Source organism: Balaenoptera physalus (genome assembly GCF_965194825.1).
Source record: "Balaenoptera physalus genome assembly, contig: HAP1_SCAFFOLD_1961, whole genome shotgun sequence".
Lineage (NCBI taxonomy): Eukaryota > Metazoa > Chordata > Mammalia > Artiodactyla > Balaenopteridae > Balaenoptera > Balaenoptera physalus.
Window position 1 is genome coordinate 1 of NW_028124843.1, and position 101,038 is coordinate 101,038.

Below are 101,038 nucleotides of genomic sequence, written 5' to 3' on the forward strand. Positions count from 1 at the left end.
ATGGCTTTTTGCTCCTATTGACAGTACTAGTACATAAAGTATTTAAATGTCTTTAAATGAATATCAAAATAACATCTATATTATATATTGGTATGAGGTATAAAATGGCTTACAAAAAAAAAGGCATAGTACCTATCTTCACAGAACTTACTGTCAGATATAAATGAAATCCTGTTACTACTTCAGAGTGTTACTTGACCTAATGAGTAAATCTCTAACATCTATCTCTTTCTTTGCGAGGTTACCTTTGCCTTGTTTTTTTGTTTTTGTTTTGTTTTTAATTTATTTATTTTTATTTTTGCCTGTGTAGGGTCTTTGGTGCTGTGCACGGGCTTTCTCTAGTTGCGGCGAGCGGGGGCTACTCTTCGTTGCAGTGCGCGGGCTTCTCATTGCGGTGGCTTCTCTTGTTGCGGAGCATGGGTTCTAGGCATGCGGGCTTCAGTAGTCATGGCTCGCAGGCTCTAAAGCGCAGGCTCAGTAGTTGTGGCGCACAGGCTTAGTTGCTCTGTGGCATGTGGGATCTTCCCGGACCAGGGCTGGAACCCGTGTCCTCTGCATTGGCAGGCGGATTCTTAACCACTGCGCCACGAGGGAAGTCCCTTTGTTTTTGTCTTTAAAAGAATTTTATGAGTTCAATTGTTTACTCATTCTCAACTGAGGAGAAATTATTTGGTCCAAATATCTGCAACGGTTTATGACTTGCCCTTGGCCCCAAACTCTAGTTGGATCTTTCTAGTATCTATAGAATCACAACACACTAATAGACACTATCTATCAGAACAATTCCTAGGCTTTCAGCTAGATCAGCTCTACTGGTCTAAGAAACTATTATTTTCTTCTGTCAACTCCCTCACTCTCAGAATAGATGCAGAACATGATAAATGACAACCTCAAGTATATATAGCCAACAGATCTCTTCTTGTCTAATTGATGCATTCAGTACTTTATTTATACGGACAGTATTTCTCAGGATACAGTGTACCATCCCTGAGTAGTCATTTCCTCTTCCCACTACTGTCCAATTTTTCTCAAAGTTAATGTCTCCAAAGGGAAGAGTTAGGATGTAAATGAATAGAAGTACACAGGAGGCCTCAAAAAATACTGGAACACCTGATTACACTTCTATTGGTACATTCTGTCTTCTGAACTAGGGGGCTGAAAGTGAGACTGAGATAAAAGATTTTCCTACCTACAATCAATTAAGTAAGCTTGTTTTATGTCTCGTAGCCACTAAGTGAGTTTTTAAAATCATAGCCATGCAGGTAGTGAAAATTTCTTCCAGTTCCTGGTTATAGGCTTCATAATCAATCCTAACATATGAGCATTTTGTGGTTCTTTTTTTCAGTGGCATCACAGTGGGAAATCAGGAGCAATTATATCAGGGGCTTTAACTCAGTTACCATTAGATACTAGTTGGGTCCTCTTAAAATTAACAGAAAATCTGCATAAGACCAGGGACAACTACTTTCTTTTTAATTTCTACACCTATAAAGATGTCTATTGACAAATCATGAACAATTTATATCTACACGGAACCAAGTCAACTCCTGTGGACCAATCAATATGTTATCCCAACAATCAAAACCCCGCACCATACCAACTCCGTATCCTTATAATTTTCCACAGAAAATATTTATTCAGTTCCTCCACAGGATGCTATTCATTTTCTAAATCTGCAGTTCTATTGTGGTGATCTCACAGGGATGTTGTGGGATATTTTAAAACTCTAGAGAAACAGTGATATGTAATATCTGGTGTACAGGACAAAAACTAATAGCTAAAGATAGTTTAAAGTTTCAACATTAGATACTGCTACATTCCTTTCAATGCTGCTGTCTGTATCTCTGCAGAGTTGGATTTTTGACAGTTTCTGTAACAAAAGCAATAAATGAGGGTGGTTGTGTCCAATCTCATCTCAAGGTGTGAGAAACTGTGCCCTAATAGCCACACATATCTCGTTAGCAAGTAATTATGCATATTTCTGAACAAAGTAAAATGTTTTCTTTCAAACACAAAACCAAAAATATTTTTGCTTATTAAGCTGTAAGATCAAAACGGTAAGTATTTTTATACCCTAATAACATAATAGCTTAGTATCTGAAAAAATACTTCATGTATTTATATGCTGCTGATGATTTATATCCCCACGATGATGAGAAAAGAAATCACCCAAACACTAAGGTGACTGTGAACAGAGAAAACTTGGAAACCTTTGTCCTAGATGGAGTCCACTAACCCAAACAAGTAACTGTTCATACAATTTTCTTCAAATATTTATCAAATGTTTGAGTGTACACAATACATCTGACCAAATAACTCACCTATCTGAACCAGAGACTGTGTCATGAAAATCTCCATGTTTCACTTAAAGATTAAATAGCACTGAGCTTTCATATGTCATCCAGAATTAAACAGCCAATCCACAAATAAAATTTCAAAAAGTAAAATTTTGAATAATTTCTGCATAATACCTGAGTGTGAGCTCTCAATGGTGGTGTCTGACTTGGAATCCAGAGATGAAGGAATTTGTCTTAATTGGGGAACATAGTACATCTTTGTACTACCAGAAGGCTTATATGGCAACAGTAAAGGCTGGCCTAAGGACATAAAGATCAGAATAATTAATAAGAAAACATTTATTAATTAACTGAACAAATATTAAGTACCTTTAATGTGCCAAGCAGTGGTCAAGATTCTTGGAATGTATCAGTAAACTAGCATTCTAGAAGAGGGAGATAGACAGTAAACAATTAGCATACTAAATAAGTAAATCATCTAGTGTTTTTATAAATTATTAGTGACATAAAAAATTAGAAAATACTGGGACTTCCCTGGTCGTGCAGTGGGTTAAGAATCTGCCTGCCAATGCAGGGGACAGGGGTTCGATACCTGGTCTGGGAAGATCTCACATGCTGTGGAGCAACTAAGCCTGTGCACCACAACTACTGAGCCTGCGTGCCACAACTACCAAAGCCCGCCCGCCCTAGAGCCCGAGCGCCACAACTACTGAGCCCATGTGCCGCAACTACTGAAGCCCACGTGCTCTAGGGCCCTTGTGCTGCGAGTACTGAGCCCTCGTGCTGCAACTACTGAAACCTGTGCGCCTAGAGCCCGCACTCTGCAACAGGAGAAGCCACCACAATAAGAAACCCATGCAGCACAACGAAGAGTAGCCCCTACTCACCACAGCTAGGGAAAGCCCGTGTGCAGCAACAAAGACCCAAAACAGCCACTCCCCCCCCCAAAAAATTAGAAAATGCTGAGGAAGATTAGAAGTATTTGGGAAATTGCAGCAGGATGCAGTTTAAATAGAGTGGTAAGGGTAGGATTCATTGAGAAGACGACTTCTTAGCAATCTATTCCATATTTAGATGGCTCTAACTAAGAAACACTTTATCTTATATTGAACCCAAACCTGGTCGTTGTTAACCCCTACTACTGATCTTTGAAGATTCTCCCTCCAGAGTCATAGAAAGTAAATCTAATTCTCTTCTATGTGGCAGATTTTCAAAATAAGTTTTCCATTATAAAAGTATAAATTCTCAATATTAAAAAAATACACAGAAATAAAAAAGACAAAGTCTTACCACTCAAAGATAACTATTATTAATATTTTAATGTATTTCTACAGGTCTTTCCTCTGTATTGCTTATTTGTTTACATAGTTGTGTATAGTATGTATAATGTGGAATTCAGTTTTTCTACTTTACATTGATAATAAAATATTCATTTTATTTCCTATCTTCACATTTTTTATCATTCTACTACACATTAAGTGTTTTTAACCCTTCTCATAATGTTAAAAATTTAGGCTGGATTAAATTTTCAATAATAAAGAATTCTGTAATAAAGACTTCCTGTTCATAGCATACCCATTCTCCCCTGCTGCCCCATTTCACATAAGTTTCCTGATTTCAGAGTGAAAAATTATGTCATTTATAAAGTTTCGTTTTTTTAAATACTAACTGCTAAAATTCTTTCTAAAATGTCTGTGACATGGTAGTAATTTGATTATTATAGAAGATGAAATCTTTTTCTTCTTCTTATTTTTTTGCTTCATTGGGTCTTCATTGCTGCACGCGGGCTTTCTCTAGTTGCGGTGTGGGGGGCTACTCTTCGTTGTGGTGCGCGAGCTTCTCACTCTTCTCACTGCAGTGGCTTCTCTTGTTGTGGAGCACAGGCTCTAGGCATGCAGGCTTCAGTAGTTGTGGAGCATGGGCTCAGTAGTTGTGGCTCGCGGGCTCTAGAGCACAGGCTCAGTAGTTGTGGAGCACGGGCTTAGTTGCTCTGCGGCATGTGGGATCTTCCCGGACCAGGGCTCGAACCCGTGTCCCCTGCACTGGCAGGTGGATTCTTAACCACTGCGCCACCAGGGCAGTCCCTGAAATCTTTTTCTATACACTTGTTTTTCTTTCATGATGTGGTAGAAACTCTGTCTCTGTAACAGCATTTTGATATTTAGCTGGGTACATACTGCTCATCTGTACACTGTATTTCCCAATCTCCCTTGCAGACATGTATGGACATATGACTGAGTCTGGGCCCATAGGTCAAGGGTGAGAATAATGTCTGCAACTTCCAGGCATCCCATGAAAACACTCCACTGGCTGCTGCTAAAATTTATCCTCCCCATTACTCTTCTTTTCCAGTATTTTCTTTATTATTCTTCCTGAAAAAACTTAAGATCAATTAAACAAGTTCAAAAGAACAATTCCATTAGAATTTTGAGTAGAATTACATTAGAGTTTAAATTCATTTGGGAATAAATGACATCTTTAAATATTCAATTTTCCCATTCAGAAATATCCCATCCCTCCTTTTAGTCTACTGTCCTTTTCTATGCCTACACAAAGGATTAGTATTGCCATCACATGAGCCCTATAAAATTCTTGTTTAGGTTACTCCTCAGTATTCATGGGGTTGTACTGCTCATTCAAATAGAATTTTGTAGATAGCTACCACTTCTCCTGATTAAACACAACAGCTTCTTCAGTTTATCCTTATGGACCATGGTCTTCTCTTGCATCCTGTAATCACCTCTAGATGGACTCCTAGTTGCCCATGTCTAGTTTATAAAAATCAAAATACTCTAGACAGAGTCTGATAGTCCCAGAGTAGAATGAGATCTCCTTCATTCTGGATGCAATAACAACTTATAAACTACTTAGAATTGTGTTACCATCCTTGGCCACTCCATGATTCTGATGATTTGACATGGAATCCATATTACTAGTACCCTGCTTCCAACCAAGGAACTGACTTCATAGTGAAGGAAATGAGACAAAAGGCTGACGACTAAAGGGAGTCACTGTTCTCCTCACAAGCCTGATCACCCACAGCTATGGTAAACTCAAGAACAAAAAAGCGAGTGAACAATTTACTGATAACTGTCATGGCACAAGCTGGGAGGCATCACTTTCTGAGGCTGGAATGCTAGCTTACTGAATACGGCATGTGCTCAGAACCACATGTGGCACTTGCCTATCCCACAGACAGAATGCATGTATTTAGGAACAAAGGCAGAAGCCTTTAAAATCTTTTGCTTTCTATCTCTGTGACTCTGCTTTGTTTGATGGAAGATCTTAGAAATAAGGGAGGGGCACTTCTACCGGGAGACAGGAGCCATCTAGTCATTTTACATTCTTTATGTCACTGAAACAATACAGGGAATAGGATGCCATAGTGTTGACTAAAACTACAATTGACCTTAACTATCAGGGAGAAATAAGGTTACCTTAAAAGAAGAAAGTCAGTAGGAGTATGGCTTACACCTAGGGGACCACTTTACCAAGCCTGGTCATAGAAATTAACAAAAAATTACCTTAAACCTATGCAGGGCTAGCAAAGCCTTAGACTACTTAGGAACACTTGTACCAACCTATCAGGCAAAACCCCAGCCAATGAGAACCTGGCTGAATTCAAGGAGAATGAAGAAATGTATAGAGGCTGGAAGAATTTAAATAACAGGAAAAATAGGTTGTAGCCTCTACTTCTCTTTGGACGTTGCTGTAGTCATTATTGTTAGGATATTGACTTAGTAGTTTTCTTCATCCACCAGTGTATATAAAGCTTGGTGGTGATGGTTAAATTTACCATTTAGTTCAAAGTTTGCAGAAAATGGACAACAACAATTGGGCAGAATTACAATGGACCCAGAGCAAGAATGGTTACCATGTGGAGATGGAGAATTCAGAGGCAAGATAAGTGGCTTTTTGAAATTCTCAACAACTTTATGTTTGGATGCAGAAGTCTTAAAGTTACTTTGGACTGCCTATCTCTGGGGGAAGAAGCGACTATTCAGCAAATAATGGTTGTTCCTGGGAGAGAAAGAAAGGACTGGAGAAGGGTAAAGAAGAAAGTCCAACCATAAAATTTATTTCTTCAAAAAACTTGCAAATGGAACTAAATATAAACATATAGCATATTACTCTTAATTTGTTAATTCAGAGCAGTGGACACATAGTCATAAATTCAACATGCTATTCTGTATACTTTTTTTTTTTTTTTAAAGCAATTCCTTTATTTTTATTATTTATTTATTTATTTTTGGCTGTGTTGGGTCTTCGTTTCTGTGCAAGGGCTTTCTCTAGTTGCGGCAAGCGGGGGCCACTCTTCATCGCGGTGCGCGGGCCTCTCGCTATCGCGGCCTCTCCTGTTGCAGAGCACAAGCTCCAGACACGCAGGCTCAGTATTTGTGGCTCACGGGCCTAGTTGCTCTGCGGCATGTGGGATCTTCCCAGACCAGGGCTCGAACCCGTGTCCCCTGCATTGGCAGGCGGATTCTCAAGCACTGCGCCACCAGGGAAGCCCTATTCTGTATACTTTTAAAATATTTTTTAAAATTTTACTTCTGAATCCACAGAGTTAAAAATATTTTATTATTAAACCAAATAATATTTCTCTTTTAAAGGAGTCCTTTCTACCAAGTACCTGTATGTAAAGGTAAGACCATGAACTGTGGGCTCTCTATAGACTGATCCATTTGATGTCAGAAGAGGTATAAAATACACTTTCACAGTTGGATTTCCTCTCCTGTGCTCTTCCACCAACATGAAAACAGCATAGCCCAGAGTAGCCTGGGTTTCAGTACAAGGCATGTGGAACAGACCCAAACCGTTTTTGCATCCTGATGCCAAACTCCAACGGACTCATAAGCCCATGAGTGAGGAAAGCAAATGTCTGTTGTTATAAAGCACTGAGATTTTCGAGGTTCTTATACAGTATCACGGTGGCAATAGGTAACTGACACATTAAAGGTGTTCTGTGTGATATTGATTAGACTATACATTTGGGGGGCATAATTTTATTTCACAATAAAAGTGTATAAGAAATATAACCATCTCGGGCTGCCCTGATAGCTCAGTGGTTAAGAATCCGCCTGCCAATGCAGGGGACACGGGTGCCAGCCCTGGTCCGGGAAGATCCCACATGCCGCGGAGCAACTAAGCCCATGTGCCACAACTACTGAGCCTGCGCTCTAGAGCCCGCGAGCCACAACTACTGAGCCCATGCACCACAACTACCGAAGCCCACGTGCCTAGAGCCCGTGCTCCACCACAAGAGAAGCCACCGCAATGAGAAGCCCGTGCACCGCAATGAAGAGTAGCCCCCGCTCGCCGCAACTAGAGAAAGGCTGCACGCAGCGATGAAGACCCGACACAGCCAAAATAAAATAAATAAAATAAAAAAAAAAGAAAAGAAATATAACCATTTCAACATATAAATGTATTTATTCAAATTAAATTCAGTGCAATTTAAATGTGGAACTAAGCAATTTTCTTTATACATTTAGGCATATTCCATTTATACCTACAGACAGATAAACTTTTTGCACAAGTAGGAACACTTAAAATCTATTTTGAATAGATTTGTACAAACTGTTGAATACTTTAAAATTAGTAATTGAAAGTTCCCACCCTCATTTGGAGGTAGAATGGGAACTTAACTTTCCAGTTACTGGTCTGAAAAAGAAAATAACTTGCTATAATTTTGAATGTTATATAGTGTAAGCACTATAAAAATATCACTGTCATGATAGCATAGGAACACTCTAAATGTTGTAGACCTTATGGTAGAAATTGCTAGCTGTTCACCAAAACTCATTTCTTTTTCATCCTGGAAAGCACAGCTAAACTATTCCTAGTCAGTGGAAAGTGATGTGGGCCACACCTAGGCCTAGACCATAAAAGCCTCCCAACATGTGCTCCTCCATGCTTTTCGTCCCTTCCAGTTGACTATGATGATGAATCCAAGGTTCCATGTTTTAAAGAAAGCAGAGTCACAGTCAACCTGGGTCCCTGCTCAACGTTTCTTGAGCAAGAAATAGACTGGTATTGTGTTTGCTATCTGTTCACTGTCTCATGCAAAACAATAGTAAAAGAAACAATGCCAAATAATTATCTACCTCCCTAAAATTGAACCTCTATAGTTTTTATGTTTTCATGAACTACTTGCATTCTTATGACAAGTATTATGAGTTGAAAATACGTCAGCCACAAGTAGCATGAGTTTCACATAGGTTGTTAACTTCACTAGAAATTGAAGTAAAAACATAATAAATTATATTCTCTTCATAGCTATGTAAATAAAAGATGTTATCATCATGTACAACCTAATGCTTAAAATTAAAATTAGGTTTTCTAACTAGAAAGACCCAATCAAGAAATTTATTGGTTAATGACACACAAAAGTTGGTAATGTGACCTAAAATTCTCTTACCATCTGTGCCATGAAGAACAGTAATCTGTTGGACTGAAGATGATGAAGCAAACTTGACAGGAACTTTGCCCAACTTCTGTGTACTGAGCTCTGGAATATCATGTCCACGATCTTCAGCATTACCAAAAATCTCAGATGAAAACATGGTTTTTCCTGGACTCTCTGTTGTTATCTGAGTGACTGCATCAGATGATAATTTTCCAGAGACGGGAGAAAACGGGGTCTTAATCTCCTTTGGTGATCTGAACAAAAAAGGGAAAGCACACAGCAGGTCATATCCTTGGCTTATCAAATACTGTAATTTCTTTCCAAATGTGGCTTCAATATTTTTTGGAGACACATCCAACTCCAATGGTTAAGTTATTTCTGCAGTACCCTTTGCTTTTTTACATACTTATTACAGGGTGATCATGCATGAGTTTACTTTTACTTATTTTAAAATCTACTTTTATTTTGGATTTAGAATGCTATTATATAAGGAAAGGGTACTTTTCAGTTGAAGTGGAAAGATATCCATTACAAAATAATTACTGGAAGTCCACTATAAATTAGGGGACTATGCTAAACGCATAGAGTGTACAAAAATAAAAAAGAAGCAGAGCCTTTCCTCAAAGAGTTTATATGTCAGTGGGGGAACCAGAGGTTTTTAAGGTTGTAATTATGTATATAGATGATAAAGAATCCATATTAAAACATAATGGAGTAAATAAATGAGTGTATAAATAAATAAATAATAGGAGGGAGGGAGAAGACAAATCTTGCCAACAGAAGAATTCCATATGTAGGTAACCTCCCCCCCGCCACCCCCCCCCCCCCCGCCGGCATCCATCTCCTCCCCAAGGAGGTGGAGGTGAAGCTTAATCTTCCCCTTAAGTCCAGTCCTGGGCTGGCCTTAATGATTGAATTCCAAAGAGAGTATAAAATGGGAGAAAAAGTAACTTTACAGTGGAGAAACCAAGCAAACACCATGTTATGCAAGTGATGATGTTTCACATCACCAGTGATGTCACGGAGACACTACATACTCTCTGTTATGATGTGATGAGACGGTTACTTCGCTTCTGTGGTATTCTTTGTCAAAACCTATAACTCCAGTCTAATCATGAGAAAAACATCAGCCAAACCCAGACTGAGGACAATTCTACAAAATATCAGACAAATATTCCTCAAGACTGTCAAAATCATAAAAAACAAGGAAGGAATGAGGAACTGTCATAGACCAGAGAAGACTAAGGAGACATGACAACTAACTAAGTGGAATGTGATATACTGGATTGGGTCCTAGAACAGAAAAAGGTCATTAACAGGAAAACTGGTGAAATCCAAAAAAAGTCTTAAGTTTAGTTAATAGTAATGTATAAATGTTGGCTTTTTAATTTTGAAAAATATAGTATGGTAGTATAAGATGTTAGCAATAGGAAAAACTGGGAGAGAGGTAAAGGGAACTCTGTTTGTATCTTTTCTGCAGATTTGAAACTATTTGAAAATAAAAAAGGTCATTTTTAAAAAATGGAGTAATACTGTATTGTATTATATCACAGAAGAAGAAGACCTTTTAAAAGGTCTTTTAAATCTCTACCCTCTATATACTATTCACTAATTAAAAGGACAATTATGAGAAAAGAAAATAGGCCCATCTCCTTTATGTATACAGAAGCAAAAATCATACACAAAATGTTAGACAATCAAATGTAGAGTGTGTGAGTGAGTGAATGTGTGTGTGTGTGTGTGAATTCCTACCAAGTTGTTTTACTCCAGAAATGCAAGGTGAGTTAACATTCAAATATCAATAAATGTCATGCACCACATGAATAAAATAAAGGAGAAAATGTATATGATCATATCAGTATAGTCAGATAAAGCATTTGATAAAATTCAATAATTATGTATGATTAAAAACTCATAGCAAAGGGAAACTACAAAAAACTTTAGAGCCACCATCCTATTTATAGTGAAATGTGGAGAATGTCCACTGTAAGATTAGGAACAAAATAAGAATGCCAACTCTTACCTTTTCTATTCAACCTGTTAGTAAAAGTATTAAATGGCATTAGCAGTAAGGCAGGAAAAAGAAATCAGAAATATAAGGCTAAGAAAGGAAGAAATAATACTGTCACTTTCCATATTTGATATAATTAAGGATACAGAAAATCCAAAACCATCTACAGATAACTTATTAGAATATCAGTTAGTTTTTAGAAGAGTTGCCAGATAAGAGACCAAACATTAAAAAATTCCACTAACATTTTTCTGTGTCTGAAAAGTTATAAAATTAAAAACTAAAAAATATGCCATCTACATTATCATCAAAACATCATATACCTAATAATAAGTGTAATAAAAAATGTAAGAACCCTGAACAGAAAACTATTAATATATCATAGAGAGAAATTAAAGGTGATCTAAATAGGATTTCTACTTTGAGGCAGGATATATAGGCATACCTCACTTTATTGCACTTCACTTTATTGTACCTTGCAGATAATGCTTTTTTTTTTTTTTTTTTTTTTTTTTGTAACAAATTGAAGGTTTGTGGCAACCCTGTGTCAAGCAGCTCTACTGGTGGTGCCATTTTTTCCAACAGCATTTGCTCACTTCGTGTCTCTATGTCATGTTTTGGTAAGTCTCACAATATTTCAAACTTTTTCACTATTATACTTGTTACATGATCTGTGATCAGTGATCTTTGATGTTACTATTGCAAAAAGATTACAGCTTGCTGAAGGCTCAGATGATGGGTAGCATTCTTAAAGTCTGCTTTCAAATTAAGATATGTACTTTTTTTAGACATAATGCTATTGCACACTTAATAGACTACAGTATAGCATAAACATAACTTTTACATGCACTGGGAAACCAAACAACTCGTGTGACTTGCTTTCTTATGATATTCTCCTTATTGTGGTGTCTGGGACCAAAGCCATATCTCCATAATAATATGCCTGCACTAGGTAGGCACAGGCCATCACTCCTGCTGCAACGAGCAAACAAACTTGAATAAAGGATCATCGAGCTAAGGAAGCAATCAAGAAACAATATCAACTAGTATGCTAGAGAGGGACATTTAGAGATTTGGAGCAGGGGTTTGGTGTAGGGAGACATACTCCACTGGAAAAGAGAAATCACCATACCTTTTGATGAACTCATTTGCTGGCATGATGGAGTGAAATCTAGCAGAATGTCAAGCCGATTTCCCCCACAGGACATTTCCTTAGTGTCAGGGTGGTACAGGATGATGGGGGACTGAGCCAAGAAAGCAGAGTGAAATTTCCTGCACAGTCATGGCACGAACAAACCAAATCCCGCTAGATAAAGGGGCCTGTGACAATCATTAGGTCTCCTCTTCAAGACATTTGCCAGTTTTTGAACCTATAGAAAGCAGGAAGCTTAAATACCTAATGCCTGAGGGAGAGAACTTTCCAAAGTGAGGAATCAGAGACCTACCAGACTCACAGTAAAAACCCAGAAGTGCCATCCCCAAGAAGGGGGCTGAGTCAGAAAAAGTGAAATCATCTGCAATGTTTCAGTGTTTATGAGACAAATTTTCATTGAGAAAGTGTAACGGTAACAAATACATAGCTGGTCTCTCCTTACATTTGCCATACTCTGAAGCTGTGAGAACTGAGAGCCTAAAGAGCTGAATTCAAACATCTGAAAGACTGAAGTCAATAACTGACTGTATTTATTGAAGAATCAAAGACCTGTCAGGCTCACAGCAAAAATCCAGGGAGGCCACAAATCAGGAAAAATCATAGGTAGCATGAGACAAGTAAAGCTCCAACCCAGTTCTGACCTAGTAAAATTCCTGAAATGACTGAAATGATCAGCCACTCTGATTAACAGAGAAAGGGGTAAATCTTCTCTGGTTCAAAGTAATAGCATCTTCAGTCTCTATGAATTTTTTATTCACCATGTCCAGCACACAATCAAAAATTATGAAATTCCTGAAGCAGGAAAAAGTGACTAAAAATTAAGACAAAAAAAAAAAAAAAAAAAAAACAAAACAAGAAAAATTGATTTAGAGGGAATTCAGATTCTGGAGTTAGCACAGAACTTTAAAATGACTATATTGAGAGTAAAAGATGGGGATTAATAGATTAAAATATGGAGAATCTCAACAGAAAATTGGAATCAATTTTAAAAAATCAAATACAGATAAATGAAAAATAAGAAAACTGATCCCCAGCAGACCTTAGGGAATACTAGAAGAAATTTTTTTAGGCTGAAGTAAAATGGCCCAACATAGAACAGAGCTGGCCTCTCCGTCCCATATTGAACTCGAGTTGGAAGAGGCGAGTCCGGTCTCAAAACGGAGGTAAAACCGCCGCCCGGTCGCCCCCAGCCCGACTCCGGCCGTCGCCGCCGCCGCCGCCGCCGCCGCCGCCACCGCCGCCGCCGGGGGGGGTGGGGAGGAGGGCCATGATCCAAAGGAACCAGAACAGTTGAGAAAACTGTTTATTGGTGGTCTGAGCTTTGAAACTACAGACGATAGCTTAAGAGAACAGTTTGAGGAATGGGGCACACTTACAGATTGTGTGGTGATAAGAGACCCCCAAACAAAACGTTCCAGGGGCTTTGGTTTTGTGACTTACTCTTGGGTTGAAGAGGTGGATGCAGCAATGTGTGCTCGACCACACAAGGTTGATGGGTGTGTAGTGGAACCAAAGAGAGCTGGTTCTAGAGAGGATCTGTAAAGCCTGGTGCCCATCTAACAGTGAAGAAAATTTTTGTTGGTGGTATTAAAGAAGATACAGAAGAATGTAATTTGAGAGACTACTTTGAAAAGCATGGCGAGATTGAAACCATAGAAGTTATGGAAGACAGGCAGAGTGGAAAAAAGAGAGGATTTGCTTTTGTAACTTTTGATGATCATGATACAGTTGATAAAATTGTTGTTCAGAAATACCACACTATTAATGGGCATAATTGTGAAGTGAAAAAGGCCCTTCCTAAAGAAGAAACGCAATCTGCTGGATCACAAAGAGGTCGTGGAGGTGGATCTGGCAACTTTATGGGTCGTGGAGGAAACTTTGGAGGTGGTGGAGGTAACTTTGGCCGTGGTGGAAACTTGGTGGAAGAGGAGGCTATGGTGGTGGAGGTGGTGGCAGCAGAGGTAGTTATGGAGGAGGTGATGGTGGATAGAACGGATTTGGAGGCGACGGTGGTAACTATGGCGGTGGTCCTGGTTACAGTAGTAGAGGAGGCTATGGTGGTGGTGGACCAGGATATGGAAACCAAGATGGGGGATATGGTGGCGGTGGTGGAGGATATGATGGTTACAATGAAGGAGGAAATTTTGGAGGTAACTATGGTGGTGGTGGGAGCTATAATGATTTTGGAAATTATAGTGGACAACAGCAATCAAATGATGGACCCATGAAGGGAGGCAGTTTTGGTGGAAGAAGCTCGGGAAGTCCCTATGGTGGTGGTTATGGATCTGGTGGTGGAAGTGGTGGATATGGTAGCAGAAGGTTCTCAAAACTCACAAGAAAAGGGCTACAGTTCTTGGCAGGAGAGAGAGCGAGGAGGTGTCAGGAAAGCTGCAGGTTACTTTGAGACAGTCGTCCCGAATGCATTAGAGGAACTGTAAAAATCTGCCACAGAAGGAACGATGATCCATAGTCAGAAAAGTTACTGCAGCTTAAACAGGAAACCCTTCTTGCTCAGGACTGTCCTAGCCACAGTTTGCAAAAAGTGCAGCTATTGATTAATGCAATGGAGTGTCAATTAGATGTACATTCCTGAGGTCTTTTATCTGTTGTAGCTTTGTCTTTTTCTTTTTCTTTTCATTACATCAGGTATATTGCCCTGTAAATTGTGGTAGTGGTACCAGGAATAAAAAATTAAGGAATTTTTAACTTTTCAATATTTGTGTAGTTCAGTTTTTCTACATTTTAGTACAGAAACTTTAACAAAATGCAGCTTTGAAGGTGTTTCCTTGTGAGTTAACAAGAAGATCATTGTTAATTAATATTTTGTATGAATTTTGCTGAAGTTAACTGTAAAGAAACACCTGCTGACTTGCAGTTTAAGGGGATCTATTCTCCCCATTTCCAAACCATGAAATGAATGGGCTCTGACATGTGGAGAGAATAGATATTTGTGTTTGCAATGTGTGTCTTAGATAATAGACTTGGGTATTTAAATTAGCATATTTGTGAATTTAATAGCATTAAGACTTACTTCAAATGAAAAATCTCAAAATTCAAAAAAAAAAAAAAAAAGAACAGAGCTGGGAGCTCGATTGGAGCTGCCTGTGGGGGAGGAGCGCCGCCGCCGCCGCCGAGAGCTGGGAGCTCGATTGGCGCTGCCTGCGTGGGAGGAGCGCCGCCGCGAGCTGGGAGCTCGATTGGCGCTGCCTGCGGGGGAGGAGCGTCGCCGCCGCCGCCGCCGCTCCCGCCGCCGCCGCCGCCGCCGCGAGCTGGGAGCTCAGTTGGCGCTGCCTGCTGGGGAGGAGCGCCGCCGCCGCCGCCGCCGCGAGCTGGGAGCTCGATTTGCGCTGCCTGCGGGGTGGAGCGCCGCCGCCGCGAGCTGGGAGCTCGATTGGCGCTGCCTGCGGGGGAGGAGCGCCGCCGCCGCCGCCGCCGCGAGCTGGGAGCTGGATTGGCGCTGCCTGCGGTGGAGGAGCGCCGCCCCCGCGAGCTGGGAGCTGGATTGGCGCTGCCTGCGGGTGAGGAGCGCCGCCGCCGCCGCCGCGAGCTGGGAGCTCGATTGGCGCTGCCTGCGGGGTAGGAGCGCCGCCGCCGCCGCCGCCGCGAGCTGGGAGCTCAGTTGGCGCTGCCTGCGGGGGAGGAGCGCCGCCGCCGCCGCCGCCGCGAGCTGGGAGCTCGATTGGCGCTGCCTGCGGGGGAGGAGCGCCGCCGCCGCCGCCGCGAGCTGGGAGCTGGATTGGCGCTGCCTGCGGGGGAGGAGCGCCGCCGCCGCCGCGAGCTGGGAGCTCAGTTGGCGCTGCCTGCGGGGGAGGAGCGCCGCCGCCGCCGCCGCCGCGAGCTGGGAGCTCAGTTGGCGCTGCCTGCGGGGGAGGAGCGCCGCCGCCGCCGCCGCCGCGAGCTGGGAGCTGGATTGGCGCTGCCTGCGGGGGAGGAGCGCCGCCGCCGCCGCGAGCTGGGAGCTCAGTTGGCGCTGCCTGCTGGGGAGGAGCGCCGCCGCCGCCGCCGCCGCGAGCTGGGAGCTCGATTTGCGCTGCCTGCGGGGTGGAGCGCCGCCGCCGCGAGCTGGGAGCTCGATTGGCGCTGCCTGCGGGGGAGGAGCGCCGCCGCCGCCGCCGCCGCGAGCTGGGAGCTGGATTGGCGCTGCCTGCGGTGGAGGAGCGCCGCCCCCGCGAGCTGGGAGCTGGATTGGCGCTGCCTGCGGGTGAGGAGGGCCGCCGCCGCCGCCGCGAGCTGGGAGCTCGATTGGCGCTGCCTGCGGGGGAGGAGCGCCGCCGCCGCCGCCGCGAGCTGGGAGCTGGATTGGCGCTGCCTGCGGGGGAGGAGCGCCGCCGCGAGCTGGGAGCTCAGTTGGCGCTGCCTGCGGGGGAGGAGCGCCGCCGCCGCCGCCGCCGCCGCCGCGAGCTGGGAGCTCAGTTGGCGCTGCCTGCGGGGGAGGAGCGCCGCCGCCGCCGCCGCCGCGAGCTGGGAGCTCGATTGGCGCTGCCTGCGGGGGAGGAGCGCCGCCGCCGCCGCCGCGAGCTGGGAGCTCGATTGGCGCTGCCTGCGGGGGAGGAGCGCCGCCGCCGCCGCCGCCGCGAGCTGGGAGCTGGATTGGCGCTGCCTGCGGGGGAGGAGCGCCGCCGCCGCCGCGAGCTGGGAGCTCAGTTGGCGCTGCCTGCTGGGGAGGAGCGCCGCCGCCGCCGCCGCCGCGAGCTGGGAGCTCGATTTGCGCTGCCTGCGGGGTGGAGCGCCGCCGCCGCGAGCTGGGAGCTCGATTGGCGCTGCCTGCGGGGGAGGAGCGCCGCCGCCGCCGCCGCCGCGAGCTGGGAGCTGGATTGGCGCTGCCTGCGGTGGAGGAGCGCCGCCCCCGCGAGCTGGGAGCTGGATTGGCGCTGCCTGCGGGTGAGGAGGGCCGCCGCCGCCGCCGCGAGCTGGGAGCTCGATTGGCGCTGCCTGCGGGGTAGGAGCGCCGCCGCCGCCGCCGCCGCGAGCTGGGAGCTCGATTGGCGCTGCCTGCTGGGGAGGAGCGCCGCCGCCGCCGCCGCCGCGAGCTGGGAGCTCGATTGGCGCTGCCTGCGGGGGAGGAGCGCCGCCGCCGCCGCCGCGAGCTGGGAGCTCGATTGGCGCTGCCTGCGGGGGAGGAGCGCCGCCGCCGCCGCCGCGAGCTGGGAGCTGGATTGGCGCTGCCTGCGGGGGAGGAGCGCCGCCCCCGCGAGCTGTGAGCTGGATTGGCGCTGCCTGCGGGTGAGGAGCGCCGCCGCCGCCGCCGCCGCCGCCGCCGCCGTCGCCGTCGCCGTGAGTGAGGAAGCGCCTCGGTCAGGCCTGCTGAGGGCCCTCGCCGACGCCTGGGCTTACCCGCCGCCCCGCCAGCTCCGCTCGTTTCCCGTCCCCCGCGGCCCGGCGCGGGGCAGGCCTGCCGGGGCCATGGAGGACGAGGTGGTCCGCATTGCCCAGAAGATGGACAAGATGATGCAGAAGAACGCGGTAAGCGCGGCGGGCGGCGCGGGCCGGAGGGAGGCTGGGCGGCGGGCGGGGGTCAGTCGGCCTGAGGGGTTTCCCGGCCCGCGGTGAGCGCGGCGGGTGCCGCGTGACGGCGGCGAGGCCCGCGCTCTGGGGAGGGGTTCCTGGGGAGGGGGGAGCTTCGTGTCCCGCGGCCGCGTCCCGGGCAGGGGTCCTGGGGGGCGTCCTGTCTCGCAGCCGCGTCCCGGGCAGGGGTTCTGGGGGGCGTCCTGTCCCGCAGCTGCGTCCCGGTCAGGGGTTCTGGGGGGCGTCCTGTCCCGCGGCCGCGTCCCGGGGAGGGGGTCCTGGGGGGGTCCCGGGGAGGGCGTCCGGTCCCGCGGCCACCGGCGCTGGGGCCCGCCCTGGGCGCCCGAGGCCCCTCGTGATTAGCGCAGCCCGGTAAACTCCATCGAGGCGTCCTCCTCATTATTTTAAACGTGACGGTGGTAAAGCCTCGCTGGTTTAGCTGAAGAGTGCAGAGAGCCCTCCCTGTTTGAAAAGAATTCGTTGTCTTTCCCGGGCTCATTGGCCAGCAGCGAGAAAACAACATCAAACAGAGGTTTGTGATCAGTTTTAGACATGAAACTGTTCAAGCAAAACGTGAATTTCCTGGATCTTATTTTTGAGGAAGGCTGAACATTCCCTTGATTGTCTCAACTCTCCTGCATGTTTGCTTAGCAATTAAAAAAGGTGAACTATGCCAGCGTACTTGGCAAGTTGCTAAACTTTTTGGAAAAAGTGGATCTTGTTAGGCCGCGGAGTGCGGGGAGCTGTGTTTAAGGCACTGCCGCCGACGAGGCTGTGCTGCCGGCTGGATTTGGACACATGTCGTTGCTGGTCCTCTCAGTGGTTTACGGTTGCTACCGGTGGCGTTTTCTGTTACTGATAACGTGTGCACGTGAACGTGTTCTCTTGTGGTTTGTATGAGGTGCTCCAGTTTTTGCATTTCTGTCCACCTGTGTGGGTCACTCTCAGTCCCTTGCTTCCGAGTCGTCTATATTTTCAGCTAAACTTCTGAAATTCCAAGTCAAACGAATGTGAAGGAGAGAAGGGCTGCTCTGATTTGCACAGCACTTTGGAGTTACAAAGCGTTTGTGCAGAATTCTTTGGCGACTCACGACAGCTGTGTTGCATTCATTTTACAGAATAAGAAACTGAGTCAGACCAAGCAGTTCACCTCCTTAAATGAAGTGTGCGTTGTGGATTAAGCCAGGACCCGAGTTTCCTGCTGGGCAGCATGCAGAAGTAATGTTAAACACCGAATTCTTAAGACTTCAGACTTGGTGTGCGCCTCTTTTCCTTTAACAGGTGCATTGCCCGGCGTGTAATTTCATACCCTGTTAATCTGTCTTTGCAATTTTGGCTTTTTAAAGTACCTCCTGTTTGTTTTCTGTTCCAGACGTTGCCTGTGCCATTTATTTTTTCTGTTGATACAGGCCTTTCATTCCTCACTGCAAGTGATGAGTTCTGTATATTTGATTGGCTGAACGTTTCTGTTATTCTGTTTAAACTGGCAAGTTTTTTTTCTTTGCCTAGAGAACCCTAGACTCCCCTAGTAGAAGCTGGCTCCTAGGGAAAAAGGCCGTTTCTTGGGTAATTTTTTTCTCGAACTCAGGCTATAAAATGTGTACCTTTTAATCATCTAGTGCACTAGGTGTTTTTGTTTGTTTCCTTTCCTTGAAATAGACGTTTCCTAGAAATGAGGAATTCCTTAGTGAGCAAGTATGGAGAAGACCAGTTTGTATTTATCTGCAGTTCTCAAATTATAAACACATAATGCGTCAGCAGGAGAATGAGGATAAGCTCCACAGATAATCCTCAAGTCTCATTTTTCTTTTCAAATCTTATATTTCTAGTAGTACAGAACTTTACCAATATAAAAACTTGCCCCCCCCCCCCAAAAAAAAAGAACAGAACTGCAGGAAAGAGCAAAGAGCACTTAAAGTCTGTGTGTGTGTTTAATATATATATGTACATATACCCAGGTACATACACCTTTATATTTATATGTTGTTTTGTAAATAAATGACAATAATAATGTCTTGTGGAGATGTAGAACAGAAGTATACAACAAAAGCACAAACAGCAGGAGGGGGCAAATGGAATTAAACTGTTAAACCTCCATGGGATGGTTCCATGGAGGAGGCAGAGAGGGGGATGGGATCCTCGAAGAGCTGCTGAAGACCTTGCATTTTTTGCAGATCTCTTTAGAATGCTACTTGTATATTATGCTCTCACTGAGTGCACCTGGCTGAGCTATGGCACATTAGCACGGTAAACATTTGTCAGATTTGCCCTAGTCAGAAAATTTTCTATACCTGCCATCCTGCTTGGCACTTAAAATAGTTTTTTTTTTTTAAGGTCTCTATGATATAGGGATGATGGGTGAAGAAGGTAGGCTGCAGGGTAATAATGTAGTATGTATGATCCCATTTTGATACAGTAAACAGAAAGTATTAAATGCATGCCTGTTTGTATGAGCAGTGAGTTTGCATGGTTATCTCAAGAGGGAGGGAATGGGACGGGTAGAGAAAGAGATTGACCACAGGCTATTGTTTTACTTGTTACAAGAGGCATGTGTTGCCTTCATTTCTGATTAAGCTTTTTGTTTACAGATTATTGTAGGTTTACATGCAGTTGTAAGAAATAATAGTGAGATAGGTCCTGTGTGTCCTTTACCCAGTTTTCCCCCATGGTAACATCTTACAGAACCATAGTATACTGTCACAACCTGGGTATTGCCATTGACACAGTCAAGATACAGAACATTTCCATCCCACAGGATCTCTCCTGATGCCATTTTATAGCCACTGCTGCTCCCCCACTCCCCACCAAATCATAATGATCTGATAGTGCAGTGGATAAAGTTGCACTAAAGTTTTTGTGCAGATGATCAAGGGAAAATAGCCCCTGGGGAAGATGGCCCATCTCCCAGTCCCCCGGCCCTATCTGTCCCTGGCAACCTGTCATTTCAAGAATGTTATGTGGGACTTCCCTGGTGGCGCAGCGGTTAAGAATCTGCCTGCCATTGCAGGGGACATGGGTTTGATCCCTTGTCCGGGAAGATCCCACATGCCGCGGAGCAACTAAGCCCATGCGCCACAATGACTGAGCCTGCGCTCTAGAGCCCGGGAGCCACAACTACTGAGCCCACGTGCCACAACTACTGAAGCGCGCGTGCCTAGAGCCCGTGCTCTGCAACAAGAGAAGCCACCGCAGCGAGAAGCCCGCGCACTGCAACAAAGAGTAGCCCCCGCTCGCCGCAACTAGAGAAAGCCCACACGCAGCAACGAAGACCCAACGCAGCCAAAAATAAAATAAATTAACTAATTAATTAAAAAAAAAGAATGCTATGTGAATAAAATCATATAGTGTGTAACCTTTTTTTTTTTTCTTAATTAAAAAAAAGTTTGTTTTTGGCTGCGCTGCCGGTTATGCGATCTTAGTTCCCCGACCAAGGATTGAACCCAGCCCAGGTAGTGAAAGTGCTGAGTGCTAAACACTGGCCCGCCAGGGAATTCCCAGTATGTAACCTTTTGGATTGGCCTTTTTCAATCAATGTAATTCCCTGGAGAGTCATCCAAATTGCATGAATCAATAGTGCTCCTTTTTTTAAAAAAAAAAAAATATATATATTTATTTATTTATTTGGCTGTGCGGGTATATAGTTGCAGCATGCGGGATCTAGTTCCCTGACCAGGGATGGAACCTGGGCCCCCTGCATTGAGAGTGCAGAGTCTTAACCGCTGGAACACCAGAGAGGTCCCAGTGCCGCTTTCTTTTTAATTGCTGAGTAGTATTCCATGGTTTGGCTATACTTCAGTTTGTTTAATCACTTGCCCATTGAAGAACATCTGAGTTTTTTCCCATTTCTTGACTATTACTGAGAGAGATGCTGTGGACATTTGTGTACCTTTTTTTGTGCGAACATGCGTTCTCTGGGGTAAATGCCGTATGGTAAGTGTTGCTTTTTTTTTTTTTTTTTTTTTTTTGGCTACGCTGTGCCACATGTGGGATCTTGGTTCCCCAATCAGGGATCGAGCCCGTGCCCCCTGCATTGGGAGCTTGGAGTCTTAACCACTGGACTGCCAGGGAAATTCCTGTATTGCTCCCCCTGCCCCACTTGATTGATTGATTGATTGATTGGTTGATTGGCTGTATTGGGTCTTAGTTGCGGCACGCGGGACCTTCGTTAAGGCATGTGGGATCTTTTTTGTCATTGCGGCGCACGGGCTCTTCGTTGCAGCATGAGAGCTTCTCTCTAGTTGTGGCGTGCGGGTTTTCTCTCTCTAGTTGTGGCACGTGGGCTCTGTAGTTGTGGCGTGCAGGCTCCAGAGCGCGTGGGCTCTGTAGTTTGCTGCACGTGGGCTACCTCATTGAGGTGTGCGAGCTCAGTAGTTTGGCGCGAGGGCTTAGTTGCCCCGCGGCGTGTGGGATCTTAGTTCCCCGACCGGGAATCGAACCCACGTCCCCTGCATTGCAGGGCGGATTCTTTACCACTGAACCACCAGGGAAATCCCTGTATTGCTTTTTTAAATTAAAAAAAAAAAAAAAAAAGGAAAAGCAATCAGAGGTAAAACAACTAATTATATGATTGCCTTTCAAAGTACATATTCAAACCCTACATTGTTGGTGTACATAACTTCTTTATGTTGATTTCTGGTGTTTAGCTCTAGTAACAAGACAATAATAATAACGCTGTAGTTTTCCTTGTTTCTTTCAACTGATGATCTGTGTATTTCTTACAAATAATAATTAACACTCACAAGCTACCAGGAGGCAAGTAATGGTTAGTGCTGGTGTGGTTAACTCCTTTATAGATAGGGAGGTTGAGGCATGGATATTGTGGAATTTGCCATGTTGAGGCATGGGTATTGTGGAATTTACCTAAGGTTATAACACTGTGTTCTGACTCAGATTCATTCAGATTTACTCCTTCTCTTTCTGTCTCCTGAATTAATAACTCTTTGTAATTTTGACCTAGGTGTGAGGACACGAAAAGGGTTTTTTCCTGTACCTGAGGTTTAGTGCTTGTTTTATAGAAGCAATATAGTATAGTGGTTAGAGTATGCACTTTAGCATCTGATTTTTTTTTCTTCTTAAGTCTTTAATGAATTTGTTACAATATTGCTTCTGTTTTATGTTTTGCACATGCCGGAAAGGTAATAGGCCTTGGCCCCTGGGCCTGGGCTTCGTCTCTTGTGCTGTCTCCTGTCCCTGTTGCCCCCGCGCGCTGGCCCGTCCGTGCTGTGCCAGGGGATATTGGTCGTCTCCCGGCTCAGTTCACAGTAGCTGAAAGGGACAGTGTGTAATGTTCTGATTTCTGCCCATCGTTTTCAAAGGGAGGCTCTGGCCATTGCTCCTCTGGTAAAATGCAGAGGGAGTGCTTTTTAAGATGGGACTGTCAGTGTTAGGGCCACTCCTTAATTACCAAAACGGAATCCCCTTCAGTTCCTCCAGCTGTGTTGTTTTGGCACAGAAAATGTGAGTAATAGGAATTTGGAACTAAGTTGGAGTGAAAAAACGCACCGGTCCCGCCGAATTTTCCATCGAAACAGTTGATTTGTGTTGTCTCTAGGAATTCTAAAGGGCGTACCGTTGCTTCCTAACCGGTGTCATTTGGGAGATCTACCTCTGTACGTTCAAATGATTAATTTTGAGACTTTGCTCATGTGTGCAGTAAACCCTTTAATTCCCTAAGACCTTCCTTTCCTCCATCTCATACCCCATTAAGCCCGCTTCAGTTTATCTCCTGAATTTCTTTGGAATCTGTCAGCTCTCCCTCAACATTCTAATACTGAACTTGCCTGTCTGTTGCGATTAGGTCCTAACTAGTGTCCATATATCTTGTTTCCTTCCAATCCATTCTTCACACAAGAAACCTTCAAAGCAAGTTGGAACATTGCTCATAAACATCGCTCACAAACATTGTTTTGAGAATAGAAAACACAGTGTTGGCCTTTAAGACTCTGCGTGGTCTAGAATCCTCTCTGCTTCTCTAGCCCCATCTTGTGCCACTTGTGCCCTCACTGTCTATGCTTCAGATACACTGAATTAACCTTAGTTCTCACTCATCTGACAGAAGTCAGTTGAGAAATTATTTTTCACTGTGATTCCTAGCATTAAGGAATTTGATGATCAGGTTTTGTATGAGGACTAAAACTAAACTGGGAAGTGGAAGAATTGAGTTTAAACTGTGTCAGTCAACACGCATGTATTAATGATACCTAAGTATTGAACACGGGACTAGGTTTCATGAGGGATACAGAAGTTCTGGCCATCTCTGGTTTTGGATATCCCTTATTTGTTGAGACCTTTGCGTTGTTTGGTTGCCTTTTGTCTGTTTTCCAGATGGGAAAACAGGAACAAGGGAAGTATAGGTTATTACTAAGTGGGGTTGAACAAGTGGAGCAGCAAACTGCAAAGCAGAAAGAAGAGGGACGTACTATAGAGGGATATGATTTCCATTTTCAAGGCGCCTGCGTCCTGTGCAGGGAGACAGCCTAACATAACATGTGCCTAACAAAAAATATATTGACTTCTTACTAAAATCTCCAGTTCATATAACCAAGGGGTTTATACCTTCTCCTTTAAAAGTGATATTCCTGGGGGGAGGGAGGGGCAAGATGGCAGAAGAGTAAGACGTGGAGATCACCTTCCTTCCCACAGATACAGTAGAAATACATCTACACGTGGAACTGCTCCTACAGAACACCCACTGAACGCTGGCAGAAGACGTCAGACCTCCCAAAAGCTTTATTTTATTTTATTTTATCATCTTTATATCTATATATAAAGTACAGTCTTGAGCTAGTACAGGTAGCCTGAGAGTCTTAGAGGCCTTTAGTTAAAGGAATCTAGCCAGCGAACATAATTCTCATACTAAACTGCCACAAGGAAGAAGTTAACTTACCCTGTATGTCAGGGTCCAAAAAAATTTAAAGATGTGCCTAATGCAAAAATAAGTTATAAAGATTTAGGCCAGTCAAAAACTAACAGCAGTTTCAGGTAGAGGTGCATGCCTAATGTAAACCAGCATAGTTTCCATTTACTGCGTTCTTGTAATCACTGAAATAAAAACTTCTACAAGATTAAAAAAAAAAAATTCACCGATTAAAGTAAGTGTACAATTCACTAGTTCTTAGTATTTTCACAACCAATATTGCTATCTAATTCCAGAACATTTTTGTCACGCCCCCCACAAAGAAATCTTGTATATGTTAGCTGTTACTCCCTATTTTCCCCTCCCCAACATCCCCTGGTATCCACTAATCTACTTTCTGTCTATATGGATTTGCTCATCCTGGACATTTCATAGACATGGAATTATACAATATATGACCTTTTGCTATTGGCTTGAAATATTTCTCCCTTTAATAGTGTCAGTTTTTCGGACTTCCCTGGTGGTACAGTGGTTAAGAATCCGCCTGCCAATGCAGGGGACACGGGCTCGAGCCCTGGTCTGGGAAGATCCCACATGCCGCGGAGCAACTAAGCCCGCACGCCAAAACTACTGAGCCTGCGCTCTAGAGCCCAAGAGCCACAACTACTGAAGCCCATGCACTTAGAGCCCGTGCTCCTCAACAAGAGAAGCCACCGCAACGAGAAGGCCACGCACCACAACAAAGAGTAGCCCCTGCTCGCCACAGCTAGAGAAAACCCGCGCGCAGCAACGAAGACCCAACGCAGCCAAAAATAAAAATACAAATAAATAAATAAATAAATTTATTTATTTATTTAAAAAATAGTGTCAGGCTTTATCATTTTAATTCTGTTAGTTTTTCTTTATGTATTTGGGACTTGCTTATACTGCATTTGTCTTTTAAGTCATATAGGAGAAAAACTGAATTACAAACAAAAATACATTTATACTGTCTTTTGTATTTCCTTATGTAGTGGACATACTCCACTGGAAAAGAGAAATCACCATACCTTTTGATGAACTCATTTGCTGGCATGATGGAGTGAAATCTAGCAGAATGTCAAGCCGATTTCCCCCACAGGACATTTCCTTAGTGTCAGGGTGGTACAGGATGATGGGGGACTGAGCCAAGAAAGCAGAGTGAAATTTCCTGCACAGTCATGGCACGAACAAACCAAATCCCGCTAGATAAAGGGGCCTGTGACAATCATTAGGTCTCCTCTTCAAGACATTTGCCAGTTTTTGAACCTATAGAAAGCAGGAAGCTTAAATACCTAATGCCTGAGGGAGAGAACTTTCCAAAGTGAGGAATCAGAGACCTACCAGACTCACAGTAAAAACCCAGAAGTGCCATCCCCAAGAAGGGGGCTGAGTCAGAAAAAGTGAAATCATCTGCAATGTTTCAGTGTTTATGAGACAAATTTTCATTGAGAAAGTGTAACGGTAACAAATACATAGCTGGTCTCTCCTTACATTTGCCATACTCTGAAGCTGTGAGAACTGAGAGCCTAAAGAGCTGAATTCAAACATCTGAAAGACTGAAGTCAATAACTGACTGTATTTATTGAAGAATCAAAGACCTGTCAGGCTCACAGCAAAAATCCAGGGAGGCCACAAATCAGGAAAAATCATAGGTAGCATGAGACAAGTAAAGCTCCAACCCAGTTCTGACCTAGTAAAATTCCTGAAATGACTGAAATGATCAGCCACTCTGATTAACAGAGAAAGGGGTAAATCTTCTCTGGTTCAAAGTAATAGCATCTTCAGTCTCTATGAATTTTTTATTCACCATGTCCAGCACACAATCAAAAATTATGAAATTCCTGAAGCAGGAAAAAGTGACTAAAAATTAAGACAAAAAAAAAACAAAACAAAACAAGAAAAATTGATTTAGAGGGAATTCAGATTCTGGAGTTAGCACAGAACTTTAAAATGACTATATTGAGAGTAAAAGATGGGGATTAATAGATTAAAATATGGAGAATCTCAACAGAAAATTGGAATCAATTTTAAAAAATCAAATACAGATAAATGAAAAATAAGAAAACTGATCCCCAGCAGACCTTAGGGAATACTAGAAGAAATTTTTTTAGGCTGAAGTAAAATGGCCCAACATAGAACAGAGCTGGCCTCTCCGTCCCATATTGAACTCGAGTTGGAAGAGGCGAGTCCGGTCTCAAAACGGAGGTAAAACCGCCGCCCGGTCGCCCCCAGCCCGACTCCGGCCGTCGCCGTCGCCGCCGCCGCCGTCGCCGCCGCCGCCGCCGCCGGGGGTGGGGTGGGGAGGAGGGCCATGATCCAAAGGAACCAGAACAGTTGAGAAAACTGTTTATTGGTGGTCTGAGCTTTGAAACTACAGACGATAGCTTAAGAGAACATTTTGAGGAATGGGGCACACTTACAGATTGTGTGGTGATAAGAGACCCCCAAACAAAACGTTCCAGGGGCTTTGGTTTTGTGACTTACTCTTGGGTTGAAGAGGTGGATGCAGCAATGTGTGCTCGACCACACAAGGTTGATGGGCGTGTAGTGGAACCAAAGAGAGCTGGTTCTAGAGAGGATCTGTAAAGCCTGGTGCCCATCTAACAGTGAAGAAAATTTTTGTTGGTGGTATTAAAGAAGATACAGAAGAATGTAATTTGAGAGACTACTTTGAAAAGCATGGCGAGATTGAAACCATAGAAGTTATGGAAGACAGGCAGAGTGGAAAAAAGAGAGGATTTGCTTTTGTAACTTTTGATGATCATGATACAGTTGATAAAATTGTTGTTCAGAAATACCACACTATTAATGGGCATAATTGTGAAGTGAAAAAGGCCCTTCCTAAAGAAGAAACGCAATCTGCTGGATCACAAAGAGGTCGTGGAGGTGGATCTGGCAACTTTATGGGTCGTGGAGGAAACTTTGGAGGTGGTGGAGGTAACTTTGGCCGTGGTGGAAACTTGGTGGAAGAGGAGGCTATGGTGGTGGAGGTGGTGGCAGCAGAGGTAGTTATGGAGGAGGTGATGGTGGATAGAACGGATTTGGAGGCGACGGTGGTAACTATGGCGGTGGTCCTGGTTACAGTAGTAGAGGAGGCTATGGTGGTGGTGGACCAGGATATGGAAACCAAGATGGGGGATATGGTGGCGGTGGTGGAGGATATGATGGTTACAATGAAGGAGGAAATTTTGGAGGTAACTATGGTGGTGGTGGGAGCTATAATGATTTTGGAAATTATAGTGGACAACAGCAATCAAATGATGGACCCATGAAGGGAGGCAGTTTTGGTGGAAGAAGCTCGGGAAGTCCCTATGGTGGTGGTTATGGATCTGGTGGTGGAAGTGGTGGATATGGTAGCAGAAGGTTCTCAAAACTCACAAGAAAAGGGCTACAGTTCTTGGCAGGAGAGAGAGCGAGGAGGTGTCAGGAAAGCTGCAGGTTACTTTGAGACAGTCGTCCCGAATGCATTAGAGGAACTGTAAAAATCTGCCACAGAAGGAACGATGATCCATAGTCAGAAAAGTTACTGCAGCTTAAACAGGAAACCCTTCTTGCTCAGGACTGTCCTAGCCACAGTTTGCAAAAAGTGCAGCTATTGATTAATGCAATGGAGTGTCAATTAGATGTACATTCCTGAGGTCTTTTATCTGTTGTAGCTTTGTCTTTTTCTTTTTCTTTTCATTACATCAGGTATATTGCCCTGTAAATTGTGGTAGTGGTACCAGGAATAAAAAATTAAGGAATTTTTAACTTTTCAATATTTGTGTAGTTCAGTTTTTCTACATTTTAGTACAGAAACTTTAACAAAATGCAGCTTTGAAGGTGTTTCCTTGTGAGTTAACAAGAAGATCATTGTTAATTAATATTTTGTATGAATTTTGCTGAAGTTAACTGTAAAGAAACACCTGCTGACTTGCAGTTTAAGGGGATCTATTCTCCCCATTTCCAAACCATGAAATGAATGGGCTCTGACATGTGGAGAGAATAGATATTTGTGTTTGCAATGTGTGTCTTAGATAATAGACTTGGGTATTTAAATTAGCATATTTGTGAATTTAATAGCATTAAGACTTACTTCAAATGAAAAATCTCAAAATTCCAAAAAAAAAAAAAAAAAGAACAGAGCTGGGAGCTCGATTGGAGTTGCCTGTGGGGGAGGAGCGCCGCCGCCGCCGCCGAGAGCTGGGAGCTCGATTGGCGCTGCCTGCGGGGGAGGAGCGCCGCCGCGAGCTGGGAGCTCGATTGGCGCTGCCTGCGGGGGAGGAGCGCCGCCGCGAGCTGGGAGCTCGATTGGCGCTGCCTGCGGGGGAGGAGCGTCGCCGCCGCCGCTGCCGCCGCCGCCGCCGCGAGCTGGGAGCTCGATTGGCGCTGCCTGCGGGGGAGGAGCGCCGCCGCCGCCGCCGCGAGCTGGGAGCTTGATTGGCGCTGCCTGCGGGGGAGGAGCGCCGCCGCCGCCGCCGCCGCCGCCGCGAGCTGGGAGCTGGATTTGCGCTGCCTGCGGGGGAGGAGCGCCGCCGCCGCCGCCGCCAGCTGGGAGCTTGATTGGCGCTGCCTGCGGGGGAGGAGCGCCGCCGCCGCCGCGAGCTGGGAGCTCAGTTGGCGCTGCCTGCTGGGGAGGAGCGCCGCCGCCGCCGCCGCCGCGAGCTGGGAGCTCGATTGGCGCTGCCTGCGGGGTGGAGCGCCGCCGCCGCGAGCTGGGAGCTCGATTGGCGCTGCCTGCGGGGGAGGAGCGCCGCCGCCGCCGCCGCCGCGAGCTGGGAGCTGGATTGGCGCTGCCTGCGGTGGAGGAGCGCCGCCCCCGCGAGCTGGGAGCTGGATTGGCGCTGCCTGCGGGTGAGGAGCGCCGCCGCCGCCGCCGCCGCGAGCTGGGAGCTCGATTGGCGCTGCCTGCGGGGTAGGAGCGCCGCCGCCGCCGCCGCCGCGAGCTGGGAGCTCAGTTGGCGCTGCCTGCTGGGGAGGAGCGCCGCCGCCGCCGCCGCCGCGAGCTGGGAGCTCGATTGGCGCTGCCTGCGGGGGAGGAGCGCCGCCGCCGCCGCCGCGAGCTGGGAGCTCGATTGGCGCTGCCTGCGGGGAGGAGCGCCGCCGCCGCCGCCGCCGCGAGCTGGGAGCTGGATTGGCGCTGCCTGCGGGGGAGGAGCACCGCCGCCGCCGCGAGCTGGGAGCTCAGTTGGCGCTGCCTGCTGGGGAGGAGCGCCGCCGCCGCCGCCGCCGCGAGCTGGGAGCTCGATTGGCGCTGCCTGCGGGGTGGAGCGCCGCCGCCGCGAGCTGGGAGCTCGATTGGCGCTGCCTGCGGGGGAGGAGCGCCGCCGCCGCCGCGAGCTGGGAGCTCAGTTGGCGCTGCCTGCTGGGGAGGAGCGCCGCCGCCGCCGCCGCCGCGAGCTGGGAGCTCGATTGGCGCTGCCTGCGGGGTGGAGCGCCGCCGCCGCGAGCTGGGAGCTCGATTGGCGCTGCCTGCGGGGGAGGAGCGCCGCCGCCGCCGCCGCCGCCGCCGCCGTCGCCGTCGCCGTGAGTGAGGAAGCGCCTCGGTCAGGCCTGCTGAGGGCCCTCGCCGACGCCTGGGCTTACCCGCCGCCCCGCCAGCTCCGCTCGTTTCCCGTCCCCCGCGGCCCGGCGCGGGGCAGGCCTGCCGGGGCCATGGAGGACGAGGTGGTCCGCATTGCCCAGAAGATGGACAAGATGATGCAGAAGAACGCGGTAGGCGCGGCGGGCGGCGCGGGCCGGAGGGAGGCTGGGCGGCGGGCGGGGTTCAGTCGGCCTGAGGGGTTTCCCGGCCCGCGGTGAGCGCGGCGGGTGCCGCGTGACGGCGGCGAGGCCCGCGCTCTGGGGAGGGGTTCCTGGGGAGGGGGGAGCTTCGTGTCCCGCGGCCGCGTCCCGGGCAGGGGTCCTGGGGGGCGTCCTGTCTCGCAGCCGCGTCCCGGGCAGGGGTTCTGGGGGGCGTCCTGTCCCGCAGCTGCGTCCCGGTCAGGGGTTCTGGGGGGCGTCCTGTCCCGCGGCCGCGTCCCGGGGAGGGGGTCCTGGGGGGGTCCCGGGGAGGGCGTCCGGTCCCGCGGCCACCGGCGCTGGGGCCCGCCCTGGGCGCCCGAGGCCCCTCGTGATTAGCGCAGCCCGGTAAACTCCATCGAGGCGTCCTCCTCATTATTTTAAACGTGACGGTGGTAAAGCCTCGCTGGTTTAGCTGAAGAGTGCAGAGAGCCCTCCCTGTTTGAAAGAATTCGTTGTCTTTCCCGGGCTCATTGGCCAGCAGCGAGAAAACAACATCAAACAGAGGTTTGTGATCAGTTTTAGACATGAAACTGTTCAAGCAAAACGTGAATTTCCTGGATCTTATTTTTGAGGAAGGCTGAACATTCCCTTGATTGTCTCAACTCTCCTGCATGTTTGCTTAGCAATTAAAAAAGGTGAACTATGCCAGTGTACTTGGCAAGTTGCTAAACTTTTTGGAAAAAGTGGATCTTGTTAGGCCGCGGAGTGCGGGGAGCTGTGTTTAAGGCACTGCCGCCGACGAGGCTGTGCTGCCGGCTGGATTTGGACACATGTCGTTGCTGGTCCTCTCAGTGGTTTACGGTTGCTACCGGTGGCGTTTTCTGTTACTGATAACGTGTGCACGTGAACGTGTTCTCTTGTGGTTTGTATGAGGTGCTCCAGTTTTTGCATTTCTGTCCACCTGTGTGGGTCACTCTCAGTCCCTTGCTTCCGAGTCGTCTATATTTTCAGCTAAACTTCTGAAATTCCAAGTCAAACGAATGTGAAGGAGAGAAGGGCTGCTCTGATTTGCACAGCACTTTGGAGTTACAAAGCGTTTGTGCAGAATTCTTTGGCGACTCACGACAGCTGTGTTGCATTCATTTTACAGAATAAGAAACTGAGTCAGACCAAGCAGTTCACCTCCTTAAATGAAGTGTGCGTTGTGGATTAAGCCAGGACCCGAGTTTCCTGCTGGGCAGCATGCAGAAGTAATGTTAAACACCGAATTCTTAAGACTTCAGACTTGGTGTGCGCCTCTTTTCCTTTAACAGGTGCATTGCCCGGCGTGTAATTTCATACCCTGTTAATCTGTCTTTGCAATTTTGGCTTTTTAAAGTACCTCCTGTTTGTTTTCTGTTCCAGACGTTGCCTGTGCCATTTATTTTTTCTGTTGATACAGGCCTTTCATTCCTCACTGCAAGTGATGAGTTCTGTATATTTGATTGGCTGAACGTTTCTGTTATTCTGTTTAAACTGGCAAGTTTTTTTTCTTTGCCTAGAGAACCCTAGACTCCCCTAGTAGAAGCTGGCTCCTAGGGAAAAAGGCCGTTTCTTGGGTAATTTTTTTCTCGAACTCAGGCTATAAAATGTGTACCTTTTAATCATCTAGTGCACTAGGTGTTTTTGTTTGTTTCCTTTCCTTGAAATAGACGTTTCCTAGAAATGAGGAATTCCTTAGTGAGCAAGTATGGAGAAGACCAGTTTGTATTTATCTGCAGTTCTCAAATTATAAACACATAATGCGTCAGCAGGAGAATGAGGATAAGCTCCACAGATAATCCTCAAGTCTCATTTTTCTTTTCAAATCTTATATTTCTAGTAGTACAGAACTTTACCAATATAAAAACTTGCCCCCCCCCCCCCAAAAAAAAAGAACAGAACTGCAGGAAAGAGCAAAGAGCACTTAAAGTCTGTGTGTGTGTTTAATATATATATGTACATATACCCAGGTACATACACCTTTATATTTATATGTTGTTTTGTAAATAAATGACAATAATAATGTCTTGTGGAGATGTAGAACAGAAGTATACAACAAAAGCACAAACAGCAGGAGGGGGCAAATGGAGTTAAACTGTTAAACCTCCATGGGATGGTTCCATGGAGGAGGCAGAGAGGGGGATGGGATCCTCGAAGAGCTGCTGAAGACCTTGCATTTTTTGCAGATCTCTTTAGAATGCTACTTGTATATTATGCTCTCACTGAGTGCACCTGGCTGAGCTATGGCACATTAGCACGGTAAACATTTGTCAGATTTGCCCTAGTCAGAAAATTTTCTATACCTGCCATCCTGCTTGGCACTTAAAATAGTTTTTTTTTTTTAAGGTCTCTATGATATAGGGATGATGGGTGAAGAAGGTAGGCTGCAGGGTAATAATGTAGTATGTATGATCCCATTTTGATACAGTAAACAGAAAGTATTAAATGCATGCCTGTTTGTATGGGCAGTGAGTTTGCATGGTTATCTCAAGAGGGAGGGAATGGGACGTGTAGAGAAAGAGATTGACCACAGGCTATTGTTTTACTTGTTACAAGAGGCATGTGTTGCCTTCATTTCTGATTAAGCTTTTTGTTTACAGATTATTGTAGGTTTACATGCAGTTGTAAGAAATAATAGTGAGATAGGTCCTGTGTGTCCTTTACCCAGTTTTCCCCAATGGTAACATCTTACAGAACCATAGTATACTGTCACAACCTGGGTATTGCCATTGACACAGTCAAGATACAGAACATTTCCATCCCACAGGATCTCTCCTGATGCCATTTTATAGCCACTGCTGCTCCCCCACTCCCCACCAAATCATAATGATCTGATAGTGCAGTGGATAAAGTTGCACTAAAGTTTTTGTGCAGATGATCAAGGGAAAATAGCCCCTGGGGAAGATGGCCCATCTCCCAGTCCCCCGGCCCTATCTGTCCCTGGCAACCTGTCATTTCAAGAATGTTATGTGGGACTTCCCTGGTGGCGCAGCGGTTAAGAATCTGCCTGCCATTGCAGGGGACATGGGTTTGATCCCTTGTCCGGGAAGATCCCACATGCCGCGGAGCAACTAAGCCCATGCGCCACAATGACTGAGCCTGCGCTCTAGAGCCCGGGAGCCACAACTACTGAGCCCACGTGCCACAACTACTGAAGCGCGCGTGCCTAGAGCCCGTGCTCTGCAACAAGAGAAGCCACCGCAGCGAGAAGCCCGCGCACTGCAACAAAGAGTAGCCCCCGCTCGCCGCAACTAGAGAAAGCCCACACGCAGCAACGAAGACCCAACGCAGCCAAAAATAAAATAAATTAACTAATTAACTAAAAAAAAGAATGCTATGTGAATAAAATCATATAGTGTGTAACCTTTTTTTTTTTTCTTAATTAAAAAAAAGTTTGTTTTTGGCTGCGCTGCCGGTTATGCGATCTTAGTTCCCCGACCAAGGATTGAACCCAGCCCAGGTAGTGAAAGTGCTGAGTGCTAAACACTGGCCCGCCAGGGAATTCCCAGTATGTAACCTTTTGGATTGGCCTTTTTCAATCAATGTAATTCCCTGGAGAGTCATCCAAATTGCATGAATCAATAGTGCTCCTTTTTTTTAAAAAAAATATATATATATATTTATTTATTTATTTATTTGGCTGTGCGGGTATTTAGTTGCAGCATGCGGGATCTAGTTCCCTGACCAGGGATGGAACCTGGGCCCCCTGCATTGAGAGTGCAAAGTCTTAACCGCTGGAACACCAGAGAGGTCCCAGTGCCGCTTTCTTTTTAATTGCTGAGTGGTATTCCATGGTTTGGCTATACTTCAGTTTGTTTAATCACTTGCCCATTGAAGAACATCTGAGTTTTTTCCCATTTCTTGACTATTACTGAGAGAGATGCTGTGGACATTTGTGTACCTTTTTTTGTGCGAACATGCGTTCTCTGGGGTAAATGCCGTATGGTATGTGTTGCTTTTTTTTTTTTTTTTTTTTTGGCTACGCTGTGCCACATGTGGGATCTTGGTTCCCCAATCAGGGATCGAGCCCGTGCCCCCTGCATTGGGAGCTTGGAGTCTTAACCACTGGACTGCCAGGGAAATTCCTGTATTGCTCCCCCTGCCCCACTTGATTGATTGATTGATTGATTGGTTGATTGGCTGTATTGGGTCTTAGTTGCGGCACGCGGGACCTTCGTTAAGGCATGTGGGATCTTTTTTGTCATTGCGGCGCACGGGCTCTTCGTTGCAGCATGAGAGCTTCTCTCTAGTTGTGGCGTGCGGGTTTTCTCTCTCTAGTTGTGGCGTGCAGTCTCCAGAGCGCGTGGGCTCTGTAGTTTGCTGCACGTGGGCTACCTCATTGAGGTGTGCGAGCTCAGTAGTTTGGCGCGAGGGCTTAGTTGCCCCGCGGCGTGTGGGATCTTAGTTCCCCGACCGGGAATCGAACCCACGTCCCCTGCATTGCAGGGCGGATTCTTTACCACTGAACCACCAGGGAAGTCCCTGTATTGCTTTTTTAAATTAAAAAAAAAAAAAAAAGGAGAAGCAATTAGAGGTACAACAACTAATTATAAGATTGCCTCTCAAAGTACATATTCAAACCCTACATTGTTGGTGTACATAACTTCTTTATGTTGATTTCTGGTGTTTAGCTCTAGTAACAAGGCAATAATAATAACGCTGTAGTTTTCCTTGTTTCTTTCAACTGATGATCTGTGTATTTATTACAAAATAATTTTTTTTTTTTTTTTTACAAGTAATATTAACACTCACAAGCTACCAGGAGGCAAGTAATGGTTAGCGCTGGTGTGGTTAACTCCTTTATAGATAGGGAGGTTGAGGCATGGGTATTGTGGAATTTGCCATGTTTAGGCATGGGTATTGTGGAATGTGCCTAAGGTTATACTATAGCACTGTGTTCTGACTCAGATTCATTCAGATTTATTCCTTCTCTTTCTGTCTCCTGAATTAACTCTTTGTAATTTTGACCTAGGTGTGAGGACACGAAAAGGGTTTTTTCTGTATCTGACGTTTAGTGCTTGTTTTATAGAAGCAATATAGTATAGTTTTTAGAGTATGCACTTTAGCATGTGATTTTTTTTTTTTTCTTAAGTCTTTAATGAATTTGTTACAATATTGCTTCTGTTTTATGTTTTGCACATGCCGGAAAGGTAATAGGCCTTGGCCCCTGGGCCTGGACTTCGTCTCTTGTGCTGTCTCCTGTCCCTGTTGCCGCCGCGCGCTGGCCCGTCCGCGCTGTGTCAGGGCGTATTGGTCGTCTCGCGGCTCAGTTCACAGTAGCTGAAAGGGACAGTGTGTTATGTTCTGATTTCTCCCCATCGTTTTCAAAGGGAGGCTCTGGCCATTGCTCCTCGGGTAAAATGCAGAGGGAGTGCTTTTTAAGATGGGACTGTCAGTGTTGGGGACACTCCTCAATTACCAAAACGGAATCCCCTTCAGTTCCTCCAGCTGTGTTGTTTTGGCACAGAAAATGTGAGTAATAGGAATTTGGAACTAAGTTGGAGTGAAAAAACGCACCGGTCCCGCCGAATTTTCCATCGAAACAGTTGATTTGTGTTGTCTCTAGGAATTCTAAAGGGCGTACCGTTGCTTCCTAACCGGTGTCATGTGGGAGATCTACCTCTGTACGTTCAAATGATTAATGTTGAGACTCTGCTCATGTGTGCAGTAAACCCTTTAATTCCCTAAGACCTTCCTTTCCTCCATCTCATACCCCATTAAGCCCGCTTCAGTTTATCTCCTGAATTTCTCTGGAATCTGTCAGCTCTTCCTCAACATCCTAATACTGAACTTGCCTGTCTGTTGCGATTAGGTCCTAACTAGTGTCCATATATCTTGTTTCCCTCCAATCCATTCTTCACACAAGAAACCTTCAAAGCAAGTTGGAACATTGCTCATAAACATCGCTCACAAACATTGTTTTGAGAATAGAAAACACACACTGGTGGCCTTTAAGACTCTGCGTGCTCTAGAATCCTCTCTGCTTCTCTAGCCCCATCTTGTGCCACGTTTGCCCTCACTTTCTATGCTTCAGATACACTGAATTAACCTTAGTTCTCACTCATCTGACAGAAGTCAGTTGAGAAATTATTTTTCACTGTGATTCCTAGCATTAAGGAATTTGATGATCAGGTTTTGTATGAGGACTAAAACTAAACTGGGAAGTGGAAGAATTGCGTTTCAACTGTTTCAGTCAACACGCATGTATTAATGATACCTAAGTATTGAACACCGGGCTAGGTTTCATGAGGGATACAGAAGTTCTGGCCATCTCTGGTTTTGGGTATCCCTTATTTGTTGAGACCTTTGCGTTGTTTGGTTGCCTTTTGTCTGTTTTCCAGATGGGAAAACAGGAACAAGGGAAGTATAGGTTATTACTAGGTGGGGTTGAACAAGTGGAGCAGCAAACTGCAAAGCAGAAAGAAGAGGGACGTACTATAGAGGGATGTGATTTCCATTTTCAAGGCGCCTGCGTCCTGTGCAGGGAGACAGCCTAACATAAAATGTGCCTAACAAAAGATCTATTGACTTCTTACTAAAAATCTCCAGTTCATATAACCCAGGGGTTTATACCTTCTCCTTTAAAAGTTCTATTCCTGGGACTTCCCTGGTGGTCCAGTGGTGAAGACTCTGCGCTTCCAATGCAGCAGGCGTGGGTTCAATCCCTGGTTGGGGAGCTAAGATCCCACATGCTGCGCAGCCAAAGAAATTTTTTTCAAAAGTTATACTCCTGTGTTGTTGAATTTAGTGGTTTAGATTTTGTTTGAATGTTAAGAAGATTTCAGTTTATTTACCAGGAACAAACAAAACATAATGTAAAAATAGTTTCCCAGAAACGATTTCCATCGTTCTCTTCTTCCCTTTCTCCCGCAGACTGACTGGTGTTTCATCTTGACAAGTTCTCTGTCATTCCATAGGAAAGCGGTCTGGCTTGGAGGTTGCAATCCCAGGGAATTTTTCATCAGCGGGGAAGTCTCCATCACTACAGAGGAATCAAGGTTGAAGTCAGTCCCGGGTAAGTGAGATGCTCCCCCTAACCACCAACACAGCAGTCGTGTACCTTTCAAGGGGTTCAGGGGCAAGATGGGCAAGGCATTTCTACTAACTCTTCTTAAGGATCATGGACAGTGTGCCCTATGCTACGAGGTAAGCGGTGACTGTTGTAATTCTTACTGGTGATCATTTCATGTCACTGATCCTTGGCTCTCTTTGTATCTCATAGGACTGTTGTTAAGTCCAATACAAAATGAGTCTTCTTTTTAAAAAACTGAAATGTTTTACAAAGCCTAGCATTCTCATAGAGAGTCCTTTGAATTCTCCCCACTTTCCCGAGAGGCTAAGAACACTTCACACCATGAACTAGGAGAGGGGGTAGAGCCCTTTCTGATGAAATATAGAAACAAAGACAGAGTCTTAGCCTGCTTGCTCTCTGGACAGGATCTCGGACCACAAGGTCTTAAATCCTGGTATAAATGACGGAAGTGAGGACAGTTCAACTGGCACTCTCATAACAAGAGTTCTGAAACACCTTCCAAAGAGACTGTAGCAGTAGACGAGGGAAGGGAGTGCTACAGTGTGGTAGTACAGGGGGAATGCTCGGCTACAGCAGTGAAAAATGTGGTACCTATTGGTGTGCTCTCGGGGTTCTTGTACATGTAGCATAGATGACCTTTACAGTGTCCCTCCCACCTTCCCACCTGCATTAGGTGTTCTGTTTTTTTGTTTGTTTGTTTGTTTTTAATTTACGTTTATTGATTGATTGATTGATTGAACTTATTTATTCTACGTATTTATTTTTTTGGCTGCACTGGGTCCTCATTGCTGTGCACGGGCTTTCTCTAGTTGCGGCTAGCGGGGTCTACTCTTGGTTGCGGTGTGCGGGCTTCTCATCGCGGTGGCCTCTCTTGTTGCGGAGCATGGGCTGTAGGCGCGTGGGCTTCGGTAGTTGCGGCTCACGGGCTCTGGAATGCAGGCTCAGTCGTTGTGGCACATGCGCTTAGTTGCTGCACGGCATGTGGGATCTTCGCAGACCGGGGCTCGAAGCCGTGTCCCCTGCATTGGCAGGCGCCACCAGGGAAGCCCTAGCTGTTCTTACATAGAGTCTAAAAACAGAGAGCACTGAGAGAAGGTAGTGGTTATTAAAGGCTCAGGATCTAAATTCTACCTGTCTCTACACCCCTTCCCAGCTGTCGATTTGACCCCGTTTGTGAATGCCGACCTCATTCTTCAACTTGCTCTGCCGTTTGTATACTCACCTTGAAAACTTGTTTCTGTGATGCGTTGAGCAGACACAGGGTGGCAGATTGCAGAGGTGGAAGCTGGTGGTCGGATATTTGCGGGCTGAATCTCCTTCAGTCCCATTCCCATTTCTGGTTGCGCAGAGGCCCTACTTCCTGTGTATGACGCGGAGCCATAGGATTGCGGGCAGGAGCCAAGTTCTCCATACAGTGAAGACCCCAGTGTGCCTTGGTTATAGTAATATACCTGGCTTCCTTCCTGGTAGGGAAGTGACAGGCGGCTATGCCCCTGATTTGTTCGTGGGCCTCCTGATGCAGCAGTTCCCTTGGCTCTGGCCCTGTCGTCAGCTGCCCCTAGGAGGACTCTGAGCCCTAGCCACTTCTCTGGTAGATTTGCCTATTCCCCCACTATAATCACACCTGAATAAGGCAACTCAAACCTTTCAGAGATGTGTCGTGAACCTCTTGTTTTCTGAAATACCTATCTGGTGGTTGTGAGACTTAAGGCCAACCTCCCCGAGAGACTTTGTTTCTATTTCTCCTAGTAAACCTAGACTCATCTCCTGTCACCTTCAACTCTACTCCAATTGTGTTCTTTCAACCCAGACCCCTGACCCTGCTTTTTACTTCTGCCATTTCATCCTCACTCCTGCTTCCTTTCCTAAATCCATACGTCTCTTTTGGCCTTCCTAGCCCTGGGCCAAGTTCCTTCCTCTTTCCTCAGTTTTTACCCCTTTCCTTCATTCTCCCATCCAACTTTCAGGCCTTCCTTTCTCACGCCCCAGTTAGCAGCATCTCAAAATTCGAAAGGTTTATTACTCATCTATTAATTCTATTCCATTTACTTATTCGGTTCTATACCTATCTTACCTATGTATGGAAGAACCGCTGGTAGCCAAGGTGGCAGCAAGAATCCTAGCAGCTGTCACCTGACGTATCCGTAGTAGTCAGCAATTTCCATTTCTTTGTCCCTCTGGGTGAAAAATTGCAGCTTCCCCGAAGAGGTGTATCTGGCAGCATTCTCCCGTTGTTGTTGAGCCCGCCTCTTCATGGCCTCTCGCTCTGGCCTCTGCTCTTGTTCGATGGGCTTTGACATGACTGGCTCAGGCACGTTGGGTTCCCTCCATGGAACTCGTTGCTTGCTGAAGTCTTGGAGTAGAAGTTGGGTTTGGAGCTTGGGTGGGGACTGGCGCTTAGTCACAGCAGGGGGAACAGGCTCGCGCTGGAGAGAAGCGCCAGATGAAGTTTTGTAGGGTGCAGGCCTAGGAGCAGCAGGCTGAGGGACACGAGGCTGGGTATGGTTGGTCCAAGCCGGTTGGGTTGGGTTGGCCACAGTTGGCTGAGCTGGTTTGGCGGGACCTGGCAAAGAGGCAGGAGCTGGCTGGGATGAATTGACTGCAGCAGGTTGAGCTGAGTCAGTAGAACCAGGCTGGGCACGGTAAGCCACAGCAGGCCGATGTGAGGCCAGAGACTGTGGCCTCCGAGGAGCGGGTCGAGCTTGAGGCTTGTCCCAGGCAGAAAAAGGCAGAGGTATCAACTTGACCTTCCCAGGAGGAGGCCGCTCACACTGGGATGGAGATGGACACTCTGTTTCAGCACTGCTGTCTGGTTTCTGGGCTTGGACTTGCGTTTTCTCAGGCCTCTTACCCTCACGTGGGGTATGCCGCCGTGGCTGGATCGCTGGGGGTGGCTGGGGGTCTTTGGGGTTGCTTGAATTTCCCAAGAGCCGACAGGAAGAGAGCCCAGTTTTCGTCTCATTCTTCTTCCCCAGCGCATGAAGAACCTTCACAGACTCCAGCATGCGCACGCCAAGGGAGGTTCGAGGCTTTTGAAAGCTCTCTTGGCGAAGCTCAGTTTGGTGTTCCTTTCGCTTCGTGTTGGGGATTGCTGGCTTGTCTTCTGCCTTGACTTTGTTCCCTGACTGCTTGTTCTCTTCAGCCTTGTTTCTTCCTCTGGTCCTTTTGGTCTTTTCCTGCCCATGGCTCTCAGTTTTGCTGATCTTTCCGGATGCAGCTTTCTGAGGTTTGCCTTGAGAGTGCTTGGCCGTGTTCGCAGGAGCCCTGTCACTGACTGCAGCAGTGCATATAACCGCTTCTCCCCCTAACAGGCACTCTGGATCCTTTGGCTGGATTTTGGCCTTGGGAGCACCACCGATAGGCTCAGAGGCTTTCTGTTTGTTCTTCCTGGGTTGATCAGAGGGAACCTTTACGACACTTGGCTTTTCCTGCACCTGATTCACCTTAATGGCTCTGGTGTCTTCAGCTTTGATCACGTTGGGACCTTGGGATCGATCAAGATCTTTCCAAGAATTAAAGAGCTGGGGAAGGTGAATATCCTCCGCCAGTGTAGTAATGTCTGCAAGACCACTGCTAGGTTCAGTCCCATTTTCAAGTGTCCCTAGGTCCTGACGACTCAGGCTGTTCTCTCCCAGATCAGCATTTTCAGAACCAGGCTGCTCCTCTTGGCTGAGGGGATCGGTGCAGGCCAGCGGCTGGGGAATATCAGGGATTCCCAAAGGGAGTAGTGGAGGATCTTGGTTTTCTATTGGGATCTGGTAGGCCTCCAGAGGCTTTGACAGCTTGGTTTTGATATCCTCCACGTTCTTACTCTCTGTTTGTCCCTGGCTTGGAGCTGGAGGCAGGGCCAGGAGACGCCTGGCACTCTGGACTGGAGCTGTCACTGAAATGTCCCCAAGTTCAGATGGTGGGTTACTCTCAAGTATGTGACTGTTTCTGCTACTGCAGGACTTGGGGAGTTCTTGAGTTTGTGTCACACAAAACGTCTGGCTTGGAGGTTGCAATCCCAGGGAATTTTTCATCACCAGGGAAGGCTCCATCACTACAAAGGGATCAAGGGAGAAGTCAGTCCCTGGTAAATGAGATGCTCCCCCTAAACACCAACACAGCAGTCGTGTACCTTTCAAGGGGTTCAGGGGCAAGATGGGCAAGGCATTTCTACTAACTCTTCTTAAGGATCATGGACAGTGCCCTATGCTACGAGGTAAGCGGTGACTGTTGTAATGCTTAACTGGTGATCATTTCATGTCACTGATCCTTGGCTCTCTTTGTATCTCATAGGACTGTTGTAAGTCCAATACAAAATGAGTCTTCTTTTTAAACAACTGAAATGTTTTACAAAGCCTAGCATTCTCATATAGAGTCCTTTCAATTCTCCCCACTTTCCCGAGAGGCTAAGAACACTTCACACCATGAACTAGGAGAGGGGGTAGAGCCCTTTCTGATGAAATATAGAAACAAAGACAGAGTCTTAGCCTGCTTGCTCTCTGGACAGGATCTCGGACCACAAGGTCTTAAATCCTGGTATAAATGACGGAAGTGAGGACACTTCAACTGGCACTCTCATAACAAGAGTTCTGAGACACCTTCCAAAGAGACTGTAGCAGTAGACGAGGGAAGGGAGTGCTACAGTGTGGTAGTACAGGGGGAATGCTCGGCTACAGCAGTGAAAAATGTGGTACCTATTGGTGTGCTCTCGGGGTTCTTGTACATGTAGCATAGATGACCTTTACAGTGTCCCTGCCACCTTCCCACCTGCATTAGGTGTTCTTTTTGTTTTTTTGTTTTTTTAATTTACGTTTATTTATTGATTGATTGTTTGAACTTATTTATTCTACGTATTTATTTTTTTGGCTGCACAGGGTCTTCATTGCTGTGCACGGGCTTTCTCTAGTTGCGGCTAGCGGGGTCTACTCTTGGTTGCGGTGTGCGGGCTTCTCTTGTTGCGGAGCATGCGCTCTAGGAGCGTGGGCTTCGGTAGTTGCGGCTCACGGGCTCTAGAATGCAGGCTCAGTCGTTGTGGCACATGGGCTTAGTTGCTCCACGGCATGTGGGATCTTCCCAGACCAGGGCTCGAACCCGTGTCCCCCGCATTGCATTGGCAGGCGGATTCTTAACCACGGCGCCACCAGGGAAGCCCTAGGTGTTCTTATATAGAGTCTAAAAACAGAGGGCACTGAGCGAAGGTAGTGGTTACTAAAGGCTCAGGATCTAAATTCTACCTGTCTCTACACCCCTTCCCAGCTGTCGATTTGACCCCATTTGTGAATGCCGACCTCATTCTTCAACTTTCTCTGCCGTTTGTATACTCACCTTGAAAACTTGTTTCTGTGATGCGTTGAGCAGACACAGGGTGGCAGATTGCAGAGGTGGAAGCTGGTGGTCGGATATTTGTGGGCTGAATCTCCTTCAGTCCCATTCCCATTTCTGGTTGCGCAGAGGCCCTACTTCCTGTGTATGACGCGGAGCCATAGGATTGCGGGCAGGAGCCAAGTTCTCCATACAGTGAAGACCCCAGTGTGCCTTGGTTATAGTAATATACCTGGCTTCCTTCCTGGTAGGGAAGTGACAGGCGGCTATGCCCCTGATTTGGAATCTGAGATGGTGCTCCCTGAGCAAGCCTGGCAGAAAGTGATGGATATAGAGGGACCATGTTATTGGCGTCTGAAGTTTTATCATACTGGGCTGCCATAAACATGGAGGAAGCAGCTGGGTGCCGGTCAGTGAGTGCCAGAGTAAAGTCTCCGAGTGAAGAGGAATTCTTTTCAGTGCTTCCTGTGATGTCCCACTCAAGAACACCTGGATAGGAAGGAGCTGAAGTGGAGATCTGGCTGTGGTCAGTAACTCCAGATAACATAGTCGTGCTGGAATGTTGGTAAAGGTAGGCACTACCCATGAGTGTCTGGAAAGAGGTACCGGTAGCCGATGCCGAACTGACGGCAGGGGCAGAGACTCTGGAGAAGTTGCAGACACTTCGTGTTAGGGAAGTTGCATTGCTCACCACAGGAAGACAATGCTGCAGAGAATTTAGAGTTCCAAGTAGAGATGGATTTTGGAAATTTTCTGTAAGAACAAGAGGGTCATGAAAAACTCAGGGAGGTTGAGAAATTCTCACTACGTTTGAGGAACAGCATTATCTTAAGGTTCTTGCTCTCAGGACACCTCTACTATCGACCCTTCCTGAGAAACCCAAAATCAGACAGTTAATGATGGCTGTAAGGACTGAGCAGTTTTCCACTCTTCTGTATTAACTGCCTGTGCTCCCATCTTGGGCACAGATGGGCAGAAGAGCCAAGTGGTATGGTTCAGACATTGTTCTCTAGGCTGGAAGCAACCTTCTCCCTGCCCTGTCTTTCCCTTCAGCCTGCACTCGTATTGACTTCTATGCTGTTTCCTAGACTGGAAGCATTTTAGAACTAGGAGGCCCTTAGAGAACTTTCTCTTTTTTCAGTCTCATTTCACGAGTAAGGAAACTGAGGCTCAGAGAGGTCGGGTTGACTTGTTCAGGTTCTCTCATTATGTTAGTGTCATTACCAGGTTTCAGAACCTAAGTATCCTGACTTCCTTGCCAGGACTCCACTCTGAGCATGATAGTGCCAGAAAGCAGGAGAAATAGAACTTATAATATAAGCATTTTTTTTGTCCATTAGAAAACAGTACGGCCATTACCATTGTCATCTTCAGTGTCTCCCTTTGCTTGTGCAGTTCCCACGCTATTACCTAGAGTTGACGTATAGCTCAGTCCAACTGGTGAACTGAAAGAGTCATTTTTGCCCTCTTCAAGCCTGGTTTCTCATCCTACCTCAAAATGATTACCCGAAAGTGGATTTCTTAAGTGCTTTTGGAAAGAGAAAAGTTATCTGATTACTTCAGATTACTCATCTATAAAGTGGTTATAACACCACCACCAATAATAATAGCAGTAATAATTAATAGATGAATAAGCTGATCTATTGCGTATGATTTATATGGAGGAAGATACAATAAGTTCTAGAAAGACAAAGAAAAATCATGAAAAACATGTTACGTAACGAAAAAGAAATCCATAGATATTAATGAAAACTGGGGTATGTGGGCAAGTATCAAAGCCTAATGAATTTACTAACAAATGACATTCTGTACCATACATGCAATATTATGAAAGTGAATTTTGCCCACTCTATTTTAGTGAATACTATTAACCAAAAAACACGATGGAGGTGATAGAGGTGAATGAATTCCTAGCCAATGCATACAGACAGAGACGATAAATCAGTAAAAAATGCATAACAAGCAACAGAATGCAACAAATGTGAATGTATAGGTAGCCACAACATATATAGACAAGTATTTCAATGAAAACCGGTACAAAGCAGACAGCAAAATAGTAAGTGTAAAAGAGTTTCATTATTGTGCTCATTCATATTTTTACCCAGCAAGTAACAGGTATTAAGCCTAGGAGAAATATATCTTTCCATGAATATAACTCATATAATAAGCAGAAAGGAAGCTTAAAAAGTATCAAGAAGGTTTTTGTATTTATCCTAGAACTTAGAATCATCTTCCACATCCAAGAAGATGACATCCCAAGACCTCAAAAAACCATCATCCCTAGAATCCAATTAAAAAAGATTTTCAAATGTAAGAAAATCCAAAGGACTCCACAATATTGTTTTAGATAAATGTGGATGTTTGTGTTTTCTTTTTTTCTTTTGCCGCGCCGCGTGGCCCTGGCCGTGAAAACACCGAGTCCTAAAGCGCTGGACCGCCAGGGAATTCCCTAAATGGGGAATTAGAGATGTGGGGCTTGACTTTTTCTTTTTCTTCTCCGGTAGCTAAGATCTACAAGCGAACGATGGCTGTTGATCAATGTGCTCTCTGTGTTAGGAAGGAAATAACTGTAAAAATGAAAAGCAACCTTGCCTTAGAAGCTACATATCACACAAAGGAAATAGTCCTTCTGATTCAATGTAGAAGATATCATTTAAAATGTTTAATTGGTCAAATGTCTACCTAGTTTAAAAATTAGAAAGAATAGAACACTGAAAAGCAGCCCCCTAGATAACCACTTTGGTTTCTGGTTTCTAGGAAGCATCATTTCTAAAACATACTTCTAAAGTGTTTCTATTCCAAACTGTCAAGTGCCAGCTGTATTCAGAGAGGCAATAAAAGAAAGAAAACGGAGTATGACTTTTCTGATAGGCTGCCTTTCCTGGTGATCCCCTGTTCTGGCCTTACTTTCCTTCTTAGTCTGTTAATGTAAGGATTTGCTACCATCAACTTTGTTTTGCCCTGCTCTGAGCAGATTTCCCTCTGTGCTGTTTCTGCTTTAATTTAAAATCTTTGGCTCCCATCAACATTCCATGGCAAACTGCCTCTTTCTTGAGAGCTCCTCTATGCTTTCCCTCTTGATTCTTATATTTTTTTCCCATCTCTTGGTTCCTGTTGGCCTGTGCTAATGAAAACAATCCTAAACTTGCTTACGTTTGACTCTGTGCCTCCCTATATAGCCCAGTACTCTCCATCCTCTCTCCCTATTCTCTCTTTTCAACTAGTCGAAATACTAGTGGAGGGAGACCATTGGAGATGAAACATCTTGGTATATATCGCTAGTTTTCTGTGTCACCTGGCTTTTCTATGTTTCTGTTGAAACACTCTTTTGAGAAGTCTCTGATTTCATTTTCTACATGGGTACCCTTTAAGGCTCAATATTGGAAAAGAAGGGGATCAGAGTGATCAACCCAATGTGGTATCCTAACGTAACAGATAAGGAAAGCAGCAGGCTTTGTGAGGCAGTCAGTGATTTGTCCAAAGTCACACAGACAGTAAACGTCAATGTCAAAACTGAAATTAGGTCTCCAGACTTGTAGTTCAATACTTTCCCTCATTATTCCACGCTATTTTGAATCTCCTCCTCAATTTAGGGGCAAAAGAAATCGAACGCAAAACTTTCCAAAGTTTCTTTTCTTACCTGACATGGTCAGAGAAGAGGAGACATCAACTGCAGGTACAAGGGATGAGGAGACAACACTAGAGGATGTCTGAGTGGCTGCAGCTGAACGGCGCACGTGTCCAGTACAAAGGTCACTGGTTACTGGTCCAAACGGCTCCACGGAAACCCCAAGACCTCTACCAAGTGGTAGTAGGTTTGGTAGGAGAGTGATGTCACAAAGCAGGCAGTTGAAAGGTATGAGCTAGCCAATAGGGAGGTCCGATCCCCAACAGGAGGGCGGGCTTGGGTGAAGAGAGCGTAGGAGAGCTAAAACAACCCCTCAATTTCTGAGCTCTGGGGAGGAAATCCTAGAAGACAGATTTACCTCCCCCAGGCTCTTCCATTAGGGAAATCATTGCAACATTTCTTACAGACGTTCATTAATATAATTAACTAACAGTTACTTATATTCTACAGAGTATTCTATTTTATGTATCATATACTTAGAGCTATATAGATCTTATTTAACTAGTATCCTTAGGAAGGAAAGAGCCATGTAGTTTGAACTATTACAGTTGTAACTTGGTTAAAGAGCAGGGTGAAGTTTGTTGAGTGTACCCTGTGGAGAATGTTGTGGTCCAAGGCTCTTCTCTTTTAGTTTCTTCTCCTTGACTCCTACCTTCCTTGGGCTGGGCTAGGCTGGGGGCCAGGTTGGACTTGCGACTTAACATTTCTCTTCCGCTTTCTTTTTTTTTTTTTTTTTTCTTCCATTATGGGCATTGCTTCTAGGACAAGCCTTGGTCTTGCATTGGATGTTCCTTCCTGTCAACTTCCAGCAGCAGGAGTCTTCTTTTCAGTGCTTGATGCTTCACGAAATAGACTCTGCCCATTGGCAGCAAATACCAGAGAGCCAGGAGACAGAGCTGGTTGCAGACCTTTCCTCTTCCAGCCTTTGGTTGCAATTGTTTTGCCCATGATTTGCTAGCTCTAGTTCCTTGGGCCACACAGGTATCCTGCCATCCAGCTCTTTTTATATGTGAGAGACATTCTGAACACTGTCCCTCTTTCTTTGCACAGAAGTATATACAGTGTGGCAGTTACCGTAATCTCCTCCCCCTTGCAAACAGCCCCTCTAGAATCTCGGACCTCTAGGACTCTCTGTCTTGCATGCTTGGGTGCAAGGCCAAGCACAATGAAGAGGAGAATAATTAGAGAAAGAGGAGGACATTGGTGGAGAACTGGGAGCAGGTAAGGTGAAAGGGCACCGGAGAAAAGAGATGCATGTAGGTTTTTTGGTTTCTGTGGGAAACAAGTTGACACACTTGGGCCTCATTTTGTATTAACAGAACAGAGAGTTGTAGATATAAGTAGCTAGATCGTGCAGCAACTGCCATGAAGTCTGTACACTGAAGAGAACAGTCTCACATCTAGTTTTCATTTTGTTTTATGTCATATTACCTTATTTATAGCATTCACTGGTATGTTTGTAGAACGCAGATGTTTTCAAATGCTCTGGTTTTGTCTACATGGTTATTTCCTTGTCCTATTTGTAAGGAATCCAACATTGTAAGACATATTGCATGTTTTTCTCTTGACGATTGTTTACCTTGAAGCGTCATGAACTAACTTGAGCTGTTGGATTTTGTGGAGAAACTTTAAAAAGGGTCTGTGAAAAAGGCATTGTGGTGAGTCGCATTATGCACCCGAGCGTAAGGAGCAGATATCTGCCACCAGCCCAGCTTGGCCTGGATTGCCTCTGTGTTAGTTCCCCTGGTTAGTGCTTTTCTCCCTAACCACTCTTGTGACTGTGATAATGTGAGTTAAGGGCTGAGTTGCTAGTGATTTATGTGTGAGGTAGGCTGGTTTGAGGGAGGAAATCTATGGACCTAGTCATTTTCCTTGGTGGTAAGCTTTCAGGGGTGCAAAGATCGATCTTCCTGGGGACTTTTCTGGTACCAGGAAGATATCGCATAGATGGGACCTCCAAAGACACACATTTTATTTTTAGGCCTGTTGTTCCTATTATGGGATGTGAGTTTCTTCACTGATGGGGATGCTGCTTATCTGAGAAGAAACTGTGAAAGGTGGTGTAGTATAGAGGTGTGGCTTAAGCTTTTAAGTTTTCTTCAAGGTTTTTCCCCTAAGCTTCATACTTCAGACGGCCTACTTACATGAGACTAGTATGTGATGTCAGGCTAACAACTTCCTAAATACCTGCAAGCCAGATCAGTGTCTCTTTTCTCTATATTCCCATGGAAATCAAGGGTCCCGCCGAATTTTCCATCGAAACAGTTGATTTGTGCTGTCTCTAGGAATTCTACAGGGCGTACCGTTGCTTCCTAACCGGTGTCATTTGGGAGATCGATCCCCCTCTGTACATTCAAATGATTAATTTTGAGACTCTGCTCATGTGTGCAGTAAACCCTTTAATTCCCTAAGACCTTCCTTTCCTCCATCTCATACCCCATGAAGCCCGCTTCAGTTTATCTCCTGAATTTCTTTGGAATCTGTCAGCTCTCCCTCAACATCCTAATACTGAACTTGCCTGTCTGTTGCGATTAGGTCCTAACTAGTGTCCATATATCTTGTTTCCCTCCAATCCATTCTTCACACAAGAAAGCTTCAAAGCAAGTTGGAACATTGCTCATAAACATCGCTCACAAACATTGTTTTGAGAATAGAAAACACACTGGTGGCCTTTAAGACTCTGCGTGCTCTAGAATCCTCTCTGCTTCTCTAGCCCCATCTTGTGCCACGTTTGCCCTCACTTTCTATGCTTCAGATACACTGAATTAACCTTAGTTCTCACTCATCTGACAGAAGTCAGTTGAGAAATTATTTTTCACTGTGATTCCTAGCATTAAGGAATTTGATGATCAGGTTTTGTATGAGGACTAAAACTAAACTGGGAAGTGGAAGAATTGCGTTTCAACTGTTTCAGTCAACACGCATGTATTAATGATACCTAAGTATTGAACACCGGGCTAGGTTTCATGAGGGATACAGAAGTTCTGGCCATCTCTGGTTTTGGGTATCCCTTATTTGTTGAGACCTTTGCGTTGTTTGGTTGCCTTTTGTCTGTTTTCCAGATGGGAAAACAGGAACAAGGGAAGTATAGGTTATTACTAGGTGGGGTTGAACAAGTGGAGCAGCAAACTGCAAAGCAGAAAGAAGAGGGACGTACTATAGAGGGATGTGATTTCCATTTTCAAGGCGCCTGCGTCCTGTGCAGGGAGACAGCCTAACATAAAATGTGCCTAACAAAAGATCTATTGACTTCTTACTAAAAATCTCCAGTTCATATAACCCAGGGGTTTATACCTTCTCCTTTAAAAGTTCTATTCCTGGGACTTCCCTGGTGGTCCAGTGGTGAAGACTCTGCGCTTCCAATGCAGCAGGCGTGGGTTCAATCCCTGGTTGGGGAGCTAAGATCCCACATGCTGCGCAGCCAAAGAAATTTTTTTCAAAAGTTATACTCCTGTGTTGTTGAATTTAGTGGTTTAGATTTTGTTTGAATGTTAAGAAGATTTCAGTTTATTTACCAGGAACAAACAAAACATAATGTAAAAATAGTTTCCCAGAAACGATTTCCATCGTTCTCTTCTTCCCTTTCTCCCGCAGACTGACTGGTGTTTCATCTTGACAAGTTCTCTGAAGTTCTCTGTCATTCCATAGGAAAGCGGTCTGGCTTGGAGGTTGCAATCCCAGGGAATTTTTCATCAGCGGGGAAGTCTCCATCACTACAGAGGAATCAAGGTTGAAGTCAGTCCCGGGTAAGTGAGATGCTCCCCCTAAACACCAACACAGCAGTCGTGTACCTTTCAAGGGGTTCAGGGGCAAGATGGGCAAGGCATTTCTACTAACTCTTCTTAAGGATCATGGACAGTGTGCCCTATGCTACGAGGTAAGCGGTGACTGTTGTAATTCTTACTGGTGATCATTTCATGTCACTGATCCTTGGCTCTCTTTGTATCTCATAGGACTGTTGTTAAGTCCAATACAAAATGAGTCTTCTTTTTAAAAAACTGAAATGTTTTACAAAGCCTAGCATTCTCATAGAGAGTCCTTTGAATTCTCCCCACTTTCCCGAGAGGCTAAGAACACTTCACACCATGAACTAGGAGAGGGGGTAGAGCCCTTTCTGATGAAATATAGAAACAAAGACAGAGTCTTAGCCTGCTTGCTCTCTGGACAGGATCTCGGACCACAAGGTCTTAAATCCTGGTATAAATGACGGAAGTGAGGACAGTTCAACTGGCACTCTCATAACAAGAGTTCTGAAACACCTTCCAAAGAGACTGTAGCAGTAGACGAGGGAAGGGAGTGCTACAGTGTGGTAGTACAGGGGGAATGCTCGGCTACAGCAGTGAAAAATGTGGTACCTATTGGTGTGCTCTCGGGGTTCTTGTACATGTAGCATAGATGACCTTTACAGTGTCCCTCCCACCTTCCCACCTGCATTAGGTGTTCTGTTTTTTTGTTTGTTTGTTTGTTTTTAATTTACGTTTATTGATTGATTGATTGATTGAACTTATTTATTCTACGTATTTATTTTTTTGGCTGCACTGGGTCCTCATTGGTGTGCACGGGCTTTCTCTAGTTGCGGCTAGCGGGGTCTACTCTTGGTTGCGGTGTGCGGGCTTCTCATCGCGGTGGCCTCTCTTGTTGCGGAGCATGGGCTGTAGGCGCGTGGGCTTCGGTAGTTGCGGCTCACGGGCTCTGGAATGCAGGCTCAGTCGTTGTGGCACATGCGCTTAGTTGCTGCACGGCATGTGGGATCTTCGCAGACCGGGGCTCGAAGCCGTGTCCCCTGCATTGGCAGGCGCCACCAGGGAAGCCCTAGCTGTTCTTACATAGAGTCTAAAAACAGAGAGCACTGAGAGAAGGTAGTGGTTATTAAAGGCTCAGGATCTAAATTCTACCTGTCTCTACACCCCTTCCCAGCTGTCGATTTGACCCCGTTTGTGAATGCCGACCTCATTCTTCAACTTGCTCTGCCGTTTGTATACTCACCTTGAAAACTTGTTTCTGTGATGCGTTGAGCAGACACAGGGTGGCAGATTGCAGAGGTGGAAGCTGGTGGTCGGATATTTGCGGGCTGAATCTCCTTCAGTCCCATTCCCATTTCTGGTTGCGCAGAGGCCCTACTTCCTGTGTATGACGCGGAGCCATAGGATTGCGGGCAGGAGCCAAGTTCTCCATACAGTGAAGACCCCAGTGTGCCTTGGTTATAGTAATATACCTGGCTTCCTTCCTGGTAGGGAAGTGACAGGCGGCTATGCTCCTGATTTGGAATCTGAGATGGTGTTACCTAAGCAAGCCTGGCAGTAAGTGATGGATATAGAGGGACCATGTTATTGGCATCTGAAGTTTTATCATACTGGGCTGCCATAAACATGGAGGAAGCAGCTGGGTGCCGGTCAGTGAGTGCCAGAGTAAAGTCTCCGAGTGAAGAGGAATTCTTTTCAGTGCTTCCTGTGATGTCCCACTCAAGAACAGCTAGATAGGAAGGAGCTGAAGTGGAGATCTGGCTGTGGTCAGTAACTCCAGGTAACATAGTCGTGCTAGAATGTTGGTAAAGGTAGGCACTACCCATGAGTGTCTGGAAAGAGGTACCGGTAGCCGATGCCGAACTGACGGCAGGAGCAGGGACTCTGGAGAAGTTGCAGACGCTTCGTGTTAGGGAAGTTGCATTGCTACAACAGATTTTTCAGCAACAGAGCAATCCAGCCAAGTTTATATTTTAGAGAGAGAACATCTTCCATATGGAGGATCAGTTGAAATAGAAGAGATTGTTAGAATTGTAGGGTGGTAGTAATCCAGGCAGGAGATGACGAATGCCAGACACCACCTAGTCACAGACATAGCTTTTGCAGCGATCAGCTACATGTTGTTGTTTTTTATTTACTCTCTCATATAATTTTTTTTAAGTCCTGGACCACAAAATACTGTGGCATAGTTGGAAAAATCTGAGACTCGATTCTAGTCTTTTTTCTGTTTGCCTGCTGTGCAGCTTGGGCTTACGTCTCGAGCCTTACTTTTTCATTGTGAAACAAGAACAGTGCTACTTAACCCGAGAACTCCACAGGCACATAAACCCGTGGCGTGTGAGGAGCAGTGAAGGAGAGAAGGAATGGAAGTGCTTTGGGGGACCCCAAGAGCCCTTCAGAAACCGTTTGTTCTTTTTATTATTGAGCATTAAAAGTGAAGGCATTCCATTTGTTTCACTCAGAAACAAATTCTGTTCTTCTGATAGCCTGTTTTTTTTTTCCACTCCCTTTTTCTGTAGTCAGATCAGTTCCTGATGGGCATTCTCCAGTCCACACTATTGCATCTGATTGGAGGCTATGCAAAATTTCCCAGAGACAATGAATTTTGACTGTATAGTAGTTAATTCTTTATAGTACGTTCCTGCAAAAACACTCTTTTCTTCAGAGTTTTTCCTTTTCAGGATAGTGGTAGTGTTGTGGTAACTAATAAAGGCTACTCTTGAGAAAATTGTCTAACTTGTTTTTAGTGTATCTACTTCGCTTACTTAATTCCATATTCCCTGTTTTCTAGACAGACTTCTTGGTGTCCACTGTACCCATGGTTTCAACAGGACTGGCTACCTCATGTGCAGGTGAGTTGCCAACCCCAAGAGGCAGAGCATGTTTAAATTGTTCTGTTTACAATAGTAATGTAAGCTAATGTAAGCTGAATGCAAAAAATGCAGTCAGAGAAGTGTATGAAGTGGAAGGCAATTTTGCCCCCTACTCAGATGTTACCACCAGTAATAATTTAGCACATATTTTTTCAGACGTAAAAAATGCAGATATAAGCATATACAATGGTCCCTTGGTATCTGCAGGGGGATTGGTTTTAGGACTCCCCATGGATCCGAAAATCCTCGGATGCTCAAGTCCCGTATGTAAAATGGTGTAGTACAGTCGGGCTTCCATATCTGCAGGTTATGGAACCGTTGGATATACAGAACTGACTGTACATGTGATTTAATGGTATAGTGTTTTAGACATTCTGGTTTATAATTTAATATATGGAGGACATCTTCCTCTGACAATATTTGGAGACCTCATTCTTATTTATTTATTATTCTTTTTTTTCCTCCAAATTTGCTTTATGTAGTTGGATATAAATAAATGAGCACAAACTTAAGCAAGATACATGTAACAATTTAATAGAACCTGATACTCTAATTCTTTCAGTGTTTCTCCAACTCATCATGGGGCTCGTAAGAAAAGTAACCAACATGGATACTACTACAGTTGAATGTCAAATCTTTAAGTGCTTATGACATACTAAATCCTTGTATAATGCACTTATGAAGAACCCTTCAAGGGACTTGTGTTTTGTATGTAGCAAAAAGTGTTAAGAGTCAAATATTCAACTCAATATAAAATAATAAGAAACACTTCTGATTTGTTAGGTTGAGATTGCTTCTCCTTTTACTAATGAATGATTTTTTTAGCTGTAATATCACTGAGCTGAACAAATATGTCACCTTGGAGTACATAAGGAAAAATAAACACATGCTAAATGGGTAAAACATTACAACTACATCTTTACTAGACCATCTCTACTAACGCTTCAGAAGCTTAGAGATTCAGAGTGTTCTTACGTTATGTGCAAGAAAAATAGAAAGAGAGAAATTCCTTCTTTTTTGAGATCACAGCTGTGAAGTCGTGATTATACAGATTCTTCATTTGTGTGCGAAACATGAAACACATTTCTCTAAATTCTCCCTGCTTAGAATTGTCAGTCAACTAGCAGGACTTTCCTTCCAAGAAACAGAGACTGAGATGTGTTTTATATAACTTCAATAACCTCAGCACTACCGTAAGAAGACATGCAGTATCCTTTTGCTGTGCTTCAAGACAACAGGGAAGGAGGTCACAGGAAAGAATAAATCAAAATTGTTACAACTGAGAAACTTTTCTCAGTTTAACCATGGTGCCACTTTCATTTTTACATAAGCATGGTGGCATAAGTCAAGCTCCATACATCAGAATTCTTAATATTTAAAATTTACCTTGACTTTTAATTATCACCATGTTAACCACCAAAATAATTTGACGAAACTCATAAGAAAGGGTAATGTTAAACCCCACTTTACTAGAGTTAGTTTCTGGACACATTAGCTCATTTTTTTTATAGAAGAGGGACAGTGAATCTCAGTTTGCCTACAAGCTAGGAGATCACTTTGAATTCTGCATTTCTTAACTGCAAACAGATACAGCACTTGTAACAGGTTATAACTGGTTTTCAGCTGGTTTTCAAGCACAGAGCCAGCCCCAACAGTAATAGTACACTATTTAAAAAGACCTAAGGCAATGAATTCCATTTCCAGTGGAAAGAAAGAATCGTATGGTCTTGGACAAACAATTCTGATGGTTCACTTAACAGTCACTTAGTAGTTCTTCCTTGCTCATAGAACTTTATGACTTTTTTGAGGAGTGAAGCATTCAGCTTGAGTGGATAAATCCTTGTTAGGCTAAGACAATCATTATCATATCCCTCTTTGCCATGAATTGTCTTATGAATGGTCATATCAGTCTGTTTTGGCAAATGAGTAATTAAGGGAAGGCTGTTATTGTGCTTATGAGAATGATATTTTTCTCTGACAAAAGATAAATAGGCATTAGGAAAATGACCATTTGGGCTCTTTTTCTGCTTCCTCCTTGTTTTGTGAGAATATGATATTTGGTTTTACAGCAGCCATCTTGTGACCCTGAGATGATCATATGCCAATAATGACAAATGGTAGATTAGAAAGAACCAGCAAAGACAGAAAACAGCAACATCAGTAGTAACAACAATCACAGCAAAAGAACAATGGGACCTTAACTTGTAGAGTTCCTATAAAGTAAAAAATAAGTGCTCTATGTTTATTCTAAAACAAAAAAAGAACTATGCAAACCAGCTTAAAACTCCTTTTTTTGTGCCAGTGTTCTAAAATGTGGCTTTTAATAAAACCTTGACCCAAATGCCAGCAACTTCAGAAAAGAATTTGGGTAGGGGGAAGAAGAAAGTTATCTCACTTAGGAAAAACAACCACTATCTTTATCCTAATCTTTGACACACAATTGAAACATATATAGCTGCTGTAACACTTTACACAATTCCTATGTACTGGAGGAATAACAAGATCTAAATAACAATTATATTTTTCAACACGGGGTGAAGGCTTTACATAAAAATACCATCCTACTTTTTCCCCCTAAATTTCTAAAATATCACGTGCTTTTCCCCAACATCTGCAGCCGTTCAGGAATTTTTAGGAAACTTTCATGCATGATCTTAATTCCTAATCCCTGGCTCTTTGGGCTCAACGACAAAAGATCAAAACCACCAAAAATGATGGTTCACTTGAAGTCAGGTGAGAGACACTGGCTCAGTTAGTCTCGTAGGACAAAAGCAGTGCTGCATCAACTGTCTCCATGCAGGAGGGGCACGTGAAGGATCTCATCAGCCAGTCATCTGTACAGCCCAGGTGATCTGCATACACAGCAGAAATCAAATTGGGTTCTCATAAACAAAGTGCATCATACAGATCACACACTCCCCGATCTGTTTTTTAAATATTTGTTTTATTTTATTTATTCATTTATTTGGTTGCGCCGGGTCTTAATTGCAGTCGGTGGGCTCCTTAGTTGTGGCATGCAAACTCTTAGTTGCGGCATGGATGTGGGATCTAGTTCCCTGACCAGGGAACGAACCCGGGCCCCCTGCATTGGGAGTGTGGAGTCTTTAGCCGCTGCACCACCAGGGAAGTCCCCCGGATCCTTTTTTCTGATCCGTTTCTTCCAGGGTCATAAACTCCTTCAGGCTGATGCTGTATGAGGCCTATTCTTTGAGCTATCCTAATTTGCTCCTCTCAGCTGAGGTGCTAGGCGAGTCTGACTAGGTGTTGGATGAGAGACCAAAACTGGAACTTGATCCAGATATGGCAGCAGCAGCTCCTGATCCAGCTCCGTCCCCTTGCCAAAGCTAGCCCAGTCGGACTGAGACTTGTGAGGCAGGGAGATGTCATCCGAAGTGGGGGACTTAAGGCAGTTCCCCATCTTCCGGGACTTGAGTGTGTGATCTGTGTGCTGTTTTGACAGTCTCCCAACCTCATTCTTTTTTTTTTTTTTTTTTTTTTAATTAATTAGTTTATTTATTTATTTATTTTTGAATTTTTAAAATTTATTTATTTTTTATACAGCAGGTTCTTATTAGTTATCTGTTTTATACATATTAGTGTATATATGTCAATCCCAATCTCCCAATTCATCTCACCACCACCGGCCCCCGCCCTGCCCCGCTTTCCCCCCTTGATGTCCATACGTTTGTTCTCTACATCTGTGTCTCTATTTCTGCCTTGCAAACCGGTTCTTCTGTACCACTTTTCTAGATTCCACATATATGCATTAATATATAATATTTGTTTTTCTCTTTCTGACTTACTTCACTCTGTATGACAGTCTCTAGGTCCATCCACGTCTCTACAAATGACCCAAGTTCGTTCTTTTTTATCGCTGAGTAATATTCCATTGTATATGCGTACCACATCTTCTTTGTCCGTGCATCTGTCGATGGGCGTTTAGGTTGCTTCCGTGACCTAGCTATTGCGAATAGTGCTGCAGTGAACATTGGGGTGCATATGTCTTTTTGAATTATGGTTTTCTCTGGGTATATGCCCAGTAGTGGGATTGCTGGGTCATATGGTAATTCTATTTTTAGTTTTTAAGGAACCTGCATACTGTTCTCCATAGTGGCTGTATCAGTTTACATTCCCACCAGCAGTGCAAGAGGGTTCCCTTTCCTCACATCCTCTCCAGCATTTGCTGTTTGTAGATTCTCTGATGATGCCCATTCTAAGCGGTGTGAGGTGATACCTCATTGTAGTTTTGATTTGCATTTCTTTAATAATTAGTGATGTTGAGCAGCTTTTCGTGTGCCTCTTGGCCATCTGTATGTCTTCTTTGGAGAAATGTCTATTTAGGTCTTCTGCCCATTTTTTGATTGGGTTGTTTGTGTTTTTAATAGTGAGCTGCATGACCTATTTATATATTTTGGAGATTAATCCTTTGTCTGTTGATTGGTTTATTTATTATTTTTTTAAGGCTGCATTGTTCCTTTGCTTACTGATGAACATGTACAAGTCAGAAGTTTTTGATATTATAAAACGTCAAAGTAATGAACATTCCTGTGTGAACATCTTTGAATATATATGCTTTGTCTCAGTTAACTTCACTCAGAATGGGACTTCTGCATCAAGGAGTTTATGCCCTTATGCTTTTTGTGGGTGTTGCTACACTGTACCAATGTATGGTTGTTCGTGCAGGAAATACTTATTGAGCATCTGTTATGTTTAAGCACTGTGCTGGGTGCTAGCAAAAAGACTTGAGAAATTTTGTGAGTGAGGAGACTTGACCTGCCCTTTGTGAATTCTAGCAGTCCAGAGAGGGAATAGATATTCAAGTATCACACTCTGCATGTAGAATTACAACTCTGACAAGTGCCAAGGAGAGGGACATGGTACCATGAGAGCATATTTTAGGGAGGATTTGATCTCATCATGGAGATTAGAGAAGGTTTAGGGATGTTTCAGCTGATATCTGAAGGATGAGTAGGTATTAACCCGATAGGGACGTTGGGGAGAGATTTCTGAGCATAAGGAATAGCAAAAGACCCTATAAGAGGAAAGCATATGCTGTGTTGGAGGAACTGGCCAGGAAGGTGGGGCCGTTGGGGGAGCATGTCATTATAATGGAGCTGCAAGTGTGGGTAGGAGCTCGATCGTGCAGGCTTATGTTTAAGGTTTCAGACTTGAAGAGTAATAGAAAACCATTGAACTTTTTTTTGTTGAAGGTGAGTGTGTGGAACATACCCAGTTGCATTTTCAACCTATCGTTTTGCTACCGAGTGGAGAATACACTGCAGGGAGAAAGAGTGGAAGCGAGGAAACAAGTTAGGAGACTTGTGTAGAAATTGGGCATAATGGTGGCTTGGACCAGGGTATGGTGGTCATTTTGGTGGAAAGATGTGGACAGATTCTAGAGGTATGTAGGCAGTATCATTGTCAGCACTGGTGGTGGGTTGAGGATGAGGGTGAGGGAGAAATAGCTGTCAGTGATGGTGATGCCTAAGTTTCTGGCTCCTATGGTTGGTTAGATGGGGTTTTTTTAGATATGATGTTAATATTTGTCCTAATTTGTCTTTTGTTATTTGTTGGTTCTTGATGAATACTCTGTCATATTAAGTCTCCTGTTTTTAGTGTACAAAGCATTTTGACCGAAACTGACCCGTTGTATGTTATCAGATAACTTTTTAACATCTGCCAGTTTGGTCCTGTATTTTATTCTCTTTCATTTATTAATTAAATTGTTGTATTAATGTAAATAACTATATTAATAGATTTTCTAAAGTTGCGTTATCCTTGCATCCTTGGTCCTTGGAATAAAGCCTTTTTTTTTTTTTTTTTTTTTTTTTTTTTTGGCTGTGTTGGGTCTTTGTTTCTATGCGAGCGCTTTCCCTAGTTGCGGCAAGCGGGGGCCACTGTTCATCGCGGTGGGCGGGCCTCTCACTATCGCGGCCTCTCTTGTTGCAGAGCACAGGCTCCAGACGCGCAGGCTCAGTAGTTGTGGCTCACGGACCCAGTCGCTCCGGGGCATGTGCGATCTTCCCAGACCAGAGCTCGAATCCGTGTCCCGTGCATTGGCAGGCAGATTCTCAACACTGCGCCACCAGGGAAACTCCGGAATAAAGCCTTTTTGTAGTCATGGTATATATCATTCTTTAATAATTATTGATAGATATGCTGATATTTTCTTAGGATTTTTCTATCTATATTTGTAAAGCACAATTGGACCCTTTTTTGTAAAAACTTGATTTTCTTTCCTTTTTATTTACAAATGACTCGAATTTTGTTGTTTTGTAGATATTTGATTGATGTAGAAGGCATGTGGCCAGATGATGCAATTGAATGTAAGTATAAGGGTTGTCACTACTTTTCCCTTGTTATAAAATTTGAAGGGAGAAATGTAAGGGAATTTCTCAAATTTTGGAAAAATAGAAAAGTCTGTAATTCATTTGTTCTGATATACGATAACCTTTTACCAAAAGTTTATAAAGGGATGTATCTGGAAATAGCAAGATATAAATAGCCTGAATAATTAGTCAGTGGATTTCAGCATTTTTTTTCTTTTTTAAATTTATTTAATTAATTAATTTACTTTTGATATTATATCCACTGCCCCACCAAGGAAGTCCCTTTTTCTTCCTTCCTTCCTTCCTTTAAAGCTCCAAGTCATTTAAAATACATGACTTCTCACTAAAAATCTCCAGTTCATGTAACCAAGGGGTTTATAACTTCTCCTTTAAAAGTTATATTCCTGGGACTTCCCTGGTCGTCCAGTGGTGAAGACTCTGCGCTTCCAATGCAGCAGGCCTGGGTTCAGTCCCTAGTTGGGGAGCTAAGATCCCACGTGCTACGCAGCCAAAGAAATTTTTTTTAAAAGTTATATTCCTGTATTATTGAATTTAGTGGTTTAGTTTTTTTTTTAATGTTTAGAAGATTTCAGTTTCTTTACCAGGAACAAACAAAACGTAATGTAAAACTAGTTTTCCAGAAACGATTTCCATCATTCTCTTCTTCCCTTTCTCCTGCAGACTGGTGTTTTATCTTTACAAGTTCTCCATCATTCCATAAGAAAGCTGCTCGTCTTCTGGTTTCATAAGAGATGGTGAACAGTGGTAAAATATCGAGTTGACCGAAATTTCTAGAGTACACTTCAGGGAGCGAATGATGGGGTGGAATGTTGGGGCAGAGTGAGAGATACAGATTCTGGTGAGACTGAGAGTCATGCACAAAAATTACTGGGCTGTGGTGAAGGGAGAACAAAACTAAATCAGGTTCCTGCTGGTGGACAGGAAGCCAAAATGAAGAAGAATGGTGCGTAGCTGGGCAGTGTAATTAGGCCCCTAAGTGCTGTGTCTTCTGATAGTAATTATGAACAGAAACCAAATAATAGTTACTAATAACATGGAGGTGACCAATCCTTGAGAGCTGAGGCAGAGAGAAGGAAAGATGGCATTATGCCTTGTCTCTGGTTCCTTGAGTTTCCCAGGCTGGTTTGTGACCAATCTTGGGTGAAATCATAACTAAGTCATTTCTGCTAAGGTGATCAGCTTTCGTGGGGTCCTTTCTCTGCACTCTGTCCAATGATAAAGCCCACTGGTTTATGCCTCCTGGAAAACAGTTATTCCAAAGCAGTATAAGTGAAGCATTGATGAAACAGCCATGAAGAACATGTTTCCACATGGCCTCGCACCACCTTTTCAAAGTGCTGTAAAACTTTTTTCACCCAAAAATCAGTAACAGAAAAGGATTGGGATCAAATCCCGTACAGAGGTAGTGTAAGAAAAAAGAGAATAAGGAGCAGAATAGCATGTCTTCAGACAATAAAATCAAGTTGGAAAAGACAGGTCCACAAAACAGATCAAAACTGTAACCTATTATTTCAAAGTAGGCTAAAAGACGTTAGGAAAAACAATGCGAAAGATGAAAGAACATGGATCGAGGAGGGAATGGGAAGTTATTGTTTAGTGGCTATAGAGTCTCTGTTTGGGATGGTGAAAAAGTTCTGGAAATGGTAAATGCTGATAAATGCCACCTATGGGTGTTTGGTTTTAGTTGATCTTCTTCCATGAAAGGGTTTGGAGAGATTCAGAAACTATGCTGCTGCCTCCATCTTTCTGATGTCCTGCTCAATCTTTTGACATAATTATTTTGAATTTGCACAGTGGTGATGGTTGCACAGCATTGTGAATGTATTTAATGTCACTGAATTGTATACTTGAAAATGGTTGAAATAATAAATTTTGTTTTATGTATATTTTACCATAATAAAAAAAAGATGAAAGAACAGCATAAACCAGAATTAGGTAAGATGATAGAACTCAAGACAGAATTCAAAATAAAAGAAAAAAGTTTCAGAAGTGAGGACTAAATTTAAAATAATACAAGAGTGGGGACTTCCCTGGTTGTCCAGTGGTTAAGAATCCACCTTGCAATGCAGGGGATGCAGGTTCGGTCCCTGGTTGGGGAACTGAGATCCCACATGCTGCAGGGCAACTAAGCCCGCACGCCGCAACTACTGAGCCCACGTGCTCTGGAGCCCACGCGCCACAACTGGAGAGCCCACGAGCCGCAAGGAAGAGCCCACGCACTGCAACAAAGAGCCCACGTGCTGCAACTAATACCCGACACCTCCAAAAATAAATAAGTTAATTAATTAAATAAATTAAATAAAATAATACGAGTGAATGAACATAATGGATAATGCCTTAAGAGAAACAAACAAGAAGAGGAAAAAATTTTTTTAAATCTAAAAGAAGATAAAAAGAATTTTAGAGAAATGGCAAACATAACAGATAGGCAAAAAAGAGTCAGGACAGCTCTGAAAAGAGTAAATACGTATAAGGGGCTTTCCTGGTGGTGCAGTGGTTAAGAACCCTCCTGCCAATGCAGGGGATATGGGTTCGATCCCTGGCCCAGGAAGATCCCACATGCCGTGGAGAAGCTAAGCCCGTGAGACACAACTACTGAGCCTGTGTGCCACAACTACTGAAGCCCACGCGCCTAGAGCCCGTGCTCGGCAACACGAGGAGCCACCGCAATGAGAAGCCCGCTTGCCGCAACTAGAGAAAGCCTGCGCACAGCAACAAAGACCCAAAGCAGCCAAAAATAAATAAATAAATACATTTATATATATATATATATATATATATATATATATATATATATGTATAAGAATCTGTTATACCATAAAAGTGACATTTCAAATCAGTGGGACAGATTAGTCAGTAAATTGTGATACATAAATGTTGGGGTATAAATATTTCTCTGGAAGGATCCACAGCACGGCCAAAGCAGATGTCTCTGAGGAGGGAAATGTGTGGCTGGGGAACGTGGGGAAAAGGGTCACTTTTCATTGAATACCCTTGTGTACCTTTTCTAGTGTTCTGTCATGTGAATCTATTACCTGTGAAGTTTGCCTGAGTTCAAACCCCAGTTCCCCCAATTGCTAGCTCTTAATCTTGGGCAAACTCTTCACACTCTCCAAGCCTCTTTATCTGTGAAGTAAGGTCAGTAACTTAGCCTGGTGCTGCCTGGCACAGAATAAACTCTCAAAAAATGGACATTATTAGTGAAAAAAGCCCAAATGCCCATCAGTGGATGAATGGATTTTTAAAATGTGGTGTATATGTGAAATATTATACAGCCATAAAAAGGAATGAAGTACTAACACATGCTACAACATGGACGAACTTGAAAACATTATGCTAAGTGAAAGAAGCCAGAGACAGCGGTCACATTTGTATTATTTCATGAAATGTCCAGAAAAGGCAAAAACCATAGCGACAGAAAGCAAATTAATGGTTGCCAGGACTGAAGGAAGAGGGGATGAAGAGTGCCTGCTGATGCTTAAGGGGGCTTCTTTTTGGGGTGATGAAAACGTGATGGGTTAGATGCCGGTGATGGTTGCATAGGCTTGTGGATGTACTAAATGACACTGAATTTGCAGTTTCAGAAGGTGAATTTTATGGCATGTGAATGACATCTCAAAAAAATAATTTTGAAAATGAAAATTGCCTGTTTTCCCATAGTCACTATCCACTGTCTCCATCTCTCCCTTCTCCCCACTGCATTCCTTTTCACGCCCACCCCTGCCGCTCTCTCCCATCGTCACTCCCTCGAGCTGCCCCACGAGGCCTCCCAGGGAGCCTCTGAACCCCTGGGCGCCTGCGTCCTGTGGCTGTTGGAGCTGCTGCCCAGTGCGCGTGCCCCCACCACTCTCACCCGTGAGAGTGGACGCTTCCGTCGGATTTTTTCTCATGCGTTTCAGTTGATGGTGATGTTTACAAAAGGCGGCACGTGCCCTGCTCAATGGAGGAAGCCCCTCAAGTTAATATTTAGGCGCGTGCAGAAGTTTGATCTCGTCCACCAGTAACCTCAGGATGCTGTGCTCTGAAAGCCAGGTTGGCCGCCTACGGGCATCTGCAAATACAGAGGACTTCAGAGGCATTTGGGCCTCAAGTTGAGTCCTTGTACCTCCACATGGGATGTGACCTCAGCCCTTTGCTGCACCTCTGTAAGTGAAGTGGCACAGGAATACCGGCCTTGCCCGTCGTTGCCAAGGTTAACTGAATAGTGCATTCGCTCCCCTCGTGCTTAGGTGTTGAGTACATCGTGATTTACATACCAGGCCCTATTCGTGGGCCTCCTGATGCAGCAGTTCCCTTGGCTCTGCCCCTGTCGTCAGCTGCCCCTAGGATAACTCTGAGCCCTAGCCACTTCTCTGGTAGATTTCCCTATTCCCCCACTATAATCACACCTGAATAGGGCAACTCAAACCTTTCAGAGATGTGTCGTGAACCTCTTGTTTTCTGAAATACCTATCTGGTGGTTGTGAGACTTAAGGCCAACCTCCCCGAGAGACTTTGTTTCTATTTCTCCTAGTAAACCTAGACTCATCTCCTGTCACCTTCAACTCTACTCCAATTGTGTTCTTTCAACCCAGACCTCTGACCCTGCTTTTTACTTCTGCCATTTCATCCTCACTCCTGCTTCCTTTCCTAAATCCATACATCTCTTTTGGCCTTCCTAGACCTGGGCCAAGTTCCTTCCTCTTTCCTCAGTTTTTACCCCTTTCCTTCATTCTCCCATCCAACTTTCAGGCCTTCCTTTCTCACGCCCCAGTTAGCAGCATCTCAAAATTCGAAAGGTTTATTACTCATCTATTAATGGTATTCCATTCACTTATTCAGTTCTATACCTATCTTACCTATGTATGGAAGAACCGCTGGTAGCCAAAGTGGCACCAAGAATCCTAGCAGCTGTCACCTGACGTATCCGTAGTAGTCAGCAATTTCCATTTCTTTGTCCCTCTCAGTGAAAAATTGTAGCTTCCCCGAAGAGGTGTATCTGGCAGCATTCTCCCGTTGTTGAGCCCGCCTCTTCATGGCCTCTCGCTCTGGCCTCTGCTCTTGTTCGATGGGCTTTGACATGACTCGCTCAGGCACATTGGGTTCCCTCCATGGAATTCGTTGCTTGCTGAAGTCTTGGCATAGAAGTTGGGTTTGGAGCTTGGGTGGGGACTGGCGCTTAGTCACAGCAGGGGGAACAGGCTCGCGCTGGAGAGAAGCGCCAGATGAAGTTTTGTAGGGTGCAGGCCTAGGAGCAGCAGACTGAGGGGACACTAGGCTGGGTATGGTTGGTCCAAGCCGGTTGGGTTGGGTTGGCCACAGTTGGCTGAGCTGGTTTGGCAGGACCTGGCAGAGAGGCAGGAGCTGGCTGGGATGAATTGACTGCAGCAGGTTGAGCTGAGTCAGTAGAACCAGGCTGGGCACGGTAAGCCACAGCAGGCCGATGTGAGGCCAGAGACTGTGGCCTCTGAGGAGCGGGTCGAGCTTGAGGCTTGTCCCAGGCAGAAAAAGGCAGAGGTATCAACTTGACCGTCTCAGGAGGAGGCAGCTCATACTGGAATGGAGATGGACACTCTGTTTCAGCACTGCTGTCTGGTTTCTGGGCTTCGACTTGAGTTTTCTCAGCACTCTTACCCTCACGTGGGGTATGCCGCCATGGCTGGATAGCTGGGGGTGGCTGGGGGTCTTTGGGGTTGCTTGAATTTCCCAAGACCCGACAGGAAGAGAGCCCAGTTTTCTTATCATCCTTCTTCCCCAGCGCATGAAGAACCTTCACAGACTCCAGCATGCGCACGCCAAGGGAGGTTCGAGGCTTTTGAAAGCTCAGTTTGGTGTTTCTTTCGCTTCGTCTCGGGAATAGTTGGCTTCTCTTCTGCCTTGACTTTGTTCCCTGACTGCTTGTTCTCTTCAGCCTTGTTTCTTCCTCTGGTCCTTTTGGTCTTTTCCTGCCCATGGCTCTCAGTTTTGCTGATCTTTCTGGATGCAGCTTTCTGAGGTTTGCCTTTAGAGTGCTTGGCCGTGTTCACAGGAGCCCTGTCACTGACTGCAGCGTTGCATATAACCACTTCTCCCCCTAACAGGCACTCTGGATTCTTTGGCTGGATTTTGGCCTTGGGAGCACCACTGATAGGCTCAGAGGCTTTCTGTTTGTTCTTCCTGGGTTGATCAGAGGGAACCTTTATGACACTTGGCTTTTCCTGCACCTGATTCACCTTAAAGGCTCTGGTATCTTTGGCTTTGATCCCGTTGGAACCTTGGGATTGATCAAGATCTTTCCAAGAACTAAAGAGCTGGGGAAGGTGAATATCCTCCGCCAGTGTAGTAATGTCTGCAAAACCACTGCTAGATTCGATCCCATTTTCAAGCGTCCCTAGGTCCTCACGACTCAGGCTGTTCTTTCCCAGATCAGCATTTTCAGATCCAGGCTGCTTCTCTTGGCCGAGGGGATCGGTGTAGGCCAGCGGCTGGTGAATATCAGGGATTTCTAAAGGGAGTAGTGGAGGATCTTGGTTTTCTTTTGGGATGTGTTAGGCATCCAGAATCTTTGAAAGCTTGGTTTTAATATCATCCACGTTCTTACTCTCTATTTGTCCCTGGCTTGGAGCTGGAGACAGGGCCAGGAGACGACTGGCACTCTGGGCTGGAGCTGTCACTGAAATGTCCCCAAGTTCAGGTGTCGGGTTACTCTTAAGTATCTGAATATTTCTGCTACTTCAGGGCTTGGGGAGTTCTTGAGTTTGTGTCACACAAAATGTCTGGCTTGGAGGTTGCAATCCCAGGGAATTTTTCATCACCTGGGAAGTCTCCATCACTACAAAGAAATCAAGGTAAAAGTCAGTCCCTGGTAAGTGAGATGCTCCCGCTAAACTCCAACACAGCAATCATGTACCGTTCAAGGTACATGATTGCTGTGTTGGTGTTTAGGGGCAGGATGGGCGAGGCATTTCTAGTAACTCTTCTTAAGGATCATGGACAATGCCCTATGCTACGAGATAAGCGGTGACTGTTGTAATTCTTACTGGTGATCATTTCATGTCACTGATTCTTGGCTTTCTTTGTATTTCATAGGATTGTTATAAGTCCAATACAAAATGAGTCTTATTTTTAAAAAACTGAAGTGTTTTACAAAGCCTAGCATTCTCATGTAGAGTCCTTCCAATTCTCCCCACTTTCCTGAGAGGCTAAGAACACTTCACACCATGAACTAAGAGAGGGAGTAGAGCCCTTTCTGATGAAATATAGAAACAAAGACAGAGTCTTAGCCTGCTTGCTCTGGACAGGATCTCGGACCACAAGGTCTTATATCCTGGTATAAATGAAGGAAGTGAGGACAGTTCAACTGGCACTCTCATAACAAGAGTTCTGAAACACCTTCCAAAGAGACTATAGCAGTAGATCAGGGAAGGGAGTGCTACAGTGTGGTAGTACAGGAGGAATGCTCGGCTACAGCAGTGAAAAATGTGGTACCTATTGGTGTGCTCTCGGGGTTCTTGTACATGTAGCATAGATGACCTTTACAGTGTCCCTCCCACCTTCCCACCTGCATTAGGTGTACTGTTTTTTTTTTTTAATTTGTTTATTTTTTGAACTTATTTATTTTATGTATTAGTTTTTTTGGCTGCACTGGGTCTTCATTGCTGTGCACGGGCTTTCTCTAGTTGCGGCTAGCGGGGGCTACTCTTGGTTGCGGTGTGCGGGTGTCTCATTGCGGTGGCTTCTCTTGTTGCGGAGTATGGGCTCTAGGCGCGTGGGCTTCAGTAGTTGTGGCTCACGGGCTCTAGAATGCAGGCTCCGTAGCTGTGGCACATGCGCTTAGTTGCTGCACGGCATGTGGGATCTTCCCTGACTAGGCCTCGAACCCGTGTCCCCTGCCTTGGCAGGCCGATTCTTAACCACGGCGCCACCAGGGAAGCCCTAGGTGTTCTTATATAGAGTCTAAAAACAGAGAGCACTGAGCCAATGTAGTGCTTATTAAAGGCTCAGGATCTACATTCTACCTGTCTGTACACCCCTTCCCAGCTGTAGATGTGACCCCATTTTTGAATGCTGACCTCATTCTTCAACTTTCTTGCTGTTTGTGGGGCTTGCCCTTTGGCATTTTCTTAAAAGCTAAACATAAACTTACCATATGACCCAGCAATTCCAATCCTACGTATATATGCAAAAGAAATGAAAACATATGTCCACAGAAAAACTTTTACAAAAATGTTCATAGCAGCATGATTCACGTTATCCGAAAAAGAAAAAAAATGAAACAATCCAAATGTCCAACAACTGGCAACGGGATAAACAAAATGTGGTAGAGCTATACAATGGAATACTAACCAGCAATAAAAAGGAGTACTGGTACACACTATAACAAGGATGAATCTTGAAAACATCATGCTAAGAAGCTAGATGCAAAGACTAGATATTATATAATTCTATTTACGTGAAATGTGCAGAAAAGGAAAAAGGCAGATTGGAGGTTGTCTGGGGCTGGGAATGTGGATTGATTGCAAACAGGTATAAGGGACTTTTCTGGGTAACAGAAGTGTTCTAAAACTGGATTGTGGTGATGATTGCACAGCTCTGTAAATTTACTAAAAATAATTGAATTGTATACTTAAAATGGATGTATTTTATGGTATGTAAATTAAACTTCTATAAAGTGTTTTAAAAATCTCTGTAAAGATATGCAAGAACAAGTCACACTGAGTAGCTCTGGAAAAGAAAGATGGGTGCCTGGGAAACGGGAGAGGGAAGACACTTTATCAAATACTCCTTTATATATTTTTAATTTTGTACCATGTATTATCAGTTTAAGAAATGAGAATAAACAAAACAAAAACTTACAAGGAAGAGTGTGGCAATAAAGGTTTAATGGCTTTGGTGAGTTCAATAGGAGTAAAACATATGTAAGGCCATAGAAATGTTCTAGCTTACAGAAAGGAAGATGATAGATCCTCTGTCACCATCTGAAGCACAACATGCTTAGTTCAAAGGGACATGCTTAAAAACAGGATGTCAACAAATAGACCCAGAAGCTGTCAACTTAGGGAAGGGGAGTAGAAAGGATGACCTGTGAGAAATGGTTCAAAGAGTGAAGACCTGAGGGGAAATACTTCAGGGAAGGAAGTGGGGACCTGAGAGGTAGAAGATTAGGTCTCTTTTGTGCCTTCAGAGAGCAGAACTGGAAGCAGAGCCAGGAAATCTAGTACAGGCAGATTTTGGATCTTTTTAAGTTTTAAAACCTTTGCCAGCTGGAGCCTTAGACAAATGAAACAAGTTGCCAATGAGCGGCAAGTGAGTGGTGGAGCTGTTGAAGCAGAGGCTGGAGCACCCTGTGGAGCAGAGGCCGCGGGAGTGTTGACGGTCCCTTCCGAGAACGAGTCTGAGAACCTCTGGCACTTCCAGAGGACATGGTATGCACCGCTGGGTGTAAAGCACACACGTTTACATCGGATTAAATGAGGAGCCTTGGTGTGTGTGTTTCTGCTTCTAGTTTCAATCTTTCTGATTAAGTTCATTCCTGCCTATAAAACGGTAAACATTTAAAAATAGAAAATAGTCTAAAAATAAATTCTTTCTCAACAAAATGTATCTAGTTAGCCCTCTAGGATGGTGAAAATCAAAAGGACAGACGACAACAAGTGTTTTCAAGGATGTGGAGAAATGGGAACCTTCACACATTGCTGCTAGGAATGCAAAATGGTAACAATACTTTGCGTAACAGTCTGGTAGTTCCTCAAATGGTTAAATATAGAGTTAACCGTATTATCCAGAGTATATCCATTCGTCGGCATATGCCCAAAAGAAATGTAAAATAACGTCCACACAAAAACTTGTACATGGATGTTCACAGCAGCTTTGTTAATAGTAGCCAAGCAGTGGAAGAAATGCAAATGTCCAGTAACTGATGAATAGATAAGTGAAATATGAGCATTCATACAGTGGAATATGATTTGGTCATAAAAAGGAATGAATACATGCTACAATGTAGATGAACTCTGAAAATATTAAGTGAAAGAAGCCAGTCACAAAAGATCACATGTTGTATGATTCCATTTACATGAAATGTCCAGAATAATGAAATCTATAGAGACAGAAAGCAGATTAGTAACCACAGCCGGGGCAGGGGCTGGGGCAGCGGTGGGAGATTGGGAGAAATGAGTGACTGCTAATGTACATAGTGTGCTTATGGTACGTGTTGAAAATGTCTTAAAATTAAATTGGGGTGATGGTTGCACAACTCGGTGAATACACTAAAACACACTTAACTGTACGCTTTAAATAGGTGACTTTTATGGTATGTTAAGGATCTCAAGAAAGCTATAACAATGTGTTTATTCATGTACGCAAACTGAAATACATGTCGATTATGAAGCCTTATTTGGAGAAAAAAGCTTCTCGGGCTCTCAGTTCTTACATCTTCTGTTACTGAATCAGGGGTACAAGAACAATGGAAGGTGACCAACAGCGTCATTTCCATTTAACAGTGGACAGTCCGAACAAAAATGTGGGCGCTGGGTATTGTACGTTTGGTGCAGCGCTACACACACTACGGCTAGCGCTAAGTGCAAACCGTCAGAACCGTGCCGTCACGCTAATTTGGCCTCCACAGATTGAATCAGTAACCACAATTCACAGGTCTGCACTGTGTGTGACAATTTGTGCTGAGGACCCACCATGGGCTAGAACATAGAATTGTTGCTGAATTCATTTACAGATGCTGTCGGTAAACCACAACAATCCACTTTCCTTAGTCCGTGGGAGAGTCTCAGGCATTTCCTCTAATGATCTCATCATCCCTGAGCGCCTGGATGTGAATCAACCCACTCTGTTCTCTGCAACTGGGCTTACACATAAAGATTGAAGTGACTACAAGTCAACTCACATTATCAGCTACCATGATTTAAGCTTTCTGTTGCAGAGCGTCTTGAAAGGAGATACACACTGGCTGGCTTCTTCTGTTATAATTTCTATTATTGTGAGAGTAAACTCACCTGTTAATGCCTTATTACAACTGGGGGAAAAGTAACTGCCACCATCTCAGAGATGTTTCAGGCTTTTTGTAGTACTTTTTAGTTTAATTAAAATCTAGGTGAAATTCATTCCCGCATTCCCGTGTTCATTGATCAGACAAACCATCATAGAGACCCGGGGGGGGGGGGGGGAGAAAGCTTTTCAATTAAATAATGACTTCTTAGATGGAAACTGAACTTAGGAAAACATCTCTAATATAGGAAAAAGGCTGTATTTTCTTACATCACCGTATACAGCTATTCTTCATGTATGAAGATTGTTATTGCCGACCTGCTGCCAGCAAGGTGCCTGCCGAAAGATGCTTTTCTTTCAGAAAAATGGGTTTATGCTAATTTACTTATAACCACTAAAGTTTAGGACCAGAGATACACATTGATAAGACAGAGTCAAAATTAGAAATACAGTCGATGGCACCAAAAGACAGTCTTTTCTTGTGAAAAGTTTTTAGCTATGCACAGTTCAAACTGGCAACTGGCGTTTCAGTACCAAAACTTACTAGCTTGTCTGCCCCCAAAATAACATTTTGACGTAGATTTAATTCTGAAAGGCAAGATTAGAACTTCTAAAAGCAGGAACTAAGGTGATAACTGTCTATTAGTCACCATCAGAAAATCAGAACTGGTCAATTATTTCTGCAAGTGTGGTAGATGATAACTCTAATATATCCTCCCCCTCAAATCAAAAATGCATTGCGCCTGCAGAATGGTCCTCAGAAAATTTCTTTTCATACATGAATGAGTAAAGATTGCAGAGACATAACGAATCTGAATAATGCCAAAATTCAAAGTATGGCCATGAGACTGTAGAGTTAAAATGTAATGGAAGTACTTGTCATTAGAACCGAGGTCAAGAAACTAACAGGATGGTAAGGTTCCCAGATAGTGGCTGGGTTTGGGGTAGAAAAGAAAGAAAATCAAGAGCTAAAGTCCTCAATTAATATACAGGAAAAACTGGAAGGTTAGCAAATGATCATTAAAATCTTGTAGAGGGTGGTAGAGCTAGATGACTTAAGTCCCAAAGGATTTTCTATCAGGTTTGAAAAATTATGGTCTGGAAGTGACCCTCTCACTCTCTTTTCTTCTCTGCATTCTCTGAAATCTTTCCTCTTAGCTTTAGTATTTGTGAGGATTATGATCACCTTTTTTACATGGATGGCTCTAAAATCTTTATTCCACTCATGACATACTCATGAGGTCATACGTAGCTATGTTTTTAGATATTTTCACTTGGATGTTTTGATCTAACTTCAACTTTAATCAATAAAACTCCTTCATATTTCAGTCAGAATTAGTTTCCTCTTCCAATCTCTCCATTTTGATAAGGTGTTTGCATAGTATTTTAGTTGCTTTGGGTAGAAATTTCCAAAGAACCACGGCTATTAATTACCAAGTCCAAGTGACGAGAGTCCAGCTTAGTTTCTTCTCATAAATTAATTTATGAGTATCACTTTCTTACTTAAAAATCTCTACTGACAATTAGCTAAACATTTGGCAATAAAATTATATCTAGACACACAAAATAAATTCCATGTGGATTAAGTGTTTAAATGCATTGCCCTCCACCCTAAATAAGTATTAAAAAAAAAAAAAAAGGAGAATACTTTTTTATAATCTTGCGGTTGGGGACATCTTTCTTAGCATGGAAAAAAGAAAGAAGTTGAGTACACAACAATGCTATTACACTATTAATGCAATATAAATAATGCTCAAGAATTAATAAGAAAAATTCTTCAGAGAAAAATGGGCATGTAAATTATATCCTTCAGAGGATATAAGCAGCTAATTCTCAAAACAGGAAATGTAAAGAGCAATCTCTGAAACCTAATATTTAAAAAATGCAACTTAAAGCAATGAGTTTTTTCACACATTAGATTAGCAAATATTTAAAAGACTGATACTACCCATAGTTGGCAAAGGAATGAAGAAACACATCCTCTCATACTTTTGGTGGGCACATATATTTGTACAAAATTCCTGGAGGGCACATAGTTAGAGGTGGGGAGGTCTACAGATTACTGACAGTCTTTTAAATTTCTATTATTAATGATCTACTTAGGATTTAAAACTTCTTGGTCAATTCTGTTCATTTATATTTTCTTAGAAAATCACCCATCTAATTTAGGTTTTAAAATATATCAGCCTAGGGCTTCCCTGGTGGCGCAGTGGTTGAGAATCTGCCTGCCAATGCAGGGGACACGGGTTCGAGCCCTGGTCTGGGAGGATCCCACATGCCGCAGAGCAACTAGGCCCGTGAGCCACAACTACTGAGCCTGCGCGTCTGGAGCCTGTGCCTCGCAACAAGAGAGGCCGCGACAGTGAAAAGCCCGCGCACTGCGACGAAGAGTGGCCCCCGCTTGCCCCAACTAGAGAAAGCCCTCGCGTAGAAACGAAGACCCAACACAGCCAAAAAAATAAAATAAATAAATAAATAAAATCCAGCCATTCATATTTAAAAAAAAAAAAAAAAGGAAAAAAAAATATATATCAGCCTAAAGTTGCATACAGTAATCTTTTTTAAAAAAACACTTCTTTGACTGTGGTTATACCCTTCCATACTATTAGTGTTGATCCTTTTCCTCATGGTCAGAATAACCAGAGATTTGGTCTGTTTTTTTTTTTCAAAGAACCAGATCTTGGTTAAATCGATCAATTCTGGGGACTCATTTATAGAATGCTTATTTCAATTATTTCCTAGTTGAGTTTGTTGAACTAAAATATCATTGAAGGCTATACATTTTCCTCTCAATATAGATTTAGTCACATCCCGTAAGTTTTGGATATGTGCTTTTACTGTCATTAATGAAAAAAATTCTATAATCTCAATTTTTAGTTGTCCTATAGCCCAGAAGTTTAGAATGTTTTAAAATGTTTATTTAAGGAAAAAGTTATAGTTGTTAAATTCCAACCTTATTGTACTGTGGTTAGAGAATATAAGCTTAGTTAGAAATGTTCTACTTTGCGGATTTATCAACATTTTGCCTAAATGTACAGTTAATTTTTGTAAATACTCCGTGGGCATTTGGAACAACTGTGGATGCTGTGTTTTGGGAATAAAGTTTTCTATAGATACTTTAAATCAAACTTCTTAATATTGCTATTCAAATCTTCCATATCTTTTATCTGTTATATGTCAAAATCTGATAAAAACAATGAAAATATCCCATTCTTGTACTTTTGTCACGTTGTATATTGTAATTATGTCTGGATGAACATATGAATGCACTCTGGTTGAAAGCACAGCAGTAATTTTGGAAGTGTCTGAAAGACTCTTTCTTCCCTTGGAAATTACAGAGTGGAGATAGGGTAGATTCTCAAGACAAGTAACATTTAATTAAAAATGACCCAAAAACCCTACCTTTCCATGGTATGGAAACTTGTATTTCTAATCCGGAAAAACTATAAATTATTGGCAGAAAGGTGGAAGTATAGGAATTTTCATGCATTGCAGGGAGGAATATAGACTGGAAATTAATTTGGTACTAATGTAGAAAATTAAGTATACATATAGCTTATGATCCAAGATTTCCACTTGTGGGTCTGTGCAACAAAGGTAGTCTCACAAGGTCCATAAGGCAATGTGGACAAGGATGTGCACTGCTGGTGTTTTGCCTTGTTGGGAATTGACGGCGACCTGGGTGTCCATTACAGGGAAAGTGCATAGGTAAATTGGTAGATGCACTCCATGGAGTACTATGCAGTGATCAGAAACCTGAATTAGATGTATGTATAGCAATGTGATGAATCTTAAAAATACAAGCTTAGTGAAAATAACAAAAATAATGACATACCTTTTATATAAGTTGAAAATACATGACAACACAGAATACATATTTTGTAAGAACTCTTGTAAGCCAAAAGATATTTACATAACATGGCCAGTTCCGATGGGAGGACAGGAATGAGGATGGGATCTGGGAATGAAATTTTAAAAAGAGAGGCCATGAACCTAGGAGTATACTTAACTCAACTCTTGGCAGCTGAAGTTAAAAAAAATTTTTTAACTTTATCTTGGCATAGAAACTGCGTACTAATTCTATGCTTTCGCTCTGCTTCTAGAAGGATTTGTTATGACTAGATTGGAGGTTCAAATAGGTACTTTAGGCAGAAACTAGAACACAATGAAAACTTGAGAATTCTCTCTTCCAGCTCATAACTAACGTTTTATGTTTGATCAGTCTGGCTGAGGTCACTTTTTAATTAATGTCACAAAGAAATTTTTATGGTTTCATATTAGAAAAGATGTGCTGCTTGTTTAAAAAAATACATGAAAAATTAAAAAGAAAAAATGTATAATCCCATAATCTTAAAATAATCTGCTAATATTTAATTTTGATCCAGTCATATAAATACATGTAAATATTATATCTTGCTTTTTACCTCTTAGCATATAATGAAATTTATCCTTGGGTTCCAAGATACTGCTTTGGACTGTTGTTTCTCTCCATATATGTGTGATTGTGAAGAGTGATACGAAATTAGCCTGTTTTATAAAAATGTAAGAAACACTGGTAAACATTTAATTAAATATTACTAAAGCTCTCATTTTATTCTCTCATGGAGGTCTCTTTGTTTGGTAGTTAGTTTGTGTTGTTCATTTGCCCCACTGCTGAAAACGTGGGCAACTGGAAATAATGAGAGGTCAAAAATACAGAGAAATTATTCATCTTCAGCTTTTTCTCCGTAAACAAAAACTGATAAATATGGCTTCTTTTGTACTGACAGTAGTAAACTATCCCTTTTCTTTGATCCCAGTATACACCCAGACATTGAGAGAAAAAGATGGGAAAGGGAGGGGGGGAAAGAAAGAAAAAACAGGGAGAGAGAGAAAGAGCACAGAGACAAACACAAGCAAGAACATGAGAGAAGGAGAGGAGAAAAGGAGTAAGCAGAAGAACAAGAGAGATACACAGCAGAGACAGTGAGACAAGAGACAGCATGGGGTGGGGTGGAGGAGAGCACAAGTGCACAGAATGCGGGTGCACAGAGGCAGAGAGAAAGAACACAGAAGCAGACAGGGTGCAAAGACACTGTAATAAGAGAAAAGCATGAACTATAGAGCCTGGGGACAGCCTGCATAGACACAGCAGAGAGAGGCACAGAAAGAATGAGTCAAAGAAAGAGTAGGTGTAATCAAAGGAAGAAGGGAAGAACAAGCAGGCAGTTGCACTTATTCCCTTATATTCACTCTTAACCCCTCAAATGTACATGTCCTGGGTACACATGTTCAGGGAAAAAAAGCATTAGCATATCTAAGGAAACCTGGGTTAAAGATAAGATAGGCAGTTCAAAAAAGAAGAAATACGGTCGATCAACACACAAAAGAAACTAAAAACTCCGTGTGATTAAAGAAATGTGGATCAGGATAGATACCATATTTCTGGCCTATGTGGCAAGTATTAACAAGAATGCTGTTGGCAGGTATTGACCAAAATATTATTGCACATTACTGGTGAACAAATAATTGAATCAACATTTCAGAAGGACAATTTAGTAGTGTGGCTTAAACATTTTTAATGTGCCTACTTGGTAACCCAGAAATTCCATGTTTAGAAATGTTTCTCAAGGAAATTGAAAAATTCAGAAAGATGTAACAAGACTACCCATCGAAGTGCGGATTATGATAAAGAAAATTTCCAAAAAAACTTAAATATCTGTCATTTGGAACTAACTAACTATTATATTTATACAATGGAACCCATAAAGCTATTAACAATGACTACATAAATCTTTATTTACTGCATAGAAAGATGTCTATGATATACTAAGTGCAGAGCTTCAAAACAATATACATAGTATGATTTCATTTTTTTGGACTGTTGTTTCTCTCCATATATGAACATGATTGTGAAGACTGGTATGAAATCGGCCTGTTTTATAAAAGTGTAAGAAACACTGGTAAACATTTAATTAAACATTAAAAAAGCTCTCATTTTATGCTCTCATGGAGTTCTTCATTTGATATTTAGCTTCATTAGATTGCAGACCTAATAAAATAGATCCAAGATAGGCAGTAGGTATGAGAATCATAAAATATAAACCTGGAAGCTTATCTGTAATGTTAATCACGACTATTTCAGGATGGTGAGAATTATGGGTGATTTCCAAGGTCTTTATATTTTATATATTATCTAAACTCTTTATATTTAGTTATCTTTTTACTTTTACACTCAAAAGTAATAAAACATCTTTTTTGACAAAAGTATTTAGTAATAAAGAGAAGAGAGAGATGTAAAGTGGTAGAAGCATCAACCACAGGCAAGCCCTCCACTCCCCAGTCTATGATAAGGAGAGACATAAGCATGGTTCTAGCTGAGAGGAAGGAGCCTACAGAAAAGGAAGAAATCGAATATAAAAGAGAGAGAGAAAACAAAACTGAGAAAACAGATAATGGATTTTAGAAAATATGACAGCACAGAGACCTTAATGAACCTTTTCTTTCATAACTGAGAGACACAAACAAAAAACATCAAAAAGTAAAAGAAACAGGGCTTCTCTGGTGGCACAGTGGTTGAGAATCCACCTGCCAAGACAGGGGACATGGGTTCGAGCCCTGGTCAGGGAAGATCCCACATGCCGTGGAGCAACTAAGCCCGTGTGCCACAGCTACTGAGCCTGCGCTCTAGAGCCCACGAGCCATAACTACTGAGCCCATGTGCCACAACTACTGAAGCCCACATGCCTAGAGCCCGTGCTCCACAACAAGAGAAGCCACCACGATGAGAAGCCCGCGCACCACAACGAAGAGTAACCCCCCCTCACCACAACCAGAGAAAGCCCGTGCACAAAGACCCAACGCAGCCAAAATAACTAACTACATAAATAAACAAATTTATTTAAAAAGTAAAAAAATATTCAGAATGTAGGGAACAGACTCAACTCACACCACAAAATCCCAGAAATAATATCTAAAGAAACAACTGGGAATAAATATAAGGAGCCACCACAAAGCTCTTCCTACACAAAGGACCATACAGCAGAAGGGTAAAAGGTGAGTCAACAATTCAAAATATCCCACTGGTATCTCAGAAAAGGGACTGAGGTGATAAGTGGCCCAGGAGAAAGATAAATGTCCCAATTGGAGACATGTTCCCTGTGAAAAAATAGCTCCTTATGTCCTTGCCAGAATGGTTTACTGTATGCCTGCTCTGGCCAGGAAGAAGTCAGAAAAAGGGATGGGAAATAACCTTTTAAGTCTAAATATCTTAGTTTTATTACTAAGATTTGCTAGAAAAAAATAAGGCCTCAGCCATATCACTGCCCACACAACAATGCTATGAAAGCAGCTGCCAGGTGACTTTACAGTAGTGTAATAGCAAAACCCCAAGGGCATGTCCTATAGAACAAGATACTTTCCTCACCTCCACACTTGATAAGGTGGCCATCAATTTATGAGTTTCACAACAATGGCAGAGAAAAATGTCACCTACTGTAGCTGTCCAGAGTCCTAGAATCAATTACTATCTTTCTGCCTTTCCCAAACTCTGAGGGGCAAAAGAAATACAAGCCATACACAATGAGCCTTCAAGTTCATGTCCTAGGAAGGGGACTCAAGCAGTATCTTGTAAATAGGTAATAAGGTCATCAAATGTGATCAAATAAATGGTTGTGATCAAATAAATGGCTTCCACAGAATGTTTTGAGACAAAGGTCATCTGAAAACAAAAGAGAAGGATTTATGAAAATATTCTATAGCATTAAAGTGGAAGAAAGGGGGCTTCCCTGGTGGCGCAGTGGTTAAGAATCCGCCTGCCAATGCAGGGGACACGGGTTCGAGCCCTGGTCTGGGAAGGTCCCATATGCCACGGAGCAAAAAAGCCAAGGTGCCACAATTACTGAGCCTGTGCTCTAGAGCCTGTGAGCCACAACTACTGAGCTCACGTGCCACAACTACTGAAGCCTGCGTGCCTAGAGCCCGTGCGCCACAACAAGAGGAGCCACGGCAATGAGAAGCTCCCGCACCACAATGAAGAGTAGCCCTCGCTCACCACAACTAGAGAAAGCCTGGGTGCAGCAATGAAGGCCCAACGCAGCCAAAAATAAATAAATAAAATAAATAAATTTATAAAGAAACAAGTGGAAGAAAGGAAGGAAAAAAAGAAGGGAAAGAGAAAGAATTTATTTTGCCCGAAGGTTTACCCATTTTAGTCAATAAAGAATTTGTAGTCTCACTCTAGAGAAAATTGAAAAAGAACATGGACTTAATGAAATGGATCCAAGATAAGCTAGGACAATACAGGGAGACTAAAAGGTAGTTGACAAATTCACACACTTCATCCAAAAATTAATGAATGTCTGCCATGTGTTGGAAAACCAAGGACAGGTACCAAAGGAAAAGAACTGACAGAAATGAAGGGAGACATAGACAATTCAATAGTAATAGCTGGAGACTGCAATAGTACACTTTCAAAATGGGTAGAAAAACTCGACAGACCAATAAGGAAATAGAAGGCTTGAACAACACTATAATCCAACTAGACCTAAAGACATATACATAATACTCCAACCAACAGAAGCAGAATACACATTCTTCTGAGGGAACATAATAATGTTCTCCAGGAGAGACCATGTGCTAGGCCATAAAACAAGTCACAATATATTTACAAATTATACAAAGTATGTTTTCTGACCACAATGGAATGAAACTAGAAATCAATAAGGAAATTTGGGAAATTCAAAAATATAGAGAAATTAAATGACACACTCTTAACTACCAATGTTCAAAGAAGAAATCACAAGGGCAATTAGAAAATACTTTGAGATGAATGAAAATGAAAGCAAAACATACCAAAACCTTTGGGATGCAGTGAAGGCAGAGCTTACAGATATTTGTATCTGTAAATGTCCATATTAAAAGAAGAAAGATTTCGAAACTATAACCTCACCTTCAACCTTAAGAAACCAGAAAAAGAAGACCAAATAAAACCCAAAGCAGGCAAAATGAAGGAAATTATATAGATTAGAATGAAAATAAATGAATCAGAGAATCAAAAAAAGAGAAAAATCAAAGAAATCAAAAGTTGGTTCTTGGAAAAGGTCAACAAAAATGGACAAATCTTTAGCTAGAATTCACCAAAGGCAAAAAGGGGAAAACTCAAATCATTTACATTAAGAATGAACCAGGGGATGTTACTACCAATCACACAGAAATTAAAAAGGATCATAAGGGAATATTATGAACAATCACATGTCAACAAATTAGGTAACCTAGATGAAATAGACAAATTCCTAGAAAAACAACCTAGCAAAACTGACTCAAGCAAAAATAGAAAATCTGAACAAACCTATAATAAGGACAGAGGCTGAGACAGTAATCAGAAAACACCCCCCAAAGAAAAGCCCAGGCCCAAACTGGTGAATTCTAAAAAACATTTAAAGTAGAATTAACAACAACCATTCACAAACTCAAAAAACAACATCATCATCAAAACAAAATGAGAAGAAGGATTACTTCCCAATTCTTTCTATAAGGAGATTATTACCCTGATAAAAAAGGCAAAGATACAGTAAAACTACAGACCAATACCCCTTATGAATATAGAAGGAAAATCCTCAACAAAATACTAGCAAACTGAATCCAGCAACACAGAAGAGGGATTGATTATACATTAAGACCAAGAGGAATTTATCCCAAGAAGGCAAAGTTGGTTCAATATATGATTATCAATCAACGTAACACACCATCTTCATAAAGAAAACATAGGATCATTTCACTATACATAGAACAAGCATATGGCAAAACCCAAAACCCTTCCATAATAAAAACACTCAACAAAACAGGAATAGAAGTTCCTCAACCTGATAAAGGGCATTTATAAAAAAAACTCACAGCTAACATCATGCTTAATGACCAGAAAGATTTCTCCTTAAAATCAGGAACAAGACAAGGATACTCATTCTTAACACTTCTATTCAACACAGTACTGGAGGTTCTAGCAAGGGCAACTAGGGAAGAAAAAGAGATAAATGACATGATATCGGAAAGAAGAAGGAAAACTATCTCTATTTGCAAATGACACAATATTTTATATAGAAAACACTAAGGAACACACAAACACAAATTACTCAAACTTATAAGCAAGTTCAGCAAAGTTGCAGGAACCAAAATACATACAAAAACCAGTAATATTCCTGTACCACAAGGAAAATTCCCAAAATGAACTTAAGAAACCAATACTAGTTACACTGGTATCAAAAAGAATAAAATACTCAGGGATACTTTTAACAACAGAAGTGCCAAACTACAAAGAAGTGGAACCCACAAACATCGTTGAAGAAATTAAAGATGACCTAAATAAATGGAAAAACACCCCAGTTCATGGATTAGAAGATTTAATATCGTTATGACAGCAGTACTCCCTAAATTTTTCTACAGTTTCAATGCAATCCCTACCCAAGATTCAAGTTGTCTTTTTTTTTCTTTTTGGCAGAAATTGACAAGCTGATCTGAATATTCCTATGACTTAAGAATAGATAAAACAATCTTGAAAAAGAAAAAACAAAGTTGGAGGAGTCACACTAGTTAGACAGTGTGGTAGTGGCATAAAGAGTGACATATAGATCAATAAAATAGGGTTTATCATCTAGAATAAACCCTTACATTTATAATCAATCGCTTTTTTTCATTTTTTAAGTTTATTTTGATTTTTCTGATTTTTTTTTTTCTTATGATCAATTGATTTTTGCCAAGGGTGCCCAGACAATTCAATGGAAGAAAGAATAGTCTTTGCAACAAATGGTACTAAGACACTGGATATCCACAGGCAAAAGAATAAAACTGTACTACCTCAATGCCACATACAAAAGTTAACTAAAAAATGATCATAGAACTAAAAGTAAGAACTAAAATTATAAAACTTTTAGAAGAAAACAAAGAGTCAATATTTTGTAACCTTGGGTTAGACAATAGTTTTAGATATGACATGAAAAGCACAAGTGACAAAAGAAGAAACAGACAAATTGTACTTTGTCAAAATTAAAACTTTTGTACCACAAGTAAAATCATCAAGAAAGTGAAAAGGACGGCACAGAATGAAAGAACATGTTTGCAAAACATATCCTAATAAGGGATTTGTATTCAGAATAGACAAAGAAACAGAACTCAGTAATAAAATGACAAATAAGCCAATTTTAAAATGGGCAAAGGATTGGAATAGACATTTCTCTAAAGGTAAACAAATGGCCAATAAGCATATGAAAAGATGCTCAACATCTTAGTCATTAGCGAAATGCAAATTAAAATCATTAAAAAGTGAGATACCTCTTCACACCCATTAAGATAGCTGTTCTCAAAAGACAGACAACAAGTGTTGATGAGGATGTAGACAAACTGAAATATGATCCAGGTGGGAATATAAAATGGTGCAGCCACTCTGGAAGACACTTTGGCAGTTACTCAGAAGCTTAAACAGAGTTACCATATGATCCAGCAATTCTACGCCTAGGTATGTACGTAAGAAAATTGAAGGAACATGTCCACACAAAAACCTGTACATTAATGTTTACAGCACCATTTTTCATAATGGCCAAAAAAGCAGAAACAATCCACATGTCCAACAACTCATGAATAAACATGTTGTATATGTATTTGAAATACTGTTTGTTACTGTTCATAACAAACAACAAGTACTGATTCCTGCTACAAAATGGATGGACCTTGAAAATATTAAGTAAAAGAAGCCAGACACAAAAGGCCACATATTGCATGATTTGCTTATATAAAATGTGCCCAATGGGCAAATCCATAGATACAGAAAGTAGATTAATGGTTGAAGGCTAGGAAATGACTGTGAAGGGGCACAGGGTTTCTTTTTGGTATGACAAAAAGTTCTGGAATTAGTGGTGACAGTTGTATAACCTCCTCTGAATATACTGAAAACCACGGAATTGTATACTTTACAAGAATGAATTGTAAGGTATGTAAATTTTATTTTTAAAAAATCAATAGAGATTGACCAACGCTGAGACATACCCTGGGAAAGTAAGAAAACTTAAATTTTAAAAACCCAACAACAATCCAGGATCCAATAGGGAAAAAATATTAGGGTTGCCTCTGGCACAGAAATATTAATTGTATGTGTCCAGAAAGGGGGAGCAAATCTGACTGAGTTTTGAATTAAAGATTATTATTCAAAAGTTTTGTACCCAAACAAGTTGTTATTCCTATACAAAGGTTACAGAATGATAATCTCAAATTTATAAGAACTGAAGAGATGCTCACTCCTGAACAACTGTTGAAAAATCTAGCTAATCAATAAAATTATTTAAATTAATAAACTCACAAACAGTTACACTGAAAAGACTGATGATATTGACCCCCTTTAAAAAACACATAAAATGGTGATTTTGCTTATAACATGGAAGAAAAATGCTATACTTCTTAAAAATAAAGCTAATCAATACAGTAGTAATACTACCATAATGAACTGAGACAACATTCACAAAATTAACGAATATTGTTATGTTGGGGGAAGTGTGTGTAGGTGGAGAGTGGGGAGAAGTAGGGCAAGTGCAACCAGTTTCTTAATTTTTCATATAATGGAGTCAATAGATACTATTTCATATCTGAGTGGTACATTGAGACAGTGGCTTAAGCATATTTGTTAATTACATGGCTGCTAAGTTAGCAAAAAAACAACTCAAAGAAAATCATATAGCAATAAAAAAATGGAAAACAATAAGAAATCATTAAAAATGATAAGAAACCCTGAAGAACCAAAACAATTTTGAAAGAGAACAACAAAGTTGGAGGATTCACACTTCCTGATTTCAAAACAGTAATACAGGGCTTCCCTGGTGGCGCAGTGGTTGAGAATCTGCCTGCCAATGCAGGGGACACGGGTTCGAGCCCTGGTCTGGGAAGATCCCACATGCCGCGGAGCAACTACGCCCGTGAGCCACAATTACTGAGCCTGCGCGTCTGGAGCCTGTGCTCCGCAACAAGAGAGGCCGCTACAGTGAGAGGCCCGCGCACCATGATGAAGAGTGGCCCCCACTTGCCACAACTAGAGAAAGCCCTCTCACAGAAACGAAGACCCAACACAGCCATAAATGAATGAATAAATAAATAAATGAATAAATAAAAATTTTTAAAAAAGTATTTGTTTAAAAAAAAAAAACAGTAATACAATAACAGTGTGATACTGGCATAAAGATAAATAGATCAATGGACTAGAATAGAGAGCCCAGAAATAAACCTTTGTGCCACATGGTCAAATGATCTCTGACCCTTGACAAGGGGCCAAGACCATTCAACAGGAAAAGAGCAGTCTCCTTAACAAATGGTGCTGGGAAAACTGGATATGCACATGCTCTTAGAAAGAATGAAATGGTGGGGGGTGGGGGGGGGAGAATGAAGTTGGAGCCTTATCTTACATCGTATACAAAAATTACCTCAAAATGGATTAAAGACCTAAAACCATAACATTCTTGGAAGAACACACTGGGGAAAAGCTTCATGGCATTGGACTTGGTAATGACTTCTTAGATATGACACCAAAAGCACAGGCAGCAAAAGCAAAACTCGACAATTGGGACTACATCAATATTAAAAATTTCTGGGCATCAAAGGACACAATCAACAAAGGTGAGAAGGCAACCCACTGATTGGGAGAAAAATTTATAAATCATATATCTGATAAGAGGTTCATACTCAGAATATGTAAAGAACTTCTACAACTCAATGACCAAAAAATAACGCGATTCAAGAATGGGCAAAGTACTTGAATAGACATTTCTCCAAAGATGATATACAAATGGCCAAGAAGTATATAAAAAGATGCTCAATATAATCATGAAAGAAATGCAAATCAAAAACATATCACTTCATGCACATTAGAATGCCACTATAAAAAAAAACAGAAAATAACAAGTGTTGACAAAGATGTGGAAAAAGTGGAACCATTGTGTGCTGTTGGTGGGACTGTAAAATGGGCAGCTGCTGTGGAAAACAGTAGGGTGGTTCCTCAAATAATTACAAATAGAACTACCATATAATCCAGCCATTCCACTTCTGGATATGTAACCCCCAAAATTGAAAGCAGGATCTTGAATGGATATTTGTACACTCATGTTCATAGCAGCATTATCCACAATGGTCTAAAGGTGGAAGCAACACAAGTATCTATTAACGGATGGATGAATGAATGAACAAACAAAATGTGGTATGTACATACAACGCAGTATCATTCAGTCGTAAAAAAAAAGACAATCCTGTCAGATGGTACAACACTGATGATCCTTGAGGACATTATGCTAAGTGAAGTAAACTTGTTACTTAAAGACAAATACTGTATTCCAATTACGTGAGGTACCTAGAGTAGTCAAATTCTTAGAATGGTGGTTGCCAGGGGCTTGAGCATAAGGTGGAATGGGGAGTTGCTATTTGAGTCAGTGTAGAAATTCAGTTTTGCAAGATGAAAAGAGTTCTAGAGATGGGTGACGGTGATGTCTGCACAACAATATGAATGTATTTAATACCATTAAACTACACCATGCACAAAAACAAATTCAAAATGGATTAAAGACTTAAATGTAAGAACTGAAACCACAACCAAAAAAAGAGACAAAGCTTCTTGAAGAAAACATAGGCACTGAGCTCTTTGACACTGATCTTAATAATTTTTTTTTGCATATGTGTCCTCAGGCAAGGGAAACAAAACCAAAAATACACAAATGGGACTACATCAAACTAAAGAGCTATTCCACAGTGAAGGGAACTATCATCTACTGAATGGGAGAAGATATCTGCAAGCAATCTATCTGATAAGGGGTTAATACCCAGAATATACAAAGAACTCATACAACTCAACATCAAAAACCCAAACAACCTGATCTTTAAAAATGGGCAAAGGATCTGAATAGACATTTTTGCAAAGAAGACATACAGATGGCCAAGAAGCACATGAAAAGATGCTCAACATTATTAATCATCAGGGAAATAAAAATCAAAACCACAATGAGATATCACCTCCCACTTGTCAGAATGGCTATTAGCAAAATACAACAAGTACTGGCAAGGATGAAGAGAAAAGGGAAGACTCGTGCACTGTTGGTGGGAATGTAAATTGGTGCAGCCACTATGGAAAACAGTTTGGAGGCTCCTCACAAAATTAAAAACAGAACTATCACATGATCCAACAATTAACATATGGGTATTTTTCTGAAGAAAACAAAAACACTCATTCGAAAAGGTATATACACCCCTATGGTCACTGCAGCATAATTTACAATAGCCAAGATATGGAAGCAACCTAAATGCCCATGGATAAAGAAAATGTGGTGTATATATTTATGAAATGGAATATTGCTCAGCCATAAAAAGAATGAAATCTTGCCATTTGCAACAACATGGATGGACCTAGAGGGTATTATGCTAAGTGAAATCTAAAAACCAAAACAAACAAACATAACAAAACAGAAACAGAGTTATAGATAGAAAACAAACAGGTGGTTGTCAGAGGGGAGGTGGTGAAGGGAGGAAAGAAATAAGTGAGGGAGATTAAGAAGTCCAAACTTCCATTTGTAAAATAAATGAGTCACGGGTATTAAGTGTACAGTGTGGGGAATACGGTCAATAACTATGTAATATCTTTGCATAGTGACATATCGTAACTAGACTTACCGTGGTGTTTGAAACGTACAGAAATATCAAATCACTATTTTGTGCACAGGAACTAACATAATGTTGTAGATTAATTATACTTCAGAAACAAGATAGCAAACTCGTAGAAAGAGATCAGATTTGTGGTTAACAGAGGCAATGGGTGGGGGGAGGGAGTGGGAATTGGTTGAGGGCAGTCAAACTTCCAGTTATAAGGTAAACAACTCTTAGGGATGTAACGTACAACACGATAAATAAAACTAACACTGCTGTATATTATAGATGAAAGTGGTTAAGAGAGTAAATCCTAAGAGTGCTCATCACAAGGAAAATATTTTTTTCTATGTCTTTAATTTTGTATCTGTATGAGATGATAGATGTTCACTAAACTTACTGTGATAATCATTTCATGATGTATGTAAGTCAAATCATTATGCTGTACTCAAACAAACAGTGCTGTATGTCAATTAAATCAATAAAACTGGAAGAAAAATAAATAAACTAGAATTACAAAGAAAAAATGGTTAAGATGATAAATTTTGTTATGCATATATTATCACAATTAAAAATAAGAAAGAAAAAGAAAGAAAACACGAGAATCAAATACTTAGGAATGAATTTAGACAAGAAGGTATAACACTTGTACATTGGCAACTACAAGACCTTACTGGAAGAAATTAAAGACCTAAATAAATTGAAAAACATCCTGTGTTCATCGGCTGGAAGACAATGTTGTTAAGATGGCAATAAACCCCAAAGCAAGCTACATATTAAATGCAATTAACATAAAATTCCCAACAACCTTTTCAGCAGAAATGAAAAAAAGCTGATCCTAAAATTCATATGGAGACACAAGGGCCCTGATTGGCCAAAACAGTCTTTAAAAAGAACAAAGTTGGAAGACTCATACTTCTCAATTTTAAAACTTACAACAAAGCTCCAGTAACCAGATCAGTGCAGTAATGGCATACAGATCAGCATATAGATCAATGGAACAGAACTGAGAGCCTAGAAATAAACCCTCACATCTATGGTCAACTGATTTTTGACAAGGGTGCCAAGACCATTCAATGGAGAAAGAACAGTCTCAACAGCTGATTTTGGGACAATTCCATGTGGAAAGAGTGTTTGACCCCTACCTCATACCATATAAATAAATTAACTCAATATACATCCAAGATGCAAATGAAAGAACTAAAAGTATAAAATTCTTGAAAGAAAATATACGGACAAATCTTCATGACTTTGGATTTGGCAAATGGTTTCTTAAATATGACACCAAAAGCACAAGCAACAAAAGAAAAAATAGGTACACTGGGGCTTCATTGAAAGTAAACTGCTGTGCTTCAAAAAACAGTAGTGAGTGAAAACACAACCCAGAGAGTGGAAGCAAATATTTGCAAATTACACATCTGATAAGATTCCACAATCCAGAATATATAAAGAACTCTTACAACTCAAAAACAAAAAGGCCAAACAACTTAATTAAAAAGTGGGCAGGGACTTCCCTGGTGGCGCAGTGGTTAAGAATCCACCTGACAACGCAGGGTTCAAGCCCTGGTCCAGGAAGATCCCACATGCCACGGAGCAACTAAGCCCAGGCGCCACACTACTGAGCCTGCGCTCTAGAGCCCACGAGCCACCACTACTGAGCCAGCAAGCCACAACTACTGAAGCCCACGCACCTAGGGCTCGTGCTTTGCAACAAGAGACGCCACCGCAATGAGAAGCCCACACGCCACAACGAAGAGTAGCCCCCGCTCGCCACAACTAGAGAAAGCCTATGCACAGCAACGAAGACCAAATGCAGCCAAAAATTAATTAATTAATTAAATTTTTAAAATGGCCAACAAGCACATAAAAAGATACTTAACATCATTAGTCATTATGCAAAGGGAAAGGCAAAACAAACCACAATCAAAATGACAATGAGTGTGAGATACCACTTTGTACCTACTGGGATGGCAAAAAAAAAAAAAAAAAAAAAAAAGTAAGCAAAGAGTGTTGGTGAATGTGGAGAAATTGGAACCCTTAGAAATTGTTGCTGGGAATGTAAAATGGTGTGGCCACTGTGAAAAACAGTTTGATGGTTCCTAAATAAGCTTCAAATAAAACTACCAAATGACCCAGCATTTTCAACTCTTACGTGTATACCCAAAAGAACTGTATGTAGCTGTTCAAATAAAAACTTGTACACAGATGTTCATATCAGGTCTATTCACAATAGCCAAAAGGTAGAAACAACCTAAATGTTCATGAATGGATGAACACATAAATAAAATGTGTCTAAACATATAATGAAATATTATTCAGCCATAAAAAGCAATGAAGTACTGACAGATGCTGGGACATGGATAAATCTCAGAAAGATTATTCTAGAGTCAAAGAAGACTGACACGAAGGCCACATATGATATGATTCCAATTAAATGAAATAACCAGAATAGGCAAGGTCACAGAGACAAAAAGTAGATTAGTGATTGACAGGGGCTGGTAGGAAGGGGGAATAGAGAGTAACTGCTTAATGGGTATGAGGTTTCCACTAGGGTGATGAAAAAGCTCTGGAACTAGATAGTGGTGATAGTTGTAAGACACTGTGAATATACTCAGCGCCACTGAACTGCATACTTTAAAATGATAAAACTGTAAACTGTGTTATGTTTATGTATTTTAGTACACACACCAAAAAACCCTCTATCTGCATCCTTTCCCCCTACCTCCTCTATGGAACAAAAAGCCTCAATCTGTGTCTGTCCCAATTTTTGGCTTACTTTAAAAAAGAGTCTTATTGTACTATTTATATGTGTAATTACTGTCATTTAATACCTACCAAAAGCTCAATTGAGAAATAATATTTATGGTTAAATGTCTGAATGTTTTGTGCCTTCTTTCAGCTAAGCTAGTGGTCTCCAAATTGTTTTGATCATGGGGTCCCACTGATAAAATATTTTTGAGTACAAACTACTAAAGTAGATATTTATTTATAAATTATATATTATTGCTGTACTCATACACTGTAAAACATATACAAAAATATAAATTTTAAAAGGTTCATACTCCAATGAACCATTTTGCAAGTATCCCTATTTGGAGAGCACCTCTCCAAATCAATTTTATCTTGGGTTAAAGTAATGGTCTGCATTTACTGACCCCTTGAAATCTGCCTTTACGGAATTCCCTAAACTAAGGCCCTATTAGCCTTACATGATTGTTGTTACTGAGAATGTACTGTAAGGACGCCGTTGAGGATTTTGGTACACCACAACGCCTTCTTTATGAGGACAGACGAGAGAAATTTAAGAAGTCTCAGTACCAGAAATATCTGTAATGCTTTTGAAAATTTCGCTTGCTTTTATATTAGAGTTATGTAAGTGATCACAAAATTCTAGCAACACTAATTGCTAGAAAACATAAAGCAAAATTTGTGGCTCATTTTTAGCAACCACATCCACAAGGTATCAACTTGCCTTCCCGTCACTCTTAATTCTTCATGTATTTATTTTTCAAATCATGTTGTAGCTCACCCCTCCCTGGCTTCAGTCTAATTTTCCATCATTCCAATTCTTCATTTACTTAAAAAACAATCATATCATATTACTTATATATGTATGTGTCTGCGTGTGTGTGTGTGCGCGCTTAAAAGCATCTCAGAATTTCTTAAAAGACAGGGAGGAATGAATAAACAAAAACCAACAGGCAAGAAAACCAGGCAATATTGTTCAGAATGGAGGTCATTCTAAACTTGAAGCTCCCCTGTACCAAAGGTATAGACTTTGCAGATTTTGAAGCATTTAGCAGCAAAGCCTTTCATCCAAAGGGTAATTCGTAAGTGAGTGTTGATGAAAAGAATGACGACTCAAACAGCACTGTACTACACTTTCTCACTCTTTTCCAGCTGGTAAGAAATGTTATAGTGAGGAAAGGGCAATTGGCTATTTTTCACCTGTGTGCAAAGCTTAACTAAATAGTCCATGAAAAATGCAGTCACATTGCCAGATGGAATCTGTAGCCATGTAGCTGGATGTGTTTGCTTCTGGTGTGCTCTGAAGTAATTTGGGGGTAACCTGTATTCAATGGTTTCTTGTTTTTCTCGCTCCGCTTCTCAAGGTATCTCCTCTGATGGTCGGTGATGCTGCTGTCTAGTTTAATTCGCCTGGGTGACAAACAAACCCTTTCATGGCCAAAAGCATGGATCAGTCAGTCGGGCAGTATCAATGGTGGAAATAGAGCTGCCCCTCTCATGCAGAGTCACTTCCTTATCTGTTTGGGTCAATATATCTGATTCCACAGAAGTGGTGATGGAAAGGATGTTGGCGGCAGTATCTGTGAGCAGCTCACTCTCCTCTGAGTGTCTAGAATCTGAAGAAGTGTTATTTATATAATGAAAACCTGGCTGTTTTCTCAGAATATATTTATCAAATTTAATCTGTTCAATTGTAATCTGATTGGCCCTCCCAGCTTGATGAGTAGAAAGAACCTTGTTTTTTTTTAAGATCGCCTGTGTTTTTACGGCATTTCTCCAGGCTTTTATACCGTTTCTTTTTCTGAAGCTTGTTGTTCTGCTGTTGCTGTCTACCACTCCATTCCTTAACATCTTGTTCCCCCTTGCTATCATGCTGTGTCCTTTCTGAGGGCTGGAGAGAATGTGTGATGGGACGCTGAAGAAGTTTAGCCAAACGATCAAGTCGCTCCACCAAGGAAAGTTCCTTCTTGGCACTGAACTCAGGAGGTTTCTGTTGCCTCTGTCGCTCCTGATACGTGTTCCAGAGTTCATTTAAACTCACAGTGTGCTGAGTTGTTAACTCTGGGGTGGCCTTATGATCCCTTTTTAGGTCATTAACTTGTTTGTCATATTTTGGAAAATCTCTAGCCTGACTTTTAGTAGTATGCTGTACTTCTTTGTTTTCCAAGCTTACATTGATACTGAGGCTCTCTATTCTGGTATAATCTGACTTTGTCTTTGCCACATGTTGATAAGAGGAAGGAAGACAAGTGTGTTCTCTTTGTTTGTCTGGATGATGCTGAAAGGAATCTTTCCAAGAATGCCTCATGAACACTCTTCTTCTTAAGGATTCATGGCAAAAATCTTGATCACTTGGTAGGTGCACTGGATGATGAAAGTAAAACTTAGCTGACCTGAAGACAGAATGGGTGGTATTTTCAAATTCTGAATGACATCTGGACTCTGAAAAGGCGAAAAAAAAAAAAAAAGATTTTGAAGGACTTTCAAAATATTTGCATTCCCTTTAGAAATAGTATTCACATTTAATTCTTTAGATACAAAACAAAGACTGAAGGAAAGAATGGTCTATATAAAGATTCAGAAAATTCACTGCCTGGACAAAGGATTCATGCCTTGTGCCTAGTGGCCAGATTGGCATGGTAATAGTTTAAGAGACTCAGGATCAAAAGACCCAGATTCTGGGCTGGATTCTGCCACAGACTGGCTGTATGACCTTGAGGAGGGCATTTAGGTTCTTGGGATTGTAACAGCAGCTGCTATGTATTACTGCTTGCTATGTGTGGGCTATTATGATATATGCTCTATATCTGTTTCTTTCCCCTCTTATCAAACTGAGAGAGAGGTATTATTAATCTCATTTTCAGCTAAGAAACCTGAGACTTTATTTTTATCATCAGTAATTAAATGGATGGAATTTTTAAAACTCCAACTCTTTATATGTTTTAGAGCCTTGAAAAATTCTTTTTTTCTGAACCATCTTCACACCCCCTCCATTTTTTTTATTGTGGTAAAATACACCTAATATAATTTACCATCTTCCATCTTCACATTTTGACAGTCATTCTATATCAAAATAGGCATTTTAAGATGTAGAACATCTTAACAACTATAAACCATAATTGTAAACGTTAATTCAGTTTCCATACACATTTTTAGAGTTCTAAGTCATGGAAGAAACAGACATACATATGAAACACAGTATCACTTGTAACTATGGGATCCATTTTACCTTCTCTATAGATTATTGGTAATCAGAATTTTCACTAAATACTCTGGGAATCCCTAAGACAATTTCCCCAAAATATAGTGGGATACATGGAGTCTGCTTTTATATCTAAAGGATAAAAAGACTCTCAAACCTCCCAATGAACAAAAGTCCAGGACCAGGTGGCTTCACTGCTGAATTCTACCGGACATGTAAGGAAGAATTAATATGAAAGATTCTCAAACTCTTCCAATAAACAGAACAGGAGAGAACACTTCCAAACTTATTTTATAAGGCCCACATTACCCTGTTATCCAGACGTTACCTAGATACCCAGTGTAGATACACTACAAGAAAATTACAAGCCAATATCCCTGATGAACATAGATGCAAAAAGAAACCAAACAAAACATTAGCACACCAAATTCAATAATATATTAAAAGGATTATACACTATGATCAAGTGGGATTTATTCCAGGGATGCAAGGATGGTTCAACATCTTACAAATCAATCAATGTGGTACATGACACTAACCAAATAAAGGACAAAAATCATATAGTCAATAGATGTAGAAAAAGCATTTGAGAAAACTCAAAATCCATTCATGACAAAAACTCTCAACAAAGTAGGTCTACAGGAAACATAGCTCAACGACCATCTCTGACAACACCATAGCTAACATACTCAATGGTGAAAAATGGAAAGCATTTCCTCTAAGATCAGGAACAAGACAAGGATATCCACCGGCATCACGTTTATTGAACACAGTATTGGAAGTTCTAGCCAGAGCAATTAGGCAAGAAAAAGAAACAAAAGGCACCCAAATCAGAAGAGAAGCAAAATTGTCACTATGTGAAAATGACATGGTTTTAGATATAGAAAACCCTAAAGACGCCACCAAAAAAACTGTTACAACTAAAACATTCAGTAAAGTTGCAGTATACAAAATTATTTAACAGACAAAAATCTGTTGCATTTCTATACATTAATAATAAACTGCCAGAATAAGAAATTAAAACAATCCTGTTCATAATTGCATCAAAAGAATAAAATACCTAGGAATAAATTTAACCAAGAAGGTAAAAGACCTGTATACTGAAAACATTGATGAAAAAAGCTGAAAAAGACATGAACAAATGGGAAAATATTCTGTGCTCACAGATTGGAAGAATTAATATTGTTAAAATGTCCATACTACTCAAAACAATCTACAGATTCAATGCAATCCCTATCAAAATTCCAATGGCATTTTTCACAACAATTGAACAATCCTAAAATTTGTATGTAACCACAAAAGACTCCAAATAGCCAAAGCAATCTTAAAAACGTAGAAGAAAACTGTAGGCATCACACTTCCTGATTTCAAACTATATTACAAAGCTACAGTAATCAAAATGGTATAGTACTGACATAAAAACAGACATGTAGATCAATGGAAAAGAATAGAGAGACCAGAAATAAACTCACACATGTAAGGTCAATTACCTTATGACAAAGCAGCCAAGAATATACAATGGGGAAAGGATCGTCTCTTCAATAAGTGGTACTGGGAAAACTCGATAGCCACATGCAAAAGAATGAAACTGAAACGTTATCTTACACCATACACAAAAATCAATTCTAAATGGATTGAAGATTTAAATGTAAGGTCTGAAACCATAAAATTCCTAGAAGAAAACATAGGCAGTAAGAGCTTTGACACTGGTGTTAACAATACTTTTTTGAATTTGATGCCAAAAGCAAAGACAACAAAAGCAAAAGTAAATAGTAGGAGTACATCCAACTGAAAGGCTTTTGCACAGCAAAAGAAACCATCAGACTACTGAATGGAAGAAGATATTTGCAAATGACATATCTGACAAGGGGTTAACATCCAAAATAGACAAAGAATTCAACTCAAATAAAAACAAACAAACAAACAACCCAATTAAAAAATGGGCACAGGATCTTAATAGATATTTTTGTAAGGAAGACATACAAATGGCTAACAAATACAGGAAAAGATGCTCAGAACCAATAATCATCAGGGAAATGTAAACCAAAACCACAATGAGATATCACCTCACACCTGTTAGAACGGGTATCATCAAAAAGACAAGAAATAACAAGCATTAGTGAGGATATGGAGCTAAAGGTTCCTTTTTCTGTGCACTGTTAGTGAGAATGTAATTGGTGTTGCCACTATGGAAATCAGTATGGAGATTACCCAAAGCGTTAAAATGCAACTACCATACGATCCAGCAATTCTGCTTCTGGGTCTATACACAAAACAATTGAAAGCTTGGTCTTGGAGAGATATTCGTAGATCTGTGCTCACTGCAGCATTATTTAAAATAGCCAAGACATGGAAACCACCTAAGTGTCCACTGATGGATGAATAGATAAAGAAAATGTGGTGTGAGGGGTGGGAGGAATTGGGAGATTGGGACTGACATATATACACTATTGATACTATGTATAAAATAGATAACTGATGAGAACCTACTGTATATAGCACAGGGAATTCTACTCAATGCTCTGTGGTGACCTAAATGGGAAGGAAATCCAAAAAAGAGGGGCTATATATATACGTATAGCTGGTTCACTTTGCTGTACAGTAGAAACTAACACAACACTGTAAAGCAACTATACTCCAATAAAAATTAAAACAAAACAAAAGAAAAGAAAATGTGGTATAGAGGAAAGTGGGCAAGATGGCAGAGTAAAAAGACCTTGAGCTCACCTCCTCTCACAAGCACACCAAAATCACAACTATCCGCAGAGCAACCATTAAAAAAAAACACATACACAAAACACTGGAACCCACCAGAAAAGATCTCCTACACCAAAAGACATAAAGAAGGAACAGCAACAAAACCGGTAGTAGGGGGAGACTCACAATATAATCAAATTCCATAACCCCTATGTAGGCAACGAAAACTGGAGAGTAAATATATTCCAGAGGTTCTCCCAGGTTGGGGGTCTGGCATTGTTGAGATGAGCCCACAGAGCATTTGGCTTTGAAGGCCAGAAAGGCTTAATTGCAGGAGCCCCTCAGGACTGGGGAAAATAGAGATATCACCCTTAAAGGGTGCACATGAAATCTCATATACCCTGGGACACAGGGCCAAAGAAGTAATTTGATAGGAGCCTGGGCCAGACCTACCTGCTGGTCTTGGAGAGTCTCCTGGAGCGGCAGGGGTTGGGGGAGGGTGGCTGCGGCTCACCCTGGGGACATAGACACTGGTGGCAGACATATTGGGGAATACTGTTGGTGGATGACATATTGGCTCATTAGCTCCAAAACCCGGCCCCACCCAACAGCCTGCAGGCAACAGTGCTGGGACGCCTCAGGCCAAAGAACTAACTGGGTCAGGACACAGCTCCACCCATTAGCAGACAGGCTGCCTAAAGACAAAAAAGCTCACAGCTGCCTTTGGACTAGCCCCTAGACATGGCCCAGCCCACCAGAGGGCCAAGATCCAGCACCACCCACCAGTAGACAGGCACAGGACTCTCCCACCAGGAAGCCAGGCCACGCTTCTAGACCAGTCTCATTCACCAGGATGCAGGCACCAAAAGCAAGGAAACTATGATTCCTCAATGCAGAGCCTACCCTGGGACCAGCTGGGCCTTGGACTGGCCCACTAGCAGGCCAAGGAAACCTTCAGGACACTCCAGACCCTGTACCCAACTGTGTCAGGAACCGACACCACCCCCTCAACAATCTGAAATGAGCTCTGGGATCCCAGGACCCTGCAGCTGGACTCCAGGGACCAGCTCTGCCTGCCAGTAGACCAGCACTAACCCCATGATCTGGCTTCAACTACCAGTGGGTAGGCAATAACCCTAGGGTCTTCAGGACCCTGACTCCACCCACCAGTGAGCCAGCATTAGCCCCGGGGCCCCTAGCATTCTGCAACCAGCCACGTTGTGACCAGGCCCTGCTAAACAGCAGCCAGCAGCATCCACACAAGGCAGGACCTGGCAACCAACCAGACTAGGGGCCTACCAGACTGCCCACATAGTTAGCCCACCACAACAGAAGGCCCAAGTAGCCCTCTTAGGGTGAACCCCTAGAGCACACAGCTTGGGTAACGAGAGGGGAGTGCGCTGCTGAAATGCACAGGACGCCTCCTACAGAGGGCCACTTCTCCAAGGTTGAGAGATGTAACTTACCTACTACATACATAAAAATACAGATAGTAACTTATTGACAAAATGAGATGGCAGAGCAATATGTTTCAGATGAAGGAACAAGATAAAATCCCAGAAGAAGAACTAAGTCAAGTGGAAATAGGCAATCTACCCAAGAAATAGTTCAGAGTAATGATCATACAGATGATCAAAGAACTCAGGAGGAGAATGGATGCACAGAACGAGAAGTTATAAGTTTTAAGAAAAGAGTTAGAAAATATAAAGAACAACCAGAGATGAAGAATACAGTAACTGAAATGAAAAATACAGTGCAAGGAATCAAAGTAGACTAAAGGATTCAGAAGAATGGATCAGTGAGCTGGAAGACAGAGTAGTGGAAATCACTGCCACTGAACAGAAAAAAGATTTAAAAAAAAAAAGAAATGAGAACGGTTTAAAAGATCTCTGAGACAACATCAAGAGCACTAATATTCACACTACAGGGGTCCCAGAAGAAGAGAGAAAGAGCCCGGGAAAATATTTGAAGAGATAATAGCTGAAAACCTCCCTAACCTGGGAAAGGAAATAGTCATCCAAGTCCAGGAAGCGCAGAAAATCCCATACAGGATAACCCAAAGAGGAACACACCAAGACACGCTGTAATCAAAATGTCAAAAATTAAAGATACAGAGAATACTAAAAGCAGCAAGGGGAAAGCAACAAGTAACATACAAAGGAACTCCCATAAGACTGTCAGCTGACTTTTCAGCAGGCACTCTGCAGGTCGGAAGGGACTGGCATGATATATTTAAAGTGATGAAAGGGAAGAACCTACATCCAAGAATACTCTACTCAGCAAGGCTCTTGTTCAGATTTGACAGAGAAATCAAAAGCTGTATAGACAAGCAAAGGCTAAAAGAATTCAGCACCACTAAACCAGCTTTACAACAAATGTTAAAGCAACTTCTCCAGGTGCAAAAGAAAAGGCCACAACTAGATATAAGAAAATTATGGAACAAAAAAGCTCACCAGTAAACATACAGTAAAGGTAGGAAATCATTCACAAACAAAGCTAGCAGGAAGATTAAAAGACAAAAGTAGTAAAATCATCTGTATCCACGATAAGCAGTTAAGGGATACACAAAACAATTGGATGTAAAACATGACATAAAAAACAGTAATCATGAGGGGAGGAGAGTACACATGGAGGGTAATTTCAAATGCATTTGAAATTAAGACATCAGCAATTTAGAAGAATCACACATATATATACAGAGACTGCTATACAATAACCTCAAGGTAACCACAAGCCAAAAATCTGTAACAGATACACACATACACAAAAAAGGAATCCAAACATAACACTGAAGATAGTCATCAAATCACAAGAGAAGAGAACAAAAGAAGGGGGAAAAAAAGACCTACAGAAACAAATCCAAAACAATTAACAAAATGACAGTACGAACATACATATCGATAATTACCTGAAACGTAAACAGACTGAATGCTCCAACCAAAAGACACAAACTGGCTGAATGGATACAAGAACAAGACCCGTGTATTTGCTGCCTACAAGAGACTCACTACAGATCTAGAGACACATACAGACTAAAAGTGAGGGGATGGAAAAGGTAGTCCACACAAATGAAAATCGAAGGAAAGCCAGAGTAGCAATATTTATATTAGATGAAATCAACTTTAAAATAAAAACTGTCACAGGAGACAAGGACACTACAGAATGATCAAGGGATCAATCCAAGAAGAAGATATAACAACTGTAAATATATATGCACCCAACATAGGAGCACCTGAATACATAAGGCAAAATATTAATAGACATAAAAGGAGAAATCAACAGCAGCACAATAATAGTAAGGACTTTAACACCCGACTTACATCAATGGACAGATCATCCAGAGAGAAAATCAATAGGGAAACACAGGCCTTAAATAACACATTAGACCAAAGGGACTTAACTGATATTTATAGAGCATTCCACCCAAAAGCAGCAGAATACACATTCTTTTCAAGTGCACATGGAACATTCTCCAGGATAGATCACATGTTAGGCCACAAAACAAGCCTTGGTAAATTTAAGAAAACTGAAATCATATCAAGCTTCTTTTCCAACCACAAGTCTATGGAACTAGAAATCACCTACAAGAAAAAAAAACTGCAAAAAGCACAGACACGTGGAGGCTAAACAATATGCTACTAAACAACCAATGGATCACTGAAGAAATCAAAGAGGAAATCAAAAACTACCTAGAGACAAATGAAAACGAAAGCACGATGATCCAAGACCTATGGGACGCAGAAAAAGCAGTTCTAAGAGGGAAGTTTATAGTGATACAGGCTTACCTCAGGAAACAAGAAAAATCTCAAATTAACAACCTAAACTTACATCTAAAGCAAGTAGAGAAAGAAGAATAAATAAAAACCAAAGTTAGTAGAAGGAAAGAAATCATAAATATCAGAGCAGAAATAAATGAAATAGAGACTAAAAAAACAATAGGAAAGATCAATGAAACTAAAAGCTGGCTCTTTGAAAATATAAACAAAATTGATAAACCTTTAGGAAGACTCATCAAGAAAAAAAGGGAGAGGGCCCCAATCAATAAAATCAGAAATGAAAAAGGAGAAGTTACAACCGACACCACAGAAATACTAAGGATCATAAGAGACTACTATGAGCAACTACATGCCAATAAAACGGACAGCCTAGAAGGAACTGATGAATTCTTAGAAAGGTACAACCTCCCAAGACTGAATCAGGAAGACACAGAAAATATGAACAGACCAATTACCAGAACTGAAATTGAATCAGCAATTTAAAAATTCCCAACAAAGAAAAGTCCAGGACCAAATGGCTTCACAGGTGAATTCTACCAAACATTGAGAAGAGTTAACACCCATCCTTCTGAAACCCTTCCAAAAGTTTGCAGAGGAAAGAAAACTTCTGAACTCATTCTAGGAGGCCACCATCACTCTGATTCCAAAACCAGACAAAGATATTACACAAAAGAAAACTACAGACCAATACCACTGATGAACATAGATGCAAAAATCCTCAACAAAATACTAGCAAACCGAATCCACTAATAAATTAAAAGGATCATACACCATGATCACGTGGGATTCATCCCAGGGATGCAAGGATTTTTCAATATCTGCAAATCAATCAGTGTGATACACCGCATTAACAAACTGAAGAATAAAAACCATACGATCAGGCTTCCCTGGTGGCACCATGGTTAAGAATCCACCTGCCATTGCAGGGGACATGGATTCGAGCCCTGGTCCCGGAAGATCCCACATGCCGTGAAGCAACTAAGCCCATGTGCCACAACTGCTGAGCCTGTGCTCTAGAGCCTGTGAGCCACAACTACTGAGCCCGCGTGCTACAACTACTGAAGCCTGTGCGCCTAGAGCCTGTGCCCCGCAACAAAGAGAAGCCACCGCAATGAGAAGCCCGCACACCGCAACAAAGAGTAGCCCCCGCTCGTTGCAACTAGAGAAAGCCCGCACACAGTAATGAAGACCCAACACAGCCAAAAATAAATAAATAAAATAAATTTATTAAAAAAAAAAACCATATGATCATCTCAATAGATGCAGAAAAAGCTTTTGACAAATTTCAACACACGTTTATGATAAAAACTCTCTAGAAAGTGGGCACAGAGAGAACATACCTCAACACAATAAAGGCCATATATGACAAACCCACAGCTAACATTATACTCAATGGTGAAAAGCTGAAAGCATTTCGCCTAAGATCAGGAACAAGACAAGGATGTCCACTCTCGCCACTTTTTTTTAACATAGTTTTGAAGGTCCTAGTCACAGCAAGCAGAGAAGAAAAAGAAATAAAACGAATCCAAATTGGAAAAGAAGAAGTAAAACTGTCAGTTTTTACAGATGACATGATACTATAAAATCCTAAAGCTGCTACCAGAAAACTACTAGAGCTCATCAGTGAATTCGCTAAAGTTTCAGCATATGAAATTAATACACAGAAATCTGCTGCATTTCTACATACTAACAACGAAAGCTAAGAAAGACAAATTAAGCAAACAATCCCATTCACCATTTAGAACTAATAAACGAGTTCAGCATCGTTGCAGGATAAAAGTTAAATATTAAAAAAATCAATTGTATTATGATATACTTGCAATTAACAAACTGAAAATGAAATTAAGAAAACCATTCTGGGGGAATTCTCTGGCAGTCCAGTGGTTAGGACTCTGCAATTCCACTGCAAGAGGGCATAAGTTAGATCCCTGGTTGGGGAACTAAGATCCCTCAAGTCAAGCAGCACAGCCAAAAACAAAAAGAAAAGCAAAAGGAAACCATTCTGTTCACAACAGCCTCAAAAAAATTAAAATATTAATGTAAATTTAACATAAGAAGAGAAAAACTTCTACTCTGAAAGCTACAAAAAATGACTGCAAGAAATTAAAGAATATCTAAATAAATATCTAAATCAATAAATATCTATCTAAATCAAACATCCCAAGTCCACGGACTTACTGTTAAGAAAGCAATTCTCACCAAAGTGATCACAGATTCAACACAATCCCTATCAGAATCCTAGCTGATTTCTTAGTAGAAATTTTGCAAGCATATGGAATTGTCAAGGACCCAGAATAGCCAAGACAATCATGAAAAATAAGGTAATGTTGGAGGACTCATACTTCCCAATTTTAACTCACAGAATGGGAGAATATATCAAAATCAAAATTTTGATAAGAATGTGTATCTAGAATACATAGAACTCTTAAAACTCAGTAAAAAAGAGAAATAGCCCAAATAAAAACCAGGCCAGGATCTGAATACGCATTTCTCCAAGGATAACACACAACTGGCCAATAAGCACACAGAAAGATGTTCAACATCATAATCATGAGGCAAATGCAAATCAAAAGCAAAATGAGATACAAATTCACATCCACTAGAATAGATCCAATGACAAAGTCAGATAATAAGTGTTGGTGAGTTTGTAGAGAAATTGAAATCCTCATACATTGCTACTGGGAATGTAAAATGGTGCAGCCACTTTGGCAAACAGTCTGACAACTCCTCAGATGATGAAATATAGTTATCACATGATCTAGGAATTCCATTCCTGGGTACATACCCAAGACAAATGAAAACATACTGTCCATATAAAAACCTGTACATGAATAGAAAAGCATTTATATTTTATAAATATAAAATCATTATTTTATAAAAGCATTATTCATAGTAGCCAAAAGGTGGAAACAACCAAATGTCCATCAACAAACAGATAAACAAACTGTGATACATACATACGATGAAATATTATTGAGCCATTAGAAGGAATAAAATAATGATACAAGCCCTAACTTGGATGAACCCAAAAACATCATGCTGAGTTAAAAGAAGCTAGTCACAAAAGTCCACACATTAAATGATTCCATTTAATTTGTATTAAGGTC

At 42.4% G+C, this 101,038-nt stretch overlaps 3 long non-coding RNA genes and 2 pseudogenes across 13 annotated transcripts; 2 read left to right on the forward strand and 3 right to left on the reverse strand.

Moving 5' to 3' along the window:
* Positions 1-1,857: 1,857 nt before the first annotated feature.
* Positions 1,858-11,939, reverse strand: LOC309654105. Its single transcript, XR_014259862.1, has 2 exons — positions 8,719-11,939; positions 1,858-2,597 (listed from the first exon to the last, which is right to left on the reverse strand). It is a non-coding gene; the product is annotated as an uncharacterized lncRNA (long non-coding RNA).
* Positions 3,650-7,321, reverse strand: LOC309654103. The gene is made up of 2 exons (XR_014259860.1): positions 6,823-7,321; positions 3,650-6,491 (listed from the first exon to the last, which is right to left on the reverse strand). It is a non-coding gene; the product is annotated as an uncharacterized lncRNA (long non-coding RNA).
* Positions 11,940-13,082: 1,143 nt separating the features above from the next.
* On the forward strand, positions 13,083-35,358 carry LOC309654102 (annotated as a pseudogene). The gene is made up of 3 exons: positions 13,083-14,248; positions 26,426-27,615; positions 35,307-35,358. The product of its transcript is annotated as an uncharacterized misc_RNA (transcript).
* A 1,456-nt stretch (positions 35,359-36,814) lies between these two features.
* Positions 36,815-60,797, forward strand: LOC309654101. Of its 9 annotated transcripts, XR_014259851.1 has the most exons (6): positions 36,815-36,974; positions 41,068-41,084; positions 52,482-52,542; positions 58,513-58,686; positions 58,843-58,889; positions 59,574-60,797. It is a non-coding gene; the product is annotated as an uncharacterized lncRNA (long non-coding RNA). The 9 variants fall into 9 exon arrangements; XR_014259852.1 differs by lacking the exon at positions 52,482-52,542; XR_014259853.1 differs by lacking the exons at positions 36,815-36,974; positions 41,068-41,084 and adding an exon at positions 41,197-41,213.
* LOC309654100 (RING finger protein 11 pseudogene) lies at positions 53,713-58,214 on the reverse strand (annotated as a pseudogene). The gene is made up of 2 exons: positions 53,978-58,214; positions 53,713-53,842 (listed from the first exon to the last, which is right to left on the reverse strand). The product of its transcript is annotated as an RING finger protein 11 pseudogene (transcript).
* Positions 60,798-101,038: the final 40,241 nt, after the last annotated feature.